General features: G+C 40.8%; 1 protein-coding gene and 2 long non-coding RNA genes across 9 annotated transcripts; 2 read left to right on the plus strand and 1 right to left on the minus strand.

Moving 5' to 3' along the window:
• The first annotated feature begins 1,175 nt into the window (after window positions 1-1,175).
• On the plus strand, window positions 1,176-10,012 carry LOC140620896 (uncharacterized). The gene is made up of 2 exons (XR_012020626.1): window positions 1,176-1,315; window positions 5,498-10,012. It is a non-coding gene; the product is annotated as an uncharacterized lncRNA (long non-coding RNA).
• C1QTNF7 (C1q and TNF related 7) lies at window positions 5,247-111,676 on the minus strand. 7 transcript variants are annotated; one of them, XM_072805391.1, is made up of 4 exons: window positions 111,568-111,676; window positions 111,176-111,386; window positions 12,298-12,543; window positions 5,247-6,193 (listed from the first exon to the last, which is right to left on the minus strand). In XM_072805391.1, the coding sequence occupies exons 3-4, from the start codon at window positions 12,533-12,535 to the stop codon at window positions 5,562-5,564; spliced, it is 870 nt and encodes a 289-aa protein (XP_072661492.1). In that variant the 5' UTR covers window positions 12,536-12,543; window positions 111,176-111,386; window positions 111,568-111,676; the 3' UTR covers window positions 5,247-5,561. The 7 variants fall into 7 exon arrangements, with proteins under 7 accessions (XP_072661492.1, XP_072661486.1, XP_072661494.1 ...); XM_072805385.1 differs by lacking the exons at window positions 111,176-111,386; window positions 111,568-111,676 and adding exons at window positions 29,373-29,435; window positions 110,850-111,108; XM_072805393.1 differs by lacking the exons at window positions 111,176-111,386; window positions 111,568-111,676 and adding exons at window positions 29,373-29,435; window positions 78,245-79,099.
• LOC140620898 (uncharacterized) lies at window positions 36,598-48,311 on the plus strand. The gene is made up of 2 exons (XR_012020642.1): window positions 36,598-36,760; window positions 47,924-48,311. It is a non-coding gene; the product is annotated as an uncharacterized lncRNA (long non-coding RNA).
• Window positions 111,677-144,179: the final 32,503 nt, after the last annotated feature.

A 144,179-nucleotide genomic window follows, 5' to 3' on the forward strand; every position in this document is an offset into this window, starting at 1 on the left:
TCCTGGCTTCTATCAGGATTAATCTGGACAAGAATGTGTGTGTGTGTGTCCTAACTATCCTAAGTACAGGGACTGTCTTTTGAGGAAAATGGAGAGGAGTTCAGACTGCCTGATTTTTCTCAGCATAATGATAAACATGGTGATATGATGTAAAAGATTGCCTGAGTTCTCCTTGGCAGAATTAAACCAGACCCATACACTTGGCACCTGTCCCAGGGCCAGTCTTTGTTTCTTGTGCAGAGAAAGGGAGGTGAGTGTAGCTTTGTCTCCCTAGAGTTTGCAGAGCTGCCCGGTCAAGCCACACGGCATATTTTGATCATGCAGGAGCCAGTTCTGATTGTGATGGGCTTAGCTGAAATAGGAGGAAAATGATGATTATAAGCATTAAAGGAAGAGGATGGAGGAACGGGGCACTTTCCCCACAGTGCAATAATTGGTCCATGAAACACATGTAAAAATTGAGGCTAAAAAGAACTTGGCATTGATCAATTCACCATGTTTTTTTATTGAGCACATATTAAGAACAGCACTGCGTACAGCCCTTGAGTATTAAAGATGGATAGATAGCCAAATGTAGAAATATATGGGTAGTGCAGGGGCACCTGGGTGGCTCAGTCAGCTAAGGTCTGATACTTGATTTAAGCTCAGGTCATGATCTCAGGGTCATGGGATTGAGCCCTGTGTCAGGCTTTGTGCTCAGCACGGAGTCGGCTTGATATTTTTTCCTTCCCCTTCTGCTCCTCCACTTGCTCACACTCACTCTCTCTCTCTGTCTCTCTGAAATAAATAAATAAATAAATAAATAAATAAATAAATAAATAAAATCTGAAAAAGAAAGGAAATATATGGGCAGTGCAATGATGCACAGCTGTAGAATGAGCGTGTAATAGGAGAAGGACCCTGCACGATGATTAAGAGTGGACTCTGGTGCCCAACTGCCTGGGTCTTTGTGGCCCTATTTTGTTAATATGTTTCTTATCTTTTCTGTCTCTCAGTTTCCTCATCTGTAAAATAGAGTAATTGCCATGAGGACCAAGTGAGCTAATACACATAAAGCATTTAAAATAGTGCCACATGTTCACTGTGGCTATTGTGACTCTGTACTCATTCAAAGATCATAAGGGAGATGTGTGAGGTCACTTTTGATTTCCCTTGAACACAGGGGAAGAGGAATATTAGAGAAAAGGAAGTAGCTTTCTAGCTGGGTCTTGAAAAGTGAGCTAAGCAGGCAAAGAAGAAAATAATGACATGAGGAGCAAATGAAATAGCATGTGCTAAGGCCCTGAGGCACATGAAAATAAGGCATCCTAGAGCTGCAAGTATCTTCCATTTGCTTGGATTATATGCTATGACTATAAAAGTAGACAGAGGCTGGATTCCCAAGGGCCTAATGTGCCTTGCTAAAGGGTGTCTGTATTAATATGAGATAGGATATCATTTTTAAAAAAAGATTTTATTTATTTATTCATGACAGACACAAAGAGAGGCAGAGACACAGGCAGAGAGAGAAGCAGGCTCCCTGCAGGGAGCCCAATGCCAGATTCAATGCCAGGACCCTGTGATCATGACCTAAGCCAAGGCAGACAGACGCTCAATCACTGAGCCATTCAGATGCCCCTAGGATATCTTTTGCAAGTGGTTGAAAACTCACCCCAAAAGGCTTGATAAAAATGGCATGGAATGACTATCATAACTGAAAAGTCCAGAGGAATACTGGGTACAGGCATATCTAGTGTTTGAATGGTGACTCTCTTTATCTCTGTCCCCACTGTATGTGTCCCTACTGTATGGATCTCTGTCCCTATCTGTATGTGGCTCCATTTCAAATGGTATTATGCTCTGTGATGGTAAGATGGCTCGTAGAGGATCACAGGCTCAAGTCTAATGGGAGAGAATGAGATTCTCTCCTATAGAGTCCCAGTAAAGTCTCAGTATTTTAGTCACCAGGACCTATAATTTTGGTGAGTGGAATGCTATGTTCTGATTGTTCAGCCCAGTGATTTACATAGTACAAGAGTCCATTCTGTTTAGAAGCTCAAAGACTTAGCATGTAAAAGAGGGTGGTCCTTCAGAAGAAAAGTTAGATATGAATACCAGAAAAAGGATATGGAATGAATACCAGATAGCAAAGCCCCCAAAAGTTCAAGGCCTCTTTCATACTGCAGGGTTTGGGGGGCCATCACTGGCCTTTAAGCTGTGGATTGACACGATCGGATTTGTATTTGTGGAAGATGGACTGGGGGGTTGCGGCTGGAGGCAGAGAGTCATTTGGAAAGATTTTACTTGTCTAGGGAAGTAACGATCAGTATAGGAACAAAATCTTGGCACTGGGAATGGAAAGGTGTGATGACTCAGAACTGTATGTGTAAGAGCTAGAACCATTAAGAATTTTATACTGAACAAAATTATTCAGTGGGGAGGTGAAGAACAATGGCTACAATGTCCCTTAGGTTTGGCTTTGGTGATAGGCTGGGTATGGATGTTTTTGCTGGAAGTGGAGCTATAGAAGGCAAGAGAGAGGATGGCATCAAATAACATGTTAGCCAATTTCTGAAATATTTTTATGTCCATGATCTTTTTTTCACATAGTGGCAGAGAAGAAGTATATTCAGAGTTTATAAAACCTTTCTTTTTTATCACTGCCAACAACATCATTCACAATGATGAAGGACCCAGGAGTGCATAGGTACAAGGAAACACACGTGTCCCAAAAGTGTGCTCCAAGGCACACACATGTTTATCTACACAGTTTTGTGTTGGTGTCGCTTTTTAAAAATTTGCTTTGCTCTTTTATTCTCACCTGATTCTGACTAATGCATTCTTTCTGTTTGTCTGTCTTTGCAAGTAACTCTAAATCCTTCTGGAACAAGATGTTATATAGTTAATAAATCTCTCTTAATACATATTCATTACAAGTAAGCCCTTACAAAGAATGATTGGAATGAGACTTAGAATTATTTAAACCAAAATTAGTCTTCTATTTTTTTTACACAAATACTCATAAATGTGGATAAATGGTATCTGTCATTTCTTTTTCAAGGAACAAAAGACACCTACATTTGCTTAAGGAGTTTATCCTTTTAATATCAAAATAGTCTTTCCTTTCCCATTTTAGCTCTCTGGTACCCATCACAATCCCACCAGATATTTCAAAATAAAAATTCATCTTTTGGCCTAGAACCAGTTGTAGAAGCACAAAAAAGCTACTCAAAATAGGCTTTGTCATGAAAGAAACATTTAAAAGATAGGTAAACAATGTCCACAAACTGAATGTATTAATGGATCATGATCAGAAAAAAATTTAAATTACACAATAATCTTGTGGTCATGACTGTCTGCAATAATTCCTCCATTTCCAGTTTCTCCAGCAAATCCCATTGTCTTCAAAGGGCCCATATTTTCATGTTCCCCAGGTGAGCTTCTGCTGTTGGCTCTTTGTTACACTTTGTAGTCTGGCCTTCCAGGCTCAGCTGTTATCTAGAGGCAGGTGACTATCTCCAACCACCTTTGTTTTCTCTTCTTTTCTACTTTCATTGCTCTTGGCCTTCCAGACTTATGTCCTGAGTCAGAAGGAGAGCAGCAAGTGGGCAAAGCATGGCAGGCAGAAGATGATGGGAGATAGGTCTGCTGATGAGAGAAGCAAGCATTGCCCTCACACACTGCTGTGTGATCACTATAAATGTCACCTCTGATCATGGCAGATCCAGCTCTGGAGCACACAGGGGCTCCATGGTTCCTTGTAAATGAAGTCCACATTTGTCAGGCTGGCATTCGAGGCTTTTCTGGGTCTTTGTTCTTACTTTCATGCTTTGTCCCCATTATTACCTCTGTCCTCACTTTAGTCACTTTACATCTCACCTACCTGGAAGGCCCAGGAGGCAGAGGAGACTTCCCAAGCCTCCTCTCTCACCCCTCAATTTGAAAGTAAGCCTGCTTCCCTCAGCAGTTCTTTCAGAGCATTTGTCTCTATGTTCAGTTTAGCACTTCACATATTTTAGCCTGCTCATTTCTAGAACTCTTGGTATTTTGTATATGGGCATGTGTGTCATTTCCTTTCTCATATCTTTAGAAATTTGGTGGCAGGGGCTGTGCCATACTCACCTCAGTGTTCCTCCACCTTCACAGAACTCTGTGGTGACTCACGCATAGGAGGCATTTCAAATGTCTATTAAATGAGTGAGCCAAGACAGAACACATGTAAGGAGGATTAGGAGCTACTAAAAGGAAGGGAGTAAGGGAATCCTATGACTGAGGGAGTAGCAGATTAAAGAGAATCATGACTGAGATGGAACAGTGAGGAACTGTGTAGCTGTGGGGAACAAGATGCCCACCCCAAGAGACGGTGGGACTGCAGGAACCGTGAGGCTTGGAAGGGACTATTATTTGCTCACACGTCTGGTCTCTCTCTCCCTCCTTCTCCTGTTCACTCCCATCAGTTTACTATAAATCAGTAGGCCTATGCTTCACTTTACTTGAATTCAATACCCTGGAAATCCATGAGAAAAAATGCCTCCTGACAATGTAGTCCTGTCATTTGTACGCAAGCTAAGAGGAATAATAATTGTCTTGGGAAACTGTAAGCTAAAGGCTTAGGAGAATAACCTCCTGGCTGATCTCAGTAACCTGTTTCTCTTCATTTCCGATACCTCTCCCGGGCCCCTCTATCTTTGAGTTTTCTAACACCCTTTTCCGAAGGCAAATACCAGGGGTATTTTGAGGATGAGATGGGGTGAGTGGAGCCACTGAATTCATGTTTTCTTTGTATCCCTCCCACCTCCTAAACAAACACAACTTAGCATGCTTAGCATTTTTCCGTGTATGGAACCTTCTCTGGCCCTTGTCTCCAGGAAGAGCAGGTCCCATGTGCATCCAGCTTCGAGTCAGACTGTTTGTCAGGTGTTCATCTCACTGAATTGTGACAGTATGCTCATCACACACCAGCCTGTGTGAAGTAGAGATTTTGTCTTAACTCATTATTAAATCTGTCCCAGTACCACAGTGTCTGGGTGACACAGGCTTACTAAAGAGTTGTTGAATGAATACATATATGAGTGTGAAGGAACAAATAATAAAACAAAGTAAGTTATCACTTCACACTAGCTTGCCTCAAATTATTCAGTACCTCTTACCTTTAGTTTTTGACTTTGAGAATTGTTAGAGACTTTTTCTAGGGTGTTATGATTCTCTTAAATAGCAAGCAAAAATGTAATTTTATGAAGATTTAATGAGACAATATCATTGCCAGCTGATTTTATTACTCTGGGAGTTTAATAGAAAATTTGTTAACATTGTCTTTAACTTGTTTAAATATTTATGAACATTGTTTTGGAGAGGATTCTTATCTGGGATTATTGTTTTATAGAATTCATTTTGGTGTGGTTTCAACCACTTGGTGGTTCATCTTGTTTTAATAGATTCTGTTAGAATTCTCTGTAAGTGCTTTGGAATCTGAGTGGGAGTCTCTTTGGATCTCATTTCTGCTTGCTCCACCTTCCAGGGCCCCAGATTAAATCAAAGTGTCTGCCACAGGAATCTCGGAACATTCAGGATATCAGTCCCGATCACAGCTCATCATCTTCTGATATGGAATCTAGATAATCTGTGTCAACATATAAGAGAAATCCGGAGAACAAGCTGTCTGCCCAACCTGGGTCTGAGAAGAGGCCATTCTGGTCAGTGAAGAAGATCTCCAGCCAGACTTCGTCTTCTGGCTGTAGATAGATGACCGTGGACCCCGAAGCCACGTCATGGTTCCCCGTGTTGGCATCAAAGGTCTTTATCCGGTACTGTCCATTGTGTACCAGCCCGATTGCCAGATGCTTATTCGCCAATGTGATATCATAAGAAAAGTAATAGATCCCTGGGAAGGCACAGATGAACTTCCCAGTCGCAGGGTTGTAGTGCTCTCCCTCATTAAAGAGGACCTTGTTAAATATAATTGGTAGCCTTTCTTCTGGGTAGCTGGTTGTGATGCCAACAGAAAAGGCAGATTTGAGCATGATGCTTCCACATCTACAAATTCCAGGCGGCCCTGGGTCTCCTTGCTCTCCTCTGTCCCCCTTTGCTCCAGGAGGTCCAACTGGACCTACTTCCCCTTTTTCTCCCTCTGGTCCCACAGGTCCTTTCTTTCCAGTCTCTCCTTGGTCACCTTTCTCTCCAGCAAGGCCCAGCGGTCCAGTCTTACCTCTCAAACCTTTAAAAAGAGTATGGTTTAAATTAATGATTCCTCCAAATATACAGTCACAAACAGCATGTCCCACATAGTGTCAGTACACCCTAAATGTGTCTCTCCAAACAATTTTCAACAGTACACTACTAAATACTAATGCATCTTTAGAAAAAATCACTGATGCATTAAAACGGAAATAGAAAATTTTCATCAGAATTTCAGGTTAGTTTTCCTGAATATGTGAGAAATCATTTAAATGCTATTTTGATGATGGATCATCTGCAATGAAATCAGTCACATACAATATTTGTCACTCCAGGAGAAATTCGATGAGCATAATGATACTATTCCCCAGAGCGGAGTTAAGGGGGCAGATAGAACCAGATCAATCCTTAGAGGCTATATTGTCTCATGCCCCATCCTATTTCTATCAGTATTTATAGTACAAGAATTGATGAAAACTTGATTAGCTCATATTTATTCAACATTTACTGTGTACCAGGTACAGCACTTTATTCACAGGCATTGTCTTCTTTAGGTTTTGCAAGAACTTTATGGATTAGGAAATTTTTATTGCTTCCATTGCAGATGGGGAGACTGAGCCACAGATAAGTTAGTTTGTTCAAGGTAACAGAGCTAGTAAGTGATGGAGCTGTGACCTGAACACATGCCTACCTGACTCTGGAGCCTGAGCATCCCCCTGGGGGGGGAAGCTAGAGTGTACATTGTAAAGTACACCTGGCACATAGTGAGGGCTCAGTATGCCATGATAACCAAACAACAGTGATGGCTACCACTATGCAGTAGCTCTTTTTGGAAGGAGAAAACTGAGTCCCAGAATGGTGAAGAAACTCGCTTCTGTAGCAAGGCTAGGACTGGAATCCAAGTCCTAGTGTAATGATGCTTCCCCTTCATCAAAGTGCCTCTTACCTTTGGGGCTGGAATCAAGAATCCTAAATTCTGTTTGGCTCTGCAGCTAAATGGTTGTATCATTTTAGGCAAGTCCCTTAATTTCTCTGGGTCTCCTTATATATAGAAAAGACATAATATCTGTGAAAGGATTTCAACAAATTCAAAATCACCACAGTGAAATATTTTCTGTTTGTCCAAATCTTTATAACTACAGATCAACCATAGGCTAAAAGCAGAGAAATTATGATCATTGGTTGAAAGGGATAAGCAACATTTAATTTTATATATATATATATATATATATATATATATATATATATATAGTTGTGTGTGTACATATATACATATATATACACACACATACAATGACTAATAACATAAAAATGTCATTTAATTTTTATGGCTAAATTCATTCCATAAATAATACTTGTATAATGATATACCCTCAAAAAGTATCCAAATTATTGGTAATTTATGATGTACTATTTTTTTAAAAGATTTTATTTATTTATTCATGAGAGACACAGAGAGAGAAAGAGGCAGAGACACAGGCAGAGGGATAAGCAGGCTCCATGCAGGGAGCCAGATGTGGGACTCCATCCCTGGTCTCCAGGATCACACTCCTGGCCGAAGGCGATGCTAAACCGCTGGGCCACCGGGGCTGCCCTATGATTTACTTTTGTAGTCAATGGAAATATATTATTGGTCTACTCTGTAGTTTCACTCTTAACTATGTATTTGTTCTCAGGAACTTTTATTAAGCTAAGCTTTTTTATCTTGATAGTGCTCTGGTAACATTTATTTGAATGTTACACATGTATCAGTGTATGAGCTTAATTATTTTTCAGTTATTTGACAAATTTAGCAAATGTTCTAGATTATGTTAATTTGAGGAGAATCAATGCCTTAGCCTTAAAACATCCAGTATTTTGTTTTGATAATTTTGGAAATAAGCTGTTTAACAATTTATGATGCACAGAAGAGTCTATTAACGAAACCCTTTTTGGTGACTGGGATCAGTGACTGGGATCTCATAACTGATGTGAGGACATCTCTTCAAGCTCTAGATGGCTTTTGTTGTGAAGTTGAAATTCCACTGGTCCCAGCCAGAATATACTCTGGTATTTATGTCTTGAAATGAGGCCATAAGAGTCTGATCTTTCAATATTGCTTCTTTTCAGTAGAAATAAAATATGAATATTATTTTACTGTTGAATTTATTTGTGAATCGAGGACCACAACTTAAAAATTGTTATTTCTATTTTCAACAGGAGCTTAACTTTTGTTGTCTCCATGAGTGACCTTAGATGTATTAATTAAAAAACTTTTGTCATCAGAAACAATTTTGACTATTAAATTTCATTAGGTTCTCCAATCCTCCTGCTTCTATGACCTTGGGCAAGTCACTTCTTGTCTGTGTTCAAATGCTCCATTTGTAATATGAAGAATTGGATTTAGGTCCACTCCAAACCTAGCAGGAAAAGCAGTAAACAGTGGTTCAGCAGACTGGGGATAAATCCTTAGTTCATCCATGGGTTAGTCAGGTGAATTTGAATAAGTTCTCTCTGACTATATTTTCTCAGTCCTTGAAATGAAAGTGTTGGACTAGGTTGCTTAAGGTCTCATCCTACTGAAAATTCTTTGGGACAAAACCATAAATATTAAGGTGGAATTTTACAGTGCTAGCCATGTAAAGGTCTTTACAATCTCAGTATTTGGATTTTCTATGGTTATTGAATTAGATAATCAGGATTAGCTGTAATAACTTGAAGTAATTCTTCCTGTTTGCATGAAGGATTTGTACCTGTGTTAAAGGCCAATTAATGAATAATGGAAAGAAGCGATACATCACTCTCCTTCTTCCTATTCAGTTAGACATATGCTTGGGTAGAGAGAATTATGGAGTAGTGATTAGTCTATGCTAGGTAGTGATGCTTGGAGAGAAAGGATTTCTTTTTAGTCCTCCTTGAAATGAGCTTACAAAGATTTCTTCCTCAGTGCTATTTCTTTCTTCCATCCATCCATCCATCCATCCATCCATCCATCCATCCATCCATGCATTTTCCACGTATTTATGTGTGTATACATACATATATCTAAATCATGTAATATTGATTGACCATTCACTACCTGCTAGGCACTATACTAGGGGCCGAGTGGGACATTGACATGAATGACACCTGTTCCCCTCTCAAGTTAGCTGTTACTACCAACTATACCATGATCTGAAAATATGGGTCATAGCTAAGTTCATGAATATCGAAAACCATATGATCGATCTGTTTCATGGGGTGGTTCTAGTATTATTTGAAGATATTTATAGGGATGCATTCAGATTAAATTAAATGGTGATATGATGTTACAAGAGTAATTGCAATAGACCAGTAAGGAAGACACATATTTTTAACAGAAAATTCCTAATTTGGTATAAGAAGTTCTGTACTTGTAATTTAAGGTAGAGAAGTTGGACAAAAAATTCTTGATTCTGCTTGCACTTGGTTGGATGTATATAATGGGGATGTTTACCAACAGTAGGTGAATGAGAAGACATTTGTGGTGTCATTAAAGGGGACAGAAGAACCAAGCATTTCTAGCTGTGTTGTGTCCAGTTCCAGCTGCATTAAAAGCTTATTCCCAAAGCCCCAGGTCTCTATTACTGTTGTTCATAAATGGGATATGTTTTTCATTGATCACAAAGGTGTTCCTACCTTTCTTATCTGTTTTAGCACTTTATATGTGTATTTGTGTATATTGGATTTAAGTAATCTCAGGTTGGGAAAGTGATTTTATTTTTGAATCTCAATGTTTTCACTGTAACATTATTATATTATTGCTTATTGTATTGATTTCTAACAGGGTTATGTGGACATTAAGTACTAAATGTAAAATTTCTGAAACAATAAGTTCTTAATAAATGGCTATGATGATGATGATGAATATGGTAATTATATGTTTTCTATATTGGCTTCCCAGACCTCCATGATTGTTTATCAAGGCAAGGGCAATGCCTTATTCATGTTTGTGTTCTCACTGTCTAGAACAGTAATATCAACCAGGGGCAACTTTACACTACCACCAAGGGATGGTTGGCAATGTCTGGGACATTTTTGTTGTCATGGGTGGTGGGGGTGCCACTGGCATCTAGTGGGATGCTGTTGAATGTCCTGCAATACAGAGTATAGCCATCCCACAGCAACTAATTATTTGGCCCAAAATGTCATTAGGGTGGAAGCTGAGAAATACTGGTCCAGAATAACACCAGATAGCAATAGGTACACAAGAAGCTTGTTGAAGAATAATGCATGGGTGGATAAATGAATATGAGGGTGTAGCTGGCTTTGTATGATTAAAATTGTAGCAATTATGAACATTCAATGTAATCTGAATGCATATCTACATACTTATTTTTATTTATTTTAATTTTTAATTTTTTTAATTTTAATTTTTTATTTAAATTCAATTTGCCAAGATCCAGTGCTCATCACATTACATGCCCTCCTTAATGCCCATCACCCTTATTTTTCAATGATACTCATGAAACACATCACTCATTTCTAGTTTATTACATGACTTTGGATATTCAAGTACTTAGCTATGACTCATGTTCGCAGAGCACCGTGTGATATGTAATGACAGCTAACATTTCCTGAGTGCTTACCACACAGCAGCTGTTCTACCAAGTGTTGTACATGTATTATTGTGCTTAAACATCACAATCATCCTTAATACTCCCAATTTACAAATGAGGGAACTGAGGCTCAAAGCAGTTATTTGCCTGAGGATACTAAATTAGTAATTGAAGGAGCCAAGGTTTGAGCCTAAATCCGAAGGACTCCTATGCCTGCTTGTGTGAGTACTACATTATTGCTTCCAGACAGAGTAAACTAAAAAAGTTGGCTGTATGTAACTCTGTTCCGGGTGTTATTACAAGATTTCAAGGCTATTCGTGATCATGACACGGCAGTAAGTTGTATTCATAGGTGTTACCATAGATAAGACATAAGCTTCAAATTAAAGGTTCTTTATCTGATATTGAACCTTTACCTAAAGGTTTTTTTTTTTTTATCTAATATTGAACAACATTCATACACATTTGGTAGCTACTGATTTCCCAAGTATTTTCTGCATGACAAATTGAGAAGTGAATTATTATCCAGTAACTTGCATATATATTATGCTACTGTTTCAAGGAATACCAGTAAATCAGGTGCAATTACTAGATAGAGATATGTTTCTTAGAACAGATTGACTTTTCTCTTCCTATCTTTTGTCCCAGCCTTTACGCTCAGAAACTTGTTTTCAAAGATTGATGCCAAATCACTTCCTCTTTTAAAGTTAACAAAGCTTCTCTATAATTTGAATTTGGTTTACTAAGGATTGCAGAATCTGGCAATCTTCCTGGGCCAACTTATTTGTGGGGAAAAAAGTAAAAATTACTGAAGTCATAGGGGGCAATCGTGTCACCATGAAGAGTGGTAAGAATCTAATTTTTAGCTGTTACAGGACAGGTGGGAAAGAGGTGAGCTAGGAAAGGTGGACTATACGGTACCATTATCATTTCATCTGTGAAAAATAAAATCTAGAAGTCCTTTATATAACTTTGCTCAGAATATTAGTGCAGAGCAGGGTGACGTGTGCTTTTGGTTCTTGGGATGCCTGCCTCTGCTTCGTCTGTTCATTTCCCTTCCTTGTCCATCTGTCTGCTATCCATCCATGCCCTTGCACATCCAGACATCGCCTGCTAGCTGCAATAGCCCTGTGGTCATGGGCATCAGTGTTTGAATCCAGCTCTGCTGGTCACTAGCAATGAATTTCCATCTTCAGTAATTAATTTAACCATGCTATTGCTCTGTGTTCTCATCTGTACAACAGGATAACTAGAAGAGATGTCATTATAGTAAAATAAGGTTGCAGGTGAAGAATTTAGAGCAGTATCTAAAGCATAGTAAGGGCTCAATAAATCACGATTAAGGAAGGTAGAGAATAGATTTCAGGAGCAATTGTCATTAGAAAAGGCAAGAAAGGAAGTAGTTTAAGGTGGGAGTGAATGTGGGATGTTTATTTATTTTTAAAGATTTATTTATATTAGAGAGAGAGAGATAAGGAGAGAGTAAGCACAAGTGGAGGAGGGGCAGAGGGAGAGGGAGAGAGAATCCCAAGCAGACTCCCCACTGAGCATAGACATGGGGAGTTTAGGGAACTTGGTCACTCATTACCTGCAGCTCCCTTTTCACCTTTCTCTCCTTTCCTGCCGTCTCTACCATCTCGTCCTGGAAGGCCGATCCGACCATGGGGCCCAGGGGAACCATTTGCTCCAGGGGGTCCTGGAGGTCCAGGTAAGCCAGGAATGCTACAGATATATCTTGGGGAGTAGCTCTCTCCTTTGAACTGATTACCTCGAGGCTGTCCACTGGCACAAATGGCAAAACTTGTAACATAGAGCAAGATAAACATCTTTGGCTCTGGAAAAGAAACACAGGGACATAAATGCACCCTCTCAGGGGAGAGTTTTGGCATAAATGAACATGAGAATAGGCGTTTGCAACCACTCACTCCAGTGCTCACCTCTCCATGCATGTAGAAAGCCTCAGTTTACTCTCATAATTTCCTTGGAAACTATGAACGCATTACTGATAGAGAGTTCTCAGTGCCCCACCCAAGGGTTGGTGGAGATGAAGGCTTGATTTAAACAATTTCAAAATAAACGCACTTGTTGCATTATTTCCTGTAGGGTCAATGATGGATCTTGAAAAACGAGGCTTTCTTTTTGCAAAAATAATGCATTATTTTTAGGAAATTAGAAATGCAAATGAGTAGGACAAACATTAACATTATTCTCACCACTAGAAATAATTACAACTTACATTTTGATACATACACCCTTCTGGTCTTTCGATGCTGTGGAGAAAATTGATATTATGGCACTTTGTATTTTTTAAACTTTTTTCACTTAACAGTGATATATAATGAGCATCTTCTCATGTCAAAAATTATTCATAAGATTCTTAAAAAGTTGCATTTTTCTCCACTATCCTTTATGTACACGATTTGCCATCATAGATATTTCCTTCCAGTTTTCTGCCAGTATAAATGCTATGCTAGACATCTGTATGTCTAATCTTTGCATGTATTCATGATTGTTTCCTTTGAATTTATGGGCTTTTTAAAGCAGGAGAAAAGAAGTGGCATTTTCAGGAAAACCATGTTTTTCACTTGATAATCATGTGTAAAACCAATTACTGTTAATTGGAGTACTGTGCATTGTCCTACAGGGGGGTCTCAAACTTTAATTTAAAATCTGCAGGATATAATGCCCTGGTGAACCATTAAGCCGTTAGCACCAAGGCTCAATTAAAGAGCTGAGTGAAATTAAACCATGCATGGTGCCACGTGCTCCTGGAGAAGCAGACAACAGGTCTCTTCAGCTATGATTTAATAGGACTTGATTTTTCTCTCCACAAATAGGATCCTGAGAATGACAGATCATTTATTAGCATGACATTTGGCATTTAAACTGAGAGGTGGGCAGTATAGGCTGGGACATCTGATTTTCTAGGCTAAATGGTCCTTAGGATTATCAGCTTCTTGGATGGGAGATTGTATACACATGGTTTCAGAGTGGTGTAAATTAATAGTTTTTGGATAGTTGGACCTGTGCTTTAATAAGAAATCTCAACAATGCTTGATGTATATGCCTGGCATATGCTCGCCCAAAGGAAATAATCATAAAATGTGAAAAAAGCAATCGGATGGAGTTTCCTTGTTTCTTGACAGCCACATCAGAAAATTAACCAGGCATACTGTACCAGTTTTATGATACCCATGGGAAAATTGCAACATCTTGGAATTAGACCTAGAAATTTGCCAGAGCATAGGAATGACAAACTGAGAAAAACACAGTGTGCACATGTGGTTCAAAATATGTCTGATTCCTAGAAATCTTATTAGTGAAAAACTAAAGCAACTTACCCAAATATAGCCTTTGTGTCTTTGACCAAATCTTCATGTTACCAATGTCTCCTCCTCCCATATCCCCCCTTCCCCAAATCCAGGAGAATATTTTTGCTGTGTACTGTCTGCTATAATGTAGCATGAATTCAAAATTAGTGATCCCATTGCTCGACTGGGATTAAGGCCCTTTGGAGAAGCCCATCAGTTCTGATAAAGATACGAGCCCTTTCAAGGGTCTTCCAGATGAAAGAAAATGAAAGAACATTTTATCCATACCTCTGACATGGTTAAAACAAACTACAATGACTAAATTACTAGCTTTTTCTTGTAAAAAACTGATTAAAGGAGGTTTTAAGAAGGAATTTGAAAGACAAGAACATGCTCATGAGATACTCATGCTCTCTTTTTATGAGATACTCATAAAAAGGTGTTTAAAGAGACATGGAATGGGCTTCTGTAGCTAAGGCCAGGATCTGATTCTAAGAGGGACTTGAAATTATGTGGAGAGAGGGCACTTTGGGCAGTGGCATCTCAGGCACTGTAGTGGAGATGCTGAAAAACACAAACACGCCAGTACTCAGGGACCAGTCTATAAAGAAGTTTGTAGTAAGAGTGATGGTGGGTAGAATGATATTAACATTTCCAATAGCCAGGCTAAAAAGTGCTCAAAGAAGGTAAAGACTAACACAACTAAAACCGATGCATTCATCAAACAAATGGTTTGCCTTTCATTGACAAATGCATTAGAATATTGTCTGTATAGTAGTCTAAATGCTGGAAGCATCTTCAGTTAGAATTTTATCATTTTTTTTTTTGAGAGGGAGGGACGTAGGGGTAAGGGGAGAGGGAGAGGAAGAGAGAATCTTAAGCAGGCTCCATGCTCAGAGTAGAGCACAATGTAGGGCTCAATCTCAACCCTGAGATCATGACCCATGCCAAAATCAAGAGTTGGACGCTTAACTGACTGAGCCACCTGGGTGCCCCTCCCAGTTAAAATTTTTGAAAGTCACTCAAAATGATTATCCATTAATAATCCTCATCAGAATTGAGGAACAATATGATATGCTTCCTGATGCATGACAACAGCATGGTGGTAAGTGGCCACTTGAGTCTTCAGACTCAATTTATTGGGATGACAAAGAGGTATCAGGTATAATGGAAACTACAGTGGCATCACCTTGCAATGGTCCTTCATTTTACTGAAAAGTCAAAGGCCTCATGGTACATCATCTTCAGGGCTCTATTTGATTAGGCATCTACACTTGTTACTTCCCTGACTTCTTCCACTATTCTCCTTCCCGCTCTCCAGCTCCAGTCACTCTGAATTCCTTGGGTTTCTCAAAGACACCAGGAATGTTCTACCTTAGGGCCTTCATGCTGTCTCTTCCCTCTGTCTAGAAGTCTCTGCCCCAGACATCCACATGTCTTACTCTCTCATCCCTCTCTTTTCTACCCTCTCTCTGAAGCCAATTATTATACTGTACAATTATCTTTTATACCTCCTGACCCCCCCATTCTGCTCTACTGTTTTCTCTTTTTCTTTGTACTCATCATCTCTAAGTCACTAAATTATTATGTTTATTGTGCTTTAAAAATATTGAAGATCTCTATCTGATAGAAGGTAATCTCCGTGAGGGGCAAGGATTTTGTCTTACTCATTGACTTCTACAACCATCTAGAACACTCTGTAGCACAAAACATCAAGTTGTGGGAAAGGAGAAAGATTTTTGGGGGGAGGTGGGTGTGAGTTTTGTAGGAACAAAAAGAAAAAAAACTATAGATTATCTACCATATAGATACATTACACTTAACTAGTCTCCTACTGATGAGTATTTGGGATATTTTCATTCTTGTATAAGCAATAGTGCAATAAATCAATCTCTCTCTCTTTTATTTGTACATAGTTCGTTACTTGAGCAGCAAATAGCTTGTTCCCAGTTTGCCTTTTCCTGCATTTAAACATATTTTTATCATAAAAACATTCTTGGGCACGTGGGTGGCTCATTTGGTTGAGCGTCTGCCTTTGGCTTAGTTCATGATCCTGGAGTCCTGGGATCAAGCCCCAAGTCAATCTCTTCACTCCTTCTTCCTCTGCTCCTCTCCCCTAGCTCATGCTTTCTCTGGTGCTATCTCTGGCAAGCTTTCTCTCTCTCTCTCAAATAAATCAATAAAATCTTTAAAAAAAGAAAACCCCAACATTCTTGAAGTTCAATTTATTGTGTTTGAAAGGCCTTCCTCACTTCAGGATAATAAAAAGAATTCTCCCATTTTCAGTTCTTTTGTTGTTTCACTTGTTCACATTTAATATTTGACCCATTAGAATTTTCTTTTCTTTCTTTCTTTCTTTCTTTCTTTCTTTCTTTCTTTCTTTCTTTCTTTCTTTCTTTCTTTCTTTCTTTCTTTCTCTCTCTCTCTCTCTCTCTCTCTCTCTCTCTCTCTCTCTCTCTCTCTTTCTTTCTTTCTTTCTTTCTTTCTTTCTTTCTTTCTTTCTTCTTTCTTTCTTTCTTTCTTTTCTCCAGTTGAAGATTACTTATTTATTTGAGAGAGAACAGGAGAGAAAGAGAGAAAGAGAGAATAGGGAACGGGGCAGAGGGAGAGGGAGAGAGAATCTTAAATAGACTCTGAGCACAGAGCCTGACGCAGGGCTCAATCTCATGACCCTTGAGATCACGACCTGGGCTGAAACCAAGAGTTGGATGCTTAACCGACTCTGCAACCCAGGTGATCCTAGAATACTTCTGATAACAAGTGTGAGATAGAGATCCAACTGTATATTTTCAACACCTGTATTTAATAATCCATCTTTCACTCACTCTCCCACCGGTTTGTAGTGAACTCGGTTATTTTGGCTGGGACAAAATTATGTGGGTCATGGTTTTATAAACATTACAATATTTTTTACAGCAATATTTATTGAGATTTAATTTACACATTATAAATTTGATCAGTTTGAAGTATTCAGCTCAACGTACACTATAATCCAATTTTAGATCACTTTCAGAACTACAGCAAGAAACCTCAGACACATTTGCAGTCACTCCTCATACAAAATATTTTGATTGTATTGAATATGCAAATTTATGTAGAATATGTGCTAAAATGTATTTTTTCCCAACACCACGCTCCTTTGGAGTGAGAAAATCAAAGCTCTGGAAATATTGTTAATCTTGAACAGATCTGTCCTGGGATGTTAATGGATTCTATTTTTCTGTAGGGATTACAAAGTAACAGATTTTTAGTTTTTTTAAACTTCTATTTACTCTGTGGTACTTTAGATTTCACAGCCTTTGTGTGAATGTGTATTTTGAATTTGTAAAGCATGAACGTAAGGATGTAGTGTCTTGTGAGATTTTTAGTGATAGAATCCTTTGTTCTTGCTAAACTAGCCATGAAAAATACTTGAAGAAATACTGAACAAATCATTGCAAAAACTGAACTTTTAGATAATGCACCCACGGATTGAGATTCCTTCTTTTTTTTTTTAAAAAAATAAGATAAACTCATATGTATACAGCCAACTTATAGTTGACAAGGAGCCAAGAATACTTACTTCGTGGAGAAAGAATAGTCTCTTCAATAAATGGTGTTGGGAAAACTGGCTATTTACATGCAAAAGAATGAAATTGTATCCCTAACTTAACACCCCTCAAAAGATCAACTTGAAATGGATTGAAGACTTAAATATAAGACCCAAACCATAAAACCTCTAGAAGAAAACATAGGTAAAAAGATCCTTGACATTGGTCTTGGCAACAGTATTTTTGGATATGACACCAAAACACAAACAACAAAAGCATAAAATAAACAAATGGGGCTACTTCCAACTAAAAAGCTTCTGCCTAGCACAAGAGATATTAAAAAAAATGAAAAAACCTAAAGAATGAGAGAATTGCAAACCATATATCACGTAAGGGGTTAATACCCAAATTATAAAAGGAATTTATACAGTTTAACAGGAAAAAACAAATAATCTTCTTAAAAATGGACAAAGAATCTGAATAGACATTTTTCCAACAAAGACATACAAACAGCTAACAGGTACATGAAGAGATGCTTAACATCATTAGTCATCAGGAGAGTGCAAGTCAAAACCACAATGAGGTATCGCCTTACATCTGTCAGAATGGCTATTATCAAAAAGAGAAGGGATAATAAATTTTGCTGAGTTTATGGAGAAAAGGGAACCCTTGTGCACTGCTGGTGAGAATGTGAATTGGTATAGCCACTATGGAAAACAATATAGAGATTTCTCGAAAAATTAAAAATACAACTACCGTGTGATCCAGCAACCCTACTTCTGCATATATATCTGAAGGAAATAAAAACAGGATATCAAAGAGCTATCTGGACTCTCAGGTTCATTGCAGCATTATTTACAATAGCCAAGACATGGAAGCAACCTAAATGTCCATTGACAAATGAATGATAAAGAAAATGTGCTATAAATATAATGGACTACTATTCAGCCATAAAAGAAGGATATCCATTTATGACATGATGGATGAACCTTAAAAGCATTATAGTATGTGAAATAAGTCAGAGAAAGACAAATACTGTATGATTCAACTTACATGTTGAATCTAACACTCTGAATTCATATAAACAGAGAATAGAATGGGGTTGTCAGCAGCTGGAGGGTGGGGGAAATGGAGAGATGCTGGTGAAATAATTCAACCTCTACTTAAAAGCTGAATAAATTTTGGGGATCTAATGTGCAGCATGGTGTCTATAATTAATATTGTCTTGTATATTGAAAGAGAATACATCTTACTGCATGTTATTACTACACACAAAAAATGTTCTTACTGCACACAAAAATGATAATTATGTGAGGTGATGGATGTGTTAACTAATCTTACTTTAATAATCATTTCACAATACATGCAGGTATCAAACCTTTACATTGTAGACCTTAAACTTACACAATGTTATATGTCACTTGTAGCTCAATAAAGCTGGAAAAAAAAAAACTGTAGTTGGTAGAATGTAAAATGCTGCACCGCTGTGCAAAACAGTAAATTAAGTCCTCAAAAAATTTAATCTAGAATTATCATATGATCCAACAATTCCACTTCCGGGTATTTATCTAAAAGAAGCGAAAACAGGGACTCAGATATTTGTACACTCATGCTCATAGCAGCATTATTTACAAGAACCAAAAGGTGGAAGCCACCCAGCTGCCATCAACAGACAAATGGATAGACACAATATGGTACACACATACAATGGAATATTATTCAACCATTAAAAGGAAGGGAATTTCAACCCATTTTACAATTTGGAGGAATCACAAAAACGTGATGCTAAGTGAAACAAGCTAGTCTCAAAAGGACAAATATTGTATGATTTTTACCTATATGATGTATCTAGAATAGTCACAGTCGTAGAGACATAAAGTCGAACAGTTGTTGCCAAAGGCTAGGGAGAGGGGTGGGGGGGCTAACATTTAATGAATGCAGAGTTTCAGTTGGTGAAGATGAAAAAGTTCTGGAGACACATGATGGTGTGATGGTTGTACAACAGTGTGAATATACTTGCTGCCACAGAACTGTACACTTCAAAATTGTGAAGTATATATTATGTATATTTTACCAAAATAAAAAATACTAAGTGAAAAAAGCAAGATATGCTGGGATGCAAGGAATATACTAGTATTTTTATTACTGTGCTGGGTGTTTTCAAACATTGCTTACTTCATCCTTACACTGCTTTTATGCAGTAGATGATATTATCTTCATTTTATAAATGAGAAAATTGAGACTGAGGGCTCACATCCAGACAGCCATAAAGATGGCACAGGCAGGATTTGAACTGAGCTCTTTTTGTCTCCAAACACTCAAATTTTCTCCCACATCATGTGAGGGAAACTGTAATATTACTTCATGACAAAGGGCTGGACTCGATTATTAATTTGACTTGAGAATATATTTTGCCTGGAAGTCATTAGGAAGAAGATAGGTAACTAGGGGTGACCAAAACACGACATATCCTTGGCCTGCAGAGGAAGAGATTTCATAATAGCAGTCTCGGTCCTTCTCACTAGGAGTAAGCAAGACAGGGTGGGGACCTGAGGTGTTCATATCCTAGCTGTTTCTGTTGTGTGGTTCCTCAGCTCTGTCCTTGGGCTCCAGTATTCCTCCTCAGAACTGCCTCTCCGGTTGGCCACGGAATACCTTCCTTTCTGTCACTGTGCAGCGTGCAGCACCTCACAAACACACTGGGTTATGACTATCTATTGCTTTTTCTCCACCAAAAGATAAACTCTGTACCACCAACATTTAGGACCAAGGCTAGGCTGCAGTAGAGGCTCACCAAAGGTTGGATGAAGAAAATATTTATTCATCAATATTTCCTTCAAGAACAGCTTGTGATTTTTAAAGCTTTGGCTGCTTTATGTAAAGTGCTATGATGGCACAACAGTAAAAAAAAAAAAAATGCTGACATTTGGCAAACATTTTGTAGTCTACAGAGCAACGTTAAGTTCATATCATTTTTCCAAAAGACCCTTTAGTGGTAGGTTGCACTGGGAACTGATGTCTCAAGAAGTCAGGTAACTTGTCTATGGCCACAAAGCGAGTGTCAGGCCAGAGATTTGAACCCAGGCCTTCAGTTTCATGGATTTTTCTAACAGAGCTGTCTGTTTAATAAATTCAGAAACTCCCGTAATGAAACGGGCCACTGCATCTACATTTGCCAAAGTTCTATAAAAAGAGTAAACACCATACCTTGCTCTGGGTTGGTGGGTTGCTCCAGGATTCTAAATCCACAAGAGACTGAGGATCTTTCATGAGAGCTTCAGCGAAAAACTTGCTTTGGTACCAGACAGAAAAAGAGATCCAAGTTCTCAGAGGTTTCCAAACAGTTGTGCTAAAAATAATTTTTCTCCTTTAGTCCCAAAGAGCCAGAGGCCCTGGAAGTCATTCATGGGGTGAGGCTCAATCAGGGGCCGGTCAGAATTACAGTTTTGTTTGAGATAAACCTTAAGCTCCCGCTTTCTTTGGTAAGTTTAGAGGTGCTTCCATCTCTGTGTGTCGTGGCCTCTTTTGCAGATTTGTTTACTTAAATTTTTCCTTCTTCATTTGTTTTCCACTGAGTGGAAGTTTCAGGAAAAAAATTACTCACTGACTGGAAATTAGTTGTTAACTTAGAGAAAGGAGTCATTTCCTATTTGAAAATTTTCAAGGTAGAATCTTCAAATTCTGGAGATTGGGTGTGGTTTCATGGAATAAACAAGGAGAGGTGGTAAATATTCTTGGCAAATATGGCGGGAAAAGGGTCCGTCATCCTATGGAAATGGAAGAGGGTGCTGTGAAAGGGAAGAGGGTTATGAGTACTGCACTGATCTTTTCTTTGTTCTCTGTTGAATGGGTAAATGATTGGGTATTTTTGGAAGACTGACATGTCTTTGTTACTGTAGAGAACTGATCATAACAACTCAAAAGGCAGAATGGTTCTCCAAAGCCTGCGACTACTAATCTTCGATGCAATCAATTTCTTTGTTTCCTTCTGATACGTACTTCTCACGTCTCCTTAGCAACAGCAATATATAATTCATGATGTCATTTATGGAAATTCAGTGACTGAAAAATCTTGTTTTTATCTTGCTTTCCCTACCATTCTTCTCAAGCCTTTGGGAATGCTAATCGGAAGAAGTCTTTTCAAAGTTATTGAAGTGGATACTGGTGATAAATTTGACCAAGAAGGTGGATGGGGTTGTCACCCAGATAAACTTCATTTTGCCCTAGCCATCCACCCTCCCATCCGGAGGAAATGGTTTTTTGAATTTGTTGGCTATCCAAAATATGATGCTATCACAAGGTAGTGAAAACCATATCTTGGGCACAGAGTGAGACAGTTTTTTGTTAAATTAGAGTAGGATCTTTTATTTTCAATTGAGTAAATTTGACATGTAGCATTGTTGCAGTTTAAGGTGTAAAGTGTGTTACTTGATATATTTATCTATTGTAATATGATTGTTTTTGTTATATTACATAATTATAGCACAATAATATTGCATATATTCATTATATTAGATCTTTAAGACTTACTTAATGCTCGTTATAAGTTAGTACCCTTAAACATCATCTGTTTTCTCCCCCTCCTCCTCTGATAACCACCATTTTATAGAGTATGACCTTAATCAGATGGAGTCCCTGAGCTTGTCTTCTCATCTTCAAAATGAAATATCTTCCATTATTTCTAAGTTTTCTCACAGTTCTTTATGTTCTCCAACAAAGTGCTTGTGCGGGATGAGACGGAATTTATAAAAAATGCCACATCTATATATATGGATAGAGATACAAGTCACTTTGAAGGAGATATTTATTGAGAGAAGTCACTCAAGTGCCATGCATACAAGGAGGCACTTGGTAGTAGCTCAATGATTTCTCCTCTCAGGGATTTTTAGCTGGAGAGGTGTTGGGATTATTTGCTTAAAGCACCTATCGTCTTCTAGAAGGAAGGAACCAGGGGTCCAATTCTCTTCCATGATGCAAATTTAGAGAAATTAGTCATGAACTATAGGGTTGGCCTGGTTGAAAGCCTGTCATCAAGAAAGGACATGGTAGTTCACAGAAGGGAATTGACCAGGAGGTAAGGGGGAATCTGGGCAAAAAAATCTAAAGGATTTTGGGGTGGTGGCTTTGGTATAGTATATAAATGAGGCTGCAAGCTTGTCTACTTTTGGTCATTCTGTCAGGGCAGATATCCTTTGGGGGACTGTGGTGAAACACACTGTGGTGAACTAAAAGGATTATTATACTGAAACTTAGTAAGGGGGAATTACTGGGGTCAACAAGAGCATACCCTACAAAAGCCTCTACTGGAATGTGCATGACTAGTGTTCAACAGTGTCACCATTTGGTGGCTAAATCAGTGGCAAGGGTGGACAATCAAAGATTTTGTTTTGTATGTTTTACCTAAGTTGGGAGTAGGAATGGCCTCTCTGAGCCAAGCAAGCCCCTAGAATTCTTAGATTGTTCATGGAAGGAAGGATTTAGGTCTTGGGTAATCTATGTGCTAATGAAAGCAAATGGGGTTCTAGCAATTCATTGAAAGCAAAGAAAGGCATGACCATAATGAACTTCAACAGGCAAAGCAGGTCATTGGGGTAAAATGCTTCAGTTAGTTCAGTGCCAGGAGAACATCACACAATAACCCTTTGTCATGTGTAAGACAGCTTTGACTCTCTGTCTTAAAGGAATCTTCCCACTCCCTATACTGAAGGGTTTGAACTGGCTAAACTAGAAAACCTGTCTTTATAAGCTTAATTTCAGGTATTTCAGCCTTTGGATGTGTTAATTTATATAAAGTTGATTAATATAAGTTTATTAAAGTTGTGACTTCTTAATGTTTTTTTCTCATTCACTCTTTGAAATAGCACAATCTTTGTCAAAGAACTTAGAAATAGTTTCTTGACTTCCAAAAGAGACAGAGGTATTCTTATGTTACTGGCTTACCATGGCCAACTATTGATACAATTTACGGGTATTTATATCTGCTTTCTTGTGTCATTTGCAGCTCCCTTAATTTCCCTTTAATGTTTGATGATAAAGTTTCTTGTATTGTTAAGGTATCACACTATTTTTTCAGTTCTGCAATATTAGATTTTAATAATATTTTTTCATCTGAGGTAACTCATTATAATCTGTATCTTCTCAGACATATTCTTCACAAAGAGAACTAGCCTTTGAAATTGTCTCCTAGAGCAGTCGGAGCTTTGATGGAACTAAAGCTTGTTAGTGACTATTTCACTCAGCATTTTTGATGCTTTTTTTAGAGACAATGGTGAAAGTGATGGGTAAAATAATATGTTGAAGTCAGTATTAGCTTAGAGTAAAAAAAAAAAATCAGATTCTATTTTTACCTTTCAGTCATGCCAAGGCCAAGGTCTTCCTCTATTTTTCCTATGCAGAGAAGTTTTTTTCTCTCATCTTGTGCTTTTGTTTTCCTGTAGCCTTAACTCACTTCTCAACTGAAATCAGTTCAATCTAGGCCAATCCAAGCAATGTCCACAAAGCATCCAACAATGTGCTGGTTCAGCTCTCAAGAAAAGGGTTCAAGTTTGTAGTTTTGCCAATTTTCTTGGTGTAAATATTCCCACAATGAGGGTGCATGTATTTTTTTTTTATTTAACATTTTCGTTTTCTTTGGGTAGATACTGAGTGGTGAAATTATGAGATCATGTTATATTTTTAATATTTTGAGGAACCTCCATACTGTATTCTGCAGTGGCTGCACCAATTTACTATTCTCACCAACAGTTCACAATGGTTCCTTTTTCTCCACATCCTTGCCAGCATTTGTTATTTCTTGTCTTTTTTATTTTAGCCATTCGGATAGGTGTAAGGTGATGTCTCATTGTAGTTTTGATTTGCATTTCCCTGATGATGAATGATTAAAAAAAAACCAAACCAAAACACCTCCCATCATGGCCGGTTTCAAGCCACCTGACCTTGACCAAATGCAAAGTTGGGAAGATGTGTACAGAACTGGCCATTTTGCTGGGTACTAGAATTATTTTTTTAAAAAGGTTCTAGCTGATATACAATAAGCAATTACATGCTAGAACATTATATCATTACTTCCCTTAATCTTCACTATAACCTCTTGAGGTGAGTAATTTTATCATTTCCTTTTTATAGATGAAGACTATAAGTAGTCTGATTCATAGTTGGCTCACCAGCCACCATACCATATACCTCCCTAGGGTGCGGCTAACTTTACAAGATCAGGTTCCTGCATCCAAAGAGCTTTCAGGCAGGTGGAATGCACACCTGACCCCTCCCCCTCCCTGGAGCACTGGATTCTGTCTGGAATCTAATCTCTTTTTTGCTCCTGTGCCTTTCTTATTTTATGTCCTCTGGCTTGCAAGTTCCTGCTAACCATGTCTTCCCCATGTCCCTTTCTTCATCTGCTCACATTTTTTATCCTTAATCATTGCTTTGTCCAGAAAGTCTCCTTGATGGTTCAGAAAGTCTCCCTGATGCTCCCCATCAGGTACAGCCTTATCTTCCCTTGAGCCCTCCTGACACATTATTTGGACCTTTCTTATGCTCCTTGGCTCATGCATTCTCAATTAGGTCTATTAATTCAGCATATAAGCAGATTAGGTCAAAGTATTTATATTTTTCAAAATGTCTATGTGTAATTCTGATGGACAGCCAGGTTTTGGGAATGATCTAATCTTCTCTTGTTGAAATGATGGCCTGCTTTTTAGTCCTTCCAAACAACAAAGTTCCAGGGATACAAATCCGGTTTTCTCCCTCTTTCATCTTGTTCTCCTATTCATTACCTCATCAAATATTTATTGAGCTGTTACTGCATGGTAGCTATTGAATTCTTGGACTGGTATTCAAGGGAGAGTAAACATAAAGCCCTTATAGGGGAAAAGTCTAGTGAAGAAGACAGACACTCATCAAATAATCACAGAACTATGTTTAGTAAGATGTTAGTTTGGACTTCCCATCATCTTGGAGTTTCAATTTAGGATTCAAAACAAATTATAATGGGCAATCAATGTCCACACACCCATTTAAGACTTGATAAAAACAGCTGGATCTGATACTGTCCAGCATCCACTTCCCATCCATGCAAGAGAAAACTAGAAGTTCCAAAATGACTCGTGGCTGAAGAAAACTTTCAAAGTAGAGACCTATTAGCTGATAAGAGAGTGCTGAGGAGCTCTTCCCTCCTTTCCTGTGAGGAAGGTATGGGAAGAGTGATACTCTGTGGCCAAATGGCAAGGACCCCAAGAGATCACTGATAGTGTGAAAGTTGCTTGCAAGAAAGAAGCTAATAATTCTCAGTTAAATATTTAACTAAACCATAAAGCTGTAAGCCTTGCAGCTTTCATGGGATCAGAGAAATGTGATAAACAGGTTCTAGGGGAGCTTGACCCACCCCTGGAGGTTGATGTCCTATGGAATCATAGAAATGAGAGAATTATAGTTCTATAAAGGCAGAAGGCTGTCAGAGAAGGGAGCCAGTGTAGGGGTAGCCATTATTAGAGAGGCAAGGGTTCATGAGTTTCCTAAGAAATAGATGGTACTAAGGATCCAGCTGGAGTTGGGCCATCTAGATGGGACTCTATACTAGGACAAAGTCCTCTTAGATCAAGGAAGACAGTAAGAAGCCACTGAGTATATCACGAGTACAGAAGCTCAGGCTGGTGTGGGCCAATGCAAAGTACCAAACAAAGAGCGGATCACCCATTCAGGGGACTGTATAATATGGAGGTCTCTCAAAAAACTTTCAATGATCCTGGGAATATGTTTAATTAGAGATAGCTGGCATTTTAAGACTTGGAGCACCTGTATGTGGCAGGAGATAACCATACAAATGGCACATATTGAGCAAAAATACTTTGATCATGTTTATCTAATTCTTTTATACTCTGATCTGATCTAGACATGTTCAAAGTGGAAGGAGGGAGAGGAGATTGGGGAAGAGTGAAAAATCCTAGCAGATCCTGAGCTGAAGGCATGGAAAGGGAACAGGCTGTGTTTTGGACATGAAATGAAAGTTATGATTTAGATATGTCTTTTTAATATCTGGAAATGAGTCACAATTAAATAATGAAACTGGGTCATGTAACTGAAAATGACCAGAAAGTTAAGGAATTTGCTTGAGATGTCATGAAAGGACAGGGAAGAAAGATCCAAAAGAATTTGACTAGAAGAAGTGATGGGAGAAGAATGAAGTCGTTTCTTACTTATATCATGTGAAGAATGATAGCTAAGGTCATTTGATAATTCAATAAACTCTAGAAAGTGTTCTGAAGGAAAGGTGAATAGTGTTTTTGGGAGTATTTAGCAGGATGACATAACCAAGACTCTGGATTAGGGAGGGCCTTTCTAGGGATATGGCATCTGATCTGAAATATGAAACAGAAGCAAGCATTAACCAGTAAGAGGTTGTGAGAAAACACTTTTGGGCTGAGGGATTGCCATAAAGGCAATTGCCAAAGGTCCTGAGGTAGAAGAGGGTAATTTTGAAAAAAGACCATTGAGAAAGGGGCAAAGTAGAGGGTGATCCTGGAGGGAGGATGGCTCTCCTGGCCATGGGAGGTTCTGATCTTTTTCCTGGGGTGGTAGGAGCCCCTGAAGGACTGTGAGCAGGATTATATGAGTCAGGCTGTCAACTCTCCCTCAACCCTGATAGGTTACCACAATGAGGATGATATACATTGAGGGAAGGCCTATTTGCCACTTCCCTGGCTTTTCAAGGTGAGTTCAACAGGCCATAAAGACCCAGGGTGGTTTCTGAACCCAGTCTCCTTTCACTGTAGGGAAAGAAGTGACTTCTTGTATGAAAAGTTTGCATGTTTAACAATAAGGCAATTCACTCACTCATTGAATGAACAAGTGTTATTGGACCCCACTGGGTGCCAGGCTCTGTCCCAGGCCCTGCAGATGGGAGTTGAAAGAGGCAGATGGGATTTCGATGTGAAACAGAGCTCACATTCCAGTAGGAATTTCATGCCATCAGGGAAGGAAGGATCCTCAGAGGGCATCAGCCTGATTTTCCCATTTTATAGACTAAAAAACAGATGCAGTGAGGAGAAGTGACTTGCCCAAAGGCCACAATTACATATGATGTTGAATTAGAACTCAGGTCCCTGTATCATTGCCAAGAGTCACTCCTTGCATAGCATATCCTCTCATCAAGCTTTCATTCCTAAGACATTGCAATATTCTTTATTTATAGAAATATCCATTATTGGGGATAACTGAGAATTAACAAACAGCATTATCCCTGACCATAATACTTGAGCCTTGCCCTTATGTCCACAATGTCACTTCTCATATTTTCAATCATAAGAAATTTTTTAAAAATTGCAGAAAATTTCAAACATACACGAAAGTGATACATACTGATGCCCTAGGTACCCAGCTGCAAGTTACCCAAGGAGAATATTGTTTCTCTGGTGCCCCCGTTCTTATGCTCCCTTCTCCTCAACCCCTGCACTTGGTATGTTTTGAAGCAAATTCCACACACCATATCATTTATTCTGTAACTATTTCAGAAAACCTAGGAATTTTTATCATCTTGGATAACAAATAACAGAGCAATTGACACCCTATGTCTCCATTGGCCCTTGAGACCTCTTAACCAAAAAAGAGCATACTTTAGATAAGTCAAAAATGTCTTAAAAGCACTTTACTCACAGACTGCCATATTGTGCACTAAAAGTTCTGAAATGTAGTTTTATGAGGCTGTCAAGCTTTCTCAGGGAAGTTTTCAGAGTGCAATGGGAGCTCTCCGCTGACCCATTAGAGAAATTCCAAGAAGTTCAGTAAAGGCCAGCCTGAGGGCCATGTGCTCTGGGAGGCAAGAGCCACAGAGCTGGTCTTCCACATCACCACATGTCCAGGACGGGGCCTTTGCTGATGCCAGGTGTAGCACCGTGTGGCTTTTACTATCAAAACCTGTCAAACTGTCCTGAGATTGTTTAGGAAACACTGGAGAGCCAGAGGTGGTTTCAAAATGTCAGGTAATCCTGGAGTTGGAATGTGAGGGCTATCTGGGTGATTGGAGTTGCCTTGGGAGCTTAACAGTCCATCGGCACAGAATGGGGCTGGTTGGTCTCGAACCTGCAAGGCTGGTTCCTGCCGCTTCCATCTCGGCTATGGTGCCATCAGGCAAGATAGGCAAGAGGAGAACTTCGACAGTAACAACCAGGTGGACAGACCACCAGAGCAAACCTCTCTGTGTCTGCTTCACAACCCCTATGCCTTCAGGTTGTGCTGACTACAATTTGCACACTTTCCTGAGAAATACGGGGCATGTGAGAGATGCTGTGTCTTCATGTGCGTGTAGATTTTTTTTAAACATTGAGATATGATCAAATTATACATTATATCCATTTCAGGTGCACAGCATAGTGATTATATATGTATATTGTGACATGGTCACACAGTCTAATTAACATCCATCACCACACATAGTTACAAATTGTTTTTTTTTCTTGCCAGGAGTACTTTTAAGATTTACTCTCTTAGCAACTTTTAGATGTACAATGCAGTGTTAACTATAGTCACCATACTGTACATGGCATTCCCAGGACTTATTAATTTTATGACTGGAAGTTTGTACACTTTGGTTCCCTTCCCCATGTTGCCCTCCCTCCCCACCCCTAGCCTCTGAAACTACCAATCTGCTTTCTGTTGGATGAATTTGGTTTTTGGTTTTGCTTTTAGATTCCACATTCACATGAGATCATATGGCATTTATCTTTCTCTGTCTTATTTCACTTAGCGTAATGCCCATCCATGCTGTGGCAAATGATAGGAGTTCCTTCTTTTTCGTGGCTGAATAATATTCCACTGTATATACATACCACATTTTCTCTAATCCATTCATCCATCGATGGACACTTAAGGCTGTTTCTGAGATGCCGCATCTTTGAATGATGAAAAATAAAAAAATAGTTACCATTTATCAAGTGTTTATTGTGGCAAGGCACTCTCCTAAGTACTTTATATGTATTTATTGTTTATTCTTTACCATGAGCCCATGAGGTAGCTGCTAGGACTTCCTCATGGTGGATAAGGTGGTTGGGGTTAGAGGAAGATTGGCACTGCTGGTAAGAGGCAGAGCTGGACTTCAAAGCCCTCCTCTTCCCCAGACCAACAGCCTCCAATCAGCCCCCTGGTTTCTTCTACTAGAAAGTTTCCCCACCTCTCTGCCTGTCTTTGAGTCTCTGCCAAAACCAAGTGATGGTGGCTGATTCCCTTGCTATAGTAAGTTCAGAATAAATAGCCTTTTCTTGTTCTAATCTGATTAGTCTTCACTTATTTCCATAATGTGGATGCCCACAATCCTCTCAATTTGTCTAAAGTTCTAGAAGGGAAGAGGTGTACTTTCACTGGGGCTCCCAAAAGTGTGGGCAAGCCAACTCCTACTTTTAAGGGGTTTGCTGTCTCTACGGAGAATCTTCTATACTCATGTATAGGCTTCTATACATGAGTTACATCTGATAAAGACTCAGGTATGAGAATGCACTCCTTACAGTATGCTCCTTTGGGGCAAGGACCCTGTCTTATTCACCTATACCACCACATACACCCAAGGGCTAGAATCTAAAGATGCTCAGCATACACTGGTGGATTAATGACTAATTCTAATTAGATACCAGAATAAGAGCAAGAAAGTTAGTCTTCAATGCTGATTGGGTTCTGGAGGCAACCACAGACCAGTATGGTTCAACAGCCTCGTGAGTAGCTCCATACTTCCCTGTCTCTCTCCCAACCTCTTGCAACAGCCTTTGACCTGCTGTCTCTGGTCCTGCAGTTTTCTGCATTCAAGTCCAGGTTCTTGCATGCTACTAAAATGAACCCAAACAATGGGCACTTCATAAATGAATATTTGCTAAAAGAATGAATAATATCACTTTCCTATTTAAATTCATTCCAATAGTTAAATCTGCTTTGTAGTTTTTTTGACCCAAAATATCCTAATTAGGTAGAACTTTGCCACAGGGCAAATGCAAGGAAAAAGTCACAGAAGACACCAATAGGAAGAGGAATTATTTGCTAGTGTGTGGGGTGGCACTGGTTGGAATGGTGAGACTCACCTTGTTCTTGGATTTCCAGAACACCTTGGAAGCCAAAACATCTGCTCCCCCTTCCAGTTGGCTACATATGACTGCTCTTTCTCTCATGGTCACTGAGAAGCACACCAGAACATTATCCAGTGTGCTAGGGCAAGGGATCTATCCAAAGGATTGCAGCTGGCAGCCCAGAGGAGGTCCTTCAAGAGGCTAATAATCAACATCATTTATGGGAACTCCTAATTTGAAGGCAGGAAATAATAGCATCCATTTATGAAGTACTTACTATAGGCTAGCTGTAGTGAATCCTGATTACTTAGTGAAGAAGGTATTATTATCTGCTTATTATGGATGTGGAAAGTCAGGATCCCAAATGAAAGAATTTACAAAGGTCATGCAGCTACTAAGTGATGGATTTGGCATTCAAATTCAGATTTTTCTGACCCCCAAATCGAACCTTTAGCTTAATATGAGGACAGGAATACCACTTAGCTCTTCTTGTAAAGATTAACTGAAATAATCCACAGAGAATGAGTCCCAGGTTGCCTAAAGTATAGTAGGCACTCAGTAACTACTAGGTGAATTAATATTGCTGGTGTTGTCTTTGCTGCTCTGACTTCTGCAGCTTTGGTTCCTGTTCTCTGATGAATTGTCTGTCCTGTGTTCTCTATGCCCACTTTGTTGCACCTGAAGACCACCCAGAGCCCTGTCTTTGGTTGCAGGGAGGCCAGAGGTAACATGGGCATTTAGTAATGAAACCTTTCTATCCTGAGGATTTTGAGAGTGTCTGTGTGACATTATCTAGGCAGAAAAATAGTCTGATGGTGGTGATGATAATAATAATAGCTTACATTTATTGGAAATCCCTAAACTGACTTCTTTGTGGGCATCTCAGCTCTATTCCAACTGCCTGGTGTTTCTAAATGTCTACCCGGATGATAGAAGACTCTTGTTCCCTGCTTTGCTTCGTGCTGAAAACATTTGAGGCATTCTGGGAGGAGACCCATGGACATGAGCCAGTCTCAGAGTCAAGAGTGACAATAGACCCAACAAAGACAAAGATTTAGCAGCAGGTGGTACCATTTGCACACATATCCCCTGCCAGCCAAAACAACGTTCTCACTGACTCCATCCCAGTGGAGAGAAAGCTGGAAATCCAACAGTGACTCATAGTGTGCTTGGGAAGCAAGCTGAGTATAGTGGTTTTGGCAAAAAAGGATGAAAGCAATGGAATGTTACCACAGTTTAAATTAGCAGGACTCTCCACATCTTCTCTCTTCCCACTGACATTTCTTTGTGTCAGCTGGCAGAGTAAGACCACTGGCTTTGAAGGCCAAAGTCTTCATTGCCCAGCCATGTGCCCTTGGGCAATTTACAAAAGCTCTCTAAATCTTACTTTTCTCTTCCATAAATTAAAAATCTAAAACTGCTCAAACAAGGTATGATTGTTAAGATTAATGAAGTAATGCATCTCATTGACTGGCATTTGTGCTAATCAAGAAATTTTGGTTTCTGTTGGTGAAAGGAGAAGCAATTCTAAGTTAGAGACATTCCCCCACCCCCACCTTTTTTAATAGCAATATTTAGAATTTACCTTCTTGCTGGTGCCAGGAAATGCATGTCTTTGGTGACACTCCTTCTGGACTCTAGATCTGTGTTTTCAGAATAATCTCATCTATGTGGTTAGAGAAACTCCCTGAAGGGATAACTTCTAAGCAATTTCTTGAGACTTGAAGGGCGACATCAGGTATCTGGGAAAATAGGTTTGAGGTGGGGTAGAGAGTAGGCTGTCTAGGCAGAGCTAAGAACTCGAGGGATACTGTGGCACTGAGAGAGCACAGGATACTTTGAAGAAATTAGGAGAAAGCTGGTGAGGAGCAGAATAGTGTGAGAAGCACAATGAGAAATGCAGGGGGAGGCTGAGGCAGAGGCTGATTGCAGGAGTGGAAGGGACATTGTGGATCTTGGACTTTATCTGAACAGTAATAAGAAGCAAGTAAATAATAGGATTGGGAGTGACAGGACCATATATACAATTTAAAAAGGTCTTTTAGACTGCCATGCCAAGAAGGATTGGAGAAAGGCAAGAATGAAGGGCTAGGGTAGATAGCACCCTTGGGTAAAGACAGGTAAGAAAACCATCCAACCACTGGTCATGTTTCTCATGGAACCAGTGACAGGTTTGGTTTGTTCATTTTTTTTGTGTGGCTGTGTGACTCTGTGTGTGTGAGTGTGTGTGTGTGTGTGTGTGTGTGTGAGATTTCCTTCTTTTTTTTTTTTTTTAAATTTTTTTTTTAATTTTATTTATTTATGATAGTCACATAGAGAGAGAGAGAGAGGCAGAGACATAGGCAGAGGGAGAAGCAGGCTCCATGCACCGGGAGCCTGACGTGGGATTCGATCCGGGGTCTCCAGGATCGCACCCTGGGCCAAAGGCAGGCGCCAAACCGCTGCGCCACCCAGGGATCCCGAGATTTCCTTCTAATATGTTTTCCTATTCATAGTTCACAAAATTTTCATCAAAATACATATGTTCTTTTTTAACCTTAAAATGTATTGTCTATGCTCTATATGCTGAGTATCATTGTCATATAGAATTATTCATATTTTATTTTAAATATGTACTCATTAAAGAAAGCCTGTAGAAGAGGAAAATGTGGAAAAATAAAAGTAACAAAAATTATAGTTCTATCTCAGATGACCACTGTTACTATTTTGGTTTATCTTTTTCCCATTACTTTTTGTTCTATGTCTCTGTGTGTGTGCATATAGATCTTCTGTACAAACATTTGTAATATCATCTATCACTTTGCTGCTTTCCTTTTCTTTTTTTTATAATTGAAATATATTTGACACGCAAGATTGTGTAAATTTGAGGTGTAAAACACGTTGGTTTGAAACATATATGTATTGTAATACAATTGCCATTGTAGCCATAGTCAGCTTTTTTAGAATCCACATATAAGTGAGATCATATAGTATTTGTCTTTGTCTGACTTATCTCTTACCATAACGACTTTAAGGTTCATCTATATTGCTACAAATGACAAGATTTCCTTCTTTCTCATGGATGAATAATACTCTATTATATATACCACACCTTTATCCATTCAGTGGCTAATAGGCACTTAGGTGGTTTCCATATCTTGGGTATTGTGAATAATGTCACAATAAACATGAGAGGGCAAATACCTCTTCTATATCCTGTTTTCTTTTCCTCTGGATATGTACCCAGAAGTGGGATTGCTGGGTCATCTGCTTGCTTTCTCTTTAACCTAATATTATTATATAATAAGTATTTCTCCTCTATTATTCTTTGGAACCATTAATGGCCAAACAATATTCATCAAGTAGTTATACCATAATTTATTTAATCTCCTTCCCCCCTAATGATTGGACAATTAAGCTATTTCCATTTTTTTTCTGTTATAAATGAGATTACATTGAAAACTTTTGTCCATAAGCCTTTATCCCTATTTAGGATTATTTCCTTAGGATAGATTCCCAGAAATGGAATTACTGGGTCAAAAGATTTGGATGTTTTATGTCTCTCTTGGTACATGCTGCCAAACTGCTTTCCAAAAGGTTGTGTGAATTTACAGTACCCTGTCCCTGTATGAAAACAAAATCCAGGGGAATGTAAGCTTCCCAACAGTCAGGCACCCTTAATCCCTGGAACAATAGACAGAGCCACAGAATATTTGATTTGGAAGTAACTTTAAGGGTCAGCAAAGCTGACCTCTACCGATGCTTGATCATAGCAGGATATTTTGTGGAGAGGACACTGAAGCTTGTTCCATAGTAGTACTGACAATTGTACCATCTCTGGTTTGGGTGACCCCAGATTACCTACACAGCCCCAGTCAGGGGTTAAGCCCTGGTCATGTGTAATTTTGCTGAACGAAAGTCATGCTGGGTGCATAGTGGGTGCTCAGCTGATCTTGGCAGATGGGATATAGGTGATGAGACACATGGCCTGGGTTGAAGTCATCTCATTGTCTCCCTGGGTGGACAGCTCTGACAGGACACCAGAGTAGCCTTCTGGTATGGTCAGGTCTTAAGGGCATCAGGAGTCCTCAGCCCCAGGAGGTTCCTCTTCTATGGACTCTTTGAGGTATGAGCCACTTTTAAAAAGGTTTCCAGGAGCCCTTGCTCAAAAATCAGTCATGTGGCTAGGCAGGTAGAATGTATTCGTATCTCTTCTGCACCCAAGATGACAAGCCCTCCTGGTTATCCCTTTAAGGCTCTTATTGATCTTGACCTACCAGTGGCCTTTGCTTTGCTCATTGCTGGCCTTTATTTGCTTTTCCTTTGCCCTTCAGGCTGTTTAGAATTTACCACTCTTCCAGATCCAGCTGAAAGCTGGCTTTGCTAACTCCAGGCCGTTCATTCACGTCGCTGAGATTTATTCTATTTCCCTATAGCAGCTACTGGCTGTACGCTGAGGTGTAGAGTTAGACAAGTCCGTTCTAGTCCTTATTTACAATTCATTCTTGTGGGGCTCTACAACTTTAAATGTTGTTGCTCTCTTTCAGCTTGCAATCTCTCTCTCTCTCTCTCTCTCTCTCTCTGTTTCTTCATCTGGTTCCAGCCCACACTTATTAAAAAAAAACCTTCCTGAGCATTTAACCATGTGCCCAGGCATTGGTCAATACTGTTGAACAGACTCAACGAGGCCTTTGAATCTGCAGTTAGGGGGCTGAACAACTGTCAGGACCCTCAGTGAGTGCTGTGCTGGGCTCAGCACTGTGCCCAAGGCTTCACACATACCCACTCCATCTTCTTCCAACAAGAGAAGGTAGTTACTATTATTACTCTTTTCACTTCACATGTGGAAAAAACCAAGGCATGAGACATTATGTATCTTGCCTGAGACCGTGCAAGCTTAGACTCTTCACTACTATATTTTACTACCTCTTTTCTGTAAGTAACTACACACCAAAGATAGTAAATGCTACAAAGAAAAACAAGGCGAGTTGGTGACAGAAATAAAAAAAAAAAATAGGGGACTATTTTAGTTCTAGTGGTCAGGGAAAACCACTCTAAGAAGGGGACATTTAAGGAAATTCCTGAGGATGACTTGGCTGGGTGAAGACCGGAAAGGAGTCCTCCAGGAAGAGAGAAGAGCCTGCACGAAGGTCTCATGGCAGGAGACGGCTTTGGGAATTCTAGCAAATGAAAGGACAGTGGGTTGGGGCTTACAGGGCAAGGAGGCCTATCACAGAGGCGGTCAGGGAAATAGATGAGGTCAAATCACCTCCGGGCTTGACTGAGTGCCAATCCCCACACAAAGTTATTGTGCATTGTCTTATGTGCGACACTCAGCAACCCCAAATGAAGTGGTTAATATTTCATGCTCATTTTACAGAAGAGGAAATAAAGGCATAAAGGGCCAATCACCTTTATCACACCCATGTAACTATGAAGTATGAGAGCCATGGCTCGAAACCAGGTTTGTTGGTGGAAAAGACCATGTGCAAGAACACCCAGCTACCTTCCTACTTACACCACCCACCAGGTTTGCACATTAGGGAAACAGGCTCTTGCTTGGATTATCACTGAGTAGGAAACCCTGGCAGTAAGAAGGTGTGCATGGAACTCTATCCAACTTAGTGTAGGCATACAATAGAATATTGTTCAGCTATGAAAAATGAAGGAAGTACTGATACATGTCAAACATGGAGGAATCTTGAAAACATTATTCTAAGTGAAGGAAGCCAGACACAAAAGACAACGTATTGTATGCGTCCATTTGTATGAAATGGTATCTAAAATAGGTAAATCTGTAGAGATGGAAAGCAAGGTGGTAGTTGCCAAGGGTTGGAAATGGGAGTGAGAAATGAGAAGGAGTGCTTAAAGGTTATGGGGGCTTTCTTTCAGCATGAAGAAAATGTTTTGAAGCTCGAGAGAGCTGGTGGCTGTACATGGTAATACACCAAACGCTACTGAATTGTTTACTTTAAGATTGTAAATTTTTAAATTTTTTTTTTTTCATTTATGATAGTCACAGAGAGAGAGAGAGGCAGAGACACAGGCAGAGGGAGAAGCAGGCTCCATGCACCGGGAGCCCGACGTGGGATTCGATCCCCGGTCTCCAGGATCGCGCCCTGGGCCAAAGGCAGGCGCCAAACTGCTGCACCACCCAGGGATCCCAAGATTGTAAATTTTTATAACACGTAAGTTTCACCTCTATAAAAAGTAATGCATGGGAATGAAATGCACTAGCTCCAGGCCAGTGGTTAGCAGAGGAACAAGGAAAGATAATCAAAATGGAGCCTTAGCTTAACTGGTAATTTTTAATTTTTTTATATAGAAACTTTAAAAAAATTTCTTTGTAAAAGATCTGAAATAATAATAATAAAAAACTAGCATTATTGGCATTATTGCTGGAAATTCTTCCATATAGAGAAAGGGAGCTAAGGCAAAACTGACTTCCAGAATTGAGCATGAAGGCAGAGTTGGCCAAATTTCAGTCAAATTCTCCATACACTACAGCCTCTGACTTGAATGTAAAAGGAGGGACTATAAGGTCATGTGACTCAGATGCTGTGTGTGTGTGTGTGTGTGTGTGTGTGTGTGTGTGGCCACAGTTCCCATCTTAGAATGAATTCAATGTCAATGTGAGATCAAACAAACTACAAATATTGGCTTCCCATAAATTGGTCTCTTCCCTCAGACGGAGAAGGAATTGTCTGAGATACCAGAGTACATCAGGTAGAGGGTTAAGTCTTCCCAACTGAGGCTCCATCAAATGTCATGGAAAGAGTTGGTGCCTCAACAGAGTAGCTGCCCACGTTTGTAGGGAAGTGGAGCTCAGGTACCAACACTTCTGAGAGGCCCCAGGATCTTGACTTGGCCAGCACTGTGCACATGTCAATGTGGCTAACTTCCAGAATCGCCTCTTGGGTGGATTGTGTTTGCCTCCATGTTTTAGCTGAGGAAATGGAGGCTTAGGTGAGGAATATGCCCAAGGTCACCGAGGGAGCAAGACAGAGCTGTGAGTCCAACCCAGTCTGTCTGTGCCAGAGCCTGTGTTTGTTGCAGTGCCTCCAGACTAAGAACAGAACCTGCACATGGAAGTTTCTGGATAGGGACTTGTTTATTATTTTCTAAAATTTTATTTAAATTCAATTTGTGGATAGGCACTTGCTTAATAAATAAATGAATGGTAGTAAAACAAAGCAGTTTTAATGGCCACGTAGTTTGGTAAAGATTCACAAAATTCAAATCAGCTAGGGGGCAGGCATGTCCATAGATCGTGCAAATACAAAGTGGTATAATCTTTTAGGAATGCAAAATTTATATTGACAAACATATATGAAGAGTCTGAAAATTGTCTAACTCTGTCTCAACATTTCTACTTTTACAATTTAATTTGAAGAAAATTTTAAAAATATAGACAATGCTATATATACAATGATATAGATCACAGCTTAACATATTCTTTTTTGGTTATTATAAATTATTTCTTTTGCAGTTATTGATTGGTTCAGTCAATGGCACATCAACAAGAGGACTATTTTGCAGCCAGTAAAATCTATGTTCTACGAGAACATTTAATGACAGAGCCAAATGTTTATATATATTAATGAAGGGAAAATATAGGCTGCCAAATAGTGTCTCTAGTGTTGGAGCATCCATTTTGGCTTTAAGAAATAATAAATGTATCACAAAGATGAGAAGCCTCAATATCAAAATATCAATGTGGCTCTACTGCTGTATGGAGGTGTTACTGCTGATTTACATTTTTTACTTTCATTTCCATTTTGGTTTCCAAATTTCTATGAGTAACAATAAGCATATTCCTTTTGGTTTTTAAAAAGTCAATAAAGGGACACCTGGGTGGCTCAGCAGTTGAGCATCTGCCTTTGGCTCAGGGTTGATCCTGGTCCCAGGATCGAATCCCACATTGGGCTCCCTGTGAGGAGCCTGCTTCTCCCTCTGCCTGTGTCTCTGCCTCTCTGTGCATCTCTCATGAATAAATAAATAAAATCTTTAAAAAATAAGTAAAAAGTCAATAAATGCTACATTAAAACAAACTCACTCTACCTACCCAATGGACAGTATTATGTGTAGATGGTCCTTTTTCTCAAAGAAATAAAACATTGATAATACAAGAGATTTGTGGATATTCATTTCAGTGTATTTTCTCTTCCTCCTGTTTTTCTATCTTTCCTTCCCTCCTTCCTTCTTCCTTTCTTTCTTTCTTACTTGCTTCTTCAATGTACAATTTAGCTCCAATTTCTTCCTGGCGCCAGATTTAAACATTTGGTTAAAGTCCCAAATTCTCTTCCTCTACACTTTCTCATTGAGGAATTTGAGAGCAAAGAGTCTTGGATTTTAGACATCTGGGAATGGCCAAGATTTTGGATTGGTTTTGTGAAAAGATGTATTTATTCAGTTGAGCAAGTGTGAAGCAAATGCTTTCAGCGTGTCTATTAATCTTAGTGGTCTGAGTGATGTAAGGGTACGCTCACTCATGTTTTATGATGTTTGGTTTCATAAAAATATGTTTGGTTTCAAGGCATTGGCCCCTGTTCTCTGTTGACTGGGAACAAATTTGGAGTATGGAAGGCATCTTGAATTTTTTCCCAAACCTAGTTTGTTTTTTAATCATCAGCTGGAACTCTGTGATGGTTATGACTAACACATTTGTGAGTTCATGAAAACATTTATTTTAATAGAAAAAAAACCCCAATTGAACAGCACTAGAACCAGAATGCCCTATACCATATTTTGCCAAAAGACTCCTGCCGGACAGTTTTAGGGATAGATTCAGATGGCTGTAGCTGTTTATCAAGCTGAGAAGACATAGGGCCAGCTCCATTTAGGCCATGGATTATAATAGGTTAAAGAGGAAAAACAAAAGGATTTTTTAGCTGAGTTGAGGAAATGAAGCCTGATTTGCTAGTAGCTGGGCCATAGGCAGAATTCTCCTTGGAGAACACCACAGTGAAGTTAATAACGTACCCAATGGTGCCCTCAAGAGCCGTGTTAGAACATCCTATAGTTTAATCAATCATTAGACCTTTGAGATAGCATGGGATATGCTTATATTATAAGATTCAGTGAAAAAGTCCCAACATGGAAATGTGTGCATAGTATTTTGTAAAAAGAAAAATTAAAAGAAAGAAAAACCACTCACATTAAGAGAGAGAGAGAGAGAGAGAAATATAACAAAATGTTTCTTGTTTTTCTTCATGATCATGGAACTACGTTTGTCGTTCTCTACCTTTGTTTTCTGACACTCATAATAATTATGCATTACTTTTATAATAAAGGACTCATTCATCCATCAGACATGCAGGTGCCAATCACCAGGGTTAGAGATTCAAAATGATGTAGCCACTTATCTGCCACAAAGAAGTTTATAGCACTCTTGTGGAGAGAGACAGAGAAGTGAACAGTTGTCATGAGGGAGGCATATGTGAGGTCACAGTGTGAATTAAAAAAGCAATGGTATTATATTTATGTGTAGAGTCAAAATTTAAAAATAATTGTGTGTGACCATAATGACAGGGTCCTGTATGCATGAAAGAATATCAGCTCCAGTTTGTTCCGTCTAGTTACGTGTGTTTCGGAGGATGAGATCCTTAATCTGAGATGATCCATTCTGTAGGGGCTGAGGGAGGTGCACACAAGTGTTGGGGTTGGGGCTTTACAACTTGTCAATTTGAGAAATGTCATGACTCAGTTTCTCTGAACTCTTGTCTCCATCTACAGAGGCTGTAATTCACTGATGCATCTCTGAACTCTCTCACATTCATGCAGTTACCTTGCTCCCTTGGATCATGTGTTTCAGATGGATAATCTTTCTCTTTAATTTCAGTCACTGAAGGATATCCCTTTTAGCAGGAAGTAGAGTGATAAAGAGCTCAACAAATTAGTTAGAATTTACTTTCCAGAAAGAGAACACAGGCTCTGGGTTGTGTCTCAAGGGGTTTTCTAAAGAGATAGTGCATTAACTTGGACTAAGAGTTGTTTGCTTTGGCTAGTTGGGAAGAGTTTTTGGGGTGTTTGTTACTTTTAAGCATCCCAGCCATGTTGTAAGTGGTTGAGTTTGCTCACACTAGTTATCTCTTGGTCAAAGAAGTGTTATTTATTTGTTATACAAGCAGCTATTTAGTGTCTACTATGTGCCTAGCCTGTTCTCAGAGTTGGGGTGACAGCAGTCAGCAACAGACAAGATCCTTATTTTCAGGGAGAGATAGGTAACAAACATGTAGACAAACAAATGGATAAGGAAATTGGTGATAAATATTGTGCAGGGGATGGTTGTGGAGGGGTCGTGCACACACTGCTGGTATGGCTCATTTTGATTATTTTTTGTTACCAGTGGCCTGGGCAGAGTGAACTATGCCTATGCTTTGGGGTCAGAGTCACCTAGGTCCTAATCACGGGCCTGGTACCCACCAGTGTTACTATGTGACCGCAGGAGAGTTATGTCACTAATCTGAGCCTCTCATCTCTGTTCTGGGGACAAGGATGCTCCCTGTGAGGGTCATTGGGATGACTAAATGAGTTAGGTGAAGGATGTGCACCATGTTAGCTGCTCAGAAATGGAGGGGTTGACACAATGTCCTTTTGATGCTGTTTCCCTCCCTAGTACTGGTTGTGTTGGGATTGCTGGGGCTCTAAGCATGACAGCTTTTCCTACTTGTATCATCTCTGAGAAAATAGCTCTGCAGGTATACTTGTGGCCTTCTGCATTGTCTTTTAGCTTTACTTACTTCCCAGGTGTGGTAAACAGAGTACAAGCCACCCAAAGATGTCTACATCCTAACCCCTGGCACCTGTTACTATGCTACCTTACTTGGCAAAGGAGCTTTGCAGATGTGATGAAGTTATGAGTCTTAAGAGAGGGAGATTATGCTGGGTTATCCAGATCTGTTTCCTAATAAAAAATCAAGGGTCCTTACCAGAGGAAGCAGGAGGGCTGGTGTTATAGAGGGAAGGTAATGTGAGGATGGAAGCAGAGGGAAACAGAATCAGAGAAGGAGGTGCTTTGAAGGTGGAGGAACCTTCAGAGGCAAGGAATGTAGGCAGAAAGAAAAGGCAAGGGGACAGCTTCTGCCCTAGAGCCTCCAAGAGGAACCCAATACTGTGAATCTGTTTTGGATTTCTCAATTCTAGATTAAGAACCAAGTTGATTTAAGCCACCAAGTTTGTGGGAATTTGTAGCAACAGGAAATGAATACAGGTGAAATGAGGAAATCCTGCCTGAGCCTATAAAATGGAATGAAAACTAACCTACATTTAGGATATATATCAGAACATTGGCGTGTGGCAAGTGCTCAGTAAATATAAGCTGTTATTAATATAAACACATTCTTACCGAAACAAATTACTGTCTTTCTGGAATAATGGAAAATGAATAAATTGTTGGCATCAAGGTGTTGGTAGAAGCTCAAAGATAGGTTGGATAGTGTCAAAGGATTATTTTAGTTAGTGTACACGTTCATTTCCATGGAGAGGTTTTTTCAGTGGTGCCAAGGGCAATTTCTTTCCCTTTCTGCCCACATATGGACAATGGGATGTGAACAGGGTGACCAGTGTTGACGCTCCTCAAAGCTCTGCATTGTCTTTTGCTTGTAATTCAAAATTGATGTTGAAGTGTAACAGCCAAATAAAATGTTGCCCTGTGAACTTTTTGCAACTCCTTTTTGTCTCTGATAGATCATACTGCTTGTTTCTGCAATGCAAAAAAGTTATTCCCTTGATAATTCTGAAAACCAGAGAAAGAGCACATTCATGTGAAATTGTTATTTTTCTAAGTTTATCTAGTTAGAGTAATGCTGTTCTCTAATGTAATTTCATATTTGAGAAACAGAAGACTTGCCATTTGTGTGAATTTAGCCTAAGGAAATAATTTTTAATTCAGTAGAAATATCTACATACAAAAATGTTCATTGCAGCATTATTAAAAATAGCAAAAAAATTGGAATAAATGGAAACGTTAGAAAATAAGGGGGTTGTTAAATATATTGTGGTATGGTCACTTGGTGGAATATTATGCAGCTAGTTGAGAGTGTGGTCATAATGACTGCCATAATAAGGAAAATATTTGCAATATACTGATAGAAAAATCAAGACAAAATGGTGTTTAGTGTGAATATAATGCATATGATGATTATAACTCACACGTTAATAGCCTAGCAGAGAATATTACAAAATACCAATATCCATTGTGTTCACATCATGGAATCGTGAATTTTTTTCTCCTCTCTATTTTCCAAATCTTTTGTAATACAGTTATTTACATATTTAAGGAAAAAATTAGTTTAAAACATATAATAAGCCAAAGCTTCACAATAGTGTGGAGTATGTCTGAGAAAATCATGAACTCATACATTTACAGCTCAAGTGAAAATGCATAAGGAGTTCTAATTTTCCAGATTGATGCTGATTGCAGGAACTCCATGGTGAGACATCTTGACTATTAGCACCTACCAAGGCATGTGGAGACCATTCTAACACATGCTTTCTTGCTTGAAGAGAGCTGGTTTGGTTTCATGAAACAAAGAAAAGTTTTGCTCTCCAAAAATAATTCAGTTCTGATTATATCAGTAACTTCTATTCCAGCTCAGGGGCTCAGGAGAAAAATAGAAAATTTTTTCTTCACAGAGGGCCTGCTATGTACCAGGCCCTGTACTGGATGATTTAAGTTTGCTGTCTCTGGTCAGCCTCATGGATCTGTTAGGTAGGTGCTATTATACAGGTTTGACAGACCAGATGCTCAGAAAAATGAATCCTAGTTGGTGGGGGCAGAGGTAGGTTCAGAGCCTGGGTTGTTGGACTCCACAGCTCATTGTCTCAGCCAGGACTCCAGCTTATGAGGCTGCCCAGAGACCCTCCAGCTTCATCTGTATAATGCTCTGGTTTTCAGGGACCTGATAGGGTCTCCTTAGTTTTGTTGCTGTCTACCATGGCTGTGCATGGGGAGTTAGATATAATTTAGTTTTATTTAATTTTACTTATTTATTTTTAAAAGGATTGTATTTATTTATTTATTTATTTGAGAGAGATAAGGCGAGCACAGAGGGAGAAGTAGACTCTCTGCTGAGCTGGGAGCCTGACACTGGGCTTGATGCCAAGAGATCATGGCCTGAGCCGAAGACAAACATTTTAACTGACTGAGCCACCCAGGCGCCCCACGTGTAATTTAGTTTTGAATAGGCAGTACACAACAGTGTTTGAAAAATTCATATAATAAAAAGCATACATGGTGAAAATAAGTCTTCCTTCCAGATGCATCTCTCATTCTCCAGTTTGTCTTCCCTGAGAAAACCACTATAAATGGAGAGCACTAATAAATACAGGCCCTGGAGACCCATTCTCAAGTTGTAATGATTTAGAATCTCCTAAGTTTGCCCAAGACCCTTCCAGATATTTGAAAGTGGGTCAGAGGCTGAGGCCCACTGCTCCAATGATACCATTATATCCAATTCAACAAAAAAAATAAATTCACTCTGTATATGTCAATAATATTTCAGTTCATACAGCCTCTCAGGATATAGGTGATAGGTGATCTCAGGATACAACGGGTTCGACTTTTCTTGTTTTTTAAAAAATATTGTATTTATTTTTTATGAGAGGCACAGAGAGGGAGAGGCATAGGCAGAGGGAGAAGCAGGCTCCCTGCAGAGCCTGATGTAGGACTTGATCCCAGGACCCCAGGATCACGACCTGAGCCAAGGGCAGATGCTCAACCACTGAGCAACCCAGGTGTCCCAACTTTTCTTGGTTTTACCCATATTTATTTTTCAAGCTCTGGAGGCAGGAAAGTCTAAGATCAAGGTGCAGCCAGTTCAGTTCCTGGTGAGAACCCTCTTTCCAGACACTTCTTGTCAGAACTTCACATGGTTATGGTGTGGGGAGAAAGCTCCAGTCTCTCTTCCTCTTCTTATAATGACACTAATCCCTTCATGAGGGGCCCACTCTCATGACCTCATCTAAACCTAATTACACCTAAAGGCCCACCTCTAAATACCATCACATTGTGGGTAAAGGCTTCAACAGATGGGTTTTGGTGGGGACACAACATTTAGTCCATAACTCTGGGCTTCTAGTCCAATCTGCCATGTCTAGCCGAGAGTTCTTGTCAAGTTACTTTGATTGCTGGGATTTAGTTTCCTCATCTATAAGATGAGCTGATTGAATTTGCTAAAGGGTATTCAAAGTGCTCTCTTGGGGAACCTCAAGTGCTCTTTGGGGCTGAGATGGAGGGAAGTGTTGATGACTGAGTAGGCAGGTTTCTATGTCAGTAGGCCAACCTCCCTCCTCCCACTCCCAACTCATCATTCAACAAGAGCAACTCCATCTTATCTATCTAACATCTACCATCTATCATCTTTTTAGGAATAAACTCCCGACTGTTCAGATTGCATCAGCTTTTCCACTAATGCTCTTTGTCTTTTCTAGGACCAGGATATCACATTGCATTTAGTAACTTATTTGATTTTGCCTCTGATTAAGATTTTATTCAAATCAGTGGTTCCAGAATAACAATAGAAAGAAATGTTTGATATCCACTGGACTAACTGCTGGCTAGTTGTCTTCTACTTGTATGGCTGAGGCTGACATCATATATGAGGATTAGCTGTGACATAGGGGAACAAACAAGGTCTTTGGAGCCAGGCTGAGTCGATCTAACTTTGGAGGATATTGGATGATACACTGAGCCTCCCTAAACTTCAAGATTCTTAATCTATAAAAATGGGAAAGTAATACCTAATTTGCACGCTTTGAAGATAGAGTGAGTTTGGCACAAGGTACAACTGTAAGAGGCATTCCGTCTATGATAGCTGTTCAGCGGAATCATATGGTGCCCCTGGTCCTGTACCATTGGTGCAGCCATCCAGGGGCTTGTCCCCATGCCCTGCTGAACCTCTTAAACGTTGTCATTTGCCTGGAGTAAAGTATAGCAGCAGCCTGCTCTCCTGCTCCAAGAAAAAAGCCCTCTGATATCTAATGTTTTGATCATACTCTCGAGATGGGATTTAAAACATGATTCCTAATTCAGCTGTTCCAAAGTGGAAAAAGATTACATAATTAATACATGTTAATCATAGAAAAATTAGGTTATATGGATAAACAAAAGGAAGAAAATAGAAATCAGCTGTAATCATCAGACCACCCAGAAATAACCTTGTTATCATTTTGGGATCTACATCTGGAAAGATGCATATTCTCTTTCTCTCTTCTTTTTTAAATTATGCTATTTTATGCATCACTTTTTTTCAGAATCCTATTGTCATTTACTCTGTATTTACCCATATTTCCATATAATAAAATATAATCCTGGAATGTTATTTTTTTTGAATGTTATTTTTAAACTAAATTATAAGGATGTATTAAAATTGTCTCAACTAATTCTCTATTGTTGGATGGTTTGATGGTTTCAATTTTCCCTTTTGCCAATAACGTTGCAATATGTATCCCTCTAGCAAAATCTTCTGTGCACCATTCTCCAATTTGGAAGTTTGAAGCTGGCAACTGTCATAATGCGCCCACACCCTCTTTTCCTCTTACTTTCTGTGGGGGACTGTGTGCTTTGAGGGCAGTGAGCACATGCTGCTCTCTTCATCTTCATGCAACCCTCCATGCATTTCTACTGTTGGGGCCCATTATCCTGAACTTGCTTCCCCATTGTTCTACTTGGATACTTGACACTTGTGTTCTTAACTCTGGTCCATATCCTCACTCATTCAACAGAGATTTGTTGAGAACTTTTGATGTGCAAAGCATGGATCTGGGAGAAATAGGGCAAAGGAGACAGAGAGGGTCTTGCCCTGGAGGAGGGGCAATGTAGAGTGGTAGGCAGACATGGAACAAGGCAACATATGCAGGGATGATTGCAAATCACAATAAATGGTAGAGGAGGACCAGAGAGCAGATAAGAGGATGAGGAGCCCTGGAGAGGGCTTCAGAGTTTTCTCTGGGGAAGTGACCTTTGGGCAGAGATTTGGGAGATGCAAAGATGTGGCAAGTGACTGGGAGGGGGTGACCGGTCCCTTGCAGAGAAGTAGCCACTGCAAGGACTCTGTAGAAGGAACCATCAGGCTGTTCCCAGGACCGCAGGAGAGACTGGGGACAAGGGCGTGTGACACGGGCCCCTGGGGCTGGACAGAGGCTAGACCACGCTGGGTCTCAGAGGCCATGGGGAGAAGTTCAAACTTTATTTGAAGTTCAGTTTTTTTGAAGACAGTGGGGAAAAAAACAAAACAAAACAGAACATGATCTGGTTTTCATTTTTAAAAGATCACTCTGGGGCAGCCCGGGTGGCTCAGTGGTTTAGCGCCACCTTCAGCCCAGGGCGTGATCCTGGAGACTCGGGATGGAGTCCCACATCAGGCTCCCTGCATGGAGCCTGCTTCTCTTTTTGCCTCTGCTTCTCTCTCTCTCTCTCATGAATAAATAAAATCTTTCAAAAAAAAAAAATCACTCTGCTCAGATTTTACCCTGAACCCATATTATCCAGATGATAGATGCTCGGCAGGGAGAGTGATAACTCCTCAACAGATATTGGCCAGGAGGAAGGGACAGGATTTTCTGAGTTGTAGTTTCCTGAGACTTCCAGATTTCTTTCTGTGGCAGATACTGTTATTAAATAGATATCCAGGAAGTGTGGGATCATTATGTTGTACACCTGAAAATAATTTAAGATTGCATGGCAGCTCTACTTCAATAATCATAATTTAAAAATCGATATCCATTCCCCCCAACCCTGGCCATGTGTGCAACCAGGATTCTGATTTTGTCAGGTGCCAATATATGCTTCCTTCCCAGCATCCTTTATAGTGCAGTGGCCTTGGAAAGCATGTGATACCATTCTGGCCAATCATGTGTAAGAAACATTGTCTGGAGAATTCTAGAAAAGCTTTTGGTTTCCCCGTAAAAGGACACAATTGGCTCCTCTGCTTTTGACTAGAACAGAGGTTATGTCTCAAGCACAGAGCCATCTTGCTATCATTCAACGACAAGCATGAAGATAAAAGACAATATGCTAAGGATGACGGGGTGGGGGAGGGGGAGGAGAAACAGCCTGGGTTTCTGATGGCTTGAATGAGCAGCTGAACCCCATTAATGCCAGCAACCCCCGAATCCTTGTTACAGGGCAAAATAAAAGCCCTACTTAGTTTAAGGTGCTGTTCCAACAATTTTGTTGATTGTAGCCGAAGTCTTCCTAACTAATACATTTATCACCTTGGAAAAGTGAGAACTGACTTCATTAATAATTTGACAGAATATTATGCAAATCGTTAAAATTCTGAATAACTTAATGTGTATTAAAATTGAAACGGTTACCGACCCTAACTTGGGAAGCTTGTGTATTGCAGATTGGGGCTCATGATCTCGAAGCTATGGATGTGCTATTATGATACAGAAACGCTTTCTACAGTGCTGTGCAGACGTCCTTTACCTGAGAGGGGAGTCATGCCAAAGGCTTTGATGCAAAGATGGTTTGGTTTTCTTGTTCTCTGCCTGCTCAGTTCTCACTGAAGATCACACAGCACCCGTTATTCCAGCCAGCCTGCCCTGGCTCTGCCATTTTAAAGTCCCAAGGGCACAGCTGAGGCCAGAGAACACACTATTTAAGTGATTCTGGTCACTGATCATGCAGATGCCTCTGAGTTTGGGATAATCCCTCTCCCATGGTGAAATTACTGAGGGCTGGTGGTCTCCCTGACACAATCCCTTGAAAATATAATTTATTTTTTTAATATATTTTTACAATTTTTATTTATTTATGATAGTCACACACACAGAGAGAGAGAGAGAGAGAGAGAGAGGCAGAGACATAGGCAGAGGGAGAAGCAGGCTCCATGCACTGGGAGCCCGACGTGGGATTCGATCCTGGGTCTCCAGGATCGCGCCCTGGGCCAAAGGCAGGTGCCAAACCGCTGCGCCACCCAGGGATCCCGGAAAATATAATTTATAACAGCAAGCTGATAAGCACCTACTCTATCTTAGGCATTTTCTGCAGGACTTTATACAAATTATTTCTAATCCTCACTTACCCTTCCTCAAGATTTGCTGACTAGACATGATTTTCCTGATGAAAATCAAGACCCAGAAAAGTTAAGTCATTCTTCCCAAATTCATGCAGCTCAGTAGGTGGACAAAAAAGAACTTGTTCTTGGATATTTACCTGGGTCTAAAACTTGTGATCTTTAGGGATCCTTGGGTCCCATCTAGAGGAATGGTTGCTGGTTCCGTGAACCACATAGATGTGTAAGCACAGACTTTAGGCTTTTACACCATTCAGAAAGCATTTAGAGTGGATTGAATATTAGCTCCCAAAAGACAGGTTCACCCCAAACCTGTAAATGTGACCTTACTTGGCAAAACGGATTTTGCAGATGTAATGAGGTTAGGGATTTGAGGGGATAAGATTGTCCTTGATTAGGGTAGGCCCAAAATCCAATGTGTCCTTAGAAGAGAAGAGGAGGGGAGAAGAAGCAGAGTTTGGAGTGATGAGTCTGATGAGCTATGCAAGTGGGACATACTCTCCCTGAGCAGAGCGTTTGGCTGGGCTGGGTTTGTGCAAGGCTTGGGGGCAGCACTGAGCTCAGCGACTGGCTGGCTAGGTAGGTGCAAGAGCGCTTTCTTGCATTGAGACTCTGGTACTATTCATGGAAATGTAGCTGTTTCTTACAAAAATCTAAGAATTTCAGAACAGAACATATAAAAAAGCAGAATTTCTACCTCTCAGAAACCATTCTGCCAACATCATCCTGAACTTCTCTCTAGGCCCGTATTTAGCCAGCAACCTTGGTAGATAGAGCTTTACAAAAATAGATTCACACTATCCATGCTATTTTTAGAAACATGCTTAAACCCAAGTCTACTTGCATTTATCAGAAGAAAAAGAAAGTAGAATCAAACTGAAGGAATTGTTGAGATACACATAAATATTTGTTCATAACAAGAGATGCTAGCTCCTAAAAGATATTTCTCAGGTGAAGAGACAATTAATTATGAATAAAGTCTTAAGAATTTGGTATGATTTCACTTTTTAAAAACGGAATGTTTCAACTGTACATGATAGGTATTTATGCTGTGAAACAAAGATTTTATGCACTTTCTTTTCCTTTCTACCCCGGCCTCCCAATTTTTGTTAGTTACATTATTATTTTTAGATTTTCTGGAAGTATAACATTCATATTCTGTTCCGTCAACTCATTCCTACTGTGGCCCAGCTTTGGTTTGTGTTTAAATGGATCTGGTGCTCATGGTTGTCCTTTTATGGTGGCTTCTCCTTTGCTGAGTGTTTAATTTTGATTCATACCTTATAATGCTGGATTGCATCATCACGTATTTTTCAGAAAGTGCATTGTAACTGTAGTCCTTGAATTCTTGCATGTTCAAGAACATTGGTTTCTTTTATAGTAGCAGTACACTTTGACTGAGTAGAAGACTCTCAGGTACCCCTTTTGCCCCTTAGAACTTGGTTGATGTTTTCATGTTGAGTGTTGGTAGTGGCGGTTGAGAGGAATCATGTGATTCTTGTTCTTTGGGTGATGCAGACAGGACATGTCCCTTTCTTTTCTTTTCTTTTCTTTTTTTAAGATTTTATTTATTTATTCATGAGAGACACAGACAGAGAGAGGCAGGGACACAGGCAGAGGGAGAAGCAGACTTCCTGCAGGGAGCCCGACACGGGACTCGATTCTGGGACTCTAGGATCATGCCCTGGGCCAAAGGCAGGCGGTAAACCATTGAGCCACCCAGGCATCCCAGGATATATCCCTTTGAATTTCAGTATCTTCACAGTATTTGTCCTGATGCTTCTAATTTTGCTTATTTTTCTTGAGACACAGTGTGTCCTTTGAATCTTGAGATACCTAGGGGGAAAGGCTAAACAGGTGATGGGGATTAAGGAGGGCCCTTGCTGTGATGTGCATTGGGTGTTGTATGTAAGTTATGAGTCACTAAATCTACTCCTGAAGCCAGTATTACATTGTATGTTAACTAACTAAAATTTTTTAAAAATGTGAAAAAGAGGGCAGCACGGGTGGCTCAGCAGTTTAGTGCCTCCTTCGGCCCAGGGCATGATCCTGAAGACCTGGGTTCGAGTCCCACATTGGGCTCCCTGCATGGAGCCTGCTTCTCCCTCTGTCTGTGTCTCTGCCTCTCTCTCTGTCTGTGTCTCTCATGAATAAATAAATAAAATCTTTAAAAAAATGTGAAAAAGGGAGGAAAAACCCCTACCTTTCCTTACTTCAAGAAATTTTTTTGAATTTTCTCTGTGTTTTCCCATTCCCATTCCCCTGTGTTTTTCTGTTCAGAATACCAGTTTGAGGATGTCAGCCTGTCTCTTTCTTCACTTTGAATTGTTTCATTTACAATCATTTTGATCTCATTATTCCTTTCTCTTTCATTTCGTGTGATTTCTTAAGCGTGGCTTGTGCTTTCCATGGTATTTATCTATTTTCGATTGCTTCTAAGTTGACTTTCATCTCTGTAATTGCTTTATTTTTAGCTTCCATTTATTTCCTGAGCACTGCCAGTTCACTTTACAACCAGTTTTCTTCTTATTTCTTTTGGATCACTTTTATTCCCTCTCTGAACTTTTTTTTTTCCCTGAAAAACTATGCTGTCAATGATTTAATACTGAAGAGAACTAATGTCTTTGTTCTCTGGAATAGATCGTTTATGCCGTGTATTTTTAAAATCTGTCTTCAGTATTTATTTTTCCTGTTTTCCCCTTCTTGCAATACTCTTACTGGGGTCCATGCTTTCTTGGTATTACTCAAATATGAGTAGAAGCATCTAACTGTTGATCAACAATAGTGCAGAAGGGACATGGGGGTTTGTGGTTAACCATATTAGTTTGTAGTCTCTGCCCCCCTATTCAATCTGCCCTGGTGAAATGTCTCCCTCAGAGTTTTGTCTCCAGGGGGTCAAAGTGGCTTAGGAAGCACGTAAAGTTGTGACTTCAGAGTTGTTCCTCCCAGTCCAGTTCATCCCTTTTCATACCAGGCAGGCTCTCCCAACCAGACACTTCCTAAATAACAAACATGGCATATAATCGTGGTTCCTCCTCATTTGCTTTCCACTCCCTTCCTCCTGGCTATCAGCAATGTGAAGGTAGATTTTTGTAGGGATAGTCCACCTTTTCCTATGTGAGGTACACTGCACTGATGCCCACCAGTCTTTCTGGTCCTACCCTCTTTTGAAACACAGCTTATATCACCCCTCAATGCTAGGCATGGCCAGATGAGTTGCTTAGGCAGCAAAATGTGAGTAGAAGTAACTATATTTCTTCCCTTTCCATGTTGAACTATGAAGCCTTATGTCATGACAGTGGTCTATGAAGAAGATGGTAAAGTTGGCTAACGTTGCTGTTTTAAGTCACTGAAATTTGAGATTTGTTTGTCCTATATAGTCTTTGACCAACATAAGGCAAGAAAAGCCAACGATTTCTGTATCAAACATTAGGAAGCCTGGACATTGAGGAGGTAAGGAGGGCTGGCTGGAAGGTATACATCAGAGCAGACCACCCATCACCCATCCAGGACATTGGCTAACCTCAATGGTTTCCTTGTACGTTGGAGGGAAAATTTTTGTAGAATTTGCAAAGTTAAGGCCTCTCGTTGCAAAGGTTTCAGATCATTTTTCTCTCTGCATCCTTTCCTACATCTTCTTTTCCCTAAAGGTATTGCTGTTGACAGCCTCAATTACTACCTCTGAACAAACTCAGTTCATTTCTGATCAGTTACACTGATCATGTGTCCCCCTTAAAGAGCCAGAGGTGCTGCTGCCTTCAGGTCTTTTGGCAATTTATAGTCTGTAAAGGTTTCTCTTTTCCTTAATCAAGTTATTTGTTCTCTCCGTAAATAAATAATGTGTGTACAATCCTAGATATTTCATAAAAATAAGACCTTGCATCTTTGAATTACCACCTGGCCAAGAGACAATTGAAGATGTCTTAGGTCTGGTCCTGTCTGTAGCCTGCATATTAGCTCCATGGTGACATCTCTTCCCCAGAACCAGACCATCCAGGCTTCCATCCCTGCCTGGCCATTCTTTAATGGCATGGCCCCAGAAAAATTGAGTAAGTTTTCTGAGCTTATTTTCTCATCTGCAAAAATGCTATAATAGCAGTGGACTTTTTAATCCCACAGGAATACTGGGAAGAGCTGATGAGCTAATATGTGGGAAAGCCCCTGGAGCAGTGCCTGGTCCCAAGGGAGCACTCAGTACATATTAGTTGAAAGCACTTTGCTAATTTCGGTTCATTTATTCATGTACTTACCATATATATAGTTACTTACCATTGTGCAAGACATACATAAGGAGGTGACAGTGAAATTAAGGTGACAATTGAAATCAGATGTTGTACATATTCTGAGATTACAGTAGCTAGCATCTGAGTGCTTATGATGTGCTCAGGCACGGCTACATCTGTACATGGGCCATCTCATTTAATCTGTAGAATCATCTCTACATATATTGCTGTCACTATTCCCACTCTCAAGATAGGGAAACTAAGGCAAAGAGGTAAGAAGGAACTGGCCCAGATGACCAAGCAACAGAATTGGAGTAGACGCTGCAGGCAGCCTGACCCCAGTGCACCTGTTTGACCATCATCTCCAACACCTCTAAGGGTACCCATTGGCACTGGAAGCAGACAGGTTCCTCAGGATGGATGGTCACGAAAGGCTTTTGAAGAAAAGAGTGCCTGAGCTCAGCCCTGAAGTTTGAGCAAGAGGTGCCCACTCAGAGGAAACCTGAAGCTGGGCGCCTGGTGAGACACCAGTACTGGATGGTAAGCATGAGTCCAATATGACTGGCTTTGCTGTTAGCTTGGGGAAATGGATTCTAGCTGAGGTTCATTAGAACTCTGGGTAACCCTAAGTGTCTTAAAATTTTCAGCTGGGGGTGGAAGAATGAAAGAGCTATCCTCCCTATGGCCTATAGGCTCCTTTTTACATAGGGCCATACCTCATTCATATTTGCAATCAAATACAGCATCTGACCCATGACTAGCACTCAGGAAATTGTTGGCTGAGTGAGTGAATAAATGAATGAATAAGTAGATTAATGACAGTAGCCAAGGTGGGGAAAAAAGTAATAAAGACCAGATTTGTGGGAGAGCTTCTGTGTTGGTTGAGGATGCACTGGGCTTGGGAGTGCGAGGTGGGGATGGTTTGGCTACCCCACACCGAGGCACCTTCAAAAGTAGCTTGGATGATTTGGGAATTCTTGGAAGTAGAACTCGGTGGTTACCAGTTACTAAGTGGGGGGTTTCCCTGGCTGTGGGTGGGGCTGTCTTTGGTGGGCTATTAGGTGTCCTATGACTAATTTAGCATCTAGTATGAAGCCAATTCCAAAGAATGTTGCTTGTGTTCATTTCTCAGAAAGCACATTTCTTTTTTTTTTTTAGAAAGCACATTTCTAAGTGAAGCCTTAAAGGCTCGTGGGAGTGTTCACAGCCTAGAAGATGTTGGGATCTTCTCCTGCTTCAGATTGTAAGCCCCTTGAAGATAAGAGCCGGGACTTGCTACTATCTTCAAGCCCAGTGTGATGTGGAGCATGAGCTTAGCCACTGTCTATGGGCCCTCCTGTGATACTCAGCTGCCAGAAGCAGACTGTCGCCTAAGGAAGGATGGTCACAAAAGGCCTTTTGGAGAAAGGGAGTTCAGCCTGAGGAACTCAGGCTGAGTTCAGCCCAAGAGTTTGGGTAGGGGGTTCCCAATCAGATGGAGGAGTCTTGAGCAGGGGCCCAGATTGTTGCAGAACCAGAGGGTGGGTAACTGCAAATAGTTCGGTATGGAGGGACAGGCTGGGTGAGGGCTCTCCGTGGATCAGAAAATGTTGTCGACCTGCTGTGTGGCCTTCACCCGCATCTGCAGGAGGAAGTCCCCATCCACACTGACAACAGCCTCCTGAGTTGCCCGTGGCCCATGCCTCCCTGCCTGGGTGATTTCTCTGGAGCCTGTGGGCTGTGGGGAAGTGCTGGGGATGAGAAAACCCAGGGGCGATCCTCAACCTGTGAGGGACATGGGTTGGTGGATAAACACCTCAGCCTCCCTATCTTTGATGAGGCCACTCTGCAGTGGGTTTTCCGTGGATCTTCAGAGTCCACAGAGGGATGAAGCCTCAGCTGCCCACAGAGCTCACCATTCAATAACAACCCTCTCTTTTTCTTTATGCACACTTTTTGCTTTGTGCACAAAAACAATCCATCTCCAAGTCTTTGTCTTAGGGTTCGCTTTTGGGAAAACCAAAGTATGATTCCCCTGTGTCATGCACATGGTTGGTGCTCAATAAATACTGATCGATCCCCATCCCCCCAGAAAATGATTATCACTAGAAGCACACAGAAATGTTAGTGTCCACCTGTGTTGATTCACTTGACCTCCTGATGGGGCCTTCACTGTTCTGCTACATGCTGTTCATGGTCCTCTGTGCGAGTCCCTCTCTGCTCCCTGGTCCTGTCATTTGGAGGCGGTGGTGCTCTCCTCCCATCCACAGCCAGCTTCTCTCTCTGTCCAGTCTAGTCAAATCCCAGAGGCTGACTCAGGCCAGCTGCATGGGGATCTGGACTATGGGGGCCCAGGATGCAGGACAGGTGGCCAAGTCTTCACAATCGGGTGCCCTCAAGCTGTCATCCTCACCTATTCCTGATGCTTGGTTGGGCTGGGAATGACATCTGCCCTGGGATCCTCATGAGAGCCTCAGTTATGCTAAATTTCTTGCTTGGCTGCTCTGCTTGGATGAGGCTTGCAGCAACACCCTGACCAGGGGACACCGTTGCTGACAGCTATCATTGCTTCTTCCTCCCTCGACCCACCAGAATCAATCTGCTTAATGATCTGCATCTACCCAGGTTTAGGCCCAAATTTATGAGGAATCGGGCTTTAAATCTGGAATCATATGGACTGAGGATTAAATCCCACTTCTGGGGCACCAGCATGGCTCAATGGTTGAGCATCTGCCTTTGGCTCAGGTTCTGATCCTCGGGTGCTGGGATGGAGTCCCACACTGGGTTCCCTGAGGGAGCCTGCTTCTCCCTCTGCCTGTGTCTCTGTGTCCCTCATGAATAAATAAATAAAATCTTAAAAAAAACCCCACAAATCCACTTCTACCATTTACTGGCTGGATGGCTCTGCTGCACAAGACACATGGTCTCTCTGAGCCTTGGTTTTCTCATCTGTATAATGGTGATACATGTTTCAAAGGGTTATTACAGGTAATATATTTAGGGTGCTCCATTTTTGCTTAGCACATAGGAGGTTCTAAGATTTTCTGTTTTTTCTTTCCCCCCTCAACCCACAGCTAGTTATGCCTCCTGGCAGAGAATGTCTGAGTTATGACTCAGGACACAGGCATCTTTTAAATGGGTCATTGTTCTAATTGAATTTTCTTAGATTCTAAATCTATTTGACATTAATTCATAACAGAGCCAATTAAATCCACCAGTTGTCTTATATTTTGTATTCTTGATGCTCTGGCATTTATGGCCTCACAGACCAGGGAGGGACTGCTCCTCCTAATGCTAGCCAATTTTTAGAGATGGCAAAAGGGCTCACCTGGAAGCATGACATTTTTTTTTTTAAAGATTTTATTTATTTGAGAAAGAGAGAGAGAGAGAGAGAGCACAAGCAGGGGCAGGAGGCAGGGGCAAAGGAAGAGGGAGAAGCAGGCTCCTCAATGCAGGGCGCATCCCAGGACCCTGGGATCAATGACCTGAGCTGAAGGCAGATATTTAACCACTTAACGTAACTGACTAAGCCACGCAGGTACCCCAGGGAGCATGACTTTTATGTGTAAAGTCCAATCCAGAGCTCAGACCCCCAAAACAAATTCTTTATCAAACTCTCCAGATCTATATTCCTCGTGCCCTAAATCATCCCAGCACCAGTGACCTGACAACTGGGGACAAGCCCTATGCCCCAAAGCCTGCTGGAATTATTCAAACTAGCCAGTCCTGTGCATGTGGACTTGCCTTCTCTTTCTTTCTTTCTTTCTTTCTTTCTTTCTTTCTTTCTTTCTTTCTTTCCTTTCTTTCTTTTTCTTTTTCTTACTCTTTCTTCTCTTTCTTTCTTTTCTGCCTTCCCTTTCTTGTGGAAAACACAACAAAGGTTCTGGCTTCTTTTTCCTCTCTCTCCCTCTATCTTATAAAGGCAACCATGTGCTTCCCCAGATGGCCCTGGATGTCACATTCATCCCTCCTCTCAGGAAATATAAGTAATAAAGACCTGTGAGTGCTCAGCTGGTTATCAGCCGGTCACTTCCCACAGGTACATTTTGAGACAGTCCTGCTCAAATCCTTTTGGGAAACAAATGAAGTGCACAGATTGTTATTAGTGATTAGAATCCCCTTGGGTACAGATTTCTTCCTAAGACACTTTCAATGCCTTGGCTAAGAGAGTGCCAGAGCCAAATCTTATGGCTCACGACCTGTTCTCATGATCTCATCTGTGATCCTTGGATGTGAAGGGTAGATTCCAATTCTGTTTGGATCCAGCACCTATTTTGTATTTTTTGAAAACTATAAAATAAATCTATTTCTTAAAAAAAAAAAAGAACATGCTCTGAAAGGATATAGAGTTAAATGTGAGTCCCTCTTCATAAATCTCTTCCTTTGAGTCCCAACCCTCAAAGACTCCAACGAACCATATTGTATGCACATCCTTCCACACTTGTTTTATTCTGCACAGATATGCACACAATCGAGATACATTTCTTTCAAGAAAAGGGATCTGAACAGATCTCTTTTCTGCAACATGTTTCTTCACTCAACAATCTTTGCTGAATGTCCATCTCTGCCCAGAGCTCTGTGGTCTGAGTAGACTATGACTTATATAGGTCTTCTTCTCTTGATGTACATTTAGGCTGTCTTTAATTTTGTGTCACTTCAGCTGCTATTTCTGGAGAGGTCACTGTATAGCTAAAGTGGCTGGCGAGGCCCTCCAGTCTGTCCTTGGATTTCTCCCTGACCTCAGTTCCTGTCATTACCTCTTGTCTCCCTCTGCCTCAGTCACACTATCTTACCTTACTGTTCCTCAAATATTCCAAATATATTCTGACCCCAGGGCCTTTGCATGGGACTTTGTCTCTGCCTGAAATGCATGTATTTTAGACTTTCACAGGCTCATGCCCTCACCTCCTTCAGGCTCCTGCTCAAACATCACACATCTGAGCCCATCCTGCCCCCAGTATGAAATAGAACTCCCCCTGCTTTGGCCCTGTGCCCCCTTCCCAGCTCTGTTTTTCTTCTGAGTGCTGTGTCATCCTCTGAGATAGGGAGTGGTTATTGGTTCATCTTTTGGAAGGTCCAGGTCTTATTTACCGTGTCCCCCCATGTTTAGAACAGAGCTTGGCACATGGCAGGCCCTCAACAAGTGTGTGTTTACTGTGAACAGCCCTGCTTGGTGCTGGGGCTCTCACATCGTCTAGTTGTTCATAACCACCCTACGGAATAGATGGGTTTGCCTCATTTTAAATGTTGAGGAAACAGGCTCAGAGAGGTGACCTCTGGTGTCCCAGGCCACACAATGAGGACATTCAGTGGAATGGTGGTTTTCAAACTCAGAATTTCCAGGGGATCCTCTTAAATCTACATGTGCAGGCCCCACACTACACATTCAGAGTTAAGATCTTTAGGTGTAAGGACTGGGAGTTTGCCTCTTTGTCTGCTCCCAGGGGATTCTGAAGAAGGCCAGGGCTTGGAACCCTGTGTGTTTCAGCTTGCCCAGAACGTGGGCTCCTACCCTTCTTCGAAGCTCCAACAGCCCAGGCACCGTGGGTTCTGGCCACAGGAGAGGGTCCCGCAGAACGCTCTGAGGGATGAGTGTCAGATGCTTCTGATTTTCAGTGGGGGAACTGAGCCTTCCCGGCAAGCTCACCATCCATTTCTGGGCTTTTAAGCAATTGTTAGGATTATTTCCTTGTCAGAGAGATGGGGTGGGGGGCATAACAAACTCCCAGGTCTTGGCATGCATCTATTTTCCTGGTTATTCTCACACCCACATTTATCATTTCATTCAAATCCCTCTTGAAAAACCTGTTGGTGCTCTTTTTATATACTAATTATTGTTTACTGTTCGGTGCTGGAGAAAGGAAACAGGCCCCCAGAGAACAAAGTGGGACTCCCAGAAGTTCTTGGCTCTAAAGCCTCTTTCCTGACACCCTGTGCTCTGTCTGCAGATACCTGGGAACTTTCTGTCAGCACTCCACCCTGAGCCCCTGCCACTGGGCGTCCCTGGAGAGGCTACGGGAAGGACGTGGATGTCCTTTAGGGGCTGTGGCAGGGTGGCAGGTGGCTGTTGCAGGGTGCAGTGTGGCCCAGGCCCTGGAGCTGAGGCTGCTTTCCCAGTCAGATGAGAGCACAGAGCTGAATGAGTGGAGGACTTGTGTTGAGGCTTGATTCACAAATGGCTCTGCCACTCTCTCCTTGGGGCTATGATGGTGGCTGTCTCTACTCTGGGGCTGTGATGAGGAGAGAATGAGGGATGTCAGGTGAGCGCTTCTAGATAGACACAGCTGTGGACCTTGAGGTGGATGGATGTGCCATCTCAGTCTCCTGGCAGGAGAATGAAGTTGAGTTTCTTCATGTCTGGAAAAACGGAGAGTTTGGGAATTTCCAGAGAAGAGCACTTAAATTCAGCTTGGTGTCTCCAGCACATTGGTCAAATTTTCACTTCTTTTTGCGCCAGCCAAAACTTTCTCTAACAAAACCAGTTAAATTAATATCACTGAAGGAATATTCTAGAATCTCTGGTTAACTGTTCTTAAAGTAAATCCAGGGTAAGGATCTGGATACTCATGAATACTTTTCTGTCCCTCCTTCTTCCCCTCTCCCCCATGCCTGCCTGCCTGCCTGTATTCACAAAGTCTTTGTTGCTACAGAGAGAGCATGAAATTCAGTCAGTCAGACCTGGGTTCAAATCTTACCTTATCTACTTGATTCTTTCATGTGTCAGTGATTTAATGTAGAAAAATGGGGATAAGAATACCTACCACTGGGTTTTGAGGACCAATAGCAATAGTAAATACTCATAGAATAGTTAGTCTATGCTCAGCACTTTACCTCCATTAACACATTTAATCCTTGCAATTATCCTATAAGGTATATACTACTATTATGCCACAAATGATGAAACAGGCAGTGAGAAGTTAAAATAACTTTTCAAAAGTGACACAGCTAGCAGGGAACAAATCTATAACTCTCACTACTATTATTTTCATTAAAAAAAAGATTTTATTTATTTATTTATTTATTTATTTATTTGAGAGAAAGTGAGTGGGGGTTGCTGGGGGGAGGCAGAGGGGAAAGGACAAGCAGACTTCATGCTGAGCACCCAGCCTGCAGTGGGGCTCAATCCCAGGACCCTGAGATGGTGACCTGAGCCTGCAGTGGGGCTCGATCCCAGGACCCTAAGATTGTGACCTGAGCTGAAACCAAGAGTCTTATGCTCAACAGACTAAACTCCTATTATTTTAATTTATTCTTGCACATGGAATTCTGAATACAAACTTACAAAGGCTAACTGTGTTAACTATGTTGACTAACTATGCTAAACCAGAACAGATTTCTTTACCTGTCAGTAACTTTACCCAAGTAGTGGTACTTCTTCCTGCTTCCTTGTTTCTGACTTCCTCAAAGAAATCCAGCCTCACCTTGTTGGTAAAGCTATCATCCTCTCCTTTCAAATATATGATGTTTATTATTTATAAGGTATATTTGCATATATCTCATTTGACTTTTAATAATGCTTACAGTTGTGAGACACAGTAAGTATTGCTCTTAGCTGCCCTTAGAGATAAGGAAACAGCCTCGTTGTTTAGGGCAGGGAGCCCCATGGGATTCTCAGTTCTCTTCTGACTTGCGCTGGTTTCTGGATCTTGAGTTGGGATGTTCCGGCTGAGGCTTTGACTTTTGTTGTTTAGCAAGCATCCATTCCCTCTTCTGGAATAGCCTCTTGATTTTCCCTTGGGGACCTTTTTTCTCTCCTCCCTCCAGAACTTCTGGTTCAGGTGAGGTCTACCCATGTGCTAGCCTTTCCAGGGTGTTACGTTGCTCTGATCACAATGATTCATTCAAGGGAGAGTTAGTGACTTAAATGAGTTCAGAGAAACTCAACCATGGGAATTTTCTGCTGGGATTGCTGAGCTACAAGGATGTAGGCCTGTGACTGTTGGTGACCCTATCTACCATTGCAAGGAGAGACCTAACCAACAGTGAAGTCAACTCAAGGAAAAGCAGAATCAAGAAATGTGGAAAGACAGAGTTCATACCCTTAGAGTAACTGGATCCAATAGATGCTGAAGCCAGAAGATCTACCAGAGATTTTAGTTCTATGCATTAAGAAATCTCCTCCCTTTTTTTTTTTTTTTTTTTTTTTTTTTTTTTTTTTTTTTTGCTTTGAAGTCCCTTGAGTTGGGTTTTTTGTCACTTTCGGTTGAAAGAGTGTGAACTGATGGACCCCCCTGCCCCGCCCCCCCACCAAAGAGATTGCTTCTTGGCAAGTGGTAAGGGGACACTGTGGCTAATTATTTTTTTCCTTTTTTGCTGGAATATTGGGCACTGATTAGGTGCCCATAAAGATTTGTTAACTCATTAATCATGAATTCAGTGGAAGATGGGATAGTTATTGAGAAGTTTGAACTATTATTTAAAAATCCTTGCATACTGGATGAATACTCCCTTTCTTGTGATATCCAGGGAAATTTGGAATAACTTTTCTTTGGGGTTCTTTCCAACTTGCTTGATTTCCCACTGAGACCAACTGTAGTTCACATGGATTTGCACTGGAGAAAGTCATATTTTATTTTTAGTACTGTTTACTCAAATTCTTTACTAAGAATTTTACCACTTAAGTATGAAGATCTGATTTTCCTGGACTGCAAGGTGGACCATCTTACCCCTCTCCCTTCATGGACTCCTGCTCATTCATTCACAAAAGGAGCCCCCAGCCATGAATATATAGATTTTAGGGAAGATACTAATGTCATGGTCAGTTTTATGTATCCTCTTGGCTAGGGTTCAGTCCCCAGATTTTCATCAAACTTTCATCTGGGTTTTGGCATGAAGGGATTTTGCAGAGGTGGTTAAAATCTATAACAAGTTGACTTTAAGTAAGGGAAGTTTTTTCTAGGTTATCTTTGTGGGTATAATTTAGTCAATTAAAAGGTCTTAAGAGCAGAGCTGAGGCTTCTCTAACAAAGAAGAAATTCCATCTAAGTACTGCAGCATTTCCTCATGTCTAAAGGTCCTAGTATGTTCTTTCTGGAGGGTGCCCTATAGATTTTGGAATTTCTAGACAATCTTCACACAGAGTACAATTGCTTACCATACATCGATTAATATATATTTTCTTCTACTGGTTCTGATTCTCTAGTTTAGCACTGACATAGACAAATGACAAATGCTCCCTGAAATGATAGACAGAATGGACATGCAGGGGTCATGTGAGAGTGGAGGTGAGACCACAGTCTTTAGAATTCCAAAAAGCTCCTGTCACATCATAAGACTAAGAACCATGATCTCCTGGATAAAGGCCCAAGTCTTTAAAATGATGTGCAGTTCTCCATAACCGGTCCCTACTGACCACCTCAGCTTCCTTTCTTGCCTCTCACTTTCTCACTTTTTATAATCCAGGATTATCAAAGTGCCTGGGTCCCATAAGACAGTTCATGAAAATTTCTATGGGGAGCAAGGAAAACACCCCAGAACTTTCTGGGTGCTCCAGACAAAGCTCCTCACTTCCCAACCTTCAAGCCTCCATAAACCTGTCATGGTTCCTGTAGACCCCACCTCAATCCTCCCTCCCACTTACAGACTCACCTCCATTCTCTACCTTGAGACATCAGGGGAGTCTTGTCACATCCTTTATGCCTCTTCATGTCCTTCCAGACTTCTAGGCCTTGTAGGCTCTTATCACTCTGATCCCTTTTCTCTGATCTCCCACACCTTTTTTCCCTGGCGCCTCTTAGAATACAAGGTCACTCATCAACAAAATGCCCTGTATCCTCACCGTCCTTTCTGAATGTCATCGTATCTTCTTGTTCTGACTGCAGTTTGGCTGTGCCCTGAGGACACCTCTGTCCCCATAGCACACTCACGTGGTGGCTGTTTTCAAACCCCCAGTCCTCATTCCACTGAGCCTGGATGTGCAGTAAGACCTTCTTGCCATTTCTAGACCGTTCATCCCCCGCCTCCTTCTGCCCTTCCAGGGTCGAGTCTCACTCCTGTCATCTGTCCATGACACCCACCAGTTCTCCTGTTGACATCATCTACTTATTTACTTCACTACCCTCATATCTTGGAGATTTCAGTTCCTGACCTCTGTTACTCTCTCTAACATCACTGCCATAATTCTGGGTGGTTCAGTATCTCCTTAGAAAACCTGTCACATACCCTGGCCTCACAGCCCCTTGACCATTCTTTCTTTCAATGGTCTTGTCTCCCACTCTACCTCAGCCTCTTACTCACATGACCATACAGAGAACTTATTACCTATAACTATGGTATCTTCATAAACTCAGGTTCTGCTTCCCACCAGCACTTCTTTTCTGGGACTCCATCCAGTATCCCAAATCCAACAACACTTCGATTTTACTTGGACACTACCATTTTCATTCTATACCTTATTCAAGTCTTCACCTCTTTCCTTACCCTGTTTAGATTCTATGATAATGACTTTCTGGAATATACCAGTGACTCACTGGCCTCTCTTTTGCTTTGTTGAATCTTATTTAACTAACTAAACCACCACTTTGGCTAGATGCTCTAGAGAAAAACACACAACCAGGCTGACTGCCCTCTCCAAATATGATTGTTTACCTCAGAAGGGTCCTTGATTAATGCTGCCCATCAATTATACTGTATTTTCTTATTTCATTAGCCATCCCACTCTCCTTTATAACTATGTCATACCTCGTCTTCTATTTTAAATCTCTAACAGCTCTTCTTCTGTGGTCATCCTCAGTGAATGACCTTATTTCCCATTTTATTCAGAAAATAGAAGTAATCAGAAGGCATATAAGCTCCTACACCTACAGTGATACCCCTTTTGTGTGATATGTGGATATGCTCTGCCATTCTCTTGTTAGAATGAACTGTTTGTGCCTCTATCCCAGGCCAACCTAATATCTATATACAGGATCCCATCCCCTCTCCTATCTCCCCCTCTTCCCTTTTCAATGCCATCACTCCAGCAATCCTCCTCTCTGTTCTGCGTACATAACCTGCTCTCTAAAGGTCATTTCTTTCCTTCTATCACTGCGTCTCTCTATAGCAGTATAATAATGTAGAGAGATTAAATATATATACATACTATACGTGTAAATATAGAAATTATATATGTAGTTATATATATGTAAATAGTAATAAAATAATGTATAGGAGCACTACATATAAAGTAAATTTTGTGTGTACTAATATGTATTACTACATATACTATATATAATATTACTACATTACTAAAATGTTACCTTTTCCAAACACTTCTCTCTCTAGTCACTGCCTCATTTTGCTCCTCCTTTTTATAGTACACTCCTTAAATAAAGTCTCTAATGACTCTCTACAGTTTCATTCTTCTTGTACTCTCTCAAACCCACCCCATCCAGCTTCCATCCCACTGCTCCAATGGAAACAGCCTTTCAAGGCCATCAACCAACAGTCTCAGTCAGTGGTCACGGCTTTGTCTTTCTGGTACCTGATCTGTTCCTCGTCCTTCTTTCATCCATCCATGAGAAACCACTGTCTCTTGGTCTTCCTCTTGCCCCTTTGTCTTTTTCATTGCCTCCTTTCTGGGATCTCTATCCTCTTCCTAATCTGTAAATGTTGGAAGCCGAGGCTCAATCTTCAGATCTCTTCTTTTCTGTCTCAACTCTTTCCCTTAGTTATCCCAACCATCACATGGCTTGCAAGGTCTTTTTGCAGCTTACACCTTCCTTGTGAACTCCAGACTTACTGACTAGACATCTACATGTGTATATCTTATAGGCATCATGAACTTAATACAGCTGGCATTGAGCTCCTGATGTCTTCCTCCTAACCTGCTGCCAGGTTCTTCCTCATGTATTTGGTAACAATTTTTTTCCGATGCTCAGACCAAATACCTCGGAGTTGGACTTGACGCTCCTCATTCTCATGAATCATACCTTAGCGCCAAGTCTTTGTGACTCTCTTTAAACACTGTCTCAAGCATCTCACCCTTCTTCTTCACCATCTCTACTGCTGCCACTCTTGTCCCTTTACATGTTAGTTCTTGCCTAAGTTATTGCAACCATTTCTACCTGGTCTTCTTGCTCCTGGCTTGGAGAGTGCATTCAGCAGGCAGAGCACTCCTGTACCACTGTCTGATGGTGTCTCTTCTTATGCAGACTACAAAGTAATGGCTTAGAATGAGTCACAAACCTTGGATGGGCTGCCCCTCCCTACCATGTGACCTCATAGTCTACTCCAGCCACATTGTCTCTGTGCTGTTCCTCAAGAGTATTCCTGCTGCAGGATATTTGCATACACTGTTCTTCTTGCCTAGAAAGCTTTCTCTCAGGGATCCCTGGGTGGCGCAGCGGTTTGGCGCCTGCCTTTGGCCCAGGGCGCGATCCTGGAGACCCAGGATGGAATCCCACATCGGGCTCCCGGTGCATGGAGCCTGCTTCTCCCTCTGCCTGTGTCTCTGCCTCTCTCTATCATAAATAAATAAAAATAAAAAAAAAATAAAAAAAAGAAAGCTTTCTCTCAGATGTATGCCTATATATATATACACACACACACACATACATACATACATACCTATAGCTATAACATCATTACCTATATGTATATGTGTAGGTAATGTGTGTCTGCATGTGTTCACGTATATCTACACCTACATTTGCATCTGTATCTATATTTACATCTGTAACTACACTGTCTGTATTGACCATCATCTTGCTTTATACTCAGATTTCACTTTCCCAATGAAGCCTCTCTGACAACTCTTCCCAAAATTACAAATCCAACCATTCCATATTCCCTTCTTTGCCTTTTTTTTAACCCATTACCAGTATTTTTATATGACATACTATGCTTTTTATTTATTTTGGTATCATCTGTTTTCCCTCATGAAATGAAAGCTCTGTGAGGGCAGGTATTTTTTTTTTTTTTTTTTTTTTTTTTTTTTTTTTTGCCCTTATTTTTATTTTTATTTTTTTTATTTATTTTTTTTTTTTATTTTTATTTTTTTTTAATGTTTTTTTTTTTTTATTGGTGTTCAATTTACTAACATACAGAATAACACCCAGTGCCCGTCACCCATTCACTCCCACCCCCCGCCCTCCTCCCCTTCTACCACCCCTAGTTCGTTTCCCAGAGTTAGCAGTCTTTACGTTCTGTCTCCCTTTCTGATATTTCCCACACATTTCTTCTCCCTTCCCTTATTTTCCCTTTCACTATTATTTATATTCCCCAAATGAATGAGAACATATAATGTTTGTCCTTCTCCGACTGACTTACTTCACTCAGCATAATACCCTCCAGTTCCATCCACGTTGAAGCAAATGGTGGGTATTTGTCATTTCTAATAGCTGAGTAATATTCCATTGTATACATAAACCACATCTTCTTTATCCATTCATCTTTCGTTGGACACCGAGGCTCCTTCCACAGTTTGGCTATAGTGGCCATTGCTGCTAGAAACATCGGGGTGCAGGTGTCCCGGCGTTTCATTGCATTTGTATCTTTGGGGTAAATCCCCAACAGTGCAATTGCTGGGTCGTAGGGCAGGTCTATTTTTAACTGTTTGAGGAACCTCCACACAGTTTTCCAGAGTGGCTGCACCAGTTCACATTCCCACCAACAGTGTAAGAGGGTTCCCTTTTCTCCGCATCCTCTCCAACATTTGTTGTTTCCTGCCTTGTTAATTTTCCCCATTCTCACTGGTGTGAGGTGGTATCTCATTGTAGTTTTGATTTGTATTTCCCTGATGGCAAGTGATGCAGAGCATTTTCTCATATGCATGTTGGCCATGTCTATGTCTTCCTCTGTGAGATTTCTGTTCATGTCTTTTGCCCATTTCATGATTGGATTGTTTGCTTCTTTGGTGTTGAGTTTAATAAGTTCTTTATAGATCTTGGAAACTAGCCCTTTATCTGATATGTCATTTGCAAATATCTTCTCCCATTCTGTAGGTTGTCTTTGAGTTTTGTTGACTGTATCCTTTGCTGTGCAAAAGCTTCTTATCTTGATGAAGTCCCAATAGTTCATTTTTGCTTTTGTTTCTTTTGCCTTTGTGGATGTATCTTGCAAGAAGTTACTATGGCCGAGTTCAAAAAGGGTGTTGCCTGTGTTCTTCTCTAGGATTTTGATGGAATCTTGTCTCACATTTAGATCTTTCATCCATTTTGAGTTTATCTTTGTGTATGGTGAAAGAGAGTGGTCTAGTTTCATTCTTCTGCATGTGGATGTCCAATTTTCCCAGCACCATTTATTGAAGAGACTGTCTTTCTTCCAATGGATAGTCTTTCCTCCTTTATCGAATATTAGTTGCCCATAAAGTTCAGGGTCCACTTCTGGATTCTCTATTCTGTTCCACTGATCTATGTGTCTGTTTTTGTGCCAGTACCACACTGTCTTGATGACCACAGCTTTGTAGTACAACCTGAAATCTGGCATTGTGATGCCCCCAGATATGGTTTTCTTTTTTAAAATTCCCCTGGCTATTCGGGGTCTTTTCTGATTCCACACAAATCTTAAAATAATTTGTTCTAACTCTCTGAAGAAAGTCCATGGTATTTTGATAGGGATTGCAGAGGGCAGGTATTTTTGTTTGTGCTTTTGGTTGCTGAGTCCTGAGGGTATAGAATAGCATCTGGCTCATAGTAAGGACATGTTTTTGTTGATGAAGTAAATAAATAAAAGCTACCAATGATGATAAACAGTATTTGGTTGGGATCTATGATTTCTCACATCTAAGTCTTCAATTAGCTTGTTTTTATATTAGCCTGCCTCTCGCCTCCCATCCCCAGTCCCCAAAGAGTCCCATGCACAAGAGACGAGGCCAGGAAAAAGAACATCTTGTTACAGCTAGAGCTTTGGTCACAAATGCCAAAGTAGGACCCCATAACCCTGATGAGCTGGGCTGGGATGCAAACATCCTTCCCACATTCTGGGGGATATCACTCTGATTACCAGGAAAGGCAGGTCCAGGGAAAACAAATGCAACAGACAACTTTTCCATTGGCTTTCAGGTCTAGTTTTGAACAAAGCAGTCTGGTATTTCAGCTTTCTGGCTGGTGAAATAAAATGCCACAAATAGAAATGTCCTTAATCAAATTAATTACATTTTATTACTGTGCTGTGATGGGGTTAGTCTGCCCTCAAGCAGAGCAATGGAATGTAAAATATAAGCTGTGAGGTAGTAGATTGTTGTCAGAATTTTTATGCATGTCCATTTTATTTTGGTCTGTGAATTCTTTATCAACCGAGCCTGCTATTGTTGTTGAAATAATAATAAGTTTGACAAGTCTGCTGAGAGCTTGAACAGGGATGATGTCATTCACCCAACAATCCATTTCCCAAACAGAGTCTTAGACAGGTCTTAGAATTTAAGTCAGAGCATGTCAGTCACTCTCATGCTTAAAACCCTACAATAGCTTCCTGCATCCCTTGGGATAAAGCTCAAGTCCTTTGCAAGGCCTTAGGCGAGCTTGATCTCCACTCCCTTCTGACCTCACATCCAGCATGCACTTTATTCCAGCCACCTGGCATCCTCCTACTTCTGGAATGAACCAAGGGACATCAATCATGCTTTCTCTCCAGCTTGTTACTCTTCAGCCCAAAATGCTCTTTGCCCAGATGCTGGTATGACTCATTCCTTTTTACCTTACTGGTCTCTGCTCAAGTGTTGGCTTTCTGTGGCCCCTGCCTTCCCTGACCCACCTTTCTAAAATAGCACACCTGCCTCCCTCTTACTCACTTCCCTCTTCATTGTCTTCCTTACCTCCTGACAGGCACATCTTTTGTTGTCTTTGTCTCTCTAATCCTCAAGTGGACTGTAGGATATAGAGGAGGAAGTTGGTCTGTTTTGATATCAGCTTTGTCCCGAGTGCCTAGAATAGTGCCAGGCACTTTGTGACTATTTAATACTGGCTCCCTATGACTATACTGATCTTATGGGTGATCAGAATTCTTAAAAGACAAGCCAAAGAGACCAATACTTACTTACAAGAGAGAGAGATTGAAAAAAAATTGTTCAAGAAATCTCAAACTCCTAACCCTTGTTCGTAAGAGAGAAATTTCCTCTTGGGAACCTTCGAACCTGGCTGAATCTGGACCTGGTCTATCCACACCCATGATCCTTCCCATCATGTTGTGGGCAAAGGGTAGTAGGGCAAGCAGAAGGAGAACCTCTGATCCCCTCAGAGGCCACTACCTGCTGTGGTCTGTCAGCCATCTGCCCTCAAGTTTGAGCATGAAACCTTCCCAAACTGACCCTATGATTTCAAATAATCAAAGGAAGACAGTCTAAATCTGAAACATTTGGAAGCTAAGAACCTGATTTGGCCCAAGAAAGCTGATGCTTATTAAAATCTTCAAAGGGCAAACATGGAAACGATCCATGTTTTAGATTATCTCCCTCTCATTTGTCATGTCTGGAATCATTTTTACAGCACTGAAATCAAAAGCTCTAAGAGTTCAGCTTTCTTCCTCCACACACCTCTTTGCTGGCAAGATTCCAGAACATTCTCCAGGCTTGTGGGTCACAGAAAGAGAATATGTGTGGTCAGAGTCTGCACTTCTCTGACAGTCTGCACTTGAGCCAAGTTATTTTCAAAACTGAGATGAGTGTAGAGAGGTCGTTATAGTTTAGAGTTTAAAATAAAAGTTTCGGGAAGGCTCATGTATTTCACTTAAAATGCAAAATATATGGCTGGTGTCATGGTGGCTATTTTTATGTGATGTCTTTTAGAGATAAACATTTGCTATAGATTTCAATCTGTCAAAGGAAAAAGAAGTAAATATAATTTTTTTCCTAGTGCTTTCTCCATGATGAGAACTGGGCTGGGTACTTGCAGTACACATTTAAGCAGCTCACTGTCCTTATCTCAAGCAATAATCCCATTTCCAACCTCCTAGAGAAAAACAGAGCATGATCAAGATCCCTTCAATTTTTCTATCATCCCTAATTTATCCACATTCCTATCCATTCTCACTCGCTTCCCACCAGTCTCAGTTGACACTGATGTGAGGCAGCACCCATGCTTGTTCAAAACCAAGCCCACCCCTGGGGGTTGTTTCAACCTACTGCTTGTTTCTCTTAGATTACCTGGTTCTGATACCTTCTCTTATTCTCTACTATCTTCAACTTCTACTCCTGGCTGATTACTTTCAGTCTGTTTCTAGTTGAAGTCTTTTCCACTCTGAGATAACCTTCACTTGGCTTCCTTGACCCACCTCTAACTACCATACCTCTCTGTTCTTCCAAGGAGACTGGACCAGTGAGGTCAAAGGCAACTTGCAGGACCAATAAAGGGTGAAGGAAGCAAACCAACTTTTTCTAAGGGTACCTCAGAAACTGCTACCTGAAGGCATCTGTGCTTAGGAGTAGATGGGAATAACTATTTCCAAACTCTACTAATTTGAAGGGACAACACTTTAAATAGATTGCCCAGATTTCATTGGTTTCTAGAGTGTTCTGGCTAAGGACAACTAGAAGCTAGATATTGACCATCAGGGAGAGGTGAGGAGGTGTGGAGATGTGTATGCACACATATCTGAATGGTTTCAATTTCCTGCCCAGTGACTGGTTTTAAGCCTTTACGGAGAGGGTTGTTAATATCAGATGTTGAAAGAAATGTTTCCAGGAAAACTTTTCAGGAAGATATTACCAGTAAAGATTTTAATCTCTGGGTACAAGCACAACTACTTTGGAGCCAGGTGACTCACCACGGGAAAGTGGATTTCTCTTCATTTCTGCCCAGAACTTAGCAACACTCTGGCTGCATGAAGACAATCAGCTTTGAGAAAACAAGAGATTGCATCCATTATTTGAATGTTACCATTCTCAAGTTGGACCTTAATGGTTTATGATTTGCATAGAGGACTATGATTTGGACCGTGATTTACATGGTGACTGTTGTGTAGGAATTCATGAGCACATGTGAGTACAGCATAGAAACACTTGGGGGAAGGATCTCAACGACAGAAGAGAGTGCAACATTGGTTTGTTGACTTTGGGGTGTCTGCATCAGTATGCCTACACTGGTGAGGCCAGAGGACTGAAATGTAATCTCAAGGAGGGCAGGGATTTTTGTCTCTTTGGATGATTTCTGATCCAACAAATAAGTATACATTCAATGAACATAAAATGAATTTGGCTTCATTCTGGCCAGGAAAAGAGGTGGTGAGCTGGATATTTAGTTTGAACAGTGAGAAATCAAGTAGAATCCAGGAAGAATTGGCTACATTCAGGCTGAGGTATGGAAGAGCAATGGCCTCTTGTCAAGAAAAGTGAAAATGAGGTGAAAAATCACAGGGGAATCTGAGAAGGTCATACAATTCATTATGCATTAGGTATAGTACAAACTGACTACAATAGACAGGAAATGCTAAAATAAGCTTGGGTATATCATGTGTTATTTTGACTGGCACATCTAGCACATTATCTCAATGGTCTTTATATCAACCAAGTGATATGGAAGGGGCTGGGATGTTCATTAATTTTTCCAGGTTAAGATGGGGACAATAAAGTTAAATGGCTTGCTAAAGGTGACTTTACAAGGTTCACTCATATGTGAACAAGAGCCAATGACTTTGAGTTGCATTCTATCATTTTTTTCTACCTGACCATAGTGCAGAAATGAGATTTTGGCTGATGGATGGGTTTTGACTTGGCAAAGCAGTGGACTCTTTTTTGGTTTGTTTCATTTTCTCTTTTTAATTTTGCAGGGGTGAATATGAGGTGATAAGCCTTAAATATCCACCTTTGACTGGAAAGGTTGGAGTGACATGGGAAGATAATTAAAATGGAAAGAAGTGCATTTTAAGACCTGGCTTCGGGGATTAAGATGAGGATAATGTATTGAAACAGCTGAGAGTTTCTGTGCAGGCTTTACTTCACATCTCAACAACACAGAACAAATTGCACAAATTCTAGGAATTATGTCCCTTGGTAACAAACACTGGTCACTTTTTAAAATGTCACCAAATGGCTCTGTTGACTGTTTTGTAACAAGTCACAAGCAGATGGCACTTTGAAGTGTATGATGCAGTTTGGAAAACAAAATCACTTGGACATTTTTGTCTGGTTTGCTAAGATAATGTGATGAAGCCCAAAATGAAAGAATCTTGGCGTGCATTGATAGAGCAAGGCTACACACCATTCAGTGGATTTGTTCTAATCTCTTGAAATCAAAGAACTGATTTTTTCAACTGTTAGCTCATGAAGTTTATGCAATTGCTGAAGAAAAGGTGCAAAGCAAGAGAGAACTATCATTTTTTGAATGCCTAATGTCAGACTCGTTATATGATATATAGTTTACATATCTTATTTAACTCTCAGGTAAAATAATGGGTTGCTATTATTACCCCTACTTTTCAAAAAAATTATTTATTTATTTTGAGAGAGAGGGAGAGAGGGAGTGAGAGAGCGAGCGAGCAAGCCGGGGAAGGGGTAGAGGGAAAGAATCTCAAGCAGACTCCCTGCTGGGCCAGGAGTCCTATGCAGGGCTTCACCTCATAACTCTGAGTCATGACCTGAGCAGAAATCAAGACTGAGACACTCAACAGACTGAGCCCAATTATCCCTGTTTTAAATATAAATTAATGAAGGCCTATAGACATCCCACACCTAATTAGGGTATGAACTAGAATTCAGACCTTGATCTGACACTCAGAACCATTTCTTCTCCCTGCTTTCTGGTACTTTGGGTAGAATCCTGCCCCTACCTGCCCTTTACCACTTTAAAAATAATTTCATCCTCAAATTTAAGTACCAAAATAGACACAACTAGCAAATGTTTATGTAAGATTTATTTATGTATCAAGTTCCAAATTCATTGCTTCCAGAAATAGGAAACTGTGGAATATTTTGACAAGTACTGTAGGTTTGACTCTCTCAAAACCTACCCACCCCATCCACCTTCCCTATGCTTTTTTTCTGTATTAAAGGTGGAATACACAAACTTCCAGATCTCCTTGTACTGAGGGGTACCCATATACATGGGAAGTTCTGGAAAAGGGCTTCCTTTTCCAAATAAAAAAGCAAAGTTTGGCAAGAAGGTTTTTGCCTTCCTGCCTGGAATACGAACTTAACACCTGTAGGGGCAGCAGATGTCTTACGACCATGGGCACGAATGCCACATGCTAACCAACACAAGTGAAGCAAAAAGATGGAAGGAGCCTGGTTTTCTGGTGACATCTTGAAATAGCTACATCATCCTTGGATCATCTATCTCTCGGCTTCTTGTGTGGGGAAAAATAAACCCCTTATATGTGAAAGGAACTAGATTTTCTGATGCTTACAGATAAATGCAATCCTAACTGATACACATGGTAGCCAGAATTTTAGAAGACATTCCTATTTTCTAACTATGTTCCATTTTTATGCCTGTTTGATCCTGATTTGTAGTTTAGAAACATTAGAAATATAGCCATTAAATTAGGTAATAGATTCACTGGAATGGTATTCCTTTGGTTGGGCACAAACCAGAACAGAGTTGGGTTCCCTCCCTGATTGTTGGGAAGAGAGCAGCAGAACCTGTGATCTGAATGACTGTGGTACTTCCAGAAAGTCTGGATATCCATCACTCCAGCCAAAGCACTCAGCATGGAGTCAGGGAGGAAGAGTAGGATGACTAGACTTGACATGTCACCACCATTTTGCCCTGTATGGATATAGAGTTGGCTTTTGGTTGGAGAAACTAGAAAGGACCTTGAGAAATCATTTTGTCTTTCTCTTCACCTTGGGGAAGGACCACACTGAAGTTATACCAGACATATACGATAACCAATCTGGGTTTAATAGACCTCCAAAGAAGACAGTTCCTCAGCCTCTTGCCTCAGGAGGCCATTTCAACATTAAAAAACTTACAGAACATTCTTCTCTTACTTAAATAGAATGTGTATTGCATGTGTGTGTGTGGGGGGTGGGTGGGGTTGGAGAAACCCTTATTTTTCTCCAGCATAGTGCTAGAGTGGGTTGTGCAGCAGGGCAGTCCTGGATTCAGGTTGTCCTGCCACTTCCTAGCTGGTGCTGAACTTCCTTGTTACTTAACTGCACCAAGCTTCAGTTCCTCATCTGTATAACAAGCAAATAACAGCCACACAAGGGTCATGACGAGGACCTCATATATGTAAAATGCTAAGAGTAGTAACTGTCATAAAAGTGCATGCACAACAGTAGCTCCCTTCCCCTTCTCTCCCCTCAGGATGGCAGCTCACCACCATCCTCTGAGTGAGATTGCTTTGAACCCAAAGGAGCATCACTGAATCAACCCACAACCTCCTCTGTCATCAGCTAATTAACTTCACTGTCCTAATCTCATCCTCTTTGCTCTTATTTTTCCATTCTTGCATTTTAGCTTTGGGCTTTGTTTTCAAAACAATTTCTAGAAATGTGTTTGCATTTTGGAGAAACAACGTTTTTATACATTAAACAGAAAAATATCAGAGCTGTATTTGGAAATTGAAAACATTGACCTGTGTATTTTGTGTTGCCGTGTACACAACATTTTCATTCTAAGTCGTGGGTCCATGAGGCCATTTATATTATGGTGATAAAGGCATAATGGAGTAATGAGACAATCATCTGTATTGTTACATCCAATAATATTCTGGCTACAAATAGTTGGCTGATTGAAAGACAAAGACTCCTCTGGTACAAGTTATCTGCACTGTGACCTTCGCTATGGAGAGATGTTGTCTCAGACCCAAGTGAGGTTTGCTGTACCATTTTAAGAAAGGAAACATTTCAGACCATGGATTGTTTTTCAAAGCTGTACACATGACTCTTGGCTATTAGAGTGTTGGATCAGCCGACTTCTGGCAGCTTTGCGTGTTGGCTGCACTAACATATGTACAGTTTCAGACTCAAAGCCACACATGAAGTCATTGTGAAGCTGCACAATTCATCGCTAAAAATCTGCCATGCGGTGGTTCTTCTCCTCTCCAACAATGTAATCCCTAGGAATTGTGATGATTTGAACTTTTTAAGAATTATTAATTAATCTTCATGCATTTAGGGCCTACTGATTTATCTTTGATGAGAAAGAACATTTTGAAAAACATCCAGGAGATGGGATGAAAGAATTAACTGTAGTATACTTTGGTTCAGAGATTTTTCTCTCCTTTACATACAATTACTCCTAGCATATGATGCTGAGATGAGGAAAGAAAATGACAGAACAGATTTTCAGGTCTAAAAGGAGTCCTGTGGATTTGTCATGGGTCACTGTATCTCATCACCATACTTTATTTTCTCTATTTCTTCTAGAGGTATGAAGAGAGAGACTTGGGCTTTTGTTCATAGCTATATCTAGAATAATGCATGGCATGTAATAGGTGCTCAATAAATATTTGTGGATTGAACGGACCAGAGCTAAAGAGAAAAAGAATCCCTGTTGGTTGGGCACCCATTATGCTGGGCACCATGCTGGGTTGTTTATATCTGTTACATACACTTGAGAGGTAAGTGATGCACTTAGAGTCTTGTGGTCAGAAAGTGATCAAGCCAGAATTCAAAACCATGGCTATTTCCCTTCAAATGCTGATATTTGCCACCACCGGAAATTATTTCCAGCGTTCAGTGGTTCCTGTTCCCCCACACCCTCTGTAACCTCTTTCCGAGGCAGCTGAAGTTCCCAGCACATGTTTTGAGAACACGTTTGGCTTGCCTCTATCTGTGCAGCAGTAGTCTGCAGAGAAATCAATCTCATTATATTTTATTCAGCACCATAAATGCTCCAAGTTGCTGGTTTCTCTGTGCAAAGTTTATTGAGTAAATTTCTCATATTACACAAATAGCTCGCTTTATTCTAATATGGTGATGAATTCTACTGAGCTGTACTGATTTAGAATAAAAAGTCGACAAAGAGAAGGAAATCTGCTCGTGCAATCAAAGGGGTTGACAACACAAAGCTCAGATGGTCACAGGACTTGGAAGGTGATGCGTGTCGAAAGATGAAGAAAGCACTGAGATATAAACAATGCAGTAAATAACTCTGAAATGAGGTTGATTCTGACCACAGGGTAATCCAAAAATTTGAATGAGGAAAATGCCCTGTCTCTTATACTTGGCAGAACTTTTTACCTTCTTCAGGTGGATATGGCAATCTTCATGCTTTTCCAGATTACAGAACAGGCTGAGGAGAGTGATTGTCAAACTTTGATGCACATCTGATCCTCTAAGAATTACTAACAAAGGGGCCCCGAGCTTGCTTTAATTAATGAGACATCCGGCCAGGCACAGGCAAGGGCCTAACTGATGCTTAGTATGGTCATCTTGCCTGCAAGGGGCAGTATGGGCCTGACCCCCATCAAGAGCATGGGGTCCTGAAAAGACCACAGGCCTGGGAATTCCAAAGTCTGCACTTAGTTCCCAGTGCTGCTGATTTCTAAGTGTGTGAGCTTTAGGTCTTGAGCTTGTTTCCCTGTCTGAAATCTTCTTGGGCAATGGTCAGTCACTTTTACCCAGAAGACACTGTGAGAGCTGGAAAAGTATGCACACAAAAGAACACTGGCGCAAGGGAAGCTGGTAGTAGTTAAAAACATGGCCTTTCTCCACCATGATGCAGCCAGATCTCTTACTCCCAAATCCCAGCCCTGCCAGTCATCACCTGTGTGGCTGTGGGCGAGTTCCTTAGCTATCCCTAACCTCAGTTTCTCCTACAAGAGTGACAAAAACAATACTTTGCTTATATTAACTAACTCTCAACCTTCACACCAGTCCCATGGTTTTTACCCATATTTCATAGTAAGGAAACCGGGGCACAGAGGCATTAAGTGACCATGCATGGGCCACTCTGGGATGTGCCCCAGGTGCTGTGGTTGCAGAGTCAATACTCCTAACCAGTGAGTTGCCCGCTCCTAAGACCACCCGAGGTAGGGTGAGCAGAAGGACAACTGCATGGTGAATGCTCAGTAAATGTTTCCCCGTATTTGGATAATTTCCTTTCACATTCCAAATATGTATCTCTCCATTTTATGTTCTATTGCACCCCACATGTCCTATAGCCAGTGCCCAGACTTATTTAATTATTGTCACAAAAATGAAAGCTGGCTTGGGCTGCACAGACTACAAACATGTTAATTCTAGAAGGGGAACATCATCTCACCTTTTGTTTTCATTGCTTTCAGATTAGGTATATAACACATAGTAAAGGCGAGAAATTAGAGATCTCCTCAGACTTAAAGTTGCTCTGGGGTAGGGGTGAGGGCAGCGTCCGCATAGGAAACAGGCTGTTATAAATTCTTAGTAGCTAAAAATCCCTTTTCCCTGACCCTCTGATGTTCTTTATGCATGTGCTGGCGCCAAGGCACAGAGGAGTTAAGTAACTAACATACTGCGAACAAGACCAGTCTCGCCATCACAGGGCATCAAACCACGAATCAAGATTGTTCAAAGGCAAGAAAGGAAGCCTGATATCAACCGGAGTTAAGGGTAGTTGTTCTTGTGCTCAGGGGAGCTTTCCAGGGAGTAGAAGAACCAAGATGAGAGCGAGCCTTTATTATTCAAACTGGAATCAAGCCATAGTGCAGGTTACATAGTCTGACGGTGGGGCAGAGTCTGAGATCTTGGGACATGAGTTCCCTGCAACCATAGGGTTCTTGATAAGGGACCCTTGGAAAAGGACACTTAAGTTCCTGGTGAAGCTGTTGGGTCTCAGGGAACAAAGGTTGATTAAAACAGAGCTATTTCCTTCACATTAGCTCTATTCCTGTAATTACTTCCCAATCCTTAACCACAATCTGATTTAAGATATCTTTAAAAGAAATACAGTCCAGTACTATGCATTATGTATGAAACGAAGCAATCCCATCACATAATCACTATTAATACAAGTTTTACCAACCACAGTTTTACCAACACGGCTTAGATGCTTACGATCATGTGTTGCAATGAATGCATTATCCTCCCCACAGCAATGTAAAATGTCGAGCCCACTTGTTTAATAAAACAAAAAGTATAGAAATCAGCACCCCAACCCAAACTGAACTGAACACAAGATTTATACTTGTGCAAGGAAATCTCACCGGACAGTGTTAGCTTTAATGTTTCCCTTTTTCCTCGATTAAAATCCTGCAGTATATCCAAACGAAGGGAACACCTTAAATTTGAATTATGTAGGCCAGGCCCGATGACTCTTCTGCTTTTCAGGGTGAAGCCTACACAAGTGTTCATGTCAGCCTCATGCTCCTCTTGACTATGGATCTATAACCATTAAGGAGCAGAACTGCCAAGTCAAGGGCTCTTTTAAAAACTAACCCTTCCAAAGCAAAGCCGATTCTGACGACTTTCACTTTCTCTCTCTTCAGCAGAAGCATCCCCCAGAGGAGATGGTTCACTGAGTAAGCCCCAGGCAGTAAACACCCCCAAACCTCATAGATGAACAGAGAGAGGACAGCTCAACACCGACGTGAGCCAAAAGACTCATCTGTGGGAGAAAAAAAGCCTGAAGAAGCTCACTTCGATCGGGAGAGAGGGCTGTTTACTTACATTGCTCGCAAGACCTTCCAACAGCTGGAGTCTTTGAATTCTACTGTGCACAGATGTGGAGCTTTCACTCGAAATCCCCTTCCCTTTGGCAGCAGGGAGCATTCATAACTCTGTGGGGCTTCAGATTGATAAGTAATTTCCTGATTGGTTTCAAAAGCGTTCTCCCAGGCTTCGAGCAGTAGCAGGGAGAGAGGGAACACGCAAGGCCCATGACGTGCAATGACGCTGTGGCCTGCACAGACCTCTTGTTTGATCGGGCTTGAAAGAAGGATCTGTCGGCCTCACCAGCAAAAACAAATATCTTCCTCTATCTGTTGGCTCACTCCCTGAATCATATTTGGGAAATAGCACAAAGAGTCCGGACAATATTTGTTCCAATATTTGTGATTGCTTTCTTACCAGCCACTTTAGAGAACGTTCTTAGAGACCATGCAGTCCGGCCCCTTTGGTTTACAGTGGAAGGAAAGGAAGCCTGCAGTTTACAAGGCTCGGTCAGGGGCACATGGAAAGTGAGTGAAAGAAGTGGCAACCAAGAGCCTCCTGGCCAGCATGTCAGAGCTCTGTCCCCTATAGGGAGGTGGAGGTGGACACAAAGGTTTGACATCTGGCTCTTGATCTTTAGAACGCATGTCATGGGCAAGGTCCTTCATATTTCTGAGCCTGTTTCTCATAGGTGCAAAGTGGGAATCAGAATAGCAGTCATCCTTGCATGGCATCACAGTATGGGGATGGCTATGGGAGAGACTTGTCAAGGGGGAAAGCCACTATACCACATACGGGATTTTGTAAGGAGGACTTGATCTACATGCTCCTCTTCTCTCTTCTTCTATTCTCACAGTCCATTCAGTGTTATTTCATGTTCTGGAAGAAGCCATACTGTGAAGTTTTGGGGGAGGAGAATGTTGGTCAGGGAATGAGATAGGATAGGAAGAAAGCCTTTGGCTTAGGAAAACCAGGTCAAGATCAGATGCAAAGGTAGAGCATGTCTTGACATTTGCCACAGAAAGGACACTGGGTCTGAAATCAGAAAATCGAGGCTTGGCTACTGCCTCTAACACTTGCCAGCCAAGGAACGCCATTGAAGCAGTCCAAACCACAGTTTCCTCTCTGGGGGCATAAGCCCTGTCCTGCTGGGCTTGCCTAATTTTGCTGAGGTGAGATCAAATGGAATCTTGATGGCTATAGTGCTTATCAACCTTTGCAGTCTTTGAAATTGTGAGGTAATATTTTCCAGCGTTCAGCATAGCATTTCATGCAAAAAGCAGTGTTGATGGAATGGTGCCACCACCTCTTTCCATTTCATCTGTGGTATTGGCTCACACCCCTTGGTGCCAGGGATCCCGGGTTTTTGGACTTTTTTCCCTTCTCCTGTTAAGGAGTATATTTTGCCTTTCTTCCTTTGTCATGCTGTCTCTTGGTGCTGGCCACTACTGGTCTTTCTTCCATCTTTCATGCAACAGTAAGAATGAAAACAAGGAGAAAACACTTTACTCAACCACATAGAAAATTCTCCATAGAGTTTTGACACATGCGAGGCTGTGTGCATCTCGTGAGTAGTCACAGCCAGACAGCGATGGATCGAGATCAGCCTCACTTATGAAAATGCTCAAGCCCCTGAGCCTAATCAGTTATTCCATTACCTTCCTTTGCCTTTTTATAAATTCATTCTTGGATGTCATTGCAGTTAAGATTTGCACTACATCATCTGTAAGAGGAATTTTCTGACTGGGCTTTACTGTAGCTGGCTTGGGCCACCATAACAAACTATTATGGACTGGAGGTTTAAGCAACAGAAATTAATTTTCTCAGTTCTGAAGGCTAGAAGTCTGAGACTGGGGTGTCACCATGGTTGGGTTCTGGTGAGAGCCTTTTCCCTGGCTTGTGGGTAGCTACTTCTCACAGTGTCCCCACACGATGGACAGTGGGAAAGATCTCCCTCTCTCTCTCCCCCTCTTCTACTTCTTCTATTTTTTAAAAAGATTTATTTATTTATTTGAAAGAGAAAGTGAGTGAGCAGGGGGAGGGACAGAGGGAGAGAAGGTTCAAGCAGACTCCCTGCTGAGCATAGAGCCTGATGCAGGGCTCCATCCCATGACCCATCAGATTATGACCTGAGCCAAAACCAAGAGTCAGTTGCTTCACTTACTGAGCCACCGAAGCTTCCCTCTCCCTCTTATTATAAGTTCATTTGGAGCAGAGTCCCATCCTTATAACCTCACTAAACTTTAATTACCCCCCAAAGACTACCTGTAGTCACATTGCCCTGTAAGTCAAGACTTCAGCTTATGACCTTTGAGGGGATACAACTCAGTTCAGAGCAAACCTGGAGAAAGTGAGCACATTAAGCTAATCTTGCTGAGCACGTCAAAGGCCCTACTCCTTTCCTTTTTCACTGAATCCTCACAACAACTCTAAGAGGCTGGTGGTGACTTTTCCAAGGTTACAAAATTACTAAGTGGCAGTGTCCACATGTAAACTGTGATGACCAGCACCATGTTCTTTCCATGACACAGTCTGCCTCCACCTCCTTCTCTTCTCTGCTGGATTCTGAGCCATAGACTTCTGTTTCCTTCCTGCTAATGTTGACCTCTGCTGCCTTGTGACAGGGTGGTGTTACTCAGCACACCATAAGAGGGGAGGAAGTGGAGGGGAGTTCTGTGGTTTCCCCCAGGGGCCCCACTCCAAGTTCAGACTGACAGCTGTGGGGATTCTGCCCAGAATGTTCTTGTTCTCTCTATGCTTTCCCCCTAGCCTCCTCTATGTGGGTAGATCCCTCTCATCAGTTTGAACTCAAGTGGGATTCTTACCTCTGGAAAGATTTCTTTGACCTGCCCCTCACCTTTCCTAGCTCTCCCTTAGACTTATCTTAACCTTCCCCTTTAAAATTTTTTGCCTTTTGTAAAACTTTGTAGGTGATAGCTGTAGTAGTTGTTTAAGTAGTTATATTATTTCTAAGATAGCTGCATGTTTGTCTTTCTCACTGGTGTGTACGCTCACTGCGGACAGGGGTGTTTGGCTCACTGAAGTATCTCCAGCCATTAGACCACTAATATGAGAACCTACAGGGAAGGAAGGGAGGAGTAGGAATCGGCGAATCAGAGAAAACAAATAGTAAGGAGGAGCTACAAGACTCATTTGCAATAATAGAATGACTGGCAAACACATGTCTGAGACCACAGTCTAAGGGTAAACTCTTACTAAGCCCTCTGTATGCTACCAAATTAATTTTTGTCCTTGATATTTTGCATGGGGAAACTAGATTTGGCTTATCAAGAGTGAGGTTCTTGGAGTAAAGAGAGGTAACTGAAGAACAGATCTTGGGTCATACTTGTTGGCCTGCTGGTCAACCCCTGGACTCCTGAAAGGGTAGCATGGCTTGGCCCTCTGCACAGTGGGACTGCCTGTTCATATTCCATTAGCCTCAGTCTCTTTCAGGAAAGAGATAAAACAAGACCCTGATGAACAGGGTGTGAGGAGGTATAGGGCTTGCCAGGAGGAATTTGTACCAGGAAAGGCATTCTCAGCTAAAGAAGCCACATGTGCAAAGACATGGAAAGACAACGTGTTGCGTATAGAGGACTGCAAGGAATGCACTTTTGTTGGTGGGTTGCAAGGAAATGTGATAAGGTAAGTTCTAGGTAAGTATTATCTTTTTCATTATTTTCTGTTTTCATTACTATCTATTGCTCGGCTTTGTTTGGTAAGCGAATGAAAGATTTTGTGTGAAATTGTTCTAGAAGTTGGAAAAAGCTTATAAAAATTTGCTTATTACAAGTCCTTTTGGATGAAGATAGCTCAGCAGAGAGACTGAGAAACTATGCTGGGAAATTAAATTATTTATGAATTTTCTTTACTTGCATACTGGAAAGTTTGACCACTTTTCTTCTTCTAATCTCCTTTTCAAAGACTAGGTGATAGCCAAAAATAGTACCTATTAAATATCAGTGAGCAGGGATATAAGTTTTTAACTCAGCATTATCCCTGGACTTTTCTACTCTCTCCTAGAGGTCAGGGACTAGAAGCCTGAAACTCAATTTCTCCAAACCTTTGCAGTCAGATTCCCTGGTTAGAGTCAACCAATGAAGGCACTCACAGTCATGTAAAAGGCAGAAATATGTCAACTGATAGTAAGGTTTGCAGGAGCTTCTGGGCAAGATCCTGGAATCACATAACTAGTGTGGCTTTCCAGAAATCCTGCACTCTGGGTTTCCAGGAAAACAGCATGTTTTTCTCTCTAACTCTTGGTTCCACAGCTTGCCTTCCTTCCTTCCTTCCTTCCTTCCTTCCTTCCTTCCTTCCTTCCTTTTTTTAAAGCTTTTATTTATTTATTCATGAGAGACACAGAGAGGGAGGCAGAGACACAGGCAGAAGGAGAAGCAGACTCCATGCAGGAAGCCTGATGTGGGACCCGATCCCAGGACTCCAGGATCATGCCCTGAGCCAAAGGCAGATGCTCAACCGCTGAGTCACCCAGGCGTCCCCACAGTCTCCTTTTCTTAATTTAGACATAATTATAGACTCAAAGAATTTTGTAAAAAAAAAAAAAGTTGCATAAAAACCAAATTAGACAAAAACTAGCTTCTTTCAATAGCGATATCTTTTATCACTGTAATATATCAAAACTAGAAGTTGGCATCAGTACAACAGTAATAACTAGATTGTAGAACATATTCAGATTTCACCAGTTTTGCATGGATTCACTTGTGTGCTGTATAGTTCAATGAAATTTGATCCTGTGTATAGATTGCCTACAGTTCTTTCAATGGTTGTTTAAGGCTTTGATTTTGCATCTTCAATCCCTATCTAGAGTGATTTTTAGTTTCTTAACTGAATCCTGATGGATACAAACAATAATTTCCTCATGTCATTTCATACTTGAAGCCTTATAGTCAAGTTTTGATTCTTGCATTCCATTCTGTTCATTCATTTATTCAATTAAAATATTGCTCAATTATACGTTTTTTTCATGTATGCTTTTTTAATCCATTATCTTTGTCCAAGGCATTGTCACATTACCTACACATTACTATGGAATATTTTTAGCTATTCTTGGGTTTTTAGTGGCTACATTCTCAAAGTCATTACCATAGTATGTCAGAAAGGGCAATCATCCCTAATAGTGGTAAAATAATTTACATGTAATAACACAGGAAGCAAAAAATGGGAGGTACAGGGATTGGATTAGAAGAAACAGGGCAGCCCTGGTGGCCCAGCAGTTTAGCGCCACCTTCAGCCCAGGGTGTGATCCTGGAGTCCTAGGATCAGGTCCCACATCCGGCTCCATGCATGGAGCCTGCCTCTCCCTCTGCCTGTGTCTCTGCGTCTTTCTCTCTCTCTCTCTCTCTCTCTCTCTGTGCCTCTCATGAATAAATAAATAAAATCTTTAAAAAAAGAAGAAACAAACATCATTTTTGGCAGATAGTACAATTGTACACCGAAATGATGCATGCAAATTTTAAAAGACTTTTAGAAAGGATATACTTTCAATATAGTGCCAGATTAAAAAAAGTACCCTAAAAATAGTCTGTATACTAAAAATAATCAGAGAATAGAATGGTAAAAAAAAAATCTAAAATCCTTATGACAGCAAAATGATGCTGGCTTTTCTTTAGAGGAAGGGCATCCCAGCCTCTCTCTGACTCTTGGCTGTGTTTTCTCATTTGAGCTCTTAATCAGCTCAGCTCCTGTGGAGGGAGTCATAAAATCTTGGTAAAATATTATTTTCCCCCTCCTGATTATTACCTTTGACTCACTAGCCACAAGTCATAAAAATCCAGTCTGGGAGAAGCCAATTTAGAAACAAAGTGATGCTGTGTCCTTTGTCCCTTCCTAGCTAAGACACAATTCCCCCCAAAGTGTCTCTTCTGAGGTAGAGGACTATTCAAGCTTTCTCTCTTCACTAATGGACTAAGAAGAGAATCTTAGTGAATATTTGTCATGTGCTAGCACCGTTTATCAATTCTTTCAATTAATTAATCCTCACAACTACACAGGTCAAAAATTGAAGTTGATTGTCTCAAATCTCAAGGCTACCAAAAGGTAGAACCAAGCTGAAGGCGAGGTAGTGAGTCCTCTAGCCTTTATTCAATGCCTCCATAGTATATCGCTTTTCTTGCAAGTGACAAAAATCTTTTTCCTATAAAGATTATTCACAAGCCCTAACAAGCTGTATTGGCTGCATCAGCTTAATCTATTTTATTAAAAAAATAAATTTGCAGCAAAATTTTAGGTAAAAAGAAGGCACAAGTGGTGCCATGTAATGACAAAAATTGTGAAAGGGACGTGAGTACTCATATTTGGAAAACCCAAATGTGGAAGTCCCAAGTCAATGAGCCCGACTTGTGGGTGGAACCTTGTTATAAGGGAGCTTTTGACTCTGAAATGCAGTTAGTTCTTTAGAACTTCAGTGTTTCAATCAGGGCAACAAAATTCACATCATTCTCCGAAGTACAATTCAGAAAACGATTTCCCCCACTGATAGCTCTCCTTTGAAGATGAGAAATTGCTTTCTTTTTATTTTTACTTTAAGGTTTTGATTGAAAACACTCAAATGCATGCCTGGCTTCAAAGCATAGTTTGTGACCAAAAAGGATTTCCTGGTTTACATTGCTTAATTAATGATAATATTGATTCAAAAGAAGAAAGAGTTCCCAAATCCTAGCAATTTCCAATAGTAGTAGATGTAACCCCTATGTAAACACTTAAACTGAAATGGCTTTTGGAAGAACTCAATCTCAAGCCTTTCCAAACTCCAATGATTTCACAATCATCACCATCTCCGCGCAACCGCCCCCCCCCCGCCATCCCAATCACACTCTATCTACATCGTGGCCGTGCTGTCTCTGCAAATTCCTTGTAATCGCACGTATACTTCTTGTTTTAACCAGCAATGAAATTTCCATTTACTTGGTGCATTGTCCAGGATAAATGAAGTTACTATGGCCTGTTTGTTTCAGTCAAACAACACATAATAGCTCCTTTGAAGATTTCCAACAAAATCTAAGTCATATGTAATTTGAAAGGTAAATATGTCACCAGAAAAGAAAGTAAAAGAGAAAGAAGAAAATAAGAGAAGGGAGGAAGGAAGATCAGTAGGAAGGCAAGAAGAAAAGAAAGAAAGGGAGGAAAGAAAAAAAGGGAGAAAAGAAGACACAACAAAAGAAAAACAAAGCAGAGGGAAGAAGAGCAAAGTTACAGATCCTATAACTCTAAATCAAACAGACATGATCTATTCATTTTTCCCATAGGACCAGTTCCAGTTTGAGATGTACCACACTACATTATTTTTCTAATGATGCAGAAACTAATAAACTGACTTAATAAGACTTCAAATGCTGCTAACATTTATACCTACAAGTGCCATGTTTGGGCAGGGGGACCAGTTGTCTTTGTTTGCCTGGGACTAAGGGGTTCCCCAGATGTGAGACTTACAGTTTTAACACAGGATAGTCCAGACAAACCAAGATGGTTTGCTTGGGACTGAGGAGTTGTGCAGGGCATGATACCTATAGTACTAAACCAGAAGAGTCCTGGACAAATTGAGAAAAGTTGGTCACCATATCTTCAGATGAAAACTTATCTTTGGGTAAATATTACCTCTTATGTCCTTTGAATATTCTGTAGGAAATGTTTTAGCTAATTTTAGTGTCCTTTCTGCATGCCAGGATCTGTATTAAATATTGCACACAATGTAATGGATATCTTTTTTTCCCTACCTGGCACCCCAATATTCTTTGGTTAACACTTTCCCTATCTTATGTGGTTTTAGTTTGGCTGTCATATTTAGTACCCTTCATTCCTGCTACCTCCCTTGAAGCAAAAAAGTCAACCAGGCTGGGCCAAGCATAGTAGGCCATCTGACACATCTGGAAATAGTGACTGGTAGGGGTGAGCATGTAACCCAAGAAAGACAGCTCTTGGGAGAGAGAAGTCCCTTTTGCTTCTATTTAAGATTTAGTCACCCTGTCCAGAGAGAGAGAGAGAGAGAGAGAATCCAGAGCATCATCTGAACCCCTGGATTTTGCCATGCATGAAGCTAACACCTTTCCTAAACTGACCAAATACATGAGCTAATGTATTCTCTTTTTTCTTAAGCTATCTTGAGTAGGGTGCCTGTCATGTGCAACAAAGGAGTTGTGACTAGTAGACATATATGGGCTTGGCCTCCTATTCTGAACTCAGTCCTGTACAGGTATAGGTTGAGCTATATGAAATTGCTAATATTCGACTTCTTTTGAATGCAAATATGGCAATTTCACTTGGTTCAACTTAAGTATTATTTTTACCATTTCACAGATGAGGACAAAACTCAGTGGTGATAAGTGATGTACCTAATGTTGCACATTTATTAGACAGGAGACCTGGGAATCAGATCCAGCTCTGTTTGATTCCAAGGTACATAAGTACATTTCCAGTTGTTCATGCTTCCTGAAAAAAAAGTAATCTCTTAAGCCTATCCTTTGCTTTTTGACAAATGCCTTGAAAAGGTACTAGGTTGTGACTCACACCCTACATATGACTTATATATGGTGCCAAACACCTGCTTGTGGCTTCCAAAATTCCTGTTTCATTGGCTGTTTCATGAAAAGAAGTCAAATACATAAGACTGTCAAGCAAGATGGAAAACTCTATTGTATTCTGGTACGTATTTACATTTTGGTAGGGATAAAGCTCCAGGCGATCATATGTCAGATTTCCAAATGTACTCCAGCTTTGGATTTCACTGAAAATCAAGAGATGCAATTTTTGCCTCACAAAAGAGAGATTCTTTACCCATTCTACTCTCTCTACAGAGAGATTGTTAATTGTTTCCCATAACTCAAACCTAACACATTTATAACGCAGCTGTGTCAGTGAGATAAGCGTTCAGGGCATTTTCTGAATCTTTGGCATCCCATATGCTTGCTCATTGATGCAGCAGAATGATGTTTGCACAGAAAACATTTCTTTTCCACATTAGTGATCTATCCATGCTCTAAAAATCTCAGTATGATTTGGGAAAGTTTGTGTGTCATTTTTTTAAGCATTTATTTTATGTGAGATTATTATAATTCAAGATTGTTAATTGTAATGAATGCTAGAAAAACAATGTGTCTTGTTATGATGTGGATACTCTTGTATAGTAAATGCCTTTGGCATTATCTACTGAAAATTTATATTCTATGAACTCCCTTCCCCCACTGCAGGCTGTAGTAATCAGTTATTGTAGCTATAATATTACAGCATAACAAATGACTCCCAAATTTCAGTGGCTTGTAACAACAAAAAATATTTATTTTTTTTCTTACTCATGGCAGGTTTTGAAACTTGCCCAAGATCATACAGCTGGTAAATGATGAAGCTGGGATTCATTTATTCAGTGGATATCATTGAGCCCCTACTAAGGGCCAGGCATCATGAAGAGGCTGATAAGCCACTAAGCCAAAGACTATTTATATATTTATATCCTAGCTGATGAAATTAAAAGTGAAAACAGTATAATTATAGCTCTAGAGAGTCAATCAAGAAGAGAGAACATATTAAGCAGGAAATATTTGACATAATCTAATAGAGTCAGCAGTGCTGTTTGCCAAAGGTTGGGGGATTTGGATACTCAGGCCAAAATAGTAGCCATAGTTAGATCATAACAAGATTAATTAGATAATGCAAATATAAAGACATTCCAAGCGAAAGCTGGCATTGCATCTCTAATTTCAATTGAGAGAGAGGACAAAGGGAAGGGAAATGTTTGAAACCATTTTTGAGTGTCTACTCTATGCCAGGCATTGTCACATGAGAAAAATCCACATAGCAATTTTCTGAGAACAGTGACTCTCATTTCACTCTTTAAATCTCTGTGGATATAATTTTCTGTGTGTCTAATATAAGGGTAGTGTTATTTATTTCTTAGTTTTGTCGTAATTTGTGCCTAACACACTGAGGGTCCTCAGCAAATGGTAGTTGCCTTGGAAGACTCTGCTGGTTGCTTCCCAACATCCTTCCCAATGTCCATCTTGTCCTTCTTTTGTATTAATAGAAACCCTGTTTGTTTGGGGAGTCAGTGTGACTGTGTAATGCCCCCTTCCTAGACTCCCTATGGCCAGGGAAGGCCATGTGACCACCTTGCTGGGACAAAGCAAGGATGCAGAGGTTGATGGAAGAGGTTGTTGGGAAAGCCTCGTGAAATAAAGACAGCTGGTGTCACCCGTTTAGATCTTGTTCTTTGCATTTTGCCATTTACCAAGAATGCAGTCATGATGTTAATGTAAAGTAGACGTCTCGTGATAATGATAAAGACAGTCACATTCTAGAATGTAAGAGCAGAAAGGAACCTGGGTTCTGATGACATAGAAGCCATCATACTAACCCTTGACAACGTATCTCCGAACTAACTTTATTGTAGATGAAAAACATAAACCCCTATTTGGCCAGGCCTCTGTTACATGGGGTCAAGCACATTCCCTAACTGACACAGCTCTACTTCACATTCCCATTCTGTTCTCAATCTGAAATATTTTCAGATTTGTGTATAATGCTTCATTGTTGCAAAAGATTTGGCTCCTTTCTGAACAAACTTTCTGGAATAGTTCATTTCTTTTCTTTCTAGATGAGGCATTATTTGGCCACAGTATAACACAATTCTGCCTGAAAGAAAACACCAATTAAACATGTCTTTTTTTTTTTTAAACCAACCATCTAGCACACAATCATTATAGGCTATAGAAACAGCTCCAGCCTAGCCGTGAGACTGAGCTTGAACTTGCCAGCCATAGCAACATCAGAGAAAACAGAAAAATCAAAAGCTTAAAATGAAAAAAAAAAAAAAAAAAAAAAAAAAAGGACATCCAGTGGAAGAGATGTAGCAAAGAATTAATGAGACTTCTTTTAAGGTTTTCACTCTTGAATCCTATAATTCTAACAGTGGAGTTCGGTAGAAGAGAAAGCACAGAATGGCAACACAGAGAATTCAGTTTTAAATCTTACTGAGTCACAGATCAGCTGAATAATTTAGGGCAAGTTTTTTCATTTGTTAAGGCTTTAATTTCCCAGATGCAGAATTATCATGATAGCAGTAGCAACAACAACAGTAATAATAATACCTACTTACGGAGTTGAGACAAAGAGTGAGGAAGGTGATGTATGTGAACATGATTTGTAAATATCAGAATATCTCACAAGCTTTCATTGCTGTGGAGAGATAAAAAAAGACGTGCCAAGTGTTAAATCATGCCAGATTTGTAATGTTGCCCTCTGGCACGGATGTGTGGTCTAGAGGTGTGAGGCTGAGATGCTGAAGGATATACAGACTGTAAGTTCTTTCTTGAAGGTTAGCAATGAAGGTCTTCTACGGGTATGAGTAAGTGTTTCTTGCAAACATCATTAATGGTGAAGGAGAAATGAGGGAAGAAAACTAGGATTTTTGAGCACTTGCTATGGTACTTTGGTGTTTTACAGATATAATCTCCTTCAGTTAATTGGAGATGTCAAGTTCCCTCCACAAATCTTCTGAAGACAGAGGTTTTACACTTTCATGTGTGGAGTTGCCCTGGATGCAAGATCAGTGGGATGATGTGGCCCAGGCATTGAAATCAGGGACGTGGACTCAGGTAGTTGCATGTGTGGGCCTCGGCCAAGCTTAGGGGAGGAGGTCTTGCATCTGAAGTTAGCTTGTTAGTAACTCACAGAAGGAAGGATGAGAGTCTTCTCAATGCAAGGTTAAAGAGACTTACCCTACTTATCAAGATGGAAAAGATAAAGGGATTTTTTAGCCACTGAGGACCTCACTCAGCTCCTCAGAAACATATCTATTAGGTGATAATGAGTGCATTTTGCTGTGTGTGACTGTGCTAAATACTTTCAATTATTAACCCATTCATTCTTCCAACAACCCCACGAAGTAGATACCGTGACTATCCCCATTTTGCAGATGAGAAAAGTGAGGAATAGAGACGTTAAGTGACTTGCTCAAAGTCATCCAGTTAGATTGGAATTGAGAAGCCTGGCCCTGAGGCCCTGCATTCACAATGACACTGTTTCACCCATTGAGGGAAGAAATAAAGCAGAACATATGTCAGACAGTTGGGCTGTAAATCTTGAGGACTCAGCTCCTTAAGAAACTCAAAAGAGTTCCTGTAATTTTTCTGTGGAAGAAAGTCTGACCAACTGCTCAGAGATCCTTTCAGTTTTTCAGTGAATTAAAATGTAACCACCTACTCATGTATGGCTGTGTCTCTCTTTATTCTAATGGGAGATTTAGGGATTTGGGAAGACATCTGGAATTTATTTATGCCATTTGGATTTTGAAACCCAATATTACATTCTTATAATGAAAGAGACAAAGAAGTCAAAGTAGACCATATTAGTGAAATCTGACTAAACAGGGCATACGTTTGCAAACTGAGCTTTAATGTCTGGCTAAGATATTGCTCCAAATACCCTCAATCATCCTTATCAAAAGGGAGAAACACACTTCTGGAATCATTTTGACTTTCTGTCTATAGGACAATGGAAAGAACATTATTTCAGGGCTTTTTCTCTTCCCCAATGTCATAAACAGTGTTAAGTATTTGCCTATGCTGAGGTTAAATATGGCACAAAGATAATTAGACAAATATCACCTTGACTGTCTCAGTTTTTCATCTGGGTCATGGGGGGACAGCATGGGTTCCAGAGACAGGCAGCCTGGACTGGTTTTGCCATTTGTCAATGGTGTAATTTTGAATTATCTCCCCATATCTTTTGAAACCTAGAGGATATCTCAAGCAGAAGGTATAAGGTGGAACAGAGTGATGCATATCTGGGGCATTTTAGAATGTGCTTGTGTGTGTGGCATTTTAGGAGATGAACTCTAAGAGGTAAGATCATAAAAGGTCTCATGTCCCAAGCCAGGGTGTTTGGACTCTTTGCTGGAAGCAATGGGGAAGTACCAAAGTTGTTTTAATTTTAATCTTTATAAACATTACATAGAATTGTTTTTCTTTACTATAAATGTAATAGATTATTGTAGGAAAAATAGATGAAGAAGAAGGGAAATGCTTGGAGTTAAACCTTCAAGAGCCTGCGTTAACCTCTTGCGAATGTTGTTCTTCACTTCTAGAAGTGTAGATGGATGTTTTAATAAAAATTCAATCAGATTGTACCCACTCTTTTTTTTACCCACTCTTTTATAGTCTTTTGTATTACGATTATATAAATAGCTATGTAAGTTGATGTAGATTTGTTCACATTGTCACTTTAATGGCTACATAGTCTTTAATGGCTGTCGATGTACCATACTTTCTTTAATATTGTTCTATTCTTGGATGTTTAGATTATTACCACATGCTGGAATTGTAAAGAACCCTGTAATGAACATCCTTATAACAAAATTTCAGTATTTACTTAGAATAAATTTTAAGACATAGAAGGATATGCCTATTTTATTTTATTTTATTTTTTTTTTTAAATTTTTTTATTTATTTATGATAGTCACACAGAGAGAGAGAGAGAGAGAGAGAGAGGCAGAGACACAGACAGAGGGAGAAGCAGGTTCCATGCACTGGGAGCCTGATGTGGGATTCGATCCCGGGTCTCCAGGATCGCGCCCTGGGCCAAAGGCAGGCGCCAAACCGCTGCACCACCCAGGGATCCCCGGATATGCCTATTTTAAAGAATTTCATATATACTGCCAAGTTACACCCCGGTGAAAGTACTTAAGTTAACTGTCCTATCAGCAGAGTTTGAGTCTACTCATTTTATTCTAGGGCCTAAGTGGGTGATAGCAGTTAATTTCTGATGGATTAGAGCATATTCCAAGAAAATGACAAAGATGGTGAAAATAAGGACATTTTTAGGGATGGCAGTGATGAACATCACTGTCTTGGAAGAGGGAACTGGTAATGCCTTCAAATATTTGATAGACCGCCATGTGGAAGGAGGGCTGGCCTTGTTCTGTATAGTTCCCAATGACAGAACTAGGATCAATTCAGAAAAGTTCCAGAAAGAGAATCCGATTCAACAGGAAGACAGTTTTCTATTATTTAATGCTAAAATATGCAAGAGGCTGATGTAGTATCTTGGAAAGCTGTCTCAGTAGTAATTCCATTTGGGGTCTATGTCCTTTGGAGAAAAAGAGACCCAACTTTACAATAGATTTTTTTTTTTTTTGAAAACCATTGTGTCTTCTGGGCTAGTTAATACTTGCAGGTCTTAGATAAATACTGAGTTGATATGAATTGACCAGAGCTCTGCTAGGCTGACTTTATGTGTAAATATTATGTCTCATATATAAAGTATGTGAAAGGATTTTAGATACACTCTCAAATTCTGTACTTGTGAATTTGCCTACTTGCTGAAATTTATTGGTGAATACAAATCAATACTCAAGGTGCTTTCATGGTCATTTGCAGATATATGCAGAGCAGCAAAAATTTGAGACCCTGACATGCATGTTCCCAGCTAAGATCAGACCAGGGGATGCATTCCCTTCTTCTTTCAATTTCTCATACTATAAACAAGTATTCTTTTAGCAAGTCTATTTAGTACCACATTTTGAGCACTTAGAGGTTTTTTTTTTTTTTTGGAGGGGTGATTTTGTTGTTCAAATGGTCCCCGAGCATAAAAGTCCTATCCAGTGATCCCTAAGCACAAGAGGGCTGTGAGGTGCCTTAGGGAGAAACCATGAAAGAAAAGCTTCATTCAGGCATGAGTTACTGTGCTGTTGGCCATGAGTTCAATGTTAATGAATCAACAATACACATTAAATAAAGTGCCTTTAAACAGAAACACATGTAAAACAAGGTTATATGTTGATCCACTGCTGAAAACGTGATCAGAACCTGGCAGGACCCTAACCCTGTGTTTTCCCCAGGAGCAGAGATTCAGGATTTGCTAATTCAGTTTTTGGAATGACTTTACATAGAACAGAACTACTGGGAATTTTAAGAATTGACTGTATGGGTTTTAAAAGACTGATGGATTCTTTTTGCTCATAGACCCCACTCTCCAATGCCTGGTCACCTGCTCCAGTTCTAAAGCTCTCACTAGCTATCTGGAGAATGGCTGCCTGGCCAAAAGGAGGCCACTGCAGGCCTTTTCCATGGGCCAGGCCATGGTTATTGCCCTGCCAGGCCCCTGATGACAAACCCATATTTGTCAGGGGTCCCCCCAGCTGCAGAGACCAGCTCAGTTCTAACCATATCGCTCTGTCCTGTGAGGAGTCATTTAAGTGTCATGTGTCCTCTAACAGTCAGAGATAGGCCTGCCTCTTTCTCAGATATTATCCCCCTTGATGCAGGGTGGTTTCAAGTGGCATGAAAACCATTCTGGATATGAGGAGCAGGTGCAAGAGACAAACTTTAATTGAACAAACCTTAATAATAACTGTCACTACTTATTGAACATTATGGGGGACTGGAAACTGGATGGAGGCCAGCCTCCCACCCACCAGACCTCTAGGCAGACCATCAATGAAAGGGTTAATGCCTGTTGCAGCCAGGGCTTCTGACCTGCTTTACAGAGCACTTTACACTTGGTTTCAGTTCATCTCTGCCACTGCCCTCTGCATGACCCTTATCATCCACATTTCTTTTTTTTTTTAATAAATTTGTTTTTTATTGGTGTTCACTTTGCCAACATACAGAATAACACCCAGTGCTTATCCCGTCAAGATCCACATTTCTTTGATGAGAAAAGTAAGCTTCAGAGAAGGTGTGGAATTTGTTTAAACCCACACAACTAGCAAGTGGCCAACGTGGGGTTGAGCATGAGTGTGCAAGCTGTCAGTCCTTGTTTGCAAACTGGCAGTCAAGTTTGATCTGCTGTTTTATTTGGGGTTTAACTGATCTGAATTAGCTGCTATTATTTAAAAACCAGAAAATACATTTAGAGCATTCCAGCAGCTGGTGCCCTCTTAAGGTAGAGCGGTAGGGTCTAGCTTTCATGGTCTTCACTGGGGCCCAGAGCTTTCATTTGCATCTCCAGCCTGGGGCTGCAGATATTGATTTAGAGCCCTGCTCACTGCTGTGTGGGCTCCTTCCTTCCAGTCTGATGCTGTTACCTACATTCTTTCATCTGATCCTTGTGCTTTCATTATGATTCTGCAGCTGAATGAATTTGCCCCAGATCATCTGGCTAAATGAACTGAGATTCAATCGGAGCTTTCCAGCCCCTTTTCCCACACAGTCTTCTTGAATTTTTACAACCTGTACACAGCAGGGACCCATTATTTGCCTCCAAGCAAGGCCTCGCAAGGATATTTTTAATGCATCAATTTCTAAAAGCAAGCATCTAGTGGTGTCACACCTGCATACATGAACAAGGGTGGAGGGAGGCAGCAATGTCTTTCTGGGAAATTGATCTCTAAGTATTAAACAAGTTCAAGTGCATTTTATATTCTGACAATTTATGCTTTGGGGCCTGTAATTTAAATTTTTCTCTTCAGCATTGGGAAAAATCCTTTAGGAGACAAGTACATTTTTCCCCCATTGGCTTTCCCCTTATCTTGTGTTCCTGCTTCCTAAGGTCAACATGAGTGTATGGGGCCTCTGTCTTTAGCGGGTGGACTTTCTTGGCTGGAAGAGTTCCTAGAATTCCTTCATTGTCAGGATGAGATTTCCACATCAAAGGCCACGGGATTTAGTCCATTCAACATGAGCTATTGGGTGGAGCACAAACAGACTAAAGATGCCTGCTTCATTCCGAATAGGACACAGCAGAGCCCAGATGGCATGCAGAGAACAGCCATGGCCTTCAGAGTGTCATGGAATCCTTCTGAGTAAAGTTCTCCATCTGTCCTCCCCACACTCTGTCCCTCTCTCACACCTTGGCCAGGCTAATCCTTCTAAAATTCTGTATTTCATATGTCTCCCTCACTCAAGAGCTCTGATGGGTTCCCTAGTTCCTAGGATAAAGTCAACATTACCTCTCCTGTATTGAGTCTATCACAGTTTTAACTCTTATCCAAACCTTATCTAACTTATATCTTACTACTTTCCTTCCATAACATTTTACTCTGATCACAGCCAAGGGCTACTTGGCCTTCACTGGAGACTCCATATGTGAGTCTTTTCTGCTATGTCCCACAGGACACGTGTGTCCTCTTATTTCTTCAAGACCTTGTCCAGCCTCCTCTCCTTTGAAATTTGGGACTTATGAGCCTTATTTTCCCAAGCTGGCAGATAACTTTTGATGAGGATTAAGTGCACACAATCAGCCTTCCACAAAACATCTGTGGAAGAGGAAGGGCTAGCAGCACTTCATCACAGAGATCCACAAATACTGCCATGTACCTTGACTGAAGCTTTGGACACACAATACATCAGCTTCTGATTTCCAAGGATTAGAATTGATACATTAGAATTGATATCTATCTATCATCTATCTATCTATCATCTATCTATCTATCTATCTATCTATCTATCTATCTATCATCTATCTATCCATCTCAATATATATATCAAATATACATAAAATTAGATATATATGTATCTATTTTACTTCAAAATGTCCTTTTTTTGTTATGCACTATCATTTGAAATTTCATTTGTATGCTCCAGTCCACAATGATAAAATCATTAATGTATCTATTTACTTCATAGAATTCTTTTTTTTTAAAGATTATATTTATTTATTCATGGGAAATACAGAGAGAGAGAGAGAGAGACAGAGACATAGGCAAAGGGGAGGCAGACTCTCTGTGGGGAGCCTGATGTGGGACTTGATTCAGGGCTCCAGAATTATGACCTGAGCCAAAGGCAGACAGTCACTGAGCCACCTAGGCATCCCTATAGAATTCCCTTTAAAAAGGAATTAAAAAAAAAAGATATATATATATATATATATATATATATATATATATATATATATATATAGGTGCCTGGGTGACTCAGTGGGTTAAGAATCTGACTTTGGCTCAGGTCATGATCCCAGGGTCCGGCTCAGCAGAGAGTCTGCTTGTTTCTCTGCTGCTCTCCCCACTCATCTTATCTCTCTCTCAAATAAATAAATTTAAAAACCTTACAAATATATATATTATATATATAAATTATATATATTTTTATATATTATATATTACATGTATATTATTTATAATATATATTTTATTCATAATATATAATACATATTTTTATTTATATATTTTATATCTAAATTATATATATATTTGATTACCTTCTGAGATTCATTCATTTATTGGTTCAAACACATTATGGACAAATAGTATTTTCATTATTGCACAAATAACCCAGCTTCTTTTTCTTTCCTGGTAAATGGGAATAATACTAATCTCAGGGAGTGACTGGGAAGACATAATGAGATAATGCTTGTCTAACAGTGACATGAAGCATGTGTCAGACAAAGTGGGCACTCAGCAACTGTCCACCTTTCCTTTATTCCGATGACTTTTATAATCAGTTAGGGATATCATAGACAGGAATTTCGTCTGAATCACCACAAAATCCCTGGTTGGATTCGGTCTGAGACTCAAGCTCTATTTGAGGTGTTTGTGTTTTATGGGTCTATCGTATGGCTTCTTTCAAATTTTTCTTTAACTTTTGAAGAAAATCTGAAAATAAGAGCTGAAAGTAAAATGCTCAGCCAGTTCTCCCTTTTATGGGCATGTTGGTAGTTTTTCTGTCCAAACTAAACAGTCTCTGTTATGGTCTTACCCAACTTGATTTGCAAAGAATCTAAAACTTGTCCTGGAATGAACTTGCTGGCCAGTTGCTTTTAAAATATGATATTAAAATATGTTTTTAAAAGGCAACAAAAAATGTCACTGGCTCTTTCATGTAGACATTGCATCAGCAATTTCTAGGCTTTTTGATTGGAAAGGAAAGCAATGTTTTGCTCGGTCCTCCATCTGAGTGCAAGGGATAACTAATAATAATACCTACAGATGGCAACCAAATGGAAATCATCTCTTTGACACAGATTATGCAGCTATTTGGAGCTAATATTATATTTTTTATTAGATTTCTTTCTCCTCTAAGCTAATATTCCAGAAATCAAAGTAGCCCTCTGGACCATATATACCAGGATGTACAGAAAGAAAATATTGCTTGCAAACAGACATTAATCAGTTTTCAGGGCTAATGAAAGGAGGTAGAGATTTGGTTTCAGCAAGTAAAGGTGGCCAAATGAGCTGGCATGTGTCAGAGGTCAGCAGGATTACACGTCCAGGGAAGGAGGAAGGAGTGAGCAGGTGGTGCGGAGAAACGGTGTTGAGTGTGGCTGTTTCTGTCTGAACCCTGCCACACCTGAGCTCAAGATGCTGCATTTTCAGGTTAGTGTCAGCTGCAGGCGATCCTGGGTCTGGCTGTTCCTCCACTATCTCCCCGGGCACCGATGTGAGTGATGCCAATGACCCCATGCCCACCCCTTCTTGCTCAAGCTCTCTGCAACCTAGAGTCGGAGCTGCAGACTCTGATACATCTTCCACTCTTTCTATCATTTCACTCAGAGGGCCCAGCGCTGGAACATGACTTTCCAGGTCAGTTTTTGTCATTTGGTGGGTTTTGATGGGAGCATGCAGCTCTCCAAAGACTGAATTTGTGTTTTATCTGGTGGTGCAATGGTAAGGCTGCAAAGACTCATGGACTTTGGGGTCAGACAGATCCAGGTCTGAACCCCGCTTTGCCACTTACTGACTCTGAGTAACCACCTAACCTCTCTGAATCTCATTTCCTCACCTGAAGAATTTCCTTATCTCTAAGATGGGAAGCAGTCACTCTATAGGATTTTGTGAGGTTTACCAGTGGTAATCAAGTGATGTATTTGACACACAGCAGAAAATATAACAAGCGACAGTTAAAATGAACCAAGGGATGAGGTAGAAAGCAGAGAGCACATTTGGTCAGGACTCTGTGATGAACCAGAAATGGTCCAGATGAAATTTACCAAATCGATGCAAACATTTTTTCACTATGTTCCAAAATTTAAATTGCAAGCATACAAGATACCGTAGACTCATCTCTGGCTCAAATATATTCAGGTCTCCCATATTCTAGGAAGAAATTATTTTGCTTTCACTAACTCCTCAAGCTCTGTTCCTTACCCTTCCCTTCCAGTTCTGCCACATTTGTTGAAGGATGGAGCCTTGAGGCCTGTAGCCTCTTCTCAACCTCTTGCTCCTTTCACAGCCTACTCTGTTTCCACAGTTCTCCTGAAAGGTCTCTCTTGAGTCTAGAAAGTCACCACTGTGCTCATATTGCCCCTACAGCCTTGTCAACTCTACAGCTTTCCAGCCTGACGGCCAGCACTTCCTTTCAAACAGCAGTTCTCAATCTTGGCTGCATATTAGAATCACCTGGGGAGGGGAGCTTTAAAAAAATGATCGATGCTTGGATTCCACCCTCTAGAAGTCCTTATGTTTAGGTCTAGGGTACAGCCTGGGTGCCGGGATTTTTCAAAGCCCCCCTGTCGATGACTAAGGGGCAGCTAAAGTTGAGAATTACAGCTAAGTTGACTCCTCTCCTTCATTCATATAACACTGCAAAGCTCTGTTTCCCCTGCTTGAACACTTCTTCTGAATCTCTTTCAGGGTGTTACCCAAATCCTGTTTAGAATGCAATTTTGTGAGTAAGGCAAGTTATAGTTGGGGTCGTTGCTATCGTGTTGCTAAAGGAATCTGGAATTCTTGGTTCATCAGGAGCTTACTGAATGTAGGTTCAGGGTATAGCTGGATGGCTATGGGGAAAGAGATAAGGAGGAAGGGAAGGGGAGGGAGGAAGGAATGAAGGAAGGAGAAAGGGGGGGAGGGAGGAAGGAATGAAGGAAGGAGAGAGGGAGAGAGGGAAGGAATGAAGGAAGGAGAGAGGGAAGGAGGGAGGACAGGAAAGAAGGAAGGAAAATCTTATACTCCATGATCCAAACAACTTAATAACCCTGTATATCTAATGCTTTCTCTTCTGCATCTCAACAGAGGTACCAGGAATATTAATGTTAGCTATGATTGATTGAGCACCATATTATATCCTCACAGCAACTTTGATGAGAAGGATACAATTTTCCTTATTTTTTACAGCCAGGAAATGGAATCAGGAGAGTTAGTTGCCTCAGAACACAAGCCTAGAAAATGAGAGAGCTGTTTTTTAACTCAGGTCAAATCCTCCATGGATTTGGGGCACCTGGGTGGCTCAGTGGTTGAGCATCTGCCTTCGGGTCAGGTTGTAATCCTGGGGTCCTGGGATCAAGTTCCACATCCAGCAACCTATGGGGAGCCTGATTCTCCCTCTGCCTATGTCTCTGCCTCTCTCTCTCATGAATACATAAATAAATAAATCTTAAAAAGAATCCTAAGTAATTAGTGCCAAATCTTGGGAGAACTCCTTCAGAAATCCTTCCTGAGGGAGATTCAACTACCTGAAATTGGTCTTGTATCTCATGCCCCTTTTCCCTTCTCTGGAGTGGGACCCTGCCATCCTTCTATGTGTGCCTTTGTGTTCATGCTTCTCCTCTTCTCATCACCCAGGCCACCTCTGTTCTGCTTGGCAATGCCATGTGAACAGGTGGTGTCTGGAGTCATAGAGCAGTGGTGGCATCAGGTGGGGCAGGGACCAAGCATGCCACATGTCTGGGAGAACGGCCAAGTCAATAACGACACAGAAAGTTTGCTGTGGTGGCTCACTCGTCTTCTCTGCTCAGTAGGAAGTGTGGTACCTGAAGGACCAGGTTTTTGCTGGGAGGGAGAGACAAGGTTTCTCTGAGGGTCTCAGGGGAAGTATTGGTGATAAGAAAAGGAAAGAGTGCAGGATTGGGAAAGATGGGACAAAGGAATGTCTTTAGGGAAAAAGGTAAGGATTCAGCAAAACCTTTCTTTCCACCTCTCCCCCCACCATTCCTTTTCCCCATCCCTCCCTCAATTCTGTGGTCCCTTTCTCCCCAAACCAGCCAGCTGTCCCTTGAACCTGCACTCAGAAAGATTTTCTGATTAACCATGGATTGCACATTCCCTCTAGCAACACCATGGCAACAACTTCAGCTACCAATTGCCTTAATTATAAGATTTGCGTGCTTTGCCCCACAAAACAACATTTAAAAAGGATGTGAGTGAGATTTTAATGCAACACGGTGGTGGAGAGGTTGGGACGGAAAAGTGAGCTGAGACGTGGGGAAGGACACTTGTTCCATGGTGGGATGGGGTCAGGGCAACAGAAAGGGAAGTCATCACCCCCCTCCTGCGACCTTGCATCCTGAACTCACCAGAGAATACACGAGGCGCTTGATGTCTGAAAAGATTGGGTTTGGCTGCCAGGAAGTGAAATTTCACGCTCAATCATGGTAACCGGATTCATCCTTGTGGTTTGCACATTTTGCCCGTCCTCCAGCTCATGGCTTTGATTTTCTATTTCCTCTTAAAACTGCTTCATTTTGCACTTGTCTTTGAACTGGGCTCCAATCCCGTGTGGGAAGGCCACGCTGACACGAATGGCATTTCCGTTCTGTGCCAGGCACGGTGCTAGGCTCTCCAGTGCTGGGGGGCATGCGTACCCACAAAGATGGAGGCTAGGCCCGACGGGGGAGGCTTGGAGAAGAGGGTGAGGAGAAAATGGGAAGAGGACAGGATTTTGGAGAAGGAGGTGGCTGGAATGGAAGAGAGATGGGCAGGAAAAGCAGAAGACAGAGATAGGTGGCAAATGTGGGAGGGGGCAGGGAAAGGAAATACTGTGTAGAAGAGAGAAGTAGAGGGTGCTTGGGTGGCTCAGGGGATTAAACATCTGCCTACGGCTCAGGTCATGATCTCCGGGTCTTGGGATAGAGCTCCACGTTGGGCTCCCTGCTCAGTGGGGAGTCTGCTTCTCCCCTCTGCTTCTGCTCCTCCCCCTGCTTGTGATCTCTCTGTCTCTCCCAATCTGTCTCAAATATATAAATAAAGCTTTTTAAAAAGTGGTGGGACGGGAAGGGAGCTGGCTGAGTGAAGAGGGTGAGTAGGAGCAGGACAAGGGGTGTGAATCGGAAGATAAAGAAAATGGCAGGAGAGATGGAGTCTCAATGGAAGGGGAACATGGTGTCTCCATGGAAAGGGCTGGAGGTGTTAGGAACTTAATGGTATTTCCCTCCCCTATTTACATAATGAAGCCCTTCCTAATTCTCGATGTGACTATATTTGGAGATAAGACCTTTAAGGAGGTAATTAAGGTGAAGAAAGTTATGGGAATGGGCCTCTAATCCAATTGGACTGGTGTCCTCATAAGAGGAAGAGACACCAGATCTCTCTCTCTCTCTCTGTCTCTCTCTCTCTGCCATGTGAAGACTCAGGGAGAAAGCAGCTATCTGCCAGAAAGAAGGGTTTTCACAAGAAACTAACCCTGCCGGCCCCTTGCTCTTAGACTTCCAGCCTCCAGAACTATGAGAAGGTAGATTTCTGTTGTTCAAGTCCCAGGCTGTGGCATTATTTCGCTATGGTGGCCTGAGTGCACAAAGACAAGGGGTATGGAGATTGAAGATTCCCATAGGAGGCCAGGAGAATCAGCATTCACCCCAACCTGCCCATGTCTGGGAGGTGGGCAGTGACACAAGTTTCACATTTCCTCCTCCAATCCAAAGAACACAAGGATACCAGCTCTGTTGGCCAGGAGATTATATGCTCAGGTATGTATGGGTCACAGCTAACTGATGGTGAGATTTTGGGTCTCATTTGTAAAAACTGCTAAGCAGCATCAGCCTTATTGGGAGTTCTGAAAGGATTAAAGAAGGCTTTACCACACAAGTACCTTATGGGGAGGGCATGCACTCCGTTAAGTATAGCTGTTAGTGTTGTGTGCATCTGTGCGCATGTTTGTTTAGGAAAGTTGTTTTTTAAGATTTTTTATTTATTTATTCAGAGAGAGAGAGAGAGAGAGAGAGAGAGAGAGCAGGCACCGTGCAGAGAGCCTGACGTGGGACTCGATCCAGGGTCTCCAGGATCATGCCCTGGGCTGCAGGCGGCGCTAAACTGCTGCGCCACTGGGGCTGCCCTGTTTAGGAAAGTTTTTTATTTTATTTTATTTTTTTTATAATAAATTTATTTTTTATTGGTGTTCAATTTACCAACATACAGAATAATACCCAGTGCTCATCCCGTCAAGTGCCCCCCTCAGTGCCCGTCACCCATTCACCCCCAACCCCCGCCCTCCTCCCCTTCCACCACCCCTAGTTAGTTTCTCAGAGTTAGGAGTCTTTATGTTTTGTCTCCCTTTCTGATATTTCTCACACATTTCTTCTCCCTTCCCTTATATTCCCTTTCACTATTATTTATATTCCCCAAATGAATGAGACCATATAATGTTTGTTCTCTGATTGACTTACTTCACTCAGCATAATACCCTCCAGTTCTATCCACGTTGAAGCAAATGGTGGGTATTTGTCGTTTCTCATGGCTGAGTAATATTCCATTGTATACATAGACCACATCTTTATCCATTCATCTTTCAAAGGAAAGTTTTTTGAAGAGCAAAGGCTCTTGAGATTTCCCACACAACAAGAAAGTGGGATCTTTGTTTCTGTCTCTAGATTATATTGAGTCATGCAAAATTGCCATTTCTAAGGGTCAAAGCACAGTAAGTTTTTTTTTTAAGATTTATTTATTTATTTCAAACACAGAGAGAGAGAGAGAGAGCGCACATGTGAGAGAGCACAAGGGGGTGGGAGGGGCAGAGGGAGAAGCAGATGCCCAGCTGAGCAGGGAGCCCAAGGTGTGGCTGGATTCCAGGACTCTGGGATCATGATCTGAGCTAAGGTAGATGCTTAACTGACTGAGCTACCCAGGTACCCCCCTCTTTTATTACAGTAAATGTTTTTTGAAAAGGAACATTTCACATACAAATGCAGATATATGGACTTACTTGAAATATCTTTAGATCTAAGCACCATGAGGCCACTTTGCCCCACAGATACTGCCCACTTCAGGGGGAGCATGCTGCCCTAGGTCCCCAGGGTCTCTACCTCTCACTTACTCATGTACACTTCCTGCGAGGTCCAATAGCTTTAGGATGGTAGCCCATGACTTAATGTATTGCCTAGAGCTCTGCTCATGTGCTGTTGATAAGACAGAGAAATGGGTACACTTTCTTTTGCAGGAAAAAGTATTAGAACAAAAGTATGTAGAACCGTGAGAGCAAATGGGGAGCATAAATCATCGCAAAACAAACATCCTGAGGCCTTGGCTGATCAAAACAAGCCCGGAAAAGCCAGTCTGGATTTTGTCACTCTGTTTTGACGGCATCATGGAAACACTTGCCTCTTGGCTGAAATCCTTTCCCTTAACACGTTTCATTCACATGCAAGTCCATTTACCGAGTATCCTGTGTGTATTCCTTTCTCTTCCTTGTGCTTTTGTTTTAATCCCCTACTAGATGTCAGTGTGTCCAGTTAGAAGCAATCCCATAAAAACGAGGCTGAGGGAAACATTAGATGGCTGGCCAAAAGTATCAGGCTCCTAACAATAACAAAAATTTGTATCACTTTCTAGCTCACATACTTTTTCTTACATCATATCACATCAACTATTTCCAGAATCCAGTAGAATAGGAATATATTATTCCCATTTTCGATGATGAGCAAACAGAGGCTCAGAGTTCAAATAACTTGCACAACTAGGAAGGGTTAGGGCTGAAAATACACACAGAGCAAGCACAGTTCCTGATTCTTCATTCTAGGTAACTGTGAAGAAAAGCAATACCACAACATGGGTCAAAGTTGGCTTTGCTACAACTAAGTTTAAAAAATAACCCACGTGTTGTATGAGATGGGCTTACTAGCAAAGTGGATCCTTATTTAGCATCAAGAAAAATGGAGTATTTAAGTCAGAGAGCGTTAATTGGACATTGGATTCCCTGCAGCCTGGGCTGTAGACAGTATGCAAAATAGTAGCTAGACCAGCTCTAGAAAGTACCCGGTTCTCCCTTAGAATTCACTGATTTCATTCTACATTCTTTCCTGCTAGTCCTAGAGTGAGTTCAGATCCTTTCTCAATGTGGGACTCCAAGTAGTCACTCTCCATCCCAGAAAGCTGATACGGAGTTAGCACTAGATGTGAAACTTATCTGGAATTTGGTGTTCGGGTCTGGAGGTCTGTTTCAAGAGGGGCATGAATATTCTCGGTGAATCCTATGGTGTCCAGGGCAAGTCCTTCCTATAAGTGCAGGGAGACCAGGGGAGGGTGGGAAGGCACACAGTGACATCTTCAAGTGGATGTTTCCTTGCTATGGCTAAATGCAGCACAAGGACTAATGGAGAAACATTAAAAGGGGCCATATTTTGGGCATGATAAAGAATTTCCTGTTGACCAGTGGTGCTTTAATGGAAGGTGCTGCCTAATTAAGTATGAATGTGTTGTTACTGGTACATTGAAGCTGGAGGTGAGATCTGTAATGTGGATAAGTCTTTTTGGGGTGCCTGGGTGGTTCAGTTGGTTAAGCATCTGCCTTCGGCTCAGGTTATGATCTCAGGGCCCTGGAATCGAGCCCCACATCAGCGGAGAATCTGCTTGTCCCTCTCCTTCTGCCCCTCCCCCTCGCTTGTGCTCTCTCTCAAACAAATAAAATCTTAAAAAAGAATTCTAGGGACACCTGGGTGGCTCAGTAGTTGAGCGGCTGCCTTCAGCCCAGGGCGTGATCCTGAAGTCCTGGGATCGAGTCCCAAGTTGGGCTCCCTGCTTGGAACCTGCTTCTCTCTCTGCCAGTGTCTCTGCCTCTCTCTCTCTCTCTCTCTCTCTCTCTGTGTGTCTCTCATGAAGAAATAAATAAAATCTTAAAAAAAAATTCTAAAAGTCGGTTTGGATACTATTCCATCTCAGCCTCAGGGACAAACAGGGGGATGATCAACAGTTTCTGAGATATTTTAGGGGTCTGGCACATAAAACTGTCATCAGGAATCAAAGTTTTTGTTGCGTTTCCAGATTATATCGGAATCATATAAAATTGCCATTTTTGGTAGGTAATAAAATGGTTGAAGGTCAGCAATTTGATATGATTCAGCATAATTCATACAAAGGCAAGGGATGAACTCAATTCCTATGAGACATGGAGAAAAGAATGCCTGAGAAAATGTGGAGTTCACCATACACAGGTATTGGGTTGTTGAGGGTTGAATCGTGTTCCCCTGAAATTCCAGGTTGAAGGACTTCAGAATATGACTGTACAAGAAGGTAAGGCATTTAAAGCTGTGATAAAGTTACAATAAGGCCCATTAAGGAGACCCTAATCCAATCTGACTGGTATCCTTGTAAGAAGATGTTTGGATACACAAGGAGTTACTAGGGCTTCTCTGCATAGAAGAAAGAATATGTGAAGACACAGCAAGAAGGCAGCCATCTGTAAGCCAAGCAGAGAGGCTTCAGAAGAAACCAAACCTACTGATACCTTAATCTTGGACTTCGTGCCTCCAGAACTGTGAGAATATAAATTTCTGTTGTTGAAGCCCCCAGCCTGTGGTACTTAGTATACCTGGATATGTGGCTATATGGGGAGCTGGAGGGATGAACGTGGACAAGAAGTGTGGTCCAAAGACAGGTTTTCAAAAGCCCTCCAAGACCATTCCATTGATCTTTACTGGGAAGGAAAAGAGGAGATGCTAATGATCCAAGAAATTGATAGATATTTACCTATGATAAAAGAGTTGGTAATGGTGATAAATTCAAAGGATCCCCTGATGAGGATTCCATCAATGTCAAATTAGATTTCACAGTGAAATGGGATAAAAACGAACTACAGTTAACACTCCTCCATCACAAGAGGTAGGCAGCTAAATTTTGCAAAAGGCACACAGCCAGGATGATGGGTAAATGTTTCTTCTGAAAGGATATATTAAAATGTACCCTCCCCCAATCACTGCATGCCTATACCATTACTGTGTAATTGCCAAGGCTATATACTCATAAAACTTTTGCACACCCTAAAATTCTTCTGGAAATATGCCTGCTTGATATGGAGAAGCAGTCTAGAAATGTGATTGAATAGGGAACTGTATAGTTAATGATTTCCATAAAAGTGCATAGCAGGCTACTTTCATGGAGTTTGAAGTGTTGGAAGGCCATTGGACACCAACTTGCTCCTCCTGTCCTTTCCATCTCTTACCCTCTCTCATTTTACAGGGTTGAATCTGGATTTAGCGAGGCCTCCAAGTTATTATTCTGACAGGACTCTGTGATGGTCAGAGCCTTGCTGTAGCAGGTTTAGGGGACTGGGCCCAACGAGCATCTCTACCCTTTAACTGCTGTGTGAACATCTGCTATTCTTATCTCATCTGGACAGATATTGCTTCTTAACTGGAGAATTAGTCTCTGCTCCTTCTGGACACTGATTAATCATCTTAAATCATCATTCTAATAAACTTCCAAGGAGTTACTTTGTTTACAAACTTTTAATGATTATTCCATGAAAAGAGAAATCTGAACTTTGTGGTTTGGCATTCAAGGCTTTCTATGATCTGATTACAACCAAGTCTGGTTATTTTTTTTTCCATCTAAGTCTTCTGAGCTCATTTCCCTCTGCTCTATATGTGCGCCCTTTTCTGCCACGGTAGCTTTGCTGCTACTCCTCACGCTGTCCTCTTTCATGCTTTTACTAATGTTCTTGCTGCCTGGATATCCCTTCCACCAATCCCTATCTATCTTTCAAGGCTAAATTACACATTACTTCCTCTGAGGAGTCTTCCCTGCATGCAAGATGCACAGCATCAGATGGTCCTGAGTTTGAGAGCATACCCTGCCCCTCACTTCCTAGAACATCTCTGGAAGGTTATTGAATTTCTCTAGGGCTCAGTTTTCTCGCTGTGATATGGGCAAGTCAATATCCACCATGTAGCCTTATGAAGTACATATGGGACAGCCATACTGTGAAGTACTTGGCATAGTTCCTTTTACGTGGTAAACATCAAAGAATGTTACATACTACTCTGATTATTCCAGGGAACTGCAGACTCCCTTTCTGTGAATTCCCATTCATCTGAACTCTCTGATAGTCTTCCTTGTAAATCTGGGTTTTGCATTTTAGATATTAGGACTCACATGTTGTGTTCCCCATGCTATTTGTAACTCCTTGAAGGTGTGATCGTGGTTTAGTTAGTGTGTGTCCTGTGCATTGACCTCTTTTCTGTAAGCTCTCAGACCACAGGCAAAGGCTGACCTTGTAGGCGTGAAATTTGGGTATGACAACAATTTGCTTTTTTTCTTTTTTTTTTAAGATTTATTCATTCATGAGAGAGAGAGAGAGAGAGAGAGAGAGAGAGAGAGGCAGAGAGAGAAGCAGACTCCCTGCGGGAAGTCCAATGCAGGACTTGATGCCAGGACCCCAGGATCACGACCTGAGTCAAACGCAGATGCTCAACCACTGAGCCACCCAGGTTCCCCACAACAATTTGCTTTGCTGTCACTTTTCTCTTCCCTCTAAAAGTTGACAATAGTTTTTTGTTTTGTTTTTGTTTTTGTTTTTGTTTTAAAGTCAGTTTCCTTAGATATGAGAATCCTAGTTGTAGGGCTTTTGTTTTCTAGAAACATGGCAGATAATGCGTGAAGAGGCTGGTAGAGATTGATAAGTTGGGAAAGACACGTGTCTGTGGCCTGAACTAATTAGGCCAACTTAGCCTCACCATTTTCCATCATGCCATCTGTATTCCAGGTTTGTGTGATACTTCTGGGATGGGGGGCAAGGTTTTATATTCTGATGCGCTTGGAAAACACTAGATTCTAAAGACCCACTCATGGAGAGACAGAGGATGTTGTAAGAAACTAAAATGTGTGAGAAGTCCTACAGTAAAGAAACCAGCTCTTAATAGCTAATAAGAGTAGCTAACATTCATTGAGCTCTTTCATGGCAGATATTTTGATAGTAGGCCCTTTATACGAATTCTTTAATTTAATCCTCAAATGCTATAATTATTATCCTTACTTTACAGATGAAGAAATCAATGCTTGAATGGTCCAAGTTCTTACAGCTCCTTACTCTTAAGAGTTGGAGCTGGGATTGGAATCAGATATTTGTAACTCTAGAACCTGTTCTGGTTCACTGTGATACACAGCTTCTCATATTCCTGGATTTGCCTGATCAGGAAGTACTTTTGGTTATCCTCTTATTAATAACCCATGAAAGTCATGTCCCTTGGGATGCACTTTGGGCAACAGAGCTTTGCTTTCCCAAGCTACTTGGTTCATGGGAGCAGCCGTGACCTTTCCACCTCTGCACTTTGCTTACTGACCTCTGCCTGTATGTTCTTGCTCACCTCGCCTTTATCATAACATTTTACTCTTCCTCCAACGCCTAGTTCAAATGCAACTGTATGAGGAGCTTTCTTTGATGTCAGCAGGTTGATGTGCAAAGGCATCTGTGTTCTCCACTCCTGTTAATGTTCAGTCTCTCTGTCAAGAGCCATGCTCAAAGAGCCTCGGTAAAGTTTCTGGCACTGAGTGGGCACTCAGAGTTTAGTGAATCACAATCTTCCTAGCTGCTCTAGGGGGTCATTTCCCGAGCCTGGGGCTCTTTAAGTCACAGGTCATAGACTTGCGGGTTATGACTGTAGCTGGTGACCTGGGCTGAGTCTGGCTCCAACCCTTTTCAGGTTTGGAGAGCATCACTCCTGAACTCCCTGGCAGTTCATTAGTTAACACTGTCCCCCCTCTGTGCCTCGCAGATGTTGCCTCTCCCCAGCCTCTGTGAGGTGAAGAGCACGATTAGGTCACATTGGGCCTCTTGTCAGTGTCCTTCTGGGGACAAACCTGACCTGTCCTTTCCAGGGTGTTGTCTAGGTTTCATTACAAAGCCCCCCAGTGGCTGTGCCTTGGATGAGTCAGCTGGCTTGGGGCTTCATTAGCAACTCTAATTGCCTTTTTGTTTTTGTCCTCTTTGGGGCCTTCTGAGGCCCAGAGGTGGGGCCTGGCGGGCCTGGCGGGCCTGGCTTCCAGAAATGCCGCCAGCCTCCACAAGAGCCCGTGATGGGAAGTCCGCGCCCCACTCCCCAGCAGCCACGTCATGCCACACTGCGCATTTCTGGGCCGCACCCTTCCCCAGGGTGCACTCAGGCGCCATGCAACCGCTGGCCATCCCAGCTCCCTGGCTGCCTGTGATGAGGTCATGGGGTGGGGTAATGGAGACCCCCCCTCCAAATAGGGTGGGGGCTTCCCCAACTGGCCTGGGAATGGTGGAGATGAGGAGATGGTAATAATCTTGTCCGTCCAACCCACTGCTCCCTCTCTTGAGCTTGCATGGCCGGCATGGACAGAAGTGGAGGGAGGAAGAGAGAGCAGGGAAGAAACAGGGAGGAGAAGGAGAGCAGAGTGGCAGGCGTGGATTCCTCACTTCCTCCATTAACAACTGGAGATGGAAAAAGGAGCTAGCAGTTTCTCTTGACCACCTTGCAATGAGCCGATCAAGCTGCCTTCTCTCCTCTCTGTAATGTCCTTCTTCTGATCTTAACCTCTTTTTTTTTTTTTTTTTCACTCACTGAGACCACAAAAGGTAGGGGAAGCCACCATAATCCATCTTATATAATTAGAATTTGACACAGAAGGAAAAAATATCCCAGAAACAGAGCAGCAGCTGGTCCGGCAAGGCAGGTGAAGCCCTTCCCAACCCAAGAACACTTCTCCGGGCAGAGCCTCACATTCTCACCCAGGCCTAATGAGCACGTTTGCTCTTGCTTCTGCACCAGTGGGTCTCGTAGACTGAAGTCGCCTAGGTGTCCCAGAGCACTCAAGCTTGGTCAAACCCACCAGGTTTTTAGCCTCCGCCCGTGAGTACATATGTGTGCGTGGAGGAATGAATGCTCTGTTAAAATTGAAGCCTGCCGAGAGAATTTGCAGATAGATCTCTGTGGATAGCTAGCTATTTGCATCTGGAATTCTGTCTCGGAAAGATGGGAAATCTGATAAGAGAGACTTTCCCAGGGAAATAGGAACAGCACATCACACATTTACGTGTCCCTCCACCTAAAACCACCGCATACTTCCCATATGATCATTGCCATAGAAAACCAAGGAATACCTAAGACTCTCTGCTCCCTGCTTGTATCAAAGGCACAATCAAGAGGGCAAAGCCACCCTCACCAGACCCTAGCATTGTCAGTCAACTGCAACCAGAATGAACAAACATGGAATTGAACTTTTTTTCTCCTAGGACATCAGAGCCGTAACATCCTTATCCGGTCGTTACAAAGGAAAAGCCAAATGATTTATTTAACTTTAAAAAACATATTCTGCAAAACAAGTTTATAAGAAGTCATAGTAACCACACTTAAGAAAATTTTTTGGAATGATAGTAAAATCTTCCATGGGAAAGATTTCCAACTTAATAGAAAGATCATAGCTCTGGAAGCCGAATTGCACGTAACGGGATAAGAAAACACAGATACTCTGACCCGGGAAATAAATGAGCCCATCACCACACTAGTGAATGTGAGGCGCATCAGGTTGGAGATTCTGAGGAATATCTTGCACACATTTTCTAAGAGAAATCTCATTTTTCAAATAGTCAAAGGTATTTCACAGAGATTTGCGTCAAGCAGAATAGAAAGCAGGAGAAGGCATGACTGCTGAGGTTTTCCAACCTCTGATTTATCATTTGTTGACATACTTTCTACAAGTTCCTCATTTCTTTACAAGTAGCTGTCTTAAGTTCTTCCAGTAAATATTTTTGATGAAGGCCAAACAGGAGGCAAAAAGTTCAAGAGAATGGCTTACCTTTTCTAGGCATGGCTGATGTCAAAATTTTCCCCAAAACATGAGGCTTTCTTGCTTTGGTTGTCCCATGAATTTAGAAACCATTAAAAAATTTAAAGCAGAAATATGTGTGTCTTATTCGAAGCTGCTTCGAAACAATACAAAAAATAACGCGATGAAAAATAAAGTGCTCTTCTGAGCATGAGATTGTGTTTGAAGCTTGGAGCTCATGCTGTTGCACGAAGTTTTGCAACTGTCTTTCTCAGTTTAAACAACCTCCCGCTCCTCCCCACCACTTGCCAACGTCTATAATTTAAAGCAACTGCGATCCTTCCCATAATACTCACATTTCAAAGAGCTTAATATATACGCTCGTTAGGAAAGAGTAGGAGCGGGTGACGTTCCTCTGCAAACCCGGGACCGAGGCAAATGGGAAGCAAAGGTTTCAGGTATCTGAGCAATTCTGTCTCTTTTACCCGTAGCTCTTCTCACTCTGTTACTTCAAGTTGCTTCTTTGCCTTTTCAAGTGATGCCTTGAGACCAAAAGGCATCACTTCACTGGAAGAAAAAAAAAAAAACACACAGAAAAGTTTCTGTCTCAACTTATAGGACAGTGATACTAGTGAAATTATGTTTAAACTTTTGCTAACACAATTATTTCTATTCAATTCTGCCCTAATTCATCTGTTTGAAAATGTAAAATTAATGTGCATTACGTTTTCATAAAAGAGGAAAATACCTAAAATGATGTCATTTGAATTGGACTTATTTTAGCTTGCATCCTGTATATGAATCATAAACTCTAGGAGGGATACTCGCTTTGCAGTGTGTCCATGTAGCTGGGTAAGTCTCTGACATAGAGACTGTAATCAATGTTCCTGATTTCACTCTTTCAACCACACTTCCCCATTTGCCATTAAACACACACACACACAGAGCATTTGTGAATTCAAATTACAGCCAACTTAAAGTGATGATTTAAAAAAAATATTTATAGTATATCTTAAAGCTGGTCTTGCTTAGTATCTGAGAGATAATAAGTACTCAGTAAATACCTCCTGCATGAATAAAGGATTGTAATGGCTCAGGGCATTCAACAGTTTTGACAAGTTGGGTTTGCATTTAGAATATGTTCACATCGGGGAAGGATAATATGTCAAAGCTTGTACAGAGAGTAAACAGGACAACGTGTGCTCTTGCCAGATTTAATGAATGGTTATGATATAATAAAAATCACCTAAATTAATATAGAAAACAGTTAAGTAAATAAACCATTTAATGGAGAATAGAGATGTCAAAACAGGCATGATCTATTCAGTATGCTTACTATGTAAGCTTATGCAAACAATTACAGTACAAAAGCCTCATTCATTATTTTAAAACTATAGATTATTTCTCATGGTGTTTTTTTGAGTTACCTAAAGTAACTCTTACGCTATGGACAGGGGACAATACCTCTGACTGAAATTGTGCAAAGAGAGAAAGTGTCTAATACTGCAGGGAAGGGGTCAGCTTTCAGATTTTCTTTGCTATGAAAGCAGAGAAAAAGGTAGAGTCTGTTTTTGGCTCTGTTTCTACTGAGGAGACATCTACAGGCACTAGGATGTGTAGTGTCTGTCCCAGACCTGGATCCATGATTTTCCAATTATGTGACTTCGCATGTTTTTTTAATCTCTTTAAGCATTTGCTTACTTAATTGTGAAAGATTAAATACAAATATGTTAAACAACCTATTTGCATATATGCACACAGTGTTGCATTTATCCAATGAAAGTCAATAAACTCCTCACTATGTTACTTAGCAGGACCTATTGTGAGTCATTGTGATTTACCACAGCAGCTAGCCTTGCTTCCCCTGACCAATACTAAAATTGGTAACGGGTGTGGGTGCCGCTGTAACAAAAGCCTACACTCAGTGTTGTTGGCTAAGTAGTCAGGAGCTAAGTAGTCAGGAGCTGAGTGGCAAGGAGCTGGATACCAGACGCCGTGAGGTGAGGTGCCGTGTTTTGTCCCAATGGCACGTTGGTAAAACTGACATCTATGATAACTTGCAAAGCATCTGTGCCAGTTACCCTGTAGCCCTAGGATGAGAGGGCGGGGTGGGGGGGCAGGGGAGAAGGAACATCCATTGTGTGTGTCTTGGCTGCTATTACTGCATTTTGCAAGGTGTTTCAAGAATGCAATGAGCCTCGGAAAGAAATGGCTAAATTATAAACAGAAAGAAAAGAGAATAGAGAGATGGTACCTAAATTTGATGGCTTTTAGGAGCCTACCAATCTTTTGAAAGTCTTATTTTGCTAAAGTAACTATAAGCCTGTACTAGAAATATCTTTCAAGTTTGAAAACAATCCTCCTATCAGCCGGTGAACTGTTGCCTGCATGTTGTTGAGGAGGGCTGGCTCCTCAATACATATCACAGAGGAAGCAAGCAGAACCACTCAGAAGGAAGGACTGAGGGCCATAGAGAAAAAAGGACAAGGGAGTTCTCAGAGAACAAAGTCAGGCCCATATCCACAACTTCTTTCACCCTTAAGGCAGATGGTCTTACCATGTCTGCCTGGCCAGATGTGGCATCAGTGTCTGTTGTGTGTCTCCTATTCTTTCCCTTCTGAAGGGAAATTTTTGTTGTAGTTATATCACTATTGTTACTTCACTTCTTGTGTGTGTGTGTGTGTGTGTGTGTGTGTGTGAGAGAGAGAGAGAGAGAGAGAGAGAGAGAATGAGAGACAGAGAAAGGGAGAGGGAGGAAATTTGTATTTTGGGGTGATAGAGATCACTTTTCTTTTAGTTTACAGATCACTGGATCAGGAGATGGTACATCCAGGGATGCCTGGGTGGCTCAGTGGTTGAGTGTCCACCCTTGGCTCAGGTTGTCATCCCGGGGTCCTGGGATCGAGTCCTGTATTGGGCTTCCTGGGGAGCCCTCTGCCTATGTCTCTGCTCTCTGTGTGTATCTCATGAATAAATAAATACAATCTTAAAAAGAGAAATGGCACATCCAGACTTATGACATGAAATTCACATAACTCAGAAGTCTTCACTTTGATCCATGCAGTGACCAGATGGAATTTGAGGTTTTTTCCTTTGAAGAGGTGTGTATTCTGTGTTTGTGTTCTTCTCCTTATACATAAGGAAAGAGGGAAGAAAATGGATATGTGGTGACCAGAAGGGTAAACTATGGCAAGTATGTTTAGGATTTAGTGATGTCTTTATATTCTTCTCCATTACCTGGCCTCCCTTGCTGTTTGTTTGACCATGTGACTGATTTTGGCCAATGGGACATGAGCAGGAGTAATGGAGGGTTAATTTGAGGCTGGGGTAGCAGCTGGTGTACCTACTCCACATTTTTTCTCTTCCCTCTACCCCTATGGCAGGAAGCAAAAGAGGTATTGGACCTGTAGTAGAAGGCACCCCAAACCCTGTGGCATCTCTTAGAAGATGCTGCCTAGGAGAACTGCCTGACTGCATCAGACAAACCTATGTTGTGTTCCCCCACTGAGTTTGGGGGTTTGTCATAGTTGGCTAGTGACAACTACTCTGATGCAGATAGCTGCATTGAAAGATTTTTGGAAGATTAAAAGAGATAATATATGCAAAGAATGCAGAAGAGGGCCTGACACAATAAAAAGTTCTGAACAAATGGTGGGTATTTTTATATTAAACATAAATCCCCACTTTCCTGCTCTTGCAAAACCAATCTAGATAAATGTCAGTTGTGAACATTATAAATTTAAGGCTTGTAAATGGTGCGCTGTTGAGCTAAGTAAATTGGAAACTATGGAAAGATTAGTGACAGAAATAGATGCTGAAAACAAAATTCATTCCCCATCCTTAAAAATATTTGCATTTATTACGAAAATTGTCCAATGAGTTGCTGTCAACTTTCACAAGCAACCTTCAAAGCAGGGGATAAAGGAAATTATAAACTCCAAGTTACAAGTTAAATACACTCTTTAGCATTTAACCAGTGTAAACTCCACTTACCCAAACATTTATTTTACTGTGTGTACAGAACAAAGCTGTCATCCTGACATTGACTGTTCCAGGCTGCTCCTCAGTCAAAATGTGCTGAAGAGTGTATTCATGCTAGTTGAGAGCTAATGTTTCCAAAAGCTGCCCTCTACTCAGGCCATGTGTGGTTGGCTTTGAACTGCTGTAAATGGCAGTACAGAAGGTCCTGGTTCATATGTTTTGTTTCTAACTCAAGTATTTTGAGCACTCCCCACTAGAAATACAGCTTCCTTCACTCTGCAAACTCTTTTAAAGGGTCAGACAGACCCCTTTCTCTTCTACCATTTTTTTAAAAATTGAGTGATAGTAGAGCAGTTTATTGAGCGATAGTACAACTCTGCCAAAGAGAGAGGGGACCCGAGAGTGTTGCCCGTTCTTTACCATTTTAAAGCAGTAATGACAACAATGACAAACATTTGTTGAGCATTAACTATGTACTAGGCACTGCTTTATGTGCTCTGTAAGTATATGAACTCATTTAATTCTTTCAATAGTCTTATGAGGTAGATACTAACATTATTGTCAATTTACGGATGAGGAACCTAGATAAAGTACAGAGAGCTTAAGTGACTACCTCAAGGTCACACAGCCAGTAAGTAGCAGAGATAGGATTTATTTATTTATTTTTAAAGATTTATTTATTTGAGAGAGAGAGAGAAAAAGAAAAAGAGAGAAAGAAGGGGGAAAGGCGGAGAGAGAGGGAGAGGGAGTCTCAAGCAGACCCCCCACTGAGCGTGAAGCCCAAGGAGGGGCTGGATCCCAGCACCCTGATCTCATGACCTGAGCAGAAACCATGAGTCTGACACTTTACTGACTGAGCCACCCTGGAACCCTGCAAAACTGGTATTTGAATGGAGGTTGTTTGGTTCTAGTACCTGAACTCTTAAATGCTGGTTAAAACACAATCTTATTGCCAAATGAAGAGATTATGCTTACACCATATATTTTCCTTAGCGTCCATTACATTAGAGATGAATACAGATTACTTCTGAAAGACACCCCAAACTCTTAGTGGCAGCAGGTTGTTATTCTTGGAAAACATGCAGTTCCCTATCTGAATGTAATTATAAAGTTTGAACATTTTTCATTTATTAAGGATTGTGCTCTTATGGTTAACTTTATTTCTTCTTCTTTGCATGAATGCAGCAGCCAAGTTTCCAATTATATCCTAAAACCCAGGTGGCTTCATCTGGATTTTATAATAAAGCCTTTGCTAAGTTCTATCAAATATGTGAAGACATCGAGGAAGAGGCCAAAGGAGAAATGAATCTTGTTGGAAAATTTCATCTTCCTCTTGGAAGATGTTACTGAAGTTTGGAGATTGGAGAGTAAATGAAATGTTCTTTATTGAGAGTGGTAGGAAATCCTACCACTACACAGTCCTAACTGAAGTGAAACCACTTAGGGGGTGCTGATTCTGCTCCAGAGGGTCAGATGATACACAGATACCTACTGTGTGCTTGTTGCTATTAGCTCTGAGAAACAGACACCGGACAGAGCCTTTCTTTGAGTTTCTCGAGCACTCACCTTTCATGGTTTCCAGTCATGTTGAGCAAATCTGAAAGCCTGTTTTAACTTTCTTGGTGGTAGAGGGTAGCAGATCAACTTATTGCAAGCAGTCAAAACTAGAAAAGGAGACTATTTGTTTGTAAATCATAGAATTGTAGATTTGGAAGAAGATTGGAGAGGTTCTAATTCACTCTCTCTCTGTTCATGAGCCTTGGCAGAAAGCCACTCTGCTTGACAGCTCCCAGGGAGAGGGGCCACAACTTTATCAGGCTAATCTCTGAGTAACAGCAAATATTCCTATTCCATTTTTCACACATAAAAGCTGGTACAATTTCCAAAGGCAACACTCGGCCTCTTCTCTCCCCACAGGTCCATCTTCCTTATCCCAAGCTCAACAATTCTGGCTCTTTCAATTGTTCTTCATGCAACATGATTTCAATTAACTTACCATCTTGGTTGGTTGCCCTTCAGTGAACCAATATCCAATTAATTGCTAAATGACTCATGAGCACTGTATTAAGCTTACCAGAAATCAACAGTCTGAGTTATAGTCTGAACTCTGCTATTGGCCTTGAAAAGTCATTTTCACACTCTGGGCCTCTGTGTGCCCCTCCTGCATCACAGTACTTTGAGAAGCCTCACTTGGCCTTTGACTTTCCTTTGCAGGCTCTTTGTTTCATGAGTTGGTCACCCAGTATTCGGAATCTATAGAACTAATATGACCTCTCCAGAAGCACCATTCTTGTTTTTCTCATGCTGGCTCTCACTTCCTGGAGATAATACCATCCCTTCAGGTTTAATATCTCAAAAGCAAAACTATTTTCCCTCAAACTCACTCTTCCTGAGCTGCCTAATTCTGTCATTAAAACCACAATCCTCTCAGGTTCTCAGGATTTTGAATATTGCGTTTACTCCCTCTTCTACTTCCCCCAAAACATTCCATCATAAAATCCCGATTGTCCTTTCTTGGTTATGTCTTTAAAATCTGGCATCCTGGAGCACTTATATTATTATGATTTATTTATCCCATTGTTTCTCTGGAAGTGTTGTCTGTGGGATCATATTCTGGAATGTGCCATGGGAAGGGACAGGATAGTAAAATAAGTTTGGATGATACTAGTTATATATGGGAACCTCTTAGTCTGCCATAACAAAATGTCGTAAACTGTGTGCTTCAAACAATAGAAATGTATTTTCTCATGGTTCTGGAGGCTGGAGATCTGAGATCAGAGTGCCAGCTGGGTTAGGTTCTGGTAAGAGCACCCTTTCTGTCTTGTTGCAGGCACCTTCTCACTGTGTCCTCACATGGCAAGGAGAGAGAGTTCTTGTGTCTATTCCTTTCTTTCTTGTTTTCTTTTCTTTTTTTTTTTTTTTAAATGGGATACTAATCTCATCATGAGGGCCCCACCCTTGTAACATCTAAAATTAAATATCTCCCAAAGGCCACATCCCCAAATGCCATCATATTGAATGTTAGGATTTTAATATATGAATTTTGAGGAAACATAATTCAGTCCATAACATTCTGCCCTTGGCTTCCCAAAATTCATGTTTTCTTGTATTCAGAATACATTCATTCCATCTCAACAGCCTCAAAAGTCTTGACTTGTCCTAGTATCAATTCTAAAGTCCAAATTCTCATTTAAATATCATCCTAGTCAGATATAGGTGAAACCCTAGGTAGGAGGCAGATTTCTCTCCAGCTGCAAACCTGTGAAACCGGATAAGTCATATGATTCCAAAACAGGCATAGGATAGACATTCTCATTCTAACAGGGAGAAATAAGAAAGAAGAAAGGGATCATAGGCCCCAAGCAAGCCCAAAATTTAGCAAGGCAATTTGCATTACATCTTAAGTTTTGTGAGTAATTCTCTTTGGTTTGATGCTCTGCCCTACAGCCTGACTGGGACAGTAGCATTACCCTCACAGTTTAGCAGAGTGCCCACACCCATGAAGGCATGCTAGGTGGTGGTCTCACTCTTTGAATACTAAGGTGGAAGCAGTCTTGCCCCGGGTCTGTGTGTTCTGGGCCTACCATCAGAGTGGTAGCTCTGATGATTTCTAAATTACTTTGGGGGTTCCTTCTTCCCTTTTCTGGAAAGATAGTACATGTTTACTATCAAAGAGCAATATAGTCCCATCCTATGAAATCCAAAAAAAAAAAAAAAAAATTGACAGCTTTCCTTCATTCCATCTCACCTTTTTTTTTTTTTTTTTTTTCCTCCTTTAGTTCAAAGTGGCAGTGTCTTTGCTAATAAAGTCCCATCTCTATTCCTGGCTTCAATTAAGTTCGTGAGCTCCATGCATGATCTCTTTATTAAATGGTTGTTTAGCTACATCCTTAGTATGCTCTTCAGGACAAGCTTTCTCCTTTTTACAATATGGATATGCTGAGAATTTTCTAAATCCTCAAGTTCTGGTCCCTTTTTGCTTAAGGATTCTTTCTTCAATTAATCTATCTCTTTTGGCATTTCACTGTAAGCAGTCAGGAGAAACCAAGCCACGTCTCCAACTTTTTGCTTAGAAAACTCAGCCAAACATCCAGTTTCTTTGCTCATACTTTCTACCTCCCACAAAACACTAGAATACAGTTCAACCAAGTTCTCTGCTGATTTTAAGATTTTAAACAAGGATTACCCTTCCTTCAGTTCCCAATAACACATTCCTCATCTATCTGAGACCTTGCCAGGATTGCCATTAATGTCCATATTTCTTATATACCCCAAAACTCTTCCAGTCTCTATCCATTACTCAATGTCTAAGTTGCTTCCATATGTTCAAGTATTTGCTACAGCAACACCCTGTTTCTTGGTACCAAAAGCATCCTAGTCTGCTTGGGCTGCCATAAAAAGTACCATAAACTTGTGGCTTAAACAGCAGACACTTATTTTCTTATGGACTAGAGGCTGGTAGTCTGAGATCAGGGTGCCAGTGTGGTCATGTTCTAATGAGAGCTCTCTTCTCTGTGTTTTAGATGGCTATCGTCTCACTGTGTCCTCACATGGAGTGGAAAATGAAAGTTCCGTTATCTCTTCCTCTTCTTATAAAGACACAGAGCCTGTCATGAGGGCCTCACCCTCATGATCCCATCTAAACCAACTTATTTCCCAAAGGCCCCACCTTCAAATATCATCACATTATATGGTAGGGCTTCAATAGATGAATTCTGGAGTGACACAATTCAGTTCACAGCAATCTCATTTAAGATATATCATTAGGTATTTCTATTTAAAAACAACAACAACAGGGATACCTGGGTAGCTCAGTGGTTGAGCGTCTGCCTTTGGCTCAGGTTGTGATTTTGGGGTTCTGGGATTGAGTGCCATATTGAGCTCCTTGCAGGAAGCCTGCTTCTCTCTCTGCCTGTGTGTCCGCCTTTCTCTGTGTGTCTCTCATGAATAAATAAAATCTTTTAAAAAAATCAACAAAAACAACAATTTCATGACTTAAAAAAGCAACCATTTATTATTCTTTGTGAATCCGTGGGTTGACTGAGCAGTTCCATTGAACTTGGCATTACTTGGCTAGGCATTTCTTCTGGTCTTTTTTTTTTTTAATTTATTTTTTATTGGTGTTCAATTTACTAACATACAGAATAACCCCCAGTGCCCGTCACCCATTCACTCCCACCCCCCGCCCTCCTCCCCTTCTACCACCCCTAGTTCGTTTCCCAGAGTTAGCAGTCTTTACGTTCTGTCTCCCTTTCTGATATTTCCCACACATTTCTTCCCCCTTCCCTTATATTCCCTTTCACTATTATTTATATTCCCCAAATGAATGAGAACATATAATCTTTGTCCTTCTCCGACTGACTTACTTCACTCAGCATAATACCCTCCAGTTCCATCCACATTGAAGCAAATGGTGGGTATTTGTCATTTCTAATAGCTGAGTAATATTCCATTGTATACATAAACCACATCTTCTTTATCCATTCATCTTTCGTTGGACACCGAGGCTCCTTCCACAGTTTGGCTATCGTGGCCATTGCTGCTAGAAACATCGGGGTGCAGGTGTCCCGGCGTTTCATTGCATTTGTATCTTTGGGGTAAATCCCCAACAGTGCAATTGCTGGGTCGTAGGGCAGGTCTATTTTTAACTCTTTGAGGAACCTCCACACAGTTTTCCAGAGTGGCTGCACCAGTTCACATTCCCACCAACAGTGTATGAGGGTTCCCTTTTCTCCACATCCTCTCCAACATTTGTTGTTTCCTGCCTTGTTAATTTTCCCCATTCTCACTGGTGTGAGGTGGTATCTCATTGTGGTTTTGATTTGTATTTCCCTGATGGCAAGTGATGCAGAGCATTTTCTCATGTGCATGTTGGCCATGTCTATGTCTTCCTCTGTGAGATTTCTGTTCATGTCTTTTGCCCATTTCATGATTGGATGGTTTGTTTCTTTGGTGTTGAGTTTAATAAGTTCTTTATAGATCTTGGAAACTAGCCCTTTATCTGATATGTCATTTGCAAATATCTTCTCCCATTCTGTAGGTTGTCTTTGAGTTTTGTTGACTGTATCCTTTGCTGTGCAAAAGCTTCTTATCTTGATGAAGTCCCAATAGTTCATTTTTGCCATTTCTTCTGGTCTTGATGGGCACTGACTCATATGTTTTTGATCTGCTGGCTGTTGGCTGATCTAAGATGGCCTTGGCGGGGGCAATTGACTCTGCTTCATTTATCTTATTCTCTAGAAGTATAGTATGGACATATATTCAGGCAATTGTAAGAGTCCAAGAGAAGAAGTAAAAATATGCTAGTATTTGTTTTCAAGTTTGTACTTGAATCAAGTTTGCTATTGACCCACTGGCCAAAGCAAGACACATGCTCAAGCCCATAGTCAGTGTGAGATTCTACAAAAGACACAGACACAAAGATGTAAAAAAAAAACTGAACCATGAGTGCAATCAATCTTCCACTGAGGGATAAAATACTCCATCTTTTCCAAAGCCACACCTGATTCAAAGAAATGCAAATATTGGTCACAATACATTCAAGAAGAGGGTGTTTTAGGGTCATGACATTTGTGGGGAGAGGGAGAATATGTTTATCTCCCTGTTCACATCTCATCTTCAGCCCATGTGAGAGGGAGAGGTAATACTCCTGTCTTCCATTTCCACAATCTTCCTTTCCTAGTTTAGCTCTCCTCTAATGAATATGGAATTATAATTTGCTGGATCCAAGGCTGAAATTTACTGGCCACAGTTCACTAGTGGATGGAGACATGCCCTTGACAGCTTAGGGCTTTTATAACTGGGCTTTTTAGTGATCCTCAAAAAGTGATTCTGTAGTAGATCAGGGAATAAGGGCTGAGCAGAGACAATTCTCATGTCTACCCCCTCATTTCCTCTGCTCAGGTGATGTGTATGGTTTTCAATTTCTTGTTTCTGTGTGGCACTATGTCATCTCTCCCCAAGTTGGGCCCACCACTGTTTCAATCTGTTTTAGGCTTTTTTTTTTTTTAAGATTTTCTAAAAATTTATTCATATGAGAGAGAGAGAGAGAGAGAGAGAGAGAGAGAGGCAGAGACACAGGCAGAGGGAAAAGCCAGCTCCACGCAAGGAGCCCAATGTGGGACTCCATCCTGGGACTCCAGGACCACACCCTGGGCTGAAGGCAGGTGCCAAACCTCTGAGCCACCCGGGGATCCTCCTGTTTTAGGCTTTTGATCCACAGAGTTGATTAAGTAAGTGGATTCAGCGTTACTCTGGATATGGGGATGGACGATATGGAGTAGTAAAGCTCACTTTGGAATAAAATTACAAACCTCATGCTTTAATGCTAAATATCGGAAAAGATCAGCTTTGCTTTTCTCTGTCTAGGGGGTGGTATAAAGAGGCACTTGCAAAGCTCGTATGCATTACTTTATCCCCCGCTTGGCTAATAATTCTTATATGCAAAGTTCTCTTGGCACAGCAAAACCCTGCCTACAAGGACACTCAAAGCTTCCAAGCTATAATCATTAATCTCACTTACAGGGTACTTCTTGCTTTCTGCGTTATGTTACACTTCTTTACGTGAATGTCCTCCCTCCTCTTTCCATACTAACGTATATGTTTCTCAAAGGCTAGGATTATGTTTTAACCTTCTCTGTAACTCTGATATCCATGGTGCCTCATGTGCTATCTTGTATTTATGTACATGCTAAAAATTTGCCAAATGAAACCTCATACGGGTAAAACCATATGAAAGGTTATGTTGTGAAAATGTGTTCAGAGTTATGTAGCAAATTTAAGGTATGCATGCATACTTCCATCCATTTTTAACCTGTCATGAAGTGCTACCAGACGTAATGCTTAGAATTGGACGTTATCATATTGTGAATCATATTGTGAACAGGAAAGAGATAGACTATGTGAAATTGAAATCATTACATTCTGCTGGTAGTTTATTGCCAGAATGAAAGAGGAAAATGGGAAATGAGTCAAGAAAACATTTTTTCTTGGATTTAGTTTCAGGGGTGGACAAAATCTTTGGCTCAACTCTTTTTTTCTCTTCATGGATACACTTGTACCTGAGTGTGCAGTACAATTCTTTCAATTCACAAAAGGTCAAAATAAAATGTTAGAGGATAAATCTCATTTATTTTAGAAATGGCTAGAACTTGAAATAATATATTTTCATTGATAATAGTCATTCTTTAATTTATAGTATGCTTTTAGGATGTAAATTTTGTTCCTCAAACCAAAACACTAGACTAAAAAAAAAAAAAGCTAATTGTTTAATAAGGTGATGCACATAGTAGTGTTTACTTTTTAAATTTTTTTTATTAGAGTTCAATTTGCCAACATATAGCATAACACCCAGTGCTCATCCTGCCAAGTGTCCCCCTCAGTGCCCATCACCCAGTCACCCCAACTGGGGAGTTACCTCCCTTTCCACTACCCCTTGTTCATTTCCCAGAGTTAGGAGTCTCTTATGTTTTGTCACCCTCACTGATATTTTCACTCATTTTCTCTCCTTTCCCTTTATTCCCTTTCACTAATTTTTATATTCCCCAAATGAATGAGACCATATAATGTTTGTCGTTTTCTGATTGACTTATTTCACTCAGCATAATACCCCCCAAGTCCCTCCACGTCGAAGCAAATAGTGGGCATTTGTCATTTCTAATGGCTGCGTAATATTCCATTGTATACATAGACCACATCTTTATCCATTCATCTTTCGATGGACTCCAAGGCTCCTTCCACAGTTTGACTATTGTGGACATTGCTGCTTTTAGAATGTTTTCAAAGCTTATAATGTTTGTGCATGGATGTAATGAGGTCTCACCAGGTCACTAATACTCCTGATTTACAAACCCAACTATAACCTCAAATGTACTAGTGAGACAGGCAGATTTACTGGAAGTTTTGTGAGGAGTTAGAGAAGTCTATATCACATGCCCAACAGCAAAACTTAATCCAAATTACAGGGCTGCCATAGAGTGTGCCCCTCTCTCAAATTCATATGTTGAAACCCTAACCCCAGAGTAATAATATTTGGACATGAGGCTTTTAGGAAGTAGTCAGGTTTAGATGAGGTTAGGAGGGTAGGATTCACATGATGGGATTAGCACCCTCATAAGAACAGACACCAGAGAGCTTGCTTCTCTCTTTCTACTATGTGAGGACCCAGAGACAGGGTAGTCACCTGCAAGCTGGGAAGGGAAGCTTCACTGGGGAACCAAGTTGGCCAGCACCTGTCTTGGACTTCTTATGGGGTTGCTATTGGTAATTACACTAGGACACTGGGTATAATTCAGGACTGTCCTAGACACACTAGAACATATGGTAACTCTACTCATTAGTATTATACCTGCATCCAAGTCTTCTTTCTTCCTATCTGAAAAAATGTCTTAAAAAAAGTATCACCAGGGAAATGGGAATTGGAACACAGTGAGGTAACACTACACACTCCCTACTGTGGTGAAAATGTAAAAGACCAAGCGGTGCCTGGGTGGCCCAGTCAGTTGAGCATTTGAATCTTGATTTCTGCTCAGGTCATGGGATCAAGCCCTGCATGGAGCCTGTTTAAGATTCTCTCTTTCCCGGGGACACCTGGGTGGCTCAGTGGTTGAGCATCTGCCTTTGGCTCAGGTCGTGATCCTGGGATCAAGTCCCATATCAAGATCCCTGAAGGGAACCTGCTTCTCCCTCTGTCTCTGCCTCGTCTCTCTCTCTCTCTCTCTCTCTCTCTCTCATGAATAAATAAATAAATAATCTTAAAAAAAATTCTCTCCCTCTTCCTCTGCTCCTCCCCATCCACTGCTTGCTTACCTGTTCTCTCTATAAATAAATAAATAAATATAAACAAATAAACAAAAAAGATTAACAGTGCCAAGAGTGGACAAATACATGGAGCAACTAGAACTCTTGTATGATGCTTGTCGGCAAGTAGAACAGTACAAACATTCTTGAGTACTGGTTGGCACCTTCACATAGAGTTAACGATGGACAATAACATAGAGTTATTGTGAAATCCAGCAATTCCACTCCTAGGCCATTTTTCCAAGAGAATGAAAGAATATCTGCAACAAGTGAATACAAAAATATTCTCAGCAACCCAGTTCATAATAGTCGCAAGCTGAAAACAAAATATCCACCTGTGATTGGATTAACAACTCTAATTACATGCAGATGATAGAACACTACTCAGCAGTAAAACTAGAAGCAACCCAAATTTATCAATTGGGGAACAAACCAATTGTGGTAAATTCATACAACAGACTACTACTCGGGGGGGAAAATGAAGGACTGCAACATGGATGAATCTCAAAAACGTTTCTGAGCCAAAAAAAAACAAAAACAAAAACAAAAAACAAATACAAAAGAGAATATGCCATCAGCCTGGATCTTGGTGTGGATGATATGGAGCTGGAAAACTATGAAATCCCATATAGCACTGTCCTGGAGGTGAGAGCACTGTCTTGGGAAGTATGATTCCATTTGCAAGATATTCTAGAGCAGGCAAACAAATCTATAGTGAAAAGCAGATCAGTGATCGCCTGGATCTAAAGTGGGAGTGGAGACTAAAAACAAAGGGGCTGCAGGGAAAGGCTCCAGAAAAATTTAGGGAAGTACTGAGAACATTCTAGATCTTAACTTGTGGTGGTGGTTGCAATGGTACACAGTTGTCACAACTCATTGAACCATGCACTGAAAATGGTTGTATTATGTATATATTATATGTGAATTTTTTAATTATATGTGAATTATACCTAAATAAAGTTAATAAAAAGAAAAAATATTGAAAATAATTTTTTGCAAATATCTTGAGAATTTTGACTCTTCCTTTCAGCTTGCATTTCCTGTTCAGAAAAGCAATGCTGCAGTAGTAAGGCAAACATGACTATTGACGTTCAAACACTCGTGTTGTCCTCAGTTCATTGTGCCAGAGGTATATTTCTGATAAATATTAGAATGTCTTGAAAAGTACTTGGATTTGGTACTTGTTTTGCATTATTACCTGTAAGCTGGCCTTATCTTATATATTTATTTCCATTTGTTTATCTAGGCATAAGGTTCTAAACTAAAAATTCTAAAACTTTTGTCACCTATAGCCAATCTATCATTAGGACTATTTTCCAGAACCACCTCTACCTCTTTTCATTAAGGCTTCCATAGTCCTGGATATAAATGCCACATAATAATAAAAGTCAAACTTGGCAGTAACTGCACCAACTTAAGTGAAGATTGGTCACTAAATCATCCCAACTATAAGCAGCCAACACAACTCAAGGGATGGATACTGGCATCTGGTAGCCAGCTGTTCACAGTCCTTGAAAAAAAAAAAAAAGACTTTAAAAGCCTTCCAGATGAAACAAAGTATGCAGGTGGCATCATTTAACTTGATGACATGACTCATCATGCTTCAGAAACTGGGTCCCCAAGAGTTTTCCATCTGAGCTGTTAAAATGTCAAAAGAGAAAGTGGCTGATGGTGGGCACTGAAGGATCTGGCTCAGTGTTCTCAGCAGGACTTGAGTCCGTAGCTGGAAGAGATCCATGCCCTTACTGAACCCAGCTGGCTGTCAGGCCCGAGGTGGGACTGTGTAGAAAGTTGTCAACAACAGAGTTCCTCCAGACCACCTTTTCTTGGCCCACTCCAATGCCACCAGATTTTCTGGCTTTTGCTCAATGACTGGGTCACCCTGCCCTGGGACCATTGTGGCTGGGATGGTTTCTCATAAATAGTTTCCAGGTATTTGATTCTTTCTTTCATGAGCTCCTTTTATAGCTCACTGCTGTCTCTAGGGCAGCATCCTTGAAAAAAAGGATCATAGAGTTACTTTTCCAATTGAGGTTTTTAAAAAACTATCCAAGGTTTTTTGAAAACCTCAGTTTTCAGAAAAAACTAGCTCTGTACCTCAGAGCTAGTACATGATATCAGCTAGTTGCTGATGTCAGGTTGAGGACCCAGGCTTTAGATCTCAAACTTTCATCCAAGGCAAATTTCTCTACCTTACACACAGATTCAGAAGTATGCCTATATCATCCTGGGGGTGTGGTTTGAAGGATTTCAAAGGAAGGGGCTCTGACAAAAAAACAAAAACAAAAACAAACAAAAAAACCCCCACAAAAAACCAATCAAACAAAAAACCCTCCTCAAAAATGCTATTTGGGTTCATTCTCTTTGAATCGACTCCCATAAATTGCAAGACCCTCTGGAGGGATTTCCTGAGTCTCCTAGACCAGGTTAGAACTCCTCACTCTCACCTTGAGTCATTAGCTGCCAGAGTACCCTGTCTGCTAACTGTTGACATCTTACTCCAGTGAAGAGGGCAGTTCTAATCATTCATACTCACCAATGGACAAGCCTGTCACACAGAACCAAGTCCTTCACAAAATACTGAACGAGTTCATCATTCTTTCAGTTGTTGATGCTTCAGCGAAAATAGCTTAATATCAGACTTGCTTTTCTAATAATCTATGGAAACTAGTTTTTTTAAGTGTATGGGAGTATTATTTGGATGAAAGAGAGGGAGGAAGCCTGCTTGGCTTTTAAGTAGGGGTTCAGGTTCAAATATCAGTGGTTCTGTGCACTTGTCATGAGACATGATGGAACTCTGAGGCTCTCTGAGTAACAGCTTCATCCTCAAATGGGAAGCATCCATTACCATACATGAGCTCTTTGAAGAATTTTATGAGATAATACAAGTGCATTCCAAAATGGGCCATACTTGCTAACCAAATTGTGAGGGTCTTGCGTCCCACATTTAAGAATCAACAGTGTGAATCACAATTCTAAATGGTCTAAAACAGTGCTTCTCAAGCTTTAATGTTGCATATGGGAATCATGACTATAGGGGGTAGAATTCAAAGATGAAGCTTCCAAGGCTCTCAAAGATGTCCCACCCTGTGATAATTGTGATTCATAATAAGAAATATATATATTTGGTCTTTGTCACGGTTTTTAACGCAGAGCTCTTAAAACCTTTGGAATGTCCTAAATGAGGAGAGCAATAAAGATGCCTTGATATTTATAACAAACCCCTTTCAACTATAGCTGAGTTTATGTTGATAAAGTAACTTTGGGAAAATACCTAAGAATGGGGGCTAGTTGCTAGGAGAACAACCGTGTGATTGGAGGGCTGGTACTTTCAGCTGCATCCTCCTGACCTCTGGGCAGTGAGTGAGTGGTGGGAGGAAGGAGATGGAGATTGAAACAAATTCAATGGCCAATGATTTGCTCAATTATGCCTATGTAATGAATCCTCCAAAAGCATGGGGTCTGGAGAGCTTCCCACTTGATGAACACAAGGGTGCCCACTTGGAGAAGGTGTGGAAGCTCTGTACCACTTCTCACATAATTTCCTGTGCATCTTTTCCATTTGGCTCTTTCTGAATTACATCCTTTCATAATAAACTGGTAACCTAGTTAGTAAAATATTTCTTTCAGTTTTGTGAACTGCTATAGCAAATTAATGGAACCCAAGAAGGAGGAAGTCATGGGAGCCTCTGATCTACAGCTGGTCAGTCAGAAGCACAAGAAATAACCTGGGCTTGTGATTGGTGTCTAAAGGCTTGTGAGGCTGAGCTCTTAACCAGCGGGATCTGACACTATCTGTAGGTAGATAGTTGAATTTGTGGGATAGCTGGTTAAGTGTTCCCTGAAATTTGGAGAGGTGTTTGGTGGTGTTGGAAAATGCAGGAATTGGGATCCCTGGGTGGCGCAGCGGTTTGGCGCCTGCCTTTGGCCCAGGGTGCGATCCTGGAGACCCGGGATCGAATCCCACGTTGGGCTCCCGGTGCATGGAGCCTGCCTCTCCCTCTGCCTGTGTCTCTGCCCCTCTCTCTCTCTCTCTCTCTCTGTGACTATCATAAATAAATAAAAAAAAAAGAAAGGAAAATGCAGGAATTATATACCCTAATCCTTGGAACCTGTGAATGTGATGAGATACTACTCTGCTGATTATGTTTTGTACTTTGTCATCACAGTTGACCTAAGTGAGTGAGATTTCTAGGTGGGCCTCATCTTATCAATGACTGGGTCACCCTGCCCTGGGACCATATAAGCCCTTAAAAGCAGAGCATTTCATCTGGCTTATTGGTGGCAACACAGGATGTTAGATTCCAATGGTGAGGAGGACTCAATGTGCTGTTACTGCTTTGAAGTTGGAGGAGGCCATGTGAGAAGTAATGTGAATATAGGTAGCTTCTAGAAGCAGAGTGGGCCCTGGGTCAGTCAGGAGGGAGTGAGGATCTCAGTCCTACTACTGCAAGAAAATGGATTCTGCCAACAATCTGAATGAGCCTGAAGCAGGTTCTTTCTTGGGATCCTCAGGTAAGAGTGGTGTGTCCAATACCTTGATTTGGGACTTATCAGACTCTGAGTATAAAATCCAGCTAACCCTCTACTCCACACCACCCTAACTTCTGACCTACAGAACTGTGAGCTGTTAAATGTTTTCAGTCACTAATCATATGTGTGTGTGCTTGTGTGTGTGTATTCTTTAGTTCTATTTCTCTAGAGAACCCTTACTGATACACAGGGGTTAAGGGAAATAATGGCACATTGGAGCCATTAATAAATGTTTATTATTATTTTTAATTTGTATCTCTTCATATTGCAGTAAAATTGATGGAGTAATGCATAGCAGGAAGGGTTCATTGTGGATTCCCATATTTCATCGCCTTTATTTGGTCACATCTGTTGATGATGTACTTAAGTCTTTTTCCTATTCCAAGGGCGGGTGCTGGTGGAGACTCAGCAGGTTTCAATAATTACAGACTATGGAGATGATTATCATTGACATAAGCAGCCAAATTGGGGATCAAGTTATAGTCATTCTGTGAAGGGAACCTGAAAGCAATTGTTGGGGGTGGATGGGCAGGAAGGAAGTGCTTCTTCTAAAATCTTACAAGGACTATAATGATGATGGTGTTAGTGTTTCCCCTTTGAAGTCCTCTCTGATTATCCACATATGCCTTCCAATGGGCGTGTCAACAGCTTTTGCAAACTGAAGAAATCAAGGGTTGGTTGGCAGTTCTGGATGTGGATGGAAGAGTCACTTCACGTAGGAGGAAACTGAAGTGCATGGATTGAAAAATAGCAGTCTGTGTGTTTATATAGGTTTTGCAGCAAGAAAAGTGATTTCAGTTCTATCATCTCATCTAACTTCTCCATGTACTACCCCTGTTTAGGTACAAAGGCATGAAGATGCTAAAACTTGGGGTTTCTCTGTGTATGCTTTCTCAGCAAGCCAAATGCAGAGCTGGGTCTGTCTGGTTTTAGGAATAGTTCCTCTTCCTCTGAAATAGTCATCTTGCAATGCTATTGGTGCATTCCAGCAGGTTGCAAAAATCATTGGCATCCAGTGATAACAGAAACTCTTCTTTGATCTTCCTTCCTGTGGTGAGTGGAGAGACCTAATGATTAGAGAGAAACTCTTGGGGCATGGGGCCCTTCAATATTGGAACCTTGTAATGTGAATAAGGGCAGGAAGGAGGGGGTGGAATTGGCAGGGAAGATGGGGACTGGCAAACGAATAATAGGGCTAAGGTTATTAGTGCTCAAGGAATGAGGTCAGTTATGTTAGGAGCAAGATTATGAATTTTTAATGTAGACCAGACAAGAATTTTCAGAATGATTCTCTTGGTGGTGAGGTACATTTAATTTTATATATCCCAGAGAGGCTCAAACTCAAATACTTTCAGGGGTCTGGGAATATAGGATAAATGAGAGAGTAGGCTATATACAGGATAGTGGAAAGTCAAGGCTACTTTGGAAGACTAGGGAATCTGGTCAACCAGGATATCTGTAGCTGAGTCCTTGAGGACAGTAATTTTCTATCCCTATCTCTAGGACCAAATAGTCATATCCTCCCTCATTATAAAGCAAGAGCTCATGTTTGCTTTTCCAGGGAACTGGAAGACTACCAGTTGAAGCCCAGCTTTTCCCTCTAAGTGGGAAACAGAGACATGCCTATGACATTGAGTGGATACCCATTGCTGCAGAATTTTGCCGAACACAAGAAGGAATCTAGGAGGATGGTGTCCTAGGCAGTGAGATCTCATCAAAGAATAAGGTGACTTCATTAGTCCAATGGCTCTTGATTTGTAGTCCTCTCAACATAACCCTCTCCCTACTGCCCAATTCAGTGCCCCCAGCCCCTGATTTCCAACTTTGTACAGTTTTGACACAATTTTCTAAAGTCTTTGGAGTATAAACCTTTATTGGTGTCAGTGCCCACTTGGTTCTGGGAAAGGCAGTAGAGGCACTGTCCTGAGTCCTTCAGAATGTGGTCTTTTTTTCAAAATAGTGTCTTTGTAAATGTATTTAAGTCAAGGATTTTCAGATGAGGAGATCATACTGGACTATCCAGTTGGGCCCTAATTTCCAATGGCAAATGTCCTTATATAAGGCACACAGACAAGAGACATAGGAAAAGAGGAGGCTTATAATGATGGGCCAAGGAACACACGGAGCCACCAGAAGCTGGAAGAGGCAAGGAATAGATTTTCCCCTAGAACCGTTAAAGGGCATATGGCCCTGGGGACAACTTGATCTCAGACTTCTCATCTTCAGAACTTCAAGAGAAGAAATGTCTATTGCTTTAAGCCATCCAGTTTATGGCAATTTTTTATGGCAGTTCTAAAATGAGTACACTTCCTCCATGGTCATCACAGACAGCACCTTTAAGCTCTCTGTGGATACTTGGGCAGTGGGAAGCATCAACTGCTGGGAAACAAACCAGCTCGAAGAACAGTGAGATAAATCCTCTTCCAAACCACCTGGGTTCAAATAGGAACCCCATTGCTCACTAGCTTTGTGATTTTGGGAAATTACTTAATACCACTGTGCTTCCACATCCTCAATAGGAGAATAATGGTAGGCTCCACCTCACAGAATGTGTCAGGAGAGGCTAGGGTATGCTGTTATAACAAATGACACCCATTTCTTAGTAGTTTATAATATCAGAGATTTTTATTTCTCTGATATTCCCTCTTCAGGGTGGGTCAATTAGAGCTCTGCTCTATCCTATCAGAGCTCATTATTAAAAGCATACATCTTTTTTCTATGAAGTTGGGGAAAAAAAGCTGGAGCCCAACCTGTATCTATTATCATCCATGTGATCTTGAGAAACACACTTTTTTTGATCAAAGTCAGAGGTCTTCATCATAAAAATTGAGATTGTATTGTAAGATTGAGATAAGGATAAAATGTATAAGAAACTTTCTGTTTTAATTTTTTTCAATTTTTTTAAAATTTAAATTCAATTTACTAACGTATAGTCTTACACCCAATTCTCATCTCATCAAGTGCCCTCCTCAGTGCTGTCACTCAGCTACCCCATCTCCCACCCACCTCCCCTTCCATTTCTTTTTTTTTTAATTTTAATTTTAATTTTAATTTTAATTTTAATTTAATTTAATTTAATTTTTTTTAATAAATTTATTTTTTATTGGTGTTCAATTTACCAACATACAGAATAACACCCAGTGCTCATCCCGTCAAGTGCCCCCCTCAGTGCCCGTTATCCATTCACCCCCACCCCCCGCCCTCCTCCCCTTCCACCACCCCTAGTTAGTTTCCCAGAGTTAGGAGTCTTTATGTTCTGTCTCCCTTTCTGATATTTCCCACACATTTCTTCTCCCTTCCCTTCTATTCCCTTTCACTATTATTTATATTCCCCAAATGAATGAGAACATACACTGTTTGTCCTTCTCCAATTGACTTACTTCACTCAGCATAATACCCTCCAGGTCCATCCACGTTGAAGCAAATGGTGGGTATTTGTCGTTTCTAATGGCTGAGTAATATTCCATTGTATACATAGACCACATCTTCTTTATCCATTCATCTTTTGATGGACACCGAGGCTCCTTCCACAGTTTGGCTATTGTGGACATTGCTGCTAGAAACATCGGGGTGCAGGTGTCCCGGCGTTTCATTGCATCTGTATCTTTGGGGTAAATCCCCAACAGTGCAATTGCTGGGTCGTAGGGCAGGTCTATTTTTAACTCTTTGAGGAACCTCCACACAGTTTTCCAGAGTGGCTGCACCAGTTCACATTCCCACCAAAAGTGTACGAGGGTTCCCTTTTCTCCGCATCCTCTCCAACATTTGTGGTTTCCTGTCTTGTTAATTTTCCCCATTCTCACTGGTGTGAGGTGGTATCTCGTGGTTTTGATTTGTATTTCCCTGATGGCCAGTGATGCAGAGCATTTTCTCATGTGCATGTTGGCCATGTCTATGTCTTCCTCTGTGAGATTTCTGTTCATGTCTTTTGCCCATTTCATGATTGGATTGTTTGTTTCTTTGGTGTTGAGTTTAATAAGTTCTTTTTTTAAAATTTTTATTTATTTATGATAGTCAGAGAGAGAGAGAGAGAGAGAGAGAGAGAGGCAGAGACACAGGCAGAGGGAGAAGCAGGCTCCATGCACCGGGAGCCCGACGTGGGATTCGATCCCGGGTCTCCAGGATCGCGCCCTGGGCTAAAGGCAGGCGCTAAACCACTGCGCCACCCAGGGATCCCTAATAAGTTATTTATAGATCTTGGAAACTAGCCCTTTATCTGATATGTCATTTGCAAATATCTTCTCCCATTCTGTAGGTTGTCTTTGAGTTTTGTTGACTGTATCCTCTGCTGTGCAAAAGCTTCTTATCTTGATGAAGTCCCAATAGTTCATTTTTGCTTTTGTTTCTTTTGCCTTCGTGGATGTATCTTGCAAGAAGTTACTGTGGCCGAGTTCAAAAAGGGTGTTGCCTGTGTTCTCCTCTAGGATTTTGATGGAATCTTGTCTCACATTTAGATCTTTCATCCATTTTGAGTTTATCTTTGTGTATGGTGAAGAGAGTGGTCTAGTTTCATTCTTCTGCATGTGGCTGTCCAATTTTCCCAGCACCATTTATTGAAGAGACTGTCTTTCTTCCAATGGATAGTCTTTCCTCCTTTATCGAATATTAGTTGACCATAAAGTTCAGGGTCCACTTCTGGGTTCTCTATTCTGTTCCATTGATCTATGTGTCTGTCTTTGTGCCAGTACCACACTGTCTTGATGACCACAGCTTTGTAGTACAACCTGAAATCTGGCATTGTGATGCCCCCAGCTATGGTTTTCTTTTTTAAAATTCCCCTGGCTATTCGGGGTCTTTTCTGATTCCACACAAATCTTACAATAATTTGTTCTAACTCTCTGAAGAAAGTCCATGGTATTTTGATAGGGATTGCATTAAACGTGTAAATTGCCCTGGGTAACATTGACATTTTCACAATATTAATTCCTCCAATCCATGAGCATGGAATATTTTTCCATCTCTTTGTGTCTTCCTGAATTTCTTTCAGTCCCCTTCCATTTCTCAATGAAACATTTGGCATCTGAATGTTGTGGGTACCTATAGCACATGGAAAAGAGATCTCTGAAGGGTCTGGCAATCTAGCTCAACCCAGAAGGCATACACATCACTTTTGCTTCCAACTCATTGATCAGAACCTGTCACATGATTTTGGCCAACCACAGGAGTTCAGCAGGTGCTTGGAGAGTGGAGAGCTGGAAATATTTGGTGAGCATAATTAGTAGCTAATCGATGGGGCTGTTGTGAGGATGAAATGTTATAATACTTGTAACACTCTTAGAACAGTGCCTGACACAGAGTAAGTGTCCAATGATGTTTGTTAAATAAGGTCTCTTTTTCCCAGAGGATACTCCCATGGGAAGAAAAGAGAGGGGTTGGGCTGGTTATGTTAAGAGAAAGCAAAAGAGTCAATTCCAGTACTGTTCTGTGCCTCTGGTTCTGATGTAGGGCTGTGAGGCTAACTAGCATGGGACTTTTGCCATATTCTTCTTTTTTTCTATCTCTAAAGTCCTCTCTCAGTGCAATCAGAAGGTTAGGAAGTATGATGTCTTGGGCTCCTCAAACAGGAAGCAGTTTGGGAATGAGGTCCTCTGACTCCTGGGGGAGGAGATGGGATTTTTAAGGATTGTAAAGGAAGCAGCAGAAAAAAAAAAATCCAAGGTCAGAGCTATCCTCAAACAGGGAGGATGCTTACATGAATGCTAGCTATTCACATTTCAGAGGTTTGCAGTGGAGCGCATGTTCAGAAAAGGATGAACTCTAAATTCCCAGGCAGACATCCTGGGGTGGGCCTCTTGTGTTACCTCACCTGACTGGCTTTCCACGGTGATTACCCTTTGAACGTTTTTTTTTCTTTCAGTGAATAACCTCTTTGAATTCAAAAGTATTTTCACTGGATTTGAATACTTGGGCTCCCAACATTTTTCCTCCCTAAAAATAACTTCCCTTGATTTATCTGAAGTCACATGCATGATGATTAAGGAACAGTGGCTGTGTGTAAGTGCTGATCCAAAAGAGAAAGGCCTCAAGTTTATTTTTTGAGAACTGCCAGAAGAGATCCCATTTTCATTAATCAAGGGACTAGTACATGGCAAACACTATTCTAGAAGCTGGGGATTTGGCAATGATCACAACAGCCCTTGGGCCCTTGTTTTCTGGGCAGTGGTGGAGAGGAAGTTTGGGAGACACCAGCCTACATAGGGAAGTCAGTGATTTCATGTGCCATTCTATTTACATTGCTGGAGATAATGTCTCTTAATCTCAAATTTGGCTGGAATCTTGGGATTCTTTAGTAGGCTTGTAGTGACATAGCTGTGACAAATCAGGGACTCCTTAGAATTTTTAAATGAGGATGATTAGTCATTTTGTCTTTTCATTCATTTGGCAAAAAGTTATCAGCTACTCACCTTGTGGCAGGTTGTGTCCTAGACACTACATGCAGTGGTCCATAAAATGCATGAAGTTAAAAAAAAAAAAAGTTAAAAAAAATGCATGAAGTTCTGCTGTCTCAGAATGAATGTTCCCAAGAGATAGAGGCAGACTGTAAAGAAGTGAGCAAACACTTCTTTATTTTTAATGTAATTAATTTTAAGCTTATATAACTTTTTAAAGCTTATATAACTTAATTTTAATAGTAGTCATATTAACAATGGGCTCAGAGTGCCTAAAAATTGAAAAATGAGACCTCTGTCTCTAGCATACCATAGATACACATACACACATATACACATGCATATACACGTGTATACACATGCATACATGTTTTGGGAATCATGAGCATGCATTGACTAGAACCTTGAACTCCGATCTTGATCTGGTGGTTGTTCTTGCCATCCCTCATTCTATATTTAAATTTACCTTCTTCCTTTGTGAGAATCCTTGGTCCCAACATCATCAATGGCACATTATTCATCTGTTCAGTCCTATTATACATATCAAGTAGTTTTTTTTTTTTTTTTTAAGAGAGAGAGTACACAAGTGGGGCAGGGACACAGGGAGAGGGGGAGAGAGAGAATCTTAAGTAGACTCCATGCTTAGAGCCAAGCCCAACATGGGGCTTGATTTCATGACCCTGAGATCATGACCTGAGGTGAAATCAGAGTCAGTTGCTTAACTAAGCCACCCAAGCACCCTTCTTAGATTAGTTTTTAAATTGCCTCACCCACACCACTGGGGAAAGCACACTTCCTAAGCAGATCTGTTGTCCCCTGTCTCCAGCCCCACTCAAGACTAAGGATGTATAGTGAAATACTGTGTCATCATTACTCAAATTAGTCATCCTCTGTCAGTATGGTTTTTGCATTTATTTTAAATACATTGATTTTATTAATTTTTAAAAAAGATTTTATTTATTTATTCATGAGAGATACAGAGAGAGAGGCAGGGACATAGGTAGAGGGAGAAGCAGGTTCCCTGCAGGAGCCTGATGTGGGACTCAATCCTAGGACTCTGGGATCATGCCCCGAGCCAAAGGAAGATGCTCAACCATTGAGCCACCCAGAGGTCCCTGGTTTTATTAATTTTAGTGTGTATTCCATTCTAGGTTTTCTTTCCTCCATCCCATCCTTGCCAATTTAAAATTACTGTTTAAATACATAGAAATAAATTTGCTTCTAAAGGTCAAGTCTATGTCAAAGGTGTACTCAGAGAGGTGCCATCCACTCCTGGACTCTGTCCACCTTGTTCTCCCTTACTCAACTTCAGCTTTCTCTGCTTGATCCTTCTTGTGGTTCTTTTTGCAGAGAGAAGAATATACACATTTGTTTCTTACTTCCTTTTCTTTTTTACACAAAGAATAGACTTCTTTTTTCTTTTTTTAATAATAATAAATTTGTTTTTATTGGTGTTCAATTTGCCAACATACAGAATAATACCCAATGGTCATCCCATCAAGTGCCCCCCTCAGTGCCTGTCACTCATTCACCACCACTCCCTGCCCTCCTCCCCTTCCACCACCCCTAGTTCATTTCCCAGAGTTAGGAGTCTTTATGTTCTGTCTCCCCTTCTTATATTTCCTACCCATTTCTTCGCCCTTCCCTTCTATTCCCTTTCACTATTATTTATATTCCCCAAATGAATGAGAACATACACTGTTTGTCCTTCTCCAATTGACTTACTTCACTCAGCATAATACCCTCCAGGTCCATCCACGTTGAAGCAAATGGTGGGTATTTGTCGTTTCTAATGGCTGAGTAATATTCCATTGTATACATAGACCACATCTTCTTTATCCATTCATCTTTTGATGGACACCGAGGCTCCTTCCACAGTTTGGCTATTGTGGACATTGCTGCTAGAAACATCGGGGTGCAGGTGTCCCGGCGTTTCATTGCATCTGTATCTTTGGGGTAAATCCCCAACAGTGCAATTGCTGGGTCGTAGGGCAGGTCTATTTTTAACTCTTTGAGGAACCTCCACACAGTTTTCCAGAGTGGCTGCACCAGTTCACATTCCCACCAACAGTGTAAGAGGGTTCTTGTACATTGCTTTCTTCATTTGACATTATTTCCTGGAAATCACTTCACATCAATTCCTAGAGCTTTTTAAAAAAGATTTTAATAAAGATTTTATTTATTTATTGATGAGAGAGGCAGAGACAGAGGCAGAGGGGAAGCAGGCTCCCTGAGGGGAGCCCAATGCGAGACTCAGCCCCAGGACCCCAGGATCATGACTTAAACCAAAAGCAGACACTCAACCACTGAGCCATCCAGGTGCCCCAATTTCTAGAGCTTCTTGTCTTTTTTCAGGTTCATAGTACTCCACTGTGTGTATCTATTATAGATTATTCACCCGACATCTATATCTGGGCAGTTAAATAGTTTCCAATATATTTTTTAAGATTTTATTTATTTATTCATGAAAGACAGAGAGAGTGAGAGAGGCAGAGACACAGGCAGAGGGAGAAGCAGGCTCCACACAGGGAGCCCAATGTGAGACTCAGTCCCGGGACCTCGGGATCATGCCCTGAGCCAAAGGCAGATGCTCAACCACTGAGCCACCTAGTTTCCAATATTTTTAATAACAAGTAAAACAATAAAGCCATGTGCATATGTATTTTCATGTTATTGGAAGTATACGGTTGGGGTGGATCTTCAGGTGTGGGATTGCTGGGTTGACAAATGCCTTCTGCTTGGGTTGTTTGTTAGGTATTGCTAAATCCCCTGTTGGAACTGTGTCATTTTGCATCCCCTCCAGCATTGAATGAGGCTATCTGTTCTCCCCATCATCTATCCTATTTCTATATTTAAAGTGAAATATTAAAAAAAAAAAAAGACTGGATTTGAAATCTGGGAGTGTTGGAGTGGAACCAAACCTTTGATTTTTGCCACCTGTATGAGTTTAGGAAATCCCCATATGCAAGCCTCAGTTTTCTTATCTAGAAAGTTGAGATGGTGTTTGTAAGACTGAGTCAAGAGTGTATAGTATCAGACAAAACTTTTGATCCTGAGAAGTGTACAAACGTTGCTTGCTTATCCTGTGCTTTTATTTGCTCTACATTAATCTTGATTAAGATAAGTTTCAAAAACAAGAATTCTGGCAGCTCAAGATTCCAAGTAGACATAGACAGGAATCTCCTTGTGGTTTTACTGAATGTGGTCTATAGGGCTGCCAGATAAAAATCCAAGACACACAGTTAAATTTGAATTTCAGATAAATAGTGAATATTTTTTTAAGCATACACGTACCTCAAATATTGCATAGAACATACTTACACTAAAAATCTATACCCCCCTCCCTTTTTTTTTTTTTTTTTACCTGAAATTCAAGTGGGCATTCTGTATGTTCATTTGTTAAATCCAGCGACTCAGTGATGGGAATAGGAAAAGAAAGATTTTTTTTGTAAAGATTTTTATTTATTAATTAGAGAGAGAGAGAGCGAGCAGGGGAAGGGGCAGAGGGGGAAGCAGACTCCTCACTGAACAGGATGCTGGACACGGGGCTGGATTCCAGGAACCCGGGATCATGACCTGAGCCTAAGGTATATGCTTAATTGACTGAGCCCCACCAGATGCCCTGGAAAAGGGAGATTTTATTTTTTTTATTTTTACATTTTTTCTAAGATTCTGTTTATTTATTCATGAGAGAGACACACACACACACACACAGAGAGAGAGAGAGAGAGAGAGAGACGCAGAGAGAGAAGCGGGCTCCATGCAGGAAGCCCAACATGGGACTCGATCCTCGGACTCCAAGATCACGTCCTGGTCTGAAGGTGGCACTAAACTGCTAAGCCACCCTAGCTGCCTGAAAAGGGAGATTTTAAAGTGAAAAATCATGTCTTTGGTCCAAGATGGTGAAAAATAAAAATCCAATGTATATTGGTGGATGACTTGCTGAACAAAATATGGTATATACATACAATGGAATATTATCCAACTTTAAAGAGGAATGAAATTTGAAACCATGCTATGACATGGATGAATCTTGAAGATATGTTAAGTGAAAGAAGCCAGACAGTAAAAGGTAAATATTGTATGATTCCACTTTCACGTAGTGCTTAGAATAGTCAATTTCACAGAGACCAAAAGTAGAGTAATGATTGGGAGGAGTTGGGGAGTCGGGGATGGAGAGGTAGTGTTGAATGTGTATGCAGTTTCATTGTGGGGTAATAAGAATCCTGGAGATGGATGGTGGGTTGGTTGTACAACAAGGTAAATATACTTAATGTCACTGGACTGCACACAAAGAAATGGTTAAAATGGTAAATTTTATGTTAGGTATATTTCACCATAGTAAAAAAAAAAAATTCAGAGATGAGTTACTTTCCTTCTCTGGTTCTTAGTTTTCTCATCCACAAAATGGGCCACAAGACCAGTGAGGAAAGGTTGGAAAAGAGTGTCCCGACCTGCTTCACAGTTACTGTGGCCTTGTTGATACTACGAACTTCTCCCACACACTGTTCCTGCACCTGGGCTTCTAATTCTGTAAGACTCTGATATGATTAGGGAACCTGTCATTTTAATGAGCATCTCAGGTGCATTCTAAGCAGCAGGAGAGTCTCATTCACCAGAAGAATCTAGACACTTTAACAAGGATTTCAGGAGCTGAAATAATTAATGGATCTCACTGAATTCCTGTATTCACGCCGAGCTTCCTCCTCTGGAAGAAATATTTTTCGATGTTTTTGAAAAAAGTTCAAAGCCATTGGAATTCAACCCAAACAGAAAGTCAAAAGGCTTAAATAAAATATGTCTAGGTTGATTTCCTGCCCTGGCAAAGATTTTTATTAACCCAGTTTTTTTTTCTTCTTTATCTTTCAACTTCCCTCTTGTATACTTTGCATATTTTCCCCCTGAAGTTTTCAGCTGTATCTTTGAACTTAGCTCTTTGAGAAACACTGCCACACACAATATTGATCTTTGTCTTATTTGTCCCTTTTATCAGAGAAAGAATGTAATTTCCAACTAGGTTTTAATCTGTAGATTAAAGAGGATTTCAAATTGTCTTTAGAGAAAAGGTCCAGAATATTCATTACTGGAAGAAAGAAAGAAACAACAAATTTGCAGACTTTTAAAAAGTCACTTTTCAAAAAAACCCATGGCTGCCTGCATTTTAGAACTCCAAAGTTGTCTCACTGGTTCGTATTAAAACACTTAATAAAAATTACTACTGTATGGGCTTCCATGGTCCAGAATGGATAATCAAAGCAAGCTGCCCCAACCTATAAGGCCTTCCTTCTTTGTTTAACAGGACATAACGTTGTCTGCCCTGCTTGGTCTATAAACAAGGCTAATGAGGTCAGCCTGGGAGTAGAAATTCCAAAAGTGCTGCTAATTCTCTCATCCATCACTGCAAAATCAGAAAAACCCATTTATTAAGAGCTTAAATGACTCTGGGAAAAGAAGCATATGATATAATTGTTTATACTAGTCAGTGTATATAAAATAAATTTTTCTCAAGGGTGGGTGGAGAGGAAGCTGGAGAATGTTTATAGCAGGTTAAGAGTGTCAATTTTGAAGACAAATTTTGCTTAAGTTCTGGCTCTGCCTTTAATAACTGTGTGATTTTAATATGACTACTTGATATCTTTGTAAAACATAGGTAATAGTTCCTACAATTTGCTTTGCGGCTGGTGCCAGAGGTACAAGAGGTAGGTCATGATTCCCTACAAACATAATAAAGACAGTAGGAAGAACAAAACTCATTATTTATAGCAGCAAGGCCTTCTACATGCCTCTACTCTGTGCCAGGTGCTGTTTGAAGTGCTTCACATTTAATAATTGAATTTTCCTCACAACCGTGTGAGGACAGGTCAGCTTTTAACTACCGTCTCGCTTGCCGCTAGAATGGGAGCTCCCTGAGGGTAAAGACTTTTGTTCCTGTTCTGTTTCTTTTCATTGCTGTAGCTCAGATCTTTGAAATAGTGCCTGACACTGAACAGAGGCTTCATGAAGCTCATTGAATAAATGCATGCTTAAACATCTAGTGGAGGACTTGTCTTATATTTGGTGCTCAATAATTGGCTAGCCCCATCCACCCCCTTGCCTGCTGTGCACTTATATCTGGTATTTATTGAGTGGTTACTGTATGCCATGCACAGAGCTAAGTGTTTGCATTTATTACTTTATTTAACTGTCACTAGAACTCTGTATCAGGGTTACTGTTATTTCTCTCATTTTTCATGCATGGACCCTGAAGCCAAGAGGGATTTGTACTCACCCAAGATCACACTTTTGATGAGAAGCACAGCTAGGATGTAACATCAGGTCTGTCTGACTCCAGAGTTCATGTCCTCCATCACCATATAGGAATTCTATACAAAGTTCTTATCTTTGAGATTTAAAAAAGAAACCAGAGCTTGACAGAGACAAGCACAGCTAAGCATTTATGGGAGAAAGTACTTAGCAATTTTTCAATTTTATAGCAGCATATTGTCCTTCCACTTCTTTTTGCAGCTCTGCTCTGATTTCAGCACCCCCATTTCAACCCCCCTTCCATGACTACACATGGTCCCTGGCATGACATCTAAAATCTGTGGCGTGGCATTCCAGGCTCTTCTCAAAATACAGCTTACTGGTATATTGCTGGTGGTCAGTAGATATTTGTTGCATGAGTGGATGCATTCACTCAGTGACCTGATTTTTCAGTTTCTTCACATGCAAACACAGTGAAGTTATGTCTGCCTTAAAAGTGTTGCATTCACTTTGCATTTCTCAGGGTGACCAGGACAGGGCCTTGGGAATAGCAGGCTTTTATTAGCATTTGTTGAAAGAATGAAAAATTTATAAACTCTCGGTGTTCAAATGTCTTCTGATAGCAATCAAGTTCATTCATTCATTGATTTATTTGGTATTTATTGAAACAATATGTTTCAAATTCTATGCCTCATAGTAGAAATAAAGGGATGAATAAAATATTATCCTTGTAATCTACTTATTTAGTGCTATTGTGAGGAAGTGTTAAATAATAATTTTTTTAAACCTGTAAAATTGAACTTAAAAAAAATCTTTTGAAAGCTCTGAAAGGGAAGCATGCATATACTGAGAGAGATTCCAGCAATTCAGTTGTTATTTCTTCATGAAACTTCCTAACTGTATTTCTAAAGGACTTTCTGGGCAAGAATCCCTTAATTCTCAGAATGGTTGAATCAAGACCATCCTAAAACATTTCCAGCTTTTGTGCTCTGCGGATCATATTCGCACTTACAAAAGGAGGGGAATTGCAACCAGATTCAATATTTTGGTTAAAAATATTCTAGACATTAAGGTATATTTTTCCCTATCTGAGCATCCAACAATATAACTTAATACCTGCTTGTCCATTTCTCTGTTCATCCATCCATCTTCCATCCACCCAATAATCCATCCATCCATCCATCCATCCATCTTATCCAACCAACTGTCTATCTGTCCATCAATCCATTATTATATAAAGCAGGAAATTGAGGCCAGAAAAGATGAAACAAACAGTTCTTGGTGTACAGTAAACTTTCAAAAGCCATTTGTTATCACTAGTATTAACTTATTCTGTCAACCTTTACTGTGTACTGCTGCATGCTGTGCTAAGCCCTGAGGATGCAGAAATTCACCCAGATCTGGGGAGGCATACATTCAAAAACCTATTAGTGGTAAAATAAATACAATAAGGAGAAGCTTTTACACTTAATGAAGGGTCTTCAGAAGATCTAAGGGCTACTACTTCTCTGAGACACTAGACCTGTTTTCTAGCAAGCCTTTCCAGTAAAGCTTAAAAGTAAGAACTGGGGCTTTGGAGTCAGGAAGATCTCCCTCCATCCTTTATTGCTCATTCTCTATGCTTTGGCCTCAGGTTCGTCATCTCTGACACAGAGACCATCATCACAATAACGGTGGAAATAGATCCTCCCTCTTTGGGGTGTAGTCAAGATCATTAACAAGTCTATCATGTTGAGAAGCTTCTAGGTCTTCCATGCCCCTATTTGCAGCTTCATAATTATATCTATGACTCTTGGCAAATCTTTTCTCTTCTTAAGTCCTCATTTTTCCACACATATTAAAAAGGACTTAGCTTAAAATCTGTGTTTTTCAAACCATGTGAGGTGAACCCCTTCAGGTTCCAAAGAGATCCATGCAAGTGACTCTCAAGCTGGTGGTAGAGGGATGGAGGCAGGTAGGGTTCTGTGGACACATATCCTTCTCCTGATTGGAACGATTTCTTTTAAAATAAAGTTTTTCTGGAGAATATGTTTGAAAACCCACCAGATGAAGTGATCAAGTTGCTGTCCAGCTCTCGACTTGAAGAAGTCTGAATAAACAGATGGTGACTGGCTGCAAGAATGCAATCAATACAAGTATGTTAGTATAATTTGTAATTGTGGAGAACAGTGCATTTCAAATTTGAAGTGGACCTGAATCATTTACACATCTTATTAAAATTCAGATTCTGAGCCAGTTGGCCCCTTGTAATTTTTATTTCCTAGTCTGCTCTTGGGTGCTGCTAAGGTTGCTGGCCCAAACACTATACTGAGTAACAAGCCTGTAGAGTACACTCTGCTTACTGAGCTGGAAAAATAGTATTTCAAGAATATTTCTTGAAAGGTTTCCAGCAAAAAGGACTTTCAGGTGGACCTTT

Source organism: Canis lupus, chromosome 2, assembly GCF_048164855.1.
Source record: "Canis lupus baileyi chromosome 2, mCanLup2.hap1, whole genome shotgun sequence".
Lineage (NCBI taxonomy): Eukaryota > Metazoa > Chordata > Mammalia > Carnivora > Canidae > Canis > Canis lupus.

What these genes read in the sequence shown, in the direction of transcription:
- C1QTNF7 (XM_072805359.1), bottom strand. An exon ending in AGGTGAAAAGGGAGCTGCAG is followed by an intron (nt 6,194 to 12,297) that starts GTAATGAGTGAC and finishes CTCTTTTTAAAG; the next exon opens with GTTTGAGAGGTAAGACTGGA.